Raw genomic sequence first — 144179 nt, forward strand, 5'->3', positions numbered from 1 at the left:
CAAGAGTAATATACAGAAGAATGGAAAAGAAAATTGAAACTGCTCTAGGTGACGATCAGTTTGGCTTTAGGAAAAGTAAAGGCACGAGAGAGGCAATTCTGACGTTACGGCTAATAACGGAAGCAAGGCTAAAGAAAAGTCAAGACATGTTCATAGGATTTGTCGACCTGGAAAAAGCGTTCGACAATATAAAATGGTGCAAGCTGTTCAAGATTCTGAAAAAGGTAGGGGTAAGCTATAGGGAGAGACGGGTCATATACAATATGTACAACAACCAAGAGGGAATAATAAGAGTGGACGATCAGGAACGAAGTGCTCGTATTAAGAAGGGAGTAAGACAAGGCTGTAGCCTTTCGCCCCTACTCTTCAATCTGTACATCGAGGACGCAATGATGGAAATAAAAGAAAGGTTCAGGAGTGGAATTAAAATACAAGGTGAAAGGATATCAATGATACGATTCGCTGATGACATTTCTATCCTGAGTGAAAGTGAAGAAGAATTAAATGATCTGCTGAACGGAATGAACAGTCTAATGAGTACACAGTATGGTTTGAGTGTAAATCGGAGAAAGATGAAGGTAATGAGAAGTAGTAGAAATGAGAACAGCGGGAAACTTAACATCAGGATTGGTGGTCACGAAGTCAATGAAGTTAAGGAATTCTGCTACCTAGGCAGTACAATAACCAATGACGGACGGAGCAAGGAAGACATCAAAAGCAGACTCGCTATGGCAAAAATGGTATTTCTGGCCAAGAGAAGTCTACTAATATCAAATACCGGCCTTAATTTGAGGAAGAAATTTCTGAGGATGTACGTCTGGAGTACAGCATTGTATGGTAGTGAAACATGGACTGTGGGAAAACCGGAACAGAAGAGAATCGAAGCATTTGAGATGTGGTACTATAGACGAATGTTGAAAATTAGGTGGACTGATAAGGTAAGGAATGAGGAGGTTCTACGCAGAATCGGAGAGGAAAGGAATATGTGGAAAACACTGGTAAGGAGAAGGGACAGGATGATAGGACATCTGCTAAGACGTGAGGGAATGACTTCCATGGTACTAGAGGGAGCTGTAGAGGGCAAAAACTGTAGAGGAAGACAGAGATTGGAATACGTCAAGCAAATAATTTAGGACGTAGGTTGCAAGTGCTACTCTGAGATGAAGAGGTTAGCACAGGAAAGTAATTCGTGGCAGGCCGCATCAAACCAGTCAGTAGACTGATGACCAAAAAAAAAAGTTCAAAGTTCTAGGGGACTGTTGACCTCAGATGTTAAGTCACATAGTGCTCAGACCCATTTCAACCATTTCATCGAGAGCCGCGGCGGTGGCGTAGAGTTGTTAGTGCTAACAGATAACACAAGACTGTGTGAAATAACCTCAGAAATAAATATGGGACGCACAGCAACAGGACAGTGTGCCAAAATAGACGTTAATGGGATACGGCAGCACATGACAGACACGACTGCCACTGGTAACAGTACCACATCACCTGCAGCACCTTTCTGTGCTCGTGATCCTGTCGGTTGGATCCTCGACGTTGCCTGTTCAAATTAATCCCAATTTCAATTGGTAAGAGCTGATGGATTCAAGTTATCAACAAGGCACTGTGCAACCTGTTGGTGACTCCATTATGGTGTGGTCTCTGTTTACTTGCAATGGACTGGGACCTCTGGTCCAAGTGAACCGAACATTGGCTGTAAATTATTGTATTCAACTACTTAGAGTGAATCTGCAGCCATTAATGGACATCATATTCCCAAGCAACGATGCGCCATTTCATCGGGGGACAGTTGTTCGCAATTGGTTGGAAGAACATCTGAATCATCAACGTAACACTAATATATAACTGTAAAGCAGCCTAATGGCAGCCGACTGACATTGCAGAAGCTCACTGTCACGCACTCTTCGACGTCCATGAGTGCACCTTAGTAAATAAACCGTCTTGTCACGTTGTTGGGCATCACTGCCGAATGAGGAAAGCCAGTCACCAGGTGGGCTGGGAACATCGCATGGCAATGTTTCAGCTATGGTGGCGAACTTGACTGTGCCAATGCCCTCAAAACTGCTGAGGTGGATGTATCAGTGCGTTTCGATGCCATATGGCACTTCTACTGCTGTCAATACTGACATGGAGATTTGATTGTAGAACCAAACAATACATTTTAAAATCTTTAATTTTGTCTCATTAGTGCCCTTGGGAACTGACAATCAGTCACCATCACACTCATATTTCATCAACCTACATCCTAGGGTGTCACATCCCTGTTCTATAACATTTAAATGTTTCTGTTACTAATAAATAATACTATTAGATAATTAATCAATCATCTTTGTTGTTGTGGTCTTCAGTCCAGGGACTGGTTTGATGCAGCTCTTCATGCTTGCCCCTGTGATGCCCCACTGCAACCTACATCCTGCTGAATCTGTTTATTGTATTCATGCCTTGGTCTCCCTGTAAGATTTTTACACTCCGCGCTTTCCTCCAATACTAAACTGATTATCCATTGGTGCCTCAGAACGTGTCCTACCAACCGATCCCTTCTTCTAGTCAATTGCGCCACAAATTCCTCTTCTCGCCAATTCTGTCCATTACCTCCTCATTAGTTACGCGATCTACCTATCTAATCTTGTTTCTTCTCTTCTTGTCCAAACTATTTATCGTCCATGTTCCACTTCCATACGTGGCTACACTCCATACGAATACTTTCAGAAAAGACTTCCTGCCACTTAAATCTTTACTCGATGTTAACAAATATCTCTTCTACAGAAATATTTTCCTTGCTATTGCCATTATAGTGTCACAAAGTTGATATTGTTCACAGTACCAGCAGATTCATATAACTGTCAATATGAAGTGCTTCGAATCTTGCTGACTTTTAACGACCATTAATTGAGGGCCTGTGTCTAACTTATTGGGTCCATGACGCAGCTCGTCTATTGGGCGCTCATAACATACTGTATTATGCAGTTTACCATTTGACAATAACTTCAGTAAATGCACTCCTGGAAATGGAAAAAAGAACACATTGACACCGGTGTGTCAGACCCACCATACTTGCTCCGGACACTGCGAGAGGGCTGTACAAGCAATGATCACACGCACGGCACAGCGGACACACCAGGAACCACGGTGTTGGCCGTCGAATGGCGCTGGCTGCGCAGCATTTGTGCACCGCCGCCGTCAGTGTCAGCCAGTTTGCCGTGGCATACGGAGCTCCATCGCAGTCTTTAACACTGGTAGCATGCCGCGACAGCGTGGACGTGAACCGTATGTGCAGTTGACAGACTTTGAGCGAGGGCGTATAGTGGGCATGAGGGAGGCCGGGTGGACGTACCGCCGAATTGCTCAACACGTGGGGCGTGAGGTCTCCACAGTAGATCGATGTTGTCGCCAGTGGTCGGCGGAAGGTGCACGTGCCCGTCGACCTGGGACCGGACCGCTGCGACGCATGGATGCACGCCAAGACCGTAGGATCCTACATAGTGCCGTAGGGGACCGCACCGCCACTTCCCAGCAAATTAGGGACACTGTTGCTCCTGGGGTATCGGCGAGGACCATTCGCAACCGTCTCCATGAAGCTGGGCTACGGTCCCGCACACCGTTAGGCCGTCTTCCGCTCACGCCCCAACATCGTGCAGCCCGCCTCCAGTGGTGTCGCGACAGGCGTGAATGGAGGGACGAATGGAGACGTGTCGTCTTCAGCGATGAGAGTCGCTTCTGCCTTGGTGCCAATGATGGTCGTATGCGTGTTTGGCGCCGTGCAGGTGAGCGCCACAATCAGGACTGCATACGACCGAGGCACACAGGGCCAACACCCGGCATCATGGTGTGGGGAGCGATCTCCTACACTGGCCGTACACCTCTGGTGATCTTCGAGGGGACACTGAATAGTGCACGGTACATCCAAACCGTCATCGAACCCATCGTTCTACCATTCCTAGACCGGCAAGGGAACTTGCTGTTCCAACAGGACAATGCACGTCCGCATGTATCCCGTGCCACCCAACGTGCTCTAGAAGGTGTAAGTCAACTACCCTGGCCAGCAAGATCTCCGGATCTGTCCCCAATTGAGCATGTTTGGGACTTGATGAAGCGTCGTCTCACGCGGTCTGCACGTCCAGCACGAACGCTGGTCCAACTGAGGCCCCAGGTGGAAATGACATGGCAAGCCGTTCCACAGGACTACATCCAGCATCTCTACGGTCGTCTCCATGGGAGAATAGCAGCCTGCATTGCTGCGAAAGGTGGATATACACTGTACTAGTGCCGACATTGTGCATGCTCTGTTGCCTGTGTCTATGTGTCTGTGGTTCTGTCAGTGTGATCATGTGATGTATCTGACCCCAGGAATGTGTCAATAAAGTTTCCCCTTCCTGGGACAATGAATTCACGGTGTTCTTATTTCAATTTCCAGGAGTGTATATTGCCAGAAGTGCTGCCCCACAGAATAATTGTTGGCTCTATGTGGTGGTGGCTGGCTGACTGACTGTTGATAGTATGTGTTTATGTAACACTCCACTATCGATGTAAACTGACTAGCCAAAACATTCTGACATCATGCTTAATAGCATGTTGAACAGCTTTTGGTAAATACCACAGTAGCGATTCTGCGTAGCTTGGACTCGACTGGTCTGTGGTAGGTTTCCGGGAGTATGTTGCACCAGAGTTCTATGTACAAGTATAAAAAACCGCCGTAAATTTGGGGCCTGTAGTTTGTGGTGTGGTGGTGGCGTTGGCGAACCATAGCGTCCCAGAAGCGTTCCATTAGATTTAGGTCACAAGAATTTGGTGGACAAGACTTCATCGTGAGTTCATTTTCATGCTCCTCAATTCACTGCGGAAACATCCTGGCCCTGTGAAAGGCTCAGTAATCCTGCTAGGAGATACCGTCGCTGTCGAGAAGACATCGATCTTGCATTTATGTAGGTGGCATGCAATAATGTACACCTAACCACTAATCCCCAAGTGCCTACTAACGCGAGGTCCATGGAAGCCTAGGTGAAAGATCACGTTAAACTGTCCCCATTGGCCTTAGTCTAGTTGCAGCCGCCGAGCCGAGAGGACGCGCAGAAGAGCAGCAGCAGCACATGTGTGATAAACTGTAAATTAATTTAGTCTTTGTTTTTTGTTCACGAGCTTCTGCAAAGAAGTTGACTGTCTGTGAATATTTTACTGTGTAGAATAGTGGTTAGAAAATTAATCGTAGTTTTTGTTTTTGCGTAAGTCTTGAGAATATGCTCGTGGAGGATGGCTTCCTAGTGTAAATTTTCCGTGTAGAGAAATTTATTTCTGTTTAATAGCTTAAGGGAGTACAGTGGAAATCTGCACACCAACTTTAATGTTACTTTATTCTCCTTTGGTATATTTTAAACTCAGTAGCGCCATTTGGGACCTTATATGTGTTCTTATACACAGCGCGATACGGATAGGGACTGTGCTTCTTGTGAGTGTATACAAGGAGAATTGGCTGCTGTCCGTAAACAGCCGGAAGCTGCGTTGGCTACCGTCGACAAACTTCTAGCTAATGCTCGTAGTTGCGGTGACGTCGGGGATCCAGTGGCGAGACCTGCGACAGCTTTGGTGCCACTGGAATCCCCTGGTGACCCGGACGTCGCTGCAGCTTCCTTACCGGAACAACTGACCGGGCCGTCGTCACTCCAGAGTGGGTGGCAGACAGTGGTGGGTTCACGTGTCACTTGGTGGGAGGCGACAGAGAAGAAGGCCGTGCGGCTGTCCATTACGTCTTAGCAACGGCTACGAGGTGCTTCCCAGTGTTGACGATAACTCAGCCAGCTCGGGATGCCTCTCCAGTATGGCGAGCGCTCGATTTTCCTGCCAGATCCGGACAAGTACAGAGGGTGGGTATGCTAGGCTGTGGGAGCTCCAATATCAGGCGGGTGATGGAGCCTCTCGGTGACATAGCAGTCAAGGCGAGAAAGAATTCCAGTGTGCATTCGGTATGTTTGCCACTAGGTCTCATTCGTGATGTGGAGGAGGCCCTGCCTGCGGCTATCGAGCGCACTGGGTGCAACGCGCTGCATGTAATGGAACATGTGGGCACGAATGAGGCCTGCCGCTGGCGTTCTGAGGGCATCCTCGGCTCCTTCCGGCGGCTGGGTGATTTGGTGAAGGCAACTAGCAACTCACGCGGGGTGCAGGCTTAACTGTCTATTTGTAGCATCGTACCCAGGATTGGTCGAGATTCTCTGGTTAGAAACAGAGACGAAGTTCTAAACCAGATGATCAGACCGCTCTGCGACGGTATCTGATGCGAATTTCTCGACCCCCGCTAATGCGTTCAGAATTATAGGTTCTGTTTAATATGTTAGGCGTCAACTGTCCTTCATTTCAATCGTCGTGCCGACCTCGAAATAGCAGATACTGAGTTAACCGATCGCGGAATTGAAAAGCTGCTACAATCGCTTAGTAGCGGAAAGGCTACAGGATCAGATGAGATACCTACAATATTCTATAAAGATTATGCCAAAGAACTTTCCCCCCTACAGTGGTAATGTATCGTAGATCGCTTGAGAAACTAAAGGTTCTTAACGACTGGAAAAAAGTGTATGCCATTCCCGTTTTTAAGAAAGGTCGTAAGACAGATCATCGCGATTATAGACCTATATCGTTGACGTCAGACTGTTGTAGAATTATTGAATATGTTTTATGCTCAAGAATTATGACGTCTTCGGGAAGTGAGCATTTCCTCCATAAAAATCAACAGGGATTCCTTAAACCGAGATCCTATGAAACTCTACTCGCTCTGTTCCTCCATGAGATCCACAGCGCAGTGGACGACGGCGCTCAGGTTGATGACGTTATCCTTTATTTCAGTAATGCATTTTACACCGTCCCACGTTACGGAGTATCGGAGCAGACCTGCTAATGGATTGAAGACTTTCTTGCAGGTAGAACTCAACACGCCGCTCATAACGGAACTAAATCGAGAGATGAAAGGGTAATATCCGGAGTACCGCAGGGTAATGTGACAGGACTGTTTCTGTTTACAGTATATACAGGGTGTTTAAAAGATGACCGGTATATTTGAAACGGCAATACAAACCAAACGAGCAGCGATAGAAATACACCTTTTGTTGCAATATGCTTGGGACAACAGTACATTTTCAGGCGGACAAACTTTCGAAATTACAGTAGTTACAATTGTCAGCAACAGATGGCGCTGCGGTCTGGGAAACTCTACAGTACGATATTTTCCACATATCCACCATTCGTAGCAATAATATGGCGTAGTCTCTGAATGAAATTACCCGAAACCTTTGACAACGTGTCTGGCGGAATGGCTTCACATGCAGATGAGAGGTACTGCTTCAGTTGTTCAATTGTTTCTGGATTCTGGCGGTACACCTGGTCTTTCAAGTGTCCCCACAGAAAGAAGTGACAGGGGTTCATGTCTGGCGAATAGGGAGGGAAATCCTCGCCGTCTCCTGTATGTTTCGGATAGCCCAAAGCAATCACACGATCATCGGAATATTCATTCAGGAAATTAAAGACGTCGGCCTTGCGATGTGGCCGGGCACCATCTTGCATAAACCACGAGGTGTTCGCAGTGTCGTCTAAGGCAGTTAGTACCGCCACAAATTCACGAAGAATGTCCAGATAGCGTGATGCAGTAATCGTTTCGGATCTGAAAAATGGGCCAATGACTCCTTTGGAAGAAATGGCGGCCCAGACCAGTACCTTTTGAGGATGCAGAGACGATGGGACTGCAACATGGGGCTTTTCGGTTCCCCATATGCGCCAGTTCTGTTTATTGCCGAAGCCGTCCAGGTAAAAATAAGCTTCGTCAGTAAACCAAATGCTGCCCACATGCATATCGCCGTCATCAATCCTGTGCACTTCATCGTTAGCGAATGTCTCTCGTGCAGCAGTGGTAGCGGCGCTGAGGGGTTGCCGCGTTTGAATTTTGTATGGGTAGAGGTGTAAACTCTGGCGCGTGAGACGATACGTGGGCGTTGGCGTCATTTGGACCGCAGCTGCAACACGGCGAACGGAAACCCGAGGCCGCTGTTGGATCACCTGCTGCACTAGCTGCGCGTTGCCCTCTGTGGTTGCCGTATGCGGTCGCCCTACCTTTCCAGCACGTTCATCCGTCACGTTCCCAGTCCGTTGAAATTTTTCAAAGAGATCCTTTATTGTATCGCTTTTCGGTCCTTTGGTTACATTAAACCTCAGTTGAAAACTAAGTCTTGTTGCAACAACACTGTGTCCTAGGCGGTGGAATTCCAACACCAGAAAAATCCTTTGTTCTAAGGAATAAACCATGTTTCCTAGACCGCAGCGTCATCTGTTGTTGAAAATTGTAACTACTGTAATTTCGAAAGTTTGTCCGCTTGAAAATGTACTGTTGTCCCAAGTATTTTGCAACAAACGGTGTATTTCTATCGGTGCTCGTTTAGTTTTTATTGCCGTTTCAAATATACCGGTCATTTTTGAAACACCCTGTATAAATGATCAAGTACAAAGCGTCGGATGCTCTGTAAGGCTGTTCACAGATGATGCAGTTCTTTATACCAAAGTAGAAAAGCCAGAATATAGTAAGAATTGGCGGAACGACCTGCAGAGAATTGGTGAATGGTGTAGACTCTAGCAGTTGACCCCGAACGTAAATAAATGCAACATATTGTTCATACATAGGAAAAGAAATCCACTACTGTACAACTACACTATTGATGACGAAAAGGCGGAAACAGCGTCGGCCGTAAAATATCTAGGCGTAACTATCCAGAGTGACCTTAAGTGGAATGACCATGTAAAACAGATAGCGGGAAAAGCAGACACAAGGCTCAGAATCAATGGAAGTTTCTTAAGTAAATGTAACTGATCCACGGAAGAAGTAGCTTATAAGAACGTTATCCGCCCTATTATTGAGTACTGTTCATCTATCTGGGATCCCTATGAGGTAGGACTGATAGAGCAGATAGAGAAGATCGAACGAACAGCGGCGCATTTCGTCAAGGGATCGTTTAGCTGGCGAGAGAGCGTGACAGAGATGCTCAATAAATTCCACTGGCAGACATCATAAGAGAGGCGTTGTGCCTCACGGAGAGATTTACTATTGAAATTTCGGGACAGCCCTTTCCAGGAGAGTCAGACAAAATACTTCTTTCCCCCATATATCTATTGAACACGATGAGAAAATTCTAGAAATTAGAGCCAATACAGATGCTGACTGACAATCATTCTTCCCACGAACGATTTGTTAGTGGAACAGTGTTGGAGGGATCAGATAGTGGTACGGGAAGTACCCTCAGCCACACAACATTACGCCGCTTGTGGAGTATGATGTAGATGTAGATCTCTGTAGCGTACTTTACATTTCCAGCAGAATTCCACAATGATGGTGATGTATTTATACGTCACTATCTGTCTGGTGGAGGGAGAAACGTATTGTGTCCAACCAGACAACACATATCCATTGATTAATCCTGGAGTCTCATTGATGTTGTGGCGAGTGCAATGGTAATTAACGTTGTTTAGGAATCAAGAAAATTTCTAGGTGCTATCTACAGTGGACACACATGTTCAACAACGTTTGGTGAAGGGGGTGAGTGTGGTGTCACCGCCAGACACCACACTTGCTAGGTGGTAGCATTTAAATCGGCCGCGGTCCGGTAGCATACGTCGGACCCGCGTGTCGCCACTATCAGTGATTGCAGACCGAGCGCCGCCACACGGCAGGTCTAGAGAGACTTCCTGGCACTCGCCCCAGTTGTACAGCAGACTTTGCTAGCGATGGTTCATTGACTTCTACGCTCTCATTTGCCGAAACGATAGTTAGCATAGCCTTCAACTACGTTATTTGCTACGACCTAGCAAGGCGCCAGTATCCGTACTATTGATATTGGGAATCATGTACCATAAAGAGCGACGTTGGTCCGCCATATACCGTCAGGTGGCTTGCGGAGTATGGATGTAGATGTAGATGTAGATGTAGATGTAGATGTAGATGTAGATTTAGATTAATGTATTAATGTTAAGTATTCCACCAGCTACGTCCGTTTTTCTCAATTCTAATTCCCTTGTCATGTTCCAGACCTCACGCCAGCCTGCGTGAGCTAAAACGCGTGCATTTCGGCCTCCTTCAGCAATACGGTTGGCTCTCCTGCCAACCACAACAGTGAGCTTCAAAACATTTTTGCCTGAATCAACATTATATTTATTCGTTAAGTATTACTTACATTGCGGAATATATCGCTTTACAGAGTGGATAAGCCTCCTACCTCCACGTTTGTCATGAAGCGTGTAAGTCAACATTTGATCGCCTACTGATCATTTCATCGTCCTTCAGTCTATTTCTGTAGTTACTGAAGACAGTAGCAAGTGAACAGTACATAATTTTCAGTTTCCAAGATGCCAATTCCAGTCGCCACGCTATAACAATCAGTTCACTGTCAAAGTCTCTCATTTCATAATATTTCACTTTTTGCACGTCGCGTCGACGTTACAATGATTTCCCGTTCATCTCTACCCCACCTGTATATCTTTCATGCCACATTACGTTCCTGCTGTGCCACCAGGTGGTACTGTAAACCGCACTGGCTAGTGGACATATTGTTTGAGCCTATCCTTTAAAGTCATTACAGTGAAGCAGTGTGTACGTACCATCCGGATGTAAGCTTCTCCGCTATCGATATCTAAAGATTGCGAGCCCGCTCTCTAGGCAGCGGTCAACACTTAACGTTGGCGTCTCGCTAGATGGCAGCGGAGTCCATCTGTGAGTCTATAAAACGCTCTACTAGCACAGGCTTGTGGTCTTGCCGCTCTCAGGGAACGAACGTGATAGTGAGTCTTGTGGAATAGCGCAACGGAAGCTTGGATGGAAGCTCGGCAATATCATTCACATAACTAGGCCGGTGTGTAAGTTCGTAGCGTCTTTGTTTTGCGTGTAGGTATTCCGGTTGCATTGTGTTTACTTATCGATTGTCACATTTTGTTTTTAGTTCACTGTTGCTGTTTGGTCTGGAGGTAGTGTCTTTGATTAATAATCAAAATGTCTTCTTTCCCGGGTTCGAACCCCGCCATCGCTTGTATTTAGAATAAATGTTATCAGAAATGGCGACGGAGGACTTCTGGAATAAAAGTCACCCTCATGCTGTCAGCGGCCTAGTCAAAGAGGGCGGAGGAACGATCACAGTTCCTGGGTACTGTCTTGTCCGTGAGTTGGAAAACTGCACCAGAGGTGGAAGAGACAGCAATGGTCTGCCGCATGAAGAAGCAGAAGGTAATAGAAACCACTGCACCAAGACACATTCTGTGTACCAGCAGGACATGTGAGGTGTAACTGAAAATGTTTGACGATTATATCTCCATTCGCAAAAGATTCCGGAATAGTCTCCCAATCGGATGTCTGGGGGTGACTGCCAAGTGAGACGTGACCATGAGAGAAACGTGGAATGGGAACAATGACTTCTGGTAAGATGAGTATAGGGTAATACCAACAAAAGCAGAAAATGGTATAATGGGAGAACGATTCGTTTTGAATAGGGAGGCTGGACAGAGAGTGAGTTACTATGAACAGTTCAGTGATAGAATTGTTCTCATCAGAATCGACAGCAAATCAACACCGACAACGACAGTTCATGTGTACCTTCCCGCGTCCCAAGCCGAACATGTAGGGACAGAGAAAGCATATGAGGATACTGAACGGGTAGTTCAGTACGTACAGAGAGAAGAAAGCGTAACAGACGTGGGGACTGGAATGGGGTTGTAAGTGCAGGAATAGAAAAAAGGTTACAGGAGACTATGGACTTGGTGCTTGGAATGAGAGACGAAGAAGACTAATTGAGCTCTGCAGTAAATTCCAGCTAGTAATAGTGAAGACCCTATTCAAGGATCTCAAGGGAAGGAGGTATACTTGGAGAAGGCCGGGAGGGACGGGATTATTGCAGGTAGAATACATCACGGTCAGGGAGACATTCTGAAATCAGATACTGCAATCTAAGGCATACCCAGGAACAGATGTAGACTCAGATCACAAGGTTGTGCTGGTGAAGAGTACCCAGATGTTCAGGAGGTTAGTCAGGAAATATTAATACATAAAGAAGTGAGATGCGAAAGAACGAAGGAATGATAAGATACGGTCGCATCTCTCTGAGGCTATACATATTGCGATAGTGAATAGCTCAATAGGCAGTTCACATAGAGACAAATGGATATCTCTAAAAATGGAAAAGAAAAATTTGAAAAGAAAAACACAGGTACAACGCAGATAACTGCGAAGAAAACATGGGTAGCACAAGAAATACCACAGTTGACCGATGATAGAAGGAAATACAAAAATATTCAGGGAAATTTATGAGTACGGAAAGGTCAGAAGGCCGAGAAACAGGCTGGCTTCAGAGCAGGGATTTCAACAAATAACTGAGATTCAAAAAGTCAGAAATCGACACCTTCGTTTAGTATCTGTACACAAGGGAAAAGCGTATGATAATATACCCATATGTAACGGGGGGAAAGTTTTAAAGTCGTTAAATATTAATTCCGCCATAATTAAAGCAATTCGAAACTTTCATGAATACTATATAGCAAGAATAGAAGTGCGAAATTATCTCACCTGGATTTAAAGTTATAAAAGGATTACGTCAATGACGCAATTTGTCACCAACACTTTACAAAAGACATACAGAAAAATTATTGGAAAATTGTAAATGAAAATCTAAAAACATTGGGATCCCAGTAAATGATACTACGGTATATTGATTACAATTTTCTGGTAACCAACTAATTTTGGTATAAGATCAAGAAGACGTGGATTACATTACAAGAGAATTAACAGAAGAGAATAAAACATGAGAACTTCATGTCAGCAGGAATAAAACATTATATTTGGTAATAGGGGACACAAATAAAGGTTTCACACTGCAAATAGGGATGGGAACTATTAAACACGTTGAAGAGTACAAATATCTAGGAGTCAATATCACACAAGATGAAAAACAAGGCAATCAAATTAAATCAAGAATAAATACTGTGAAATTTACTATTGGAACAGTAAATGGACCAACATGCTGGAAAGGAACAAAAAGAAAAATCTTCAACATAATTATCAGCATTACGACATATGGATCAGAAGTATGAACAGTTACATCGCAAACAGCATAAAATGTGACAGGAATGGAGATGGACTTTCGGAGGCAGTCCGCAGGGATATCTAGGCGAGAAAGAAACAGAAATGAAGTCATCAGAAAGAAAATGGACGTACAATTTGAGATTTTATAGGAGCATAACAACTGTTATGATATGGTACTTACACAAAAGGACGTCAGAGAAGAGATTACCACACACGTTATTGGAATGGGAACCACCAGGATGAAAGAAATGAGGGAGACAGCAGACCACAAGGATCAAGAAATTCAGGCCTCTGTCCGAAGAAGAAATACTGAAGAAAATTTATGGAGGATGAAAATGAAATGTGATATGTTATCTTGCGGTACCTGAAAAAGTAAATTGTTATATTGTGAAACCGGATAGTAATGATAATAAAGTTTTTGCCATCTTATTATGTTTTAGACATTTATTTTATTTGCTCCTTATTTGCATCTTAGGTCACTGCAGAGCGTGATCCCCACTATGTAATAATTGATATGTGTTTCAGAAGGAACATGACTGGAACGCTGGGCGCGGTGGTTGCTCGGTAAAAGCTGTTCGAAAATGTTCCAACAACAAAGGAATTGTTATATAATTTAATGTCTGAACTGTATTTGTTTAAAAGAAATGTTTTTCATTTTTGGTAGCCATTGTTGTTGTTGCTCAAACTGATAAGCTGGCGATGTTTGTTGGAGTTACTGGATAAGTTAATATGATGATAAATTTTACAAATTTACAGGTATTTGCCATTATGAGTTCTTGGTACCTTCCTCTAACGAATTGAGTTAAGGAGTTAGTTTTAAAATATCTCAGGAAGTATGGATTCAGTGGGATATAAAGTCTATACTTCTTTCTCCTTAAGTAATGAGTCCACATCAGTGGTTGGAAAAGTTTATTTCATTATGTTTGTGGCCAGATTTTTATTTGTATGTTTATTCATTCATACACGGATCATCTCATAATGATATTAAAATAAGAGTTCTAATAAGCATACACACAGAATAAATAAGTACACTCATTTTAAGAAAAAAAGAGATCATATTGAACGACTAGATATACGACATTCATATTCAGAGGACATGTGCGTTAACATGTTCTGCCGAAATGATCAGCAAATCAGTCATCGGTTCAGTATGTGTACTCTTGCTTAGTAGGTACAGCATCCACCGTAAGTCTTGGTTACTTGTTCCAATAATGCTGAATTCACATGGTTCCAAAGCTCATCTGTAGTAGTTGGCATTGGGTCACAGCATGGCACCCATCATTTCACAAGATCAACACATTTTCGATCGGCGACATGTCCGATGATATGGCATGCCAGGGCAAAAGGCTGACATCCTGTGACAGCAAGAAGGCACTTGTTCGTGCAGCAATATGTTGTTTCGCATTGTCGTGCTGAAAAATGCTTCTGGGATGTTGTGCTGAAAGATTATGGCCTCGGGTCGCAGGAGTTCATTCACGTAGGTCACACTAGTCAGAGTGCCTTCGGCACGAACTAACCCTGATTTGTGGTTGTACCCAATAGCACCCTACACCATAAGCTGTCGAGCTGGCGCTGTACTGCTTGTGGGAATGCAGTCACTGTGGTGCCAGCCATGCTGTCGACAGCGAACCAAAAAATGCGGCTATCATTTTAGAACTGACAGAACCGGGATTCGTCAGAAAACACTACCTGATACCATTCCTGTCCTCGGTGCTGTCGTCCCATACACCATAGCCGTTTAGCTTGCATCCATACATTCATCAAACGTAGGCGGAGAACTGGATGACGGGGACGTAACCCATTCCGTAATAAGCAGCGACGTACTGACACCTCTGATGTGATAAGCTGTTCCACTCTTCCACCAGAGCCGGGGAGGACGCAGATCAGTTCTGCAAACGCCATTCGAATGAGGTGCTGATCTTCTCGAGAGCTGGTCTGCGTGGTGCGACCTGATCCATCTCGTCGTGTTCTCCGATCTTCCTTGATCCATTCTACACACACTCGTTGCACTGCCGAAACACTTCGTCCGTCCCACACAAGCAGCAGTTTCCCGGATGAATGTATCACATTCTCACATACCAGTATTGCGCCCTCTTGGAAACTCACTGATTTGACGGTACGGTTCACGGATACGTCTACGAGGAATGCTGCACGTCTACGCAAGCCACACTGATCCATTGCAATGGATTAATAGTGACAACGAGAGCCGCAGGCAGATTTGCCGGTAAATGGTATTGCGCCACGATATCGATACTGACCTTAAGCCCGTGGGCTGAGATGGTTCAAATGCTGATCACTTCTGCAGAAGATACTTATGTACAAGACCGGCAAATATGAACGTCCTATCTGTAGTCCTTCAAGGTGTGTATGACTGTGAGGAAAGGATATTACAGTAGTATAGGTAGCTAATGATGGGAAGTCTTGTGCGGCATCAGATTGCGTATCGTGTAAACATTTTCCTGTGTGATACGGTATTTTATCTGTTCCTTTATTGTACTCTGCGTGGTGTAATTTGGTGAGCAGCACAGTAATTTCCGAAACGATAGGGTGAATCCACCTAAAAACTACACATAGGCTGACAGGTGCACCAGCCCACGTTCGTCAATCTGTAACACAGATTCCATTCAAGTCTTACTCACCTTCCTGTCTCACAAATTGGCGCGCTGTGTACTATGCTATGAGAGCAGGTTATTGACATAAAAGCCTCAATTTGTTAACACTGAAGGTTCATAATATATGTGGAGCATATTTACATCAACGTACATTGTGGTTAGTACAACTAAAGCCCCACATTTACATAACATAGCACACTGGACTCGCATTCGGGAGGACGACGGTTCAATTCCATCTCCAGCCATCCTGATTTAGGTTTTCCGTGATTTCCCTAAATTGTTTCAGGCAAATGCCGGGATGGTTCCTTTGAAGGGGCACGGCCGATTTCCTTCCCAATCCTTCCCCAACCCGAGATTGCGCTCTGTCTCTAATAACCTCGCTGTCGACGGGACGTTAAACACGAACCACCACCACCACCAAATATCTTCCTGTGCCTTATGCATCTTTGCTGCAAAACTGGAACAAACTGTATTTTTCCTATGATTAATAACTGCGCTGTTCTGCTGTGTGGATTGACGAGGTTTACACAGAAGCTTTGATGCAAACTTCATATAACGTGCACAGGACGCAGCTTTCTCCTCGGGTATTTTGGGAGAATATGAGAAGTGGCGCGTTTCCCGGTTCTTATTGGGAACGGCGGAGGAGGGCTTTGTGAAGACGAGCCGGTTCCGCGTCTAAGGTGGTCTCCCGGAATCCATAGAGCACGTCCGAACGCGAATACAAAGGCGGGAAGGCAGCGCTCTCGCAATTCCGGGATATTGGATGCAGCGCAGCGTTGTCGCCGTGGACTGTGCCCTGTGGCGTGAACGTGCAAATCACGTGTCACAGCGAAGGGACTCCGCGCGTCACTGCAATCCTGTGGCTTGTGACCCGTATTTCACTATACTATAGCAGCATTTACGGCTTATCCCTCAAGTGTTAGCAAACTGGGTCACTTAGTAATTCACGCTATGTAGAGCAGGAACGGAGGACAGTAGAGTGAGAATTTCAAAGCACTTATGTATTTCGTAGCTACAATTCGAAATTCTAAGAAAAACACGTATCAGCTATACTGAAGGATGGGTAATGTACGGTATATAGAACAACCAAGACGGAAAAAGAAGAATGGAGAAACGAAGTGTTTGCTTTCGAAATGATGTAAGATGGGGATGCTGTCTTTCGCCCCTACTGTTCATTCTGTAACCGGAGAAGTAATAGAGGAAGAAAAAGGAAGTGCAAGACTGGACTTACAAGTCAGGGTGAATGGAAACCAATGAAAAGTTTGGCCAACGACATTGCTACCGAAACTTGTGAGGTGTAGCAGAAATGAAACTGAGAATAAACTTAATACCATACTTGATGACCAGGAAGCAAATTTAGGAGGACATAAAAAGCAAACGACCCCAGGCAAGTATGACTTTCATGACGAAAAGAAATCTACAAGCAGCAGAACAGTTTGTGATGTGGTGCTACTGAAGAATGTAGAAAATTATGTGGATTGGTGAGATAAGATATGAGGTCGAGAAGGTAAAATATTTAGGGGAATACACCCAACAACAAAAAAAGGTGATAACATAGGATGCGACGATCACTCTGAGAGATTTTCACAGAAAAGGCGTTCGTGAAGGACCCATCAAACCATTAATTCTTCTTCCTTTGTACAGATAATGCGTTTTACATATGCACCATTACTTTAAACTTGTATGTGGAGGAAAGCACAGAGTTATAATATATGATTTACTTTTTCTTTTGATTTTTGTGATAGAAGACGTGATTAATTTCATCCATTACAGTTAAGGTTTGATGATGATCCCAACGCAAGGAACTGAGCACATTTCAAGACATTTTCTTCTTAAATTTGGTGTACAGCTCATGTGAGTAAATGGGCAGCCGATGTAAGTAGTCAGCAAATACTGAGTGTGTTTGAAAGATTATGCCTTGATTAAATAACAGTTTCTTGTTATTCGCTCGTTAGCGTACACCTATACTACCAGTGTGTTTAACTTCGTTTACCGTGCGAGCACTCGTTATCACTTTCTGTAATACAGTTCAACTGCTATACAGATTTAGTTTCTCACCTGCAGTTTGTTGGCAGTTGCCAAATTGTCAAGACACTTTGAATTATATTCGCATGACACAGTGTTCCGCCATCTGGTATCCTGATGCTGACACGTCACTAAAACGTCAATGAGTAAGGAGAGACAAACAAAAATTCTGTTTTGCAATAATACAGCGTAGGCCCTCATAAGAGACTTGATTCGTCACTTTATCGTTATTTCTACAAACTAGACATCTGCTGATTATTATTCTTGCATCTCGTCAGTTTCGCTAACTTCCCTGAGCATTATTTCTTAAAGTTTTTTTTTTCACGCAGTTTTTTTATTTTTCACCACCTTATTTTACATTTTATTGATACAAATAAAAGAGGCAATGTTGCGCCATTACTTACATAACATTGTTTTACAGCTATAAATTAAATGGTATCAGTTCTGAATCACTAAAGATGATTCACAGAAATTTTGGTATACGCTTGTTGTACAGTCGTTTTACACTTAATGGGCATAGAATTAAAAATAAAGATTTCTGTATCAATCAGTTTCTTGTTACTGTTATGCGTCACATACAGGGTGTCCCTCCTAAGAGCCGTCTGACGTATTTTCTCTGGTGTTTTGGCATATATTTACAATTTTGTTTTTCCGATATGTAACTGAAGTCAGCCCAAAAAAAAATACTGCTCGTCACGTTTTACGATCGACGATCAGTGTCGATGGAAAGCGTATGCTAGTTTCCTGTTACAAACAAAATTATTTTTCAAGGATAATTTTATGAGCCCATTCGACAGAGCGTTTCCTAATTATTCTGGTGCTATGTTTGTTTCCTTGATAGGTATTGTCAGGAAGAGTAGAACACAAAAAATAACATACACTCCAACACCGACAGAACCACCATGGCATGCGCTGCCTTCCACCGCCAAGAAGCAGAGCTGTTAAGTACCTGGTGGAGAACTGGTTGCTCTTCGTGCTTTACTGTTTATTTTAATATATACCGATAAGATACATACACCAATCGACCACCCAGCACGAAACATATCCACTTTAAAAATCGTTTTGCCCCTAACAGGAAAAAAAGGAAAGCGTCAAAACTCGGCGACGCATGATGGACGTGATGAGCAGTGTTTGCTTGAGCCCGCTCCGGCTACAGACTGAAAAACGAAATTCGAAATATCTACCGAAGGCAACTGTCAAGCGCCAATTGAGAACGCTACAGGACCACACTGACTAAACTTAAAACCTGCATTTTATGAGTCAGGCCACGGAAGATGATAAATCGCTTGCAACACAACAATGTCAGCCAACACCACAGCTCAGCGGTTTCAGAATTTACTCCCAAATTTGAGTGGATCCTCTTACCACACTCATTGCACGGATCTGATCTTGCACCTTCAGATTTGCATTTCTTTGCCCACATGTGAGATCGACTGCGAGGCGACCATTCAACAGATTTATGTGCTCTCGTGAAAACTGTACATTCAATCGGGATAGCTTTGTACCATTTTTTTTCACTTTTTGCAAATATTGGAAGCAAAATAACGTACACATCACTATATATACCGGGAGAGCACAAGGTCTTGCCCTTATTATAAAAAATTATAACAAAATAACTGTTTGACATAAAAAGTTGCATTTGATGCCATTACATAGATTCGTGTTAGTAGTTTTTTTTTAAAGACCACTTACGTTAGTAAACCTCAAAGTGTGTACTCCCTTTGTAGCTCGGAAAATGTCTAGCCGGTATTCCAGCTCCTTCCAGTCGTGAAAATCAATTACCGCCAACATTTACTTAGACCTTTTGCAACCAGTCATTGCCCCACAGTTAGAAGAATATCTACCATGGTTAATTTTCCAGCAATATGGAGCATCCCTTCCTCTCACCCCCCTCCCCCTCCACCCACCGCCCACGCCAGGCTTTGATAGTGCGTGATTTCCCGGATGAAACATTTCCGGATCGGTTTACTGGAAGGAACGGCCCAACACCCTCGCCACCCCGTTGACTTTTTTTTCTGGGACTACATCAAGGACAGAGTCTTCGTCACACCAGTTGGTGACGTCGACGAACTGAAGGTTAGGATACAAGCTGGTGTGGGCACTGTGACACAACACATGTTACGAAACACCTGGTGGGAACTGCAATACCACCTCGTAATTCCCCGAGCTACCAAGGGAGCACACGTTGAGGTTTAATAACGTAAGTGGTCTTAAAAAAAATAGTAACACTAGCCTATATGAAAGCATCAAATGTAAATTATTATGTCAAACGGTTATTATGTAATAAATTGTTATAATCGGGGAAGACTTTGTGCTCACTCTGTATTTCACATCTGTAGTTTCTGAGTGCTTGTGAAAGGGAAAATGGATACTAATTATATCCTATTAGAGTATCATTTCAATTTTAATACTTGTACAAAGTTACATCGTAATTCAGGTTAATTTTTTCTAAATCCAATGCTCTGGGTAAATTTAGATGATGACACAAGGACATCATCTGTCAATAAGACGTAAAAACCAGTAATGTTAATTCAGTATTACAAATTTACTTCGAAGTATCCAGGTATTTGTATCGAAGTCGAATTGTTCAGCTTAAATCGCTGTCGTCGGAAGCTCTCTCCATAGTCAAAGCAATTAGAGAACAACCCAAGAATAAGAGCTTCTAGGAATGCGGAAAGGCAGTTGAAATACCAATCATCCGAAAGTAGTGAAAGGCACAAAGACACCCTGACTGGAAAACTGTATCCTGCTTGTAACAGGAGCTAGCCTCAGCTTGTTCAGGTTTTTATGAGCGTAGCAAGCAGGCATGTACATAACAAACGATAAATATGTGGAAAAATGAGTCTTTGTAGCTTACGACCACCCTTATTCACCACGATCCCAGGAAAGAGTGTGGAGGACGCTAATAAAATCACGGTCTTCACAGGTAGCACAAGTAGTCAGAGAAAACTCTATCCGCACCTTACCCAGTTATTGACAACAGCGTTTCGACCAGAGGGGACTAAATCACTTTACCTCAATCTAAGTTCACACAATAGTAGGCCAAACAGACACAGGTGCAGACTGGAAGTATACCCGCAACTAAACACTAAGAAAACGCCAACCACAGAACAAATGCCTCACTCCTTCACGCAAGGAGGGAAAGAATGGGAAAGAACCTTTGCTAAACAACATTAAAACATCATAAGAATGGTCTTATAGGAAGACTAAACGCTGCTGCTAAATTAATCTACATATGTACCTGTCAATCAGATAGAAACCAGGTATGACCGTAGAAAATGTGTGAAACTCTGAATGACTAGGGTATACTACGCCACTGCGATTATCGCGGTATGATTTACTGAATGCACGGAAAGTGTTAAGTGCAAAGATACGGAAATGAAGTTAACTTGAGTAAAACATTACGAAATGGCTCATACAGACACCATCCACTATCTTCCTGTCCCGTCAGTGCCTTTCCATATACACTCCTGGAAATTGAAATAAGAACACCGTGAATTCATTGTCCCAGGAAGGAGAAACTTTATTGACACATTCCTGGGGTCAGATACATCACATGATCACACTGACAGAACCACAGGCACATAGACACAGGCAACAGAGCATGCACAATGTCAGCACTAGTACAGTGTATATCCACCTTTCGCAGCAATGCAGGCTGCTATTCTTCCATGGAGACGATCGTAGAGATGCTGGATGTAGTCCTGTGGAACGGGTTCCCATGCCATTTCCACCTGGCGCCTCAGTTGGACCAGCGTTCGTGCTGGACGTGCAGACCGCGTGAGACGACGCTTCATCCAGTCCCAAACATGCTCAATGGGGGACAGATCCGGAGATCTTGCTGGCCAGGGTAGTTGACTTACACCTTCTAGAGCACGTTGGGTGGCACGGGATACATGCGGACGTGCATTGTCCTGTTGGAACAGCAAGTTCCCTTGCCGGTCTAGGAATGGTAGAACGATGGGTTCGATGACGGTTTGGATGTACCGTGCACTATTCAGTGTCCCCTCGACGATCACCAGAGGTGTACGGCCAGTGTAGGAGATCGCTCCCCAAACCATGATGCCGGGTGTTGGGCCAGTGTGCCTCGGTCGTATGCAGTCCTAATTGTGGCGCTCATCTGCACGGCGCCAAACACGCATACGACCATCATTGGCACCAAGGCAGAAGCGACTCTCATCGCTGAAGACGACACGTCTCCATTCGTCCCTCCATTCACGCCTGTCGCGACACCACTGGAGGCGGGCTGCACGATGTTGTGGCGTGAGCGGAAGACGGCCTAACGGTGTGTGGGACCGTAGCCCAGCTTCATGGAGACAGTTGCGATTGGTCCTCGCCGATACCCCAGGAGCAACAGTGTCCCTAATTTGCCGGGAAGTGGCGGTGCGGTCCCCTACGGCACTGCGTAGGATCCTACGGTCTTGACGTGCATCCGTGCGTCGCTGCGGTCCGGTCTCAGGTCGACGGGCACGTGCACCTTCCGCCGAACACTGGCGACAACATCGATGTACTGTGGAGACCTCACGCCCCACGTGTTGAGCAATTCGGCGGTGCGTCCACCCGGCCTCCCGAATGCCCACTATACGCCTTCGCTCAAAGTCCGTCAACTGCACGTACGGTTCACGTCCACGCTGTCGCGGCATGCTACCAGTGTTAAAGACTGCGATGGAGCTCCGTATGCCACGGCAAACTGGCTGACACTAACGGCGGCGGTGCACAAATGCCGCGCAGCTAGCGCCATTCGACGGCCAACACCGCGGTTCCTGGTGTGTCCGCTGTGCCGTGCGTGTGATCATTGCTTGTACAGCCCTCTCGCAGTGTCCGGAGCAAGTATGGTGGGTCTGACACACCGGTGTCAAAGTGTTCTTTTTTCCATTTCCAGGAGTGTATTTCATTCATTACTGATTGTACGGAGAACATCCTCATTCCTTATAAAGTCAATTTGCGTAATTTGCAGCAGCACAATATCAAACACTTCGATACCCTTCTTTTCCGATATCCCAACGTCTCATTTAGAGGACCATCTTCCTTTCAAAGCTTCTGCTTGTTCCTGTATAGAAGTGAGGTGGTATAACTATTTGAGACCATTTGCGCTACGGCAGTGTCAGGTACAGAGTTGGGAATATCTCGTCCAAGTTATTAGATTACGTGCGCTACAGACAAAATAGTCACCCACAGGAGACTTCACGCTAATATCCTATAACAAGGCCTCTACACTCAACAATGGTCCGAATTCCGTAAGGAATAATATTCATTAGCCTCTTCATGTGTGTCATATCCAACTGTAGACACTCAGTGACTATTATGATTTGATCCTGTACAGCTACGATAATACGTAGACGTTGATTGCTACTCTTAATTCGAGATTTCGAACATAGATATTTTTCATAGATTCAAGATAGGGTTATTCAGTCGACCAGTTGAACGACATGGGCAATAGTCGAACTGGGAACCTACGAGTGGTAGCTATATTTGTTATTAGCAAAGCGAAAAAAATCAAGCTTACTACATGTAACTTGGTGACGGTGCGATTGCCCACATCAACAAATTCACCTTCAATGCGAAGCATTTTCCCTGATGAAGGGTGGTCTTCCTGAGATCTTGATTGCAGAGACCTTCAGTTTGACTGTACTGGAAACCCTCTAAGTCGAAAATCAGTTCGTCTCCATTCTAGAAATGCTTGCTAAGCTCCTATTTCTTCCTCCAACAAAGAATTCAGTGGCTGTCACTTGAGTAGAATACGGGGTGGATGAAGGCAAAATTTGTTCCTACCTGCTGTGCAAACAGAGTTGGAACGTTAAAGTGGAGTATAATCATCCAACTGGACGGCATCCTGCGGTACTTCGTCTACAATACCTTCCGTGACCCCGTCAGGAGATTTTGACTGTGTGCTCCCGAAATTGTTTGTTCCTTAGGAGAATATCTTAGAATAAAATCCTCAGCAGTTGCCAAAAATACTAAGCATCATCATGACCACAGATAGTTGGGTCTTGGCCATTTACGGCGGTGATCTGTTTTCACGTTTGCACTCTTACTTTTGTCAACATTTCCCCGGCTGCCTCCTTTCGGCAAGGCCTATGAATCTGAGTGGGGCATCGTGAGTCCCAGCGGGTGCTGACCTTTGACGTTTTGGAAATCTGGTTTCAGATGTTGAATACTGGACCATTAGTTTTCTTTTCAGTTTGTCCATTAACGCCATAATTGTCATCCTCCAGACTTGGAGCACATTTTAGCCCCACATATTTTTCACCTTATCACACGTCATTCATATTACAAATGAGTTGTGCCATTCTGCTTTATCGCAGTCGATGCGAATATTAAAATATTATGACTACCTGTCGTAATTGTGCTTTTATATTCTTGGAAGACGAGAGAGAACACCTTAAAGATGAAGAAGAATGGGCAGCTTAACGTCATGGAGGACGCTGACATACGAGTTCTGGATCATGTAGAGGTCCTTCTCAAGACTTTAAAATGTGTAAGCTCAGAGGAAATTATGGCCCATACGTAAAAAAAAGTAATAGGATTAACTTTGTTTTCATGTTTTGTCACATCAAGAGCTTTCAGACAGTGCAATGGTATTATTGAAAAGAGATTTGACAAGCGGAAAACCTACAAAAAACTGAAACCAAGATCTCTGGAACAAACATCATTCCTTTCCTCACTATACTTACGTATGAATTACATCTTACATACAGGGTGATTATAATTATACTTTCAAAACGCTGTAGAAATAACACCTCCCCGATGATGTTTATCGCCATGAGATCAACACTTCCTACCAACTGTAGCCTGGCCTTGTTCGCCCCTACCCAGGGCCCCATTTCCCCTTCCCTTATTCCCCCAGAGTAGTTTCTCGTCCTTACCCTCCCTCCTCCCTGCCTTCTCGGCTGTTTTCCTCTCCCATCCTTCCCTTCCCAGTCCCCTTCGGTGCAACCCCCCCCCCCCCCCACCTCATTTCCCTTTCTCACCCCCGCCCCTGTAGCACCACCCTGTCCACCCCGTTTCTTCCCTTCTCCCTCATATCCGTACTCCTGGCAGATCTTCCCAGTTTCTTCCTTCACCATCAGTGTGGAACATCAGTGTTGTGTTCAGTGGCATTCTACAATGGTGACAAGTGCTGTGGTTTTAATCATATGCTTGACTTGTACATAGTTTTGCTGTCGGTGATTGTTCTGTGCTGTGCCACCCACTGTGTGTCTGTCTTATTCATTCCGCATATTTTATGCTCCGGCCGCACTTCGCCTTGTGTTCTTTTAATCCTTACAGTGTGTACCTTTCGGGTGGAATATGCTTCTTTAGATTTTTATCTCCATTTTTACAGTCACTCTGTTTTGTATGCTCTCGGCTGAAGGGCAGCGCCTATGCTGGTCCAGCCCACCCCAGATGGGGACTTGAAATACCGTATATAAGGGAAAGAATCAGATTTTCGTCCTTTCGCGGCTGCGACGTTGGGCATGACTGTCTCAGTGCAGGATCGCGCTCCGCTTGTAAAACTGCATTACAAGAATGATGACAGTGCACACATCGTTCTGTAGAAGTTCCGGACACTCAAGGGCTTGAAAAAAGACGTTGGTCCGATGACTGCCACGGCTGTGGAGAAAATGATTCGGAATAATCGGAGAGACTGGTGCTTTTGGTGTGCAACTTTGTATGGGGAGGAAACGAATTGATTTGACGTCAGTGGAAGCAGTGGTCACAGTAAAGCAAGAGGCGACGAGGGGCGGTGTGCAAACGTGTAGTGCACAGAGAATTGCATGGTGCGTAAAATCCCGCGGAACATCCTTCGTTGCTATCCAATCAAAATTACTCATGTGCAAACAGTTGCTTCCTGTTGACCTGCCAGGAAGAGAGACCTTTGCTTTAGAATTTCTTGCTCATACGGAAGTCGACAATGATCTGTCATGGATGATTTTGTGGGCAGTCGCAGCCCACTTCCATCTGACAGACTATGTCAACAAACAGAACTGTCGAATACGGGCAACAGAAAATCGTGACACAAATCACCCTGTACCACTTCATCCTGAAAAGGTCACTGCGTCGTGCGGATTTACGGTATCGTTTACCATAGGGCCATATTTTTTCGAATAGACAGTTGCTTCTGGTCCTGTTTCCTGTAACGTCACTGGTAGGCGCTACGAGTGTCTTTTGTGCAACCACATCATTCCAGCTCTCCAACCGCGTGGATGTGTGGATGGGATCATTTTTAAGCAAGATCGTGCACCTCTGCACTTTGCAAATCCAGTTAAGCTGCTGCTGAAACGCCATTTCGGAAATGCTAGAATTGTCAGTCTCCACTTCACTGCGGCCTCGCACCCAGAACTCCTGAGCTTAATCAATGCGACTTCTGGCTGTAGGGCTCTCTGAAAGACGTGTTCAGTGTTCCAACTGCAAACTTAGCTGCATTGAAGGCACTAATTGCGTATTACATTCTGAACATGACCCGGAAACACTTCGATCAGTTGTTTAACATGCTGTTTCTCGATTTCAACTTGTTGCAGAAAGCATACTGGACAGCATACTGAACGTGTTCTGCACCAGCCACACCGATATTAATAATCCAATTTGATTTTCATTGACTTTTTATGTGGTCTTTGGCATAAGAACAGTTAGAAACCGATGTGATTGATGTCTTTTATGCGGTTTTTGACCTCATGACAGTTAGAAACCTATATGATTGAAACTTTTTATGATAACCGATTTTCTCATCTGATGTGATATAACATTGCCATGGTGGAGGGGCTTATGTAAATAACACTATCACACCTGTACACCCATGCACACCGAGTAGTACAATTTGTTTAACATGTGTATCTTAGACATGGTTGTTTGATTCACTTGTCATTAGTAGTCGACGACTATTGAATTATGATGCTTACATCGTCATCTATTCTTACATTTTGTAACTATTTACTTTTCTTCTGCCATACGTTTCATTTTCTCCGACAATATTGCATTGCAATTTGACGTCATTCAGACCAGTGGTGTTATTTCTACAGTGGTTTGAAAGTCTGACTTTAATTGTAATAATCCTGGATCTAACGTGTGCAATGCGAATGACTTTGGACTCTGTATCACACAAAATCTTTAGTTCCACAGTAACCAAATATATTTGCATAGGTGAAAATTTTAGTTAAAATTTTGCTGAAGGTCGCTTGGTCCCTCTAGGATATGAATCTAGTGCAAACGAATTGTACAAGATGGGCGGATGGGAAGGCGGTGGGTGTGATTAATTTATCAGGATAATATTTAGACAAAGGCAATTTATTGGCGGAAGCATGATAGATAGGGGTCACATAGCCAGGCCTGCGGAAGCGAGGGTGAGCCAGAGTGTAGAGTTTGGCGAAACACAGTTCGCGAAGCTAACGAAAGTTGGTGTCTGCAAAAACTAAGTACACAGTGCTGCTGCAGCAGGAGAAGCAGCAAGATCTACACTGCCACAGGGCGCGCGTTCGACTCGCAGGAGAGCAAGAAAACAAGAGGGGGGCCCACCGACGGGCGGAAGGGTATATTCGACGCTGCACATGGCTTCCTCCGCCCTGATTGGCCAGGACCGAGAAACCCGCGGGGGTAGCAACAGAACTTTCCAGAGTGTCGCCTGCTAAGCAACACCTGGGGCAGCGTTACCACGTCAGCACACGAGAGAGGTGAGTGATGAACGTGCCTGTCTTCAGTGCTGACTTCCTGTTGCTAGACCATGGGAAGAAAGAATTTACAGGCAGCCGACACTGCCGTGGCTTGGCCGTAATGGAAAAACGTAGTTATATGTGGGAGATTTCCTGTCTACTGGCTCATCCTTTACAGAATGTAGTGTGTTATAGAATGTAGCTCTTGAGTGAAAACATATGGGGCTGGACCGTCTGAAAGGTTAAGTTAAACAAAGGCTAAAGAGAGTGAAAGATAAGTTCACAACGAACTCAAATAACATTAACTGTTAATATATTCTTCTATAAATAAATACAAAGTCGCAAGTATCACACGCAAATGGCGCTCAACGAACATTGTTTCTTTTCATGACTATTCATTAACGGTACAACAGACAAAACAAAATCAACACAAGATAACAATGATGCTCGAAATTTTATTTGATGTGAGGAAGAGAACGAGGTAAGCAACCTGCAAGCTCTGATGACAGATAAAAAAAAATTCATATTGATTCCCATGTGGTCTAACTCTTAAGAAGATCTAACGCTACCATTGTTAAATACGACTGTAAATTATCTCGGAGATGAAGAGCTCATGTTCTTTAATTTGAAGAACCACGTAACGTAAACTAACACAACACACGACAACACTGCACTCCTTTCAGTAGCACATACACACATACTAACACACGTACAACACACACACACACACACATATATATATAACGTTTTAATTTTTGGCCGGGATAACGTTCTCAACGAAGGACGATGTCCCTCAAGTAAATATAGTTCCAATACACGGTTATGACCAAGGTTTTATGGAGGTTTCCCTTGGAAAGCGAATGCCGTGACTGGTAAGCCTCTCCCATTTATCCCAGTTGGGACTCCACCATTCGGATGGTCTAATAATAGGCTGAATGTAACCCTGATTCTTAATGAGCCATATCTCAAACAGCCCACTTCACTTCTTGGAGAAGGATAAAAAGATAAAAAAAGTGTATTGACACAAATGTGGTGGAATTTTCAACCCATAATTCATCTCACTATTACCCAGAACGAAGTCGCTTCACAGTGCCCATTTTATTATCGCAAGACAAAGCGCCTGTACCGAGATCGGAACCTTTCACGGCTGCATCCAGGAGAAGATTCTATAGGGCCCCTATGTCTTCCGAGTACGAGGCTACGGGAACAGATTCCGACCACGCGAGCGAATCCTGCCACCAACGTTTTCTATTGGCTGATGCACGCAGAAGCTCTGGCGAATTAGGCCCAACTCACAGGTACTCCCCGCAATATACAACAACATTAATCAGCTCGACTAATACTGATTCTTTGGTACAGAAAAGTGCATATCGACGTGTGCATGCATAAGCAGAATGAGATGTTTCTAACAGCAGACGACTTTAAGTGTTTGCAGTAACTTGAATGAGTGGACACTTGCTGTGGTATGAAAAACACCTCAATACATCGCAGAAAGATATGTAGCCTGAGCTACACTCTCTACTCGCTGCAGGTTAACTGCTCGTTGGCTCATTGGTACACTCTACCCAAGTTTGGAAAGCAGCAGAAACGCGATTCGCCAAACAACGCTACAAGCATGTAGTCAGCTATTGTCCACTTACTGTGACGTTTCTCCCACCAAAGACCTGCATCTTTATATTCCAGTGCAGGTAACGGCTTATGTCTAGGAAACCATACTCCAGACATCGATTGCCTGCAGGTCCTTTGTGACCTCGGAAAGTGTTTAATATTAACCTCCACTGACTGGCAGTCGCACTTGCTGTCAGTTTAGAGATTTCCAATGCGAAGGAGCGGCTCTCCTCGCCAGTAACTGTTCTTCAGGTCCTTTTTACAACTGCTACTCTTAAGTCGTGTTATACCATTACCATTGGTACATCGTTAGAGTTAGACATATTGGACAGTTTGCGTTAGTATACCATGAAATCAAGTAAGAATACGACGGGCGTTTAAAAAATTCGTGCAAAAATAAAAATTACTTACGTGATTGGGGTAAACATTTTTTATTTTTCGATATAGTCTCCTTTTATACTTATACACTTCGTCCAACGCTGTTCTAATTGGTTGATCCGTTCCGAAAATAGGAATTTTCCAAGTCTGAAAAAGAGCTATTAGTTGTTGAATTCACCTCCTCGTTTGAATAAAATCCTTGTCCCGCCAGCAATTTCTACAAATTGGGGAACAAATAGTAGTCTGAGGGAGCCACCTTTGGAGAACAGTGGGATTGTGAAACGAGTTGGAAACCTATTTCCATTAATTTTGCGACTACAACTGCTGAGGAGTGTGCTGGTGAATTGTAGTGATGGAAAAGGACTTTTTTGCGGTCCTATCGCCGGCGTTTTTCTTGGAGCTCGGATTTCAGACGGTCCAATAACGATGAAAAATATGCACCTGTAATAAATAGTTTTAGCTTTTTCTAGATAGTCGATGAGTATTACCCACTGAGTATCCCTAAAAACAGTCGCCATAAGCTTTCCGGCCGAAGGAATGGTCTTCACCTTTTTTGTGCAGACTCTCCCATGGTAACTGTAACGTTCCCTCTTTCTGTTTATTTAGGTTTGATTTGTTTGATTGTTATTCTTTATTTCTATTATTCGGAATCTTTTTTTTTTATTAAAACTTACGTAATAAATACTTCGCGTGAAGTACGATTTGCAGCATAAACAAAAATTAATTTCGGAAATGTAATCCACTGAATATTATAAGTAAAGCTTTTGAACAACGCGCGTGACTGACTAGATACATTCAGAGGGTACGTACATTCGCGTGCGAGTGGTTGCGGTCTGATGAGAAATTTTCATTGTGAAATAATTTCGTCGTAACACACTGGGAGATTGCGAACGTACATTCAGAGTAGAGACACGTACGTTCTATCATTCCCCGTGGCCTGGGTAAAAGAATGGCAATTATTTAAATCTAAGAGTATTTCTTTTGCATCGGACTAGTATTTTTATAAGAAAAAGAAGATTGCAGGTTCTGAATGTCTCGGCAGAACGAATCGGAAGTAATTTTAGCGGCCACGAAAGGAAAGTAGAGAGCACAATCACGTACCTCTATTGTTGAGCAGCGCCGTTTTGAAGATCTTCGGTTCCATCTAAAACTCGCCTTCTCTGCTTAACATAAATACTCCATAGGCATGGGAATAAGGCTTGTTGTGCGATGAAAATAATATAAAACACATCTTGCGTCTTTTAACTCATTCATTTACCACACACACACACACACTAGTAATTAGACAGTACGACATCCCACCAGCCCATCAGAACAAAAAGTAGTCGTTCATACAAGAAATAAAAAACGAAGGGCGAAATTGTTCCTATGTCTCTCAAGGATAAAAAGTTTACCAGATATTTGTCTGGTGTGTCACTGGAACAATTTTTCAGCACCTCTGCGATTAAATCACAATATTTTCAGTTCCTTTACATAACCCATTGCTTAAATTGTTGTTTGGTCTCAGGAATATAGTAGGGTATCCATGTTTCATTCGCAGTGACGAAACGACGCTTAAAATCCTGCATAATCTTCCTGGACAGCTGCAAACCATCCTTGCAACACTTCACACGATTCCGTTTTTGGTCAAGACTGAAGCAATCGCGGAACACATCTTGCGGACAGCTTTCTCATCTCCAAATGTTTGTGCAAAATATTATGTACTCATTCATTCGAGATGCCTATAGTACTATCAATCTCACGCACCTTAACTCTACTGTCATCCACACCATGTCATGGACTTTATCAATGATTTATGGAGTCATAACCTACACAGTGCGTCCAGAACGTAGGGGCACCACTTGCACCCATATGGCCATTCAGAAAATTTTGAAACCACTTGTAAACTGTTCTAATCGAAGTTGCAGAGTCACTGCAATGTTTATCAAGATTCTCTTTGGTCTCCTGAGGCGTTTTGCTTTTCATAAAATAATGTTTAATCACCACACGAAGTTCTTATTCGTCCATATTTTGACAATTACTCGACTTCCTTGGTTCACACGAATGCCAAACACAAAGACATAGACGAATATGGCTGAAAATTGATGTGCGCTCTTTGAAAGATGCTATTAACTAAACACGATCTCGATACGTGCCATTGGTGCTATCTCTCGCACTTCGCTAGGACTTTTCAAACGCCCCTCGTATTCACGGTCTAGGCAAGGGCACGTATAATCGCGAAATGGCCTTCACATAATCACGATGACCGTACATACTGCGCTGGTTCCATAACATCGATGGGCACGTACACCACTCTTCCCTGCTGTGATTAACGTTGGCGATGAAGTGCCACGTGGCTGCCCGCTGCCAGTTCTGCTTTATTTACAGTGCCTCAAAGCTATCAGGGACGATCACGAAGATTCCGTTCGAAAGCCGTGCTGTTCAAAATCGATATGCGTATCAGGCAAATCGCAGTGAGTTTTGAGGCAATCATCAGACTGACGCACAGGATTGGAGATACCCGTCTCCTAAAACACCGTGTCCTGCTGCGTGGAGCGGTCGGCAACTGGCTGCTGCACATGCGACAGGAATCGTCAACCGTTCAGGGCCTTTTCTAAATAACTGAAGGCGTGATGGGCGCGTGGGAACAATAAGGGCTATAGGTTGGGTGCTAAAGTGTCTTCCACTTGAGGTGACGTAGTAGATGAGGCTGGCCTCCCAGATCGACTGACGTCTTGTGTCGAGTCGCCGAACTTAGCACACCGGTAGTTTTCGGCAGACATGCTGCCATATACTACACTCATTCTTCATTTTACGATGGATGTCTATCGGTATTTGTCCTTCAGCAGAGTAACAGAATGTTGATCCTATTTGGAGACATTCTGTGAGTGTGTGGGTTTTATTCTGTCAAGTTGATCAATGGATTGATACAAAAAGTACCCTTTGGCTCCTGCAAAAAACAATTTCCACGTAACACTACCACATAAGTCACACAGACGCTCCTAATATACCATCAAGAACTGCTTGAAAAACATTCAGCAACAAATACCTTCTCGAGTCGTTCGCTGTAAAGAAAAGACAGAAAAATATTCTATATATTTTTACGTAACTAATGGTATACTTGAGTACTGGAGTATTGCTAGTTGGTATAAGAAAAACATTAAACGAACGAAAACTATTATTTATTGAAAAGAAATTCTGGGAAATCAAGTGAAACTTTTTCTTATAAAAAAAATAACTCTCTGGGATCTTTTTGAAACAGTAGATTGCCTCTTATGGATAGGGATGCTATTATTTTACAAAGCATGGAAAGGTTCTTTCTCCCATTTCTTTCAGAATGTTATTTAACCGTCAGAATGGCTGAGAGCCGCGCTTACACGACTTGAATAACTTTTCTAGGTACGGTCAAGGCTTTCGCGTGAGAAATGTACTGGAGTGTATTGTTAGGAAGGACAGATGGGGCTCGCATACGTTGTAGCGCACAATACCATGAGTTGCGGCGACAGGTACCTGCGTCGCTCGCTGCTGACAAATAACACAACTATCTCTTTCTATCTGGATTGACCTTCGCCAATCAAACTCTCCCTACACTTTGATGGAGTCAAGGACTCCTATCTACCCCTAGTCTAACTATTGGTGTGGTACCCCAGTCAGATAACCAGTCCACCACGATGCCACTCAATACTGGCTGGCAGGTGTTTAACTAGCCATTTATCCGTGTTCACACTGCACAATAAGTGTGGCGGCCAATACAGTGAACAACGCTTAATTGCGAGCGACTCAATACAGACTGTCACTACGGTTCGCTAGCGACAGAAGTGCTCTCCCAGTGAAGTAATGAGCAGGGACTTTGTTCCTCGCTCTTTGCATACACGTACAAGCGCACTCGCTTTCGTTACTTGTTCCCGCTCCAAGAGTGACAACGGAATGTCCCCTTCTTCTAGAAAAGTTGCAAGGGTATATCATTTCCTGTCTTCCCTCACTCCTCTGGCTGTTTGTGCCAGGAATATTCCACCAGTCAGCGTTGCTCTTTTAAACGGGAGGCTGACATGTCGTTTGATTCGACCAGTGCGCAAATTTCTAGCATCTCCGTTAGGCGTATACTGTCCTCGTGAGAGAACTCTTTAACTACGCAGTCGGTCCGTGAAAAAATGCGTCTCCTGGGCGCTCCCACACAATGTAGCGGAATTTGCTTTTAATTCAAAGACGGGGTTCGGCATTCCTTCACCGTGGCAAAAGTTGTCTTCCCTCTGGGAGGTCGCTTCTACCAAAGTAGGTATGTTGTTGACCCAGCCCTCTGAAGGGTCTTTCTTCCCAGTGGGCTGATTTCCTCTTCAGAACGAAAATTCCTGTGGCCATCATGTTGTGTAAGCCAGACTCGACTTTTCCAACCCTATTGTGTACTTGCGATTTATTTATTAGATTTTCCTATCGCTTACAAGAAATCATACAAAACTGACTCTACTTTACCCAGTTTGGTTTCGAATGAAGTGTCTCGATGTGCATAATACGACTGTGAGGACGGAATATGTAAAAAATGAAGGTCAGGAGACCATGCCACCTTACAACATTTGATAATAACGTCGGGTCGCATTTACCGCATGCACGCCAGAGAGACAAGTTTGTCACACTAATTCCTCACCTACATGTCGGTGCCTATATTCCCGCATCGGGAAAGCACTACGTTCCATATACACTGCAACAACACCTTCAGTGGAACCGTTTTGCTCGCCGCTTGTGTCGGTAGGTCTCCTTCCCCAGCGATTTAAAATTCGCTCCATTGCACTACCTTGTGTAGCTCCTCCGTATTCTGCAGTGTGTTTGACACTCTACGTGTGCGCGTTGCGATGCGGTGATAACAGCGGCGTCCACTGTGCCTGCTGGGTGTGGTACAGTTCCTAGCCGAGCACAGCGTTGTACAGGGGCACTAAGGAAACGAGATCTATCTGGTGTTGATTGGGGTTGTGGGACTCGCTAGCTCAGCTGTAGTCTGTTGATGAGTTCTGCAGTCTGGTGCTACTGAGCGAGCTCTCAGGGTACAGGCTTGGCTAATTTGTACCCAGGAATGGTGGTTATTCAGTGGTCGGTCGCTCTATGTTGCATGTAGCTTCACCGTTATCAGCTCGATCGCTAGAAGTGCCCTATGGTAGTGACAGACAACTAGAAAACTTTAATTTCAAGTCACAAGAACAAACCGCCATAATGTGGACTCGAAATATCTTCGAATGCTCGGAAAATTATTTTTGGCACAGAACGCTAATTTCAAGTTACAAGAAGAAAACGCTAACATAGCAGGCCGCCGTCAAGAATTTGTATGGTGCTGCCGTTGTGGATTACTCTAAAGACTGATTGCGATGGCAACGTGGGTTGTTTAACTCTATAATTGGCAAAAGAGTTTTATAGCGCGTATCTGCCGTCGTAAAGTGGCGGAAACGACCTTTACTGAGATTGTGGTTGCCTCTCAGTAGTGTGATAAGCGTCGATCTTCTCTAAATTTTTGCTATCAGATTAATCAAAAAGGAAAGAATTGGTGGGCTGTCACCATCGCTTGGTTTCCAAAACGACGAAAACTGGAGTGTGGGACACTGATAGACTACGTTCTTGTGTCGTACTGTTGCATGGTCAAACGTGTCTCTTGGTGAAGAGCGTTGTGAGATCAGTTGTTTTGTTTGTCATTGGTTTTGTTTTTGTTGAACTGATTTTAAAGGTTTTTATATTGCTGTTTTTTAGCCTCTTTTTATGGTCGTTGTTGTGGACCATGATGTATGAAGTAGGGTGCTTCGCTTGTGGAAAGAATTGGTGGGCTGTCACCTTCGCTTGGTTTCCAAAACGACGAAAACGGGAGTGTGGGACACTGATAGACTACGTTCCTGTGTCGTACTGTTGCATGGACAAAGGTGTCTCATGGTGCAGAGCGTTGTGAGATCAGTTGTTTTGTTTGTCATTGGTTTTTTTTTTGTTGAACTGATTTTAAAGTTTTTTATATTGCTGTTTTTTCGCCTCTTGTTGTGGTCGTTGCTGTGGACCATGATGTATGAAGTAGGGTGCTTCGCTTGCGTAGAATAGTGAAGAGATGCGTCACAGTACTTAGTCATTTTAATTAAGAGAGCTTGACCATAAGTACTGATCTGGATACGGTCGCATGGTTTTACTTGACTTGTTATACACAAAGCCCTAAGATCAGTCGTGTTAAAGCCGGTACGATGGTTGCTCATGCAGCCATGTGCAGTTATTGTTAACTTACCAGCATCTGCAGCAGATTCTGTAGACGTATTCTGTAGCCTATGAGGCAGCAACTTAACTGTATTCGAGCACAGTAGGTATGAGCTTGGCCAGCAGTTAAAATGTTGTTGCTGAAGCTTTAGCTCTGCTTCTCCTGCAATATACACGAATGATAAGACTATGCTCTAGTTTATAAGTTTCTTCGGCCCTTGGGGTTTGTGGTACGTAAACATATAGTAGTTTGAGTTGTGTGGCTCCTGGCGTTGGCATCGATCATCAGTTGTCTTAAGGGATATACACGTGTTATTTCAAGGAGAGAAAAATGAATGATATTTATCTATTCATTGAATTTTCAGCCCTTATGGTTATGTTAAAGGAATTTTAAGTTTTGTTGTTGTTGCCACCGTGTTTGGCACCAGATAGGTAGTATGTGCTGAGTCACTTGGAGGACTAAAGTAGTAATTGAAGTGGTAGTTGCCGGGGTCCTGCCTCAGCACGTTGCAGTTTCTGCCAGTGTGAAATCGCACCAAGCGGTCTTGTTGGATGCCTCCCTGAGATTCAACCGGGATTATCAGTTCCGCCAGCAGGACCGAGAGGACGCCTTCTATCTTCTCATCATCCAGTGGGTGCCGCCACCTGGGAGAGCTTAATCTTCTATTTTCTTGGGACTGTTCAAAGGAGTGAAGAGATTTCATTCAATTTAGACTAGACAATTAATATGTAGGCCTCCACTTCCATTAAAATTGGGTTCACCCTTATAATTTAAAGGGGTGACTGAAACCATAAAACAGGGTGAATAGAAACAGTTTTCTACTTGAAAAGACTGATAATTTTAAAAAGAAATTTGAAAATAAAATTGATATAGCATTATAGGTATTGTTCCTAACTTCAACTTTATAATTCGGTTTTGGACCTATTTCTTACTTTTGTAGCATGAAAAAATAAAACTTTCCATTATAAGTGCAGGATGCATTAAATAGAAACACCAATGTTAATTTCATAATTTTTTTTATATTTACTTGCCTTTGGGTAGAACAGGCAGATGTCAAAATCAGTTTTGATCTAAGAGTATAAGAAACCAAATTTATCTGGATAAAAATTTTGATCAACAAAGGAGCTAACAGATTTTCATGTGTTTCTTTTTATTTCGTTCGCTATGTAGAAATTGTTATATCTCTGAATACCTTAATATTAAATCGATGAATTTCGTTTCTTTGTTAATACATTAAGTCACTGAAATCACTTTTAAAAATTATATATTGGAATCCATCAGTCACACACCAAGAAGTAGCAACCACCTTTCGATCAACATCTCCTTGACTGAATAATGACTCCTCATCTCTTAGAATTAATGTGTCTACTCGGCCTTGTTTTCTCGATGAAATATCAACATAACCCCTTGCTTACAAGTAACAAATATGACAAGCATAAAACCTAAATTACTGCTTTAATTTTTTCATACACTCTCGTCACAGCATTATCTCCTGCGCCGAAAAGAGTGCCAGATGGTTCTTCATTTCCGTTAAATTCTTGGTCTTCTTCTGAAGAAACACCGACTGTCACAGTTTCTATTCATCCCACAAACACATACCTACGTTTTCGGTCAGCGGAAACCCATCCACTTTTAGCTTACCTTACACCTTCAGTCATAATTAAAGCATACCTTTAACCGGAACCTTTGGTTAATGAAACGGGTCTGAGGATCTGCTTTCAACAGAATTTTAATTGCCATTTAACAGCTGCATGGAATGGCGGTGCGGTTTGAGGCGTCATGTCACAGACTGCTCGGTCCCTCCCTTCGGAGGTTCGTGTCCTCCCTCGGGCATGGGTGTGTTGTTCTCAACCTAACTTAGTTTAAGTACCGTGTAAGTCTAGGGACCGTGGACCCTCAGGAATTCACACACATCACAGCATTTGCTCCTTACAGACACCGTTCGAAATACGTAAATTCAGCCCACAGGACACAGCAATCACTTACTTTCGATCATTCTAAATCTCAGGACGATCTTCATTAGTCAGACAATGCCAGAGAAGCAATGTGATTACTTTGAGCTAAAAAAACTGATAAAATATTTCCAGTCAACGCTTTTCGCCTGCAGGAGGGATGCGTTTACTGCCAAATAGAGTTGTTCCGTTTCGTGCGGTTGGGTATAGTAAAAATTTTGCGCTCTAAATTCCGCATAACTGTCGATTGTAGAGCAGGATTTTGTAAAAAATGCACATACCTGCACATATACACAAACATAATACGAGAGTCACTTCGGCGTGACAGGACTCGAAACATCTGATTTCTATTTTCACATTAATAAGCTGTCTTGTTTGTGTAGTACTACAAATTTGAGATTCATACAAATATGAGACAGTGGAATTAATAGCATCTGCTGTGTAACAGTTACGCTTAACAACAGATTCGTACTACAACTGCCACTGACAATGATAATAACAACCATAGTAATAATGATAATAATAATAGTATGAATATGAATAAATTGTCCGGAAAAGGAAATAATTATTTTTGTAGAATTATGATGTTCTGTACATAATTAAGTACAGTTTAGGGCAAGAACGATATAATGGTTAAGCTTTCATTGCAGACTGCTTCGCATTTTTCTGTAAGTGGGAGATTTCGTGCTCCTTTATTTTTTCAAACAAGTGTACAAGATTTTTAACACATGCATTAGTCAATAAATAAATTTCCGGGCTAAAAGTCAGCAGTTTTGTGATACGTTCACTTACGCTCATGCTTATTCGATTTCGTCGGTTTTTAAGTCAACATATCTCTTCTAGGAGGCCCTACTTTCTTTGCAGCTAACTTTTTCTGGGTATTTCCTTTTCAGTTAGCAGAGTTCACGAAGACATTGCACATGAAAGTCAAGTCCTGCACAGTAAACAACCAACTCCAAAAACAAATTATCATTTGAGGAAATTACTGAATTCAATATGATCACCTGACTAGCAGTAAATGAGGCCCTGCAAACCATAAGGACCAAACGCACACCGTCATCCGACCTCACATTTATGAAAATATCAGAAAACTAGTGACACAGCTTTTCTTGAACCTTCATATGTATAACGTGGCCCCACAGCACAGATGAACCTGACCCACATTAAGTTCAACACATTTCATAAACATGATTGAATGCTACAGTCTCACAATCCACGATGATATGCTTTACGGTTCTCAGCGCCTCAAATTGATTACTGTATGGTAAAATCCAGAACAGAGTATAAAATGCCTTGTTCAGAAATCCACAGAAAATTGGTTTCTCTTTTAATATAATTACGACATACACTTACTTCAGGTCTAATTTTACTACATGGTGAGTGAAGTGTCGTAACTGAGGTGTATGCTACTGTCCAGTAGGATTAATGCGAAGCGAGAGTGGATAAAAGTGTGGTGCAGTGTGCCACAACCTGGCAGCAATCATGAGAACTTGTAGCAGAGTGGTAAGGTGCTAGCTGTACATGCCGTGGATTGTGCACATTGTTTATCAATGGCGTATGTATTTGGCCGCAGAATAATTACGTCACGCCAGTTGTGCATGTGCAAAAGTTCCTTAAAACATGCTCCACAGGAGGTGGGCTCATGACCGAAGTTTCACGGGGACTAGAGGAGTACCAATGTAGTGTAGAGTGGTATATTTCGTGCCCTGTATTTCAGATTGCCGCATCTACATTACGTTTACAGCATTCAAAGAAAAATAAGCAACAAATCAGCAAGCTATCGAGAGTTAGGGTGTTCATGTGCTTTGGTGCTTCATCTCAACAGCCGTCACTGATCATAATATTTGCTGCACATTGCTGTGGATAGTGTATTATGAAAGCATAATTTATGTATTAACACTTGTCTTTACACAATTTCGGTTATTACTTGTGCAGGTATGGTGATTTTGTGTAAGCAGCATCTGAGTCATACAGTGAGCCACGACGATGCGAGGCCATCAGATATGAATTTCACACTGACAAAGTCTGGAGTTAAGGAATGTGCAACAATTATATGCTATCTCATTGCCTGCATCAATCCAGTCTTTTTAGAGAATTTATCTGAAACGTGAACTAGATTGTAATTTCTGGTTTCAATAGTTAGTTATACAAGTGTTTCCTTCACAGGAGGAAATTCATGACGACCAAATCAGAAGGGTAGCCAACATTGACTCAGACTTCTATCTAGTGCGGATGAAAGTGAAATTTACTCCGAAAAGAATCCACCTCAAGAAAACGTTTCAAAAATTCGACACCAAAAAGATCACAGAAAGCAACATAAAAGAAGAATGGGAAAAAGCAAGGCAGGCATTTGGCATCATTTCCGTAACAAGATAATCAGGAGAGCCAAAAACGCAGTACCATTGGAGAAGAATACGAAACACTCGTGATGGGACTCTGCTTGTGAAGAAGCACTGGAAGAACGAAAGAATGCTTTCCAGAAATATAACTGTAAGAAGTCACTGGAGACTCAACAACGTTATCTTCAGACAAGAAAGGAAGCGTCAGAAATTATCAGCAAACAAAGTGAAGACACGTGAAAGACCAGTTGGACTCTACAGAAAAAGACTTCCGAGATCACAATGCTCGGGCCTTTTACAGGACGTTCGCAGGGAGAATTCGAGGATACATCCCGCATAACTTATGTTTCCGAAAACCAGATGGCTATCTCGCTCTGACCAACCGAGAGAATTGGCTCGATATTTCTCAGAGCTATTTAGTAGCCAGGAGCCCACATCAAGATGGCCCAAAGAGACTCCCGCACAAGTAAATACAGAATCTCGAGCACCTACCAAAGAAGAAATACATACACTCCTGGAAATGTAAAAAAGAACACATTGACACCGGTGTGTCAGACCCACCATACTTGCTCCGGGCACTGCGAGAGGGCTGTACAATCAATGATCACACGCACGACAAAGCGGACACACCAGGAACCGCGGTGTTGGCCGTCGAATGGCAATAGCTGCGCAGCATTTGTGCACCGCCGCCGTCAGTGTCAGCCAGTTTGCCGTGGCATACGGAGCTCCATCGCAGTCTTTAACACTGGTAGCATGCCGCGACAGCGTGGACGTGAACTGTATGTGCAGTTGACGGACGTTGAGGGCGGGCGTATAGTGGGCATGCGGAAGGCCGAGTGGACGTACCGCCGAATTGCTCAACACGTGGGGCGTGAGGCCTCCACAGTAGATCGATGTTGTCGCCAGTGGTCGGCGGAAGGTGCACGTGCCCGTCGACCTGGGACCGGACCACAGCGACGCACGGATGCACGCCAAGACCGTAGGGGACCGCACCGCCACTTCCCAGCAAATTAGGGACACTGTTGCTCCTGGGGTATCGGCGAGGACCATTCGCAGCCGTCTCCATGAAGCTGGGCTACGATCCCGCACACCGTTAGGCCGTCTTCCGCTCACGCCCCAACATCGTGGAGCCCGCCTCCAGTGGTGTCGCGACAGGTGTGAATGGAGGGACGAATGGAGACGTGTCGTCTTCAGCGATGAGAATCGCTTCTGCCTTGGTGCCAATGATGGTCGTATGCATGTTTGGCGCCGTGCAGGTAGGCGCCACAATCAGGACTGCATACGACCGAGGCACACAAGGCCAACACCCGCCATCATGGTGTGGGGAGCGATCTCCTACACTGGCCGTACACCTCTGGTGATCGTCGAGGGGACACTGAATAGTGCACGGTACATCCAAACCGTCATCGAACCCATCGTTCTACCATTCCTAGACCGGCAAGGGAACTTGCTGTTCCAACAGGACAATGCACGTCCGCATGTATCCCGTGCAACCCAACGTGCTCTAGAAGGTGTAAGTCAACTACCCTGGCCAGCAAGGTATCCGGATCTGTCCCCCATTGAGCATGTTTGGGACTGGAAGAAGCGTCGTCTCACGCGGTCTGCACGTCCAGCACGAACGCTGGTCCAACTGAGGCGCCAGGTGGAAATGGCATGGCAAGCCGTTCCACAGGACTACATCCAGCATCTCTACGATCGTCTCCATGGGAGAATAGCAGCCTGCATTGCTGCGAAAGGTGGATATACACTGTACTAGTGCCGACATTGTGCATGCTCTGTTGCCTGTGTCTATGTGCCTGTGGTTCTGTCAGTGTGATCATGTGATGTATCTGACCCCAGGAATGTGTCAATAAAGTTTCCCCTTCCTGGGACAATGAATTCACGGTGTTCTTATTTCAATATCCAGGAGTGTACATACATCTTCAGATTCAAGTATAACAGGGCACCTGGAGAATGTGGTATAGTTACAGAACTATTGAAGAACATAGGCCCAAATACACATCATAAACATCTGGAAACGGGAAAGGTACCTGAAGAACGGAAATGTGCTCTCATCCATCCGTTAGACAAGAAAGGTGACAGAACAGATGTCAGAAACTACAGAGGTATTTCTCTCCTTGAAGGCACCTACAAAATTATATGCGCATGCCTTCTTCAAAGAACACAAGAACAGCTTGTAGCCGGCCTCGGTGGTCTAGCTGTTCAGGTGCTCAGTCCGGAACCGCGCGACTGCTACGGTCGCAGGTTCGAATCCTGCCTCGGGCATGGATGTGTGTGATGTCCTTAGGTTAGTTAGGTTTAATTAGTTCTAAGTTCTAGGGGACTGATGACCACAGTTGTTAAGTCTCACAGCCATTTGAACCAATTTTGAACAGCTTGTGAACAAAATTCGAGACTATCAAACCGGTTCCCGACCAGGGCGTTCTTGTGTTGAACAAATCTTCTATTTGAAAATTCTGCTGATAAAGCTCTCCGACCTTCTGTAATTTCGTCGACTTCAAGAAGCCATATGATTCGGTTGATCGACCGGCCCTCTTTAACATCTTACAAGAACAAGGACCTGATCGAAAGACGTTAAGACTCATCAAGGAGACACCCACGGGCACGAAGTCAAAAGTGAAGTTAATGGGCGAATTGTCAGAGACCTTTGAGGTAAAAACTGATGTGCGACAAGATGATGGATTGTCACCACTGTTCTTCAAGCTTGTTCTGGATCAAGCTCAGTTGTTTTTGCAGGAGATTTAGCGATACTAGCGGCCTGCAAAAATACAGCGATCAAACAGGTTGAAGTCCTCAAGGAATGCGCCGAGAAAACTGGACTACAAATTTCATTCGAGAGGACCAAGTTCATTTGCACTAAATTCGACATTCAGGAAGTGGAACATAAAATACGGGCAGATCAAGTAAGTTTCACACTTAAAATATCTCGGTGAGACCATAGAACCAACTGGGGTGGAAAAGGAAGCACATAAAGTTTGGTTACAAAAGCTGAAACGAACATATGGGAACGCGAGGAATCTACAACAAGAAATGTATGTCCATTCATACAAAAATCAAACATTACAACACCGTGATTAAACGTAAAGTGCTGTACGTGAGCAAAACCTTGGTACCCAATAGAAAAAGCGATCTGTAGAACATCTTGAACGAGGAAAGAAAGATTATGAGGGAAACGCTGGGATCTGGTACAACAGGAGAGAGGTTTAGACTCAAATCGAGCAAAGTAACAGAAGAACTGTCCAACCTTGACGCAGGTATCAGGAAGCTAAGACTGAAATTCTATGGACAAATTCATAGATTCCCATCTTCAAGGCTAGCTCACAATATTTTGACATAAAATGCTAAACTGAGGAACATTCCATGGATAGAAGAAGTCAGATATAACTTGGAAAAGTCACAGATAGGAACATCGCACACACTAAACAGGAAACTTTACCGTCATGAGATAAATAAATGGGTAATAAAGCAAGAGAATGAAATTGCTAACAGATCAGAGACAAAATGGTTGAGAAGAAAGGAAGAAAGCACATAGCGAAAGAGTGAAAGGTATATGGGCTATTAGAAAGGCGAATCATAAATGTAAAGCGTGATCCGACAGGGTCCGTCGGCATATAATAGTAATATAAAGGTGTTACAGGTAAATACAGGTTTTAGGTATTTTAATTAGAAAAGGGACAATTGCGGTGTATGTAGAAAACATTGCGTCAAGGATTTTATTTTTATTTATTTATTTATTTTTTTTATTTTATTTTATTTTACTTTTTTTTTGCGACTAGACCGTGTTTTGTGAAATCTGACAGAACGTAGATGAGGAGTAAAGGAACTTCTGGGGGGTTATGGTGAAGACTAGATCACACTCTAAAATGTAGAGGATACGAGTAGCTAATAATGGGATGACGGGTGAGGAACCAAAAGTAGCAGTAGGGACGAGACAGGCAAAGGGCAATGATCCTTTGTCAGAATTATTAAAGCTGATGAAACTTTCAACGATTATAGTGACAAATTTAGTTATGGAACAGTAGAATATGTTAGTTATACAGGCGAATATATCGACAACTGTGACAAATTTTGCCACTGACCAGGCAAATATGGTAGCATCGCTGAACAACATAGCCAAGGAGCAAACAAACATTGTGGCTATAATGATAAATAGACTAACCACGATGAATAATTTAGTATCACAACAAGTGGTGTTGTCTACCAAACTAGAGAATTTGGCAGATAGGGTAGATGGGCTGCCTTCGAAGGAAGATTTTGCCGAAGTATTACATGAAGCTGGTACTCTCACCGATGAACAAGTGGAAATGAAGAGGAAGATAACGAACTTACGTTTAAAATAGAGATGAACAGAATAAACAGGAATTTAGAACTGTACAGGGAAGACAATAGACGATGGAGACAGCAGTGCATAATCTTTCCTTAACGGTAAAGGAGTTAGCATTAGAATGCGAAGAGCTAATGGAACAAAAGTTCCTAGCACAAGAGAAGAAATTTAATCAACAGTTCGAAGACTGGGCGTCAAACAAGGAGCTGCAAGTTTTACTTTGTGTAGATAAAGGAAATAAAGAAGCCGGTGAAAATAACGTAAATGAAAATATTGCTAGATCTAGCAATATGCATGACGACCTGGAGGAAGTACGTAACCAATTAGGGACTGAATTTGATAAATGCAAAAGAGAAGTCGCACAAAATGTACAAGCACACCCGCAAGGTTCGAAGGAAAAGCGAGGGGCAATTACGGAAGATAGAAATGAAGTTAATCCATAATGGGGACCGCGAGCTGCCAGTCGCGGATGTTCATGTTTATGCTCGCTCAGAGCGATAGCCACATATAATCCTGAATGGACATGCTGGCGGAAGTATGTCACCATCTAATGATTACGCAAAATTAATCTTGGAGGGAAATATTTTGAAGCACGCGAAATTTCAGATATTTTTCCCTGAGAAAAGACACTGAATCCGGTCGTGCTCATAAGAAGATTTAAGGGAGTGTCAACACAGATTTAAGTGAATGATAACACGAACATTGTCAGATTGACAGAAGCCTAAATACGTAGCAGGATACATCCAAGGAGACAGGGGTTTATGGGTAACAGACGCGACGGAGAAGTGCATACATATGAAGAACCTCAGAAGGCATTCTTAAATCATCATTGGTCAAGAGGGATTCAACAGTGGTTGGAAAAGGAAATTCATAATTCAGAGACATTTTTGTATAAAAATGACAACATAAGAAGGTATGTTGAGAAATATTTGAACAAGTCGCCATATTGGGGTGAACCGACTGATCACAAATTTTTTATAATCATCTTTAAGTACAAGTTTCCGACTGATCTACGGAAGAAGTTATTACACGTATCTGACGAAAATTTGGAAGACTTTATGTAGGTGGTGGATTCAGTAGATTTGTGGCAAAGGAGACCAGAGAGGGACGTAGTTAATTAAAAAGGTAGTAATGGAAGAAACATTGGACGAGAGAAGAACAATGGTAGTAGGACCAACAGCGATAATTGTTGTCTTAACGGACCGAATAGCAGCCGAGAACTGCAGAGTGACAACAACTGTTTCAGATCTAATAAGAACAGACAGAGAAGATACGATAGGAGATATAATCCGGTGTATAATGTTAACCATAATCAGGCACAACGTAACCAAAATTTGTCAGAGCCAAGACCAAGAAATATCCAATCATGGAGGGACCAAACCCCTAGAATAATCGAAGCTGAATGTGACAATGGGCCCAATAGACACAGAAGTTTAAAGTGAATACGACCGGGACACGCCCCGGATATTCGGTCGCAGAGGAAGGAACGAAGGGCGAACAATGGTGTGATAGTTATAGAAGAGTTCACGGAGGATATGAATCCACGTGAGTCATTTTCATATCCAGTTCTGACTCAGCTATACGCAAAGGCTTCTGAGAGGCTACAGTAAGTTTGTACGATCATGGGAAAGTAGCATTAGTGGATCTTATTAGGGAGAAACGAAGTCAATGGAAATATTCAGGGAGAAACGAAGTCAATAAAAATATTTTCCTGGGAGTGAAACTAAACTTACCAGAAAGGAAAGGCACCGGAAGTGCCCAGAAAAAGGAAAGGAAAGACATATACTTTACATATTCAAACAGGTCGAAGAGAAGGCAAAGGACGCCATTGGAATAAAGACCAAACTAACGGAACAGCTGTCAACTATTCTCAAAAATATAGTTTGGTTTTTGAAGAAAGACCTGGAAATATCAGTGGATTTAAATGCCTTTTAAAAATGCTTCCACAGAAATATTTTAATAAATCGTATCCAATTCCGTGTAAACTGAAGAAATCGGTAGATGAAGAAATAGATAGAATGATAGATTGGGACCTAATCAAGCCATCGAAGAGCCTTTCTTGTAGCTCGTTATTAGTTGTACCTAAGCCAGGTCGGGAAGTATCGTTTATATTATATGCACGTGTTGTAAATATAATTATTGTACCACTGAGAGAATATCGACGAGCCTGTACAAAAGTTTCATGGGGCAAAGTACGAGTATTTCACAAGTATAGATCTGCAGGCCTGATAGCCCTGATACTGACAGCGGGAGGTTGTTTCCAAGCGGTTCTAGGCACTACAGTCTAAAACCACACGACCGCTACGGTCGCATGTTCGAATCCTGCCTCGGGAATGGATGTGTGTGATGTCCTTAAGTTAGTTAGGTTTAAGTAGTTCTAAGTTAAGTCCCATAGTGCTCAGAGCCATTTGAATCATTTTTGAACTTGATACTGACAGATACAATTAGATCCAATTAGACCAATAATCAAGGAATATTGCAGGTTTCATTACATGTCGGAAGAAGCTATCAGTTTAACCAAATGCCTTTCGGGATGAACATAAGTAAGGAAATAGTTATAATGGCATTGGATGCTGTTTTGGGGCCGGAACTGCGAAGTGAACCAATGCTGTTTGTAGATATTATATTAACAGCTACAGTGCTCTGGGAATAGGGACACGGCGTGTGACTATGTTAGTCCGGCTGCTGGAAACATTTTTAAGATGTGGAATAAGAGCTAATTTAGAATAATTGCATTTTTAATCAAAAGGGCAAGATTTTTCCTCCACGTGATAGACGAAAAGGGAATTTTATGTAACAGCGCGAAGATCAGTACCATTAAAAATTTTAGCACACCCAGGAATGAGAAACAACTCAAAGGATTTTTAGGCTTAGGTTCATTTTTCCGTCAGTTTATAGAACACCAAGTTATGAATGCAAAGTCATTAATCAGCCAAGAATGCTTCTTGGCGATGGTCACCTGAATGCCAGAATGCGTTTGAGGCGATAAAATATTTTTTGACAAACATAAAATTATTGTACCACCCGGATATTGTGCTTGAATTTTACCTGATAACCTATTCCTCGAAAGTAGGATAAGGAACGTGTCTTTCAAATTGAGACAATTGAGGACGACCAACATTCTGTCCCGTAGCCTTTGCAAGAAAGGTGTTGTGAAGTTGTGAAAGGGCGCATACGACTACCGAACTTGAGGCTTTAGCAGTTGTTTGGGGCTTTTTTAAGTTCCATTACTATGTATATGAAGCACAAACAGTAGTTTACTATGACCCTTGAACCCTTAATTTTGTTCAGTTGTTCAAGTTATTTACAGCAAGGCTATTAAGGCGGGAAATGGTACTGGAGGAGTACACGGTTCAAATACAATATATCAAGGGGAAGGAGAATCAAGTCGCAGACGCACTATCTGGACGTTCATAGGAATTAGAACAAGAATAAACACCGGATGAGAGATGGGGAGAATTTCCAGTAGTGTTGACGAAGGAACAAACAACATGGAGATATTGTCTAGAACTATGTCAGGATATCTCATCGTCACAAAGAAAGGACTTACACTGGTGTGGTATACAACAGAAGTTGGCAAAACACAAACTCTCAAGCTGAAAGCAGTATTTGAGCAAAGCAAACGAAGTATTATTCTACAGAGGGAGTACCGAAAGTGGTAATTGGTGTGTATGCATTCCCAAACTGATACAGCGTACACATCTGGTCTGGGCCAATTGCAGAGAGCTTAAGTGTTCTGATAAACTGCGAACATATTGCTAATCGCCTAACTTGCGGTGAAAGGTACAGAGAATAATCAGTTCACGCACAATATGTTCTGGAACTAAACCAAATAACAGAGGCGCATGGAACTACTCCATTCAATTTTGCTACAAAAGTCAATAGCTTTTGAATCCGCTAATGTGTTGGCTGTTACCAATTTATCGTGCGTTCCCTAGACATATTATAATATATGTTAAGTTATATCCGTTGGAAACAGCCAGAAGTAAATCCATTCTTCGAAAGCTAGTACAGGAGCATGTACAGCCAGTGGATAAGCCACAATCGATTTTGCCAGATAATGCCAGCAACTTCAGCTCGTATACTTGGAAGAAAATGTTATCCCAGAAAGAAATTAAGCCTGATATTAACATCAAGAGACGACCCTCAGGCAAGTCCCTTAGAGATGATAGATTAATGAGGATATATTGCCCGAATCAGCAGACGAAGTGGATAGATTACTTACCAGTCGGCCGGAGTGCCCGTGTTGTTCTGGGCGCTACAGTCTGGAGCCGAGCGACCGCTACGGTCGCAGATTGGAATCCTGCCTCGGGCATGGATGTGTGTGATGTCCTTAGGTTAGTTAGGTTTAATTAGTTCTAAGTTCTAGGCGACTGATGACCTCAGAAATTAAGTCGCATAGTGCTCCGAGCCATTTGACCCTTACTTACCAGATTTTGAGGAAATTGTGAATTATCCATCCGTCAACAAGATTTAAACTAGCGGGATTGAAGTTGAGGAAAGAAAAGGAGAACAATGTATGGGTCAGCAGTTTACCCTAATTACAGAATGTGAAACTGAGTTGGGAAAAAAATACAAATGGCCTTATCTAATATGGCTCGTAGAGGCGAGGAAGAGGGCCTAGGGCTTAACAGTAGTTTAAGAAGAGTGCAGGTCCTTATGTGAGGGCTATAGCGCTCTTACAGACCCACCCACACCTATCCATGTTGAAGAAATGCAATAATAAATAGCAGGTGCTTTTTGTATCTTCTTTTGATAGTATAAGTATTCCACATCCAGGAACGAAGAAGGTGAAGTGGCTCCACCCTCACCAAGATATGAAGAAGTATTATACAGAGAGAGAAAGAAAGTACTTGATTAACTAGATGTGTTAGGTATTTTAAAAACATTTTCTAAAATAACGCTTAAGTAGTAAGCGTAGTGATTTTAATTAATTTGATTCTCCCTAGATTGGTTGAATGATTAACAGAACCATGGATAAACCACTGCTAGTACGGTTACAATTTTTATTTATAATTTAAATGCTTTCCTTTCAGGAATTAATCCTCAACCAGTTTATATACGCATAGACTGGAAGGCAATAATACTGATGTAGCTGAAGATTTATAGTATTATAAGATAGGCTGTTATGCTAGTTAATGTTACTGCTGGAGATTATAAGCACCCAAGTAATTGTGGAACAGCCAATTGCGGATATATGTCCGATCAGCGTGTGATTATTATGTTATTGGCCACTATCGAAAAGCATAGGTGTGCATGTCGTATTCTTGTGGTCTTTTGACTTTTAATAGGTGGACTCAACCTTTTCATGTAATGTAGTCTGATAAACTAAATGTGGCTGAACTGATTTTAGATTAGGTTTGCGGCCTCAAAAGGTTTATTGAACGAGTAGTGCTGGATTACTTTAGCGAATGGACTTCGACAAAAGCCAGCGAATTAATTTGCCCTATAATAATAACAAAATAAACAATCAAAATAAATACATATGAATGTTACGTATCCTGTAAAGTTGATTAAGAACTGAAGCGTATTTGTGAGCGCCCGAGGACAACTTCTGATTGTTGAGAGAATACGAGCAACTCGAATTAGTGAGGAGACAGTTTCTAGTAGTTAAGTCGTGTTACGACTAATACACAAAGAATATTAGTGAGTAGAAAAGGAATCTAAGCCGAATCAGTTTGGGACACAAAGCAAGTGTTCCATCAATGAGTCAAACATACCAAGTTATATAAAGTGAAACTCGAACCAAATCTAATATATCAGTCACGAAACGTGTTTGCACAACAGTCCACTAACCTCATTCATAATCATAGGAGAATAATATCCGTCAAATTCCATTCCCGATCCCGATGTGAGTTCACAACCACCTGGTCCTACGCACTAACCATCCCAATCCTAAGCCATCGACGACGCCACCCGCGTGACAGTGCTAAGGGGTACAGATATCTCTCGACACCGACCAGACCCTGCAATGACCCAGCTTCTCTGCGAGGATAACATCTTTGTTCAATACATTCCAAACACTGTAACAGTTGAAAACAAGAATTACGAGCTAAACTCAGATGTGATCCTCATGGATCAAATTTGAATGTCATTGGAACATCTAATAACGATTGAAAATTATTAATCATTGACGAAAAGTGAACGGAACTCAGGTTGGATGACCTTACTCTTCGTTTTCCGCGGAATCTTAGCCCAGATGGGAAGGTCAGTAAAAAACAAGTCCATGGACAAATTATAAAAGGTGTTTGGTAATTATATTCCACCCTGACAGGAAAAGCAACACAGAACTTGCTACAAAAACTTATTGACTCCTTATGAATGCTAATTTCTGTTACCTTGTCCCGTGGTCTTTAAGCGATATGTATGGTACAATCTCTCTGTGTCAGCTTCAAATATCGGTTCCTGAGGAAAATAATAAATAATAAAAAATGGTGTCCTAGTTCATGAACCGCGGGCAACGTATGAGTAGCCAAGTAAGTGGTCCAGACAGTCGGGATACCAGTTACTTTGGAATAAGGCTGGGCATCTCGGACATATTCTGAGCCGTGGTCACCTTTGTGCTCATACGGCAAAGACTACCAAATCCACCGGTTAGTCTCTCAACCGTTAGAGGTAAAACTCAATAGGACTCGGCGCAAGTAAGGCTAGCAACCTGCTCCCCTGATACTTTAAATATGATGCTGTCAACAATCAAAGCAAAATGCCTCGGACCTTTGGAGGTGACGGAGTCCCACCTCTAACTGACAAACCAGGGACTCCTAAGATACGACTTGGCAAACAAATGGTAACGAGATGGCGAGCTATTAATATCAATGGGGGCAACACAGAACTTGCTACAAAAACTTTAGCAACATGCATGCAATTTTAGACGAAAGCAGCTTACTAATGTAATTTGCTTAAATTGCTCTCCACAATAAACGATGCCACTTGTGCAGATTGAGCTCTTGAAAAGTTGTATAACAATATTTTCAATCCCACGTGGTGCATTATAATATCCCATACAAAACTGCGCTAATCCGGAGTATTTGATTCGTTTATTGTTCTAAAATTGAAAAAATACATAGAGTGAATGTTCGCCTGCAGGAGGAATAGGTTTAACCCGAGACATAGGAGTAGCTACGTGGCACGCCGTCGTCTATAGCAAAAATTTTGCGATCGGAAGTTTTAATGTATGGACCTACGGGATTAGTAGTGTCACCAACTTTGAAAATAATAATTTCCCTCTGATACTGGTACTCTGTCAACCTAGACAAACAAATAGTTGAATGACATTTCAATTTATCTTCCCAAACGGCACCACAGAAATGTTTTTTATAAGCTTCCTTTCTAATCACACCACTAGTCCGCTAAAATTATATGCAATGAGATTTGGATGTCCTCGTGATATCTTGGTACAAATTTAAAGCCAACTACAAACTTGTTACGAGCACTCACTGACGGAATGCCCTCATTAGAATCAATGGTATAGCTATAATGACATTCAAATGAGTCTCTACTCTTCAGGCCGGCCGCGGTGGTCTCGCGGTTCTAGGCGCGCAGTCCGGAATCGTGGGACTGCTACGGTCGCAGGTTCTCATCCTGCCTCGGGCATGGATGTGTGTGATGTCCTTAGGTTAGTTAGGTTTAAGTAGTTCTAAGTTCTAGGGGACTGATGACCACAGCAGTTGAGTCCCATAGTGCTCAGAGCCATTTTTCTACTCTTCGGTATGAAACCACAAAACAATTGGATAGGTTGGAACTGTTTAGAGAGCAGTCGGAGCACTTAAGGTGCTTAAAAAATTTTCTTCGACTCTCCAAAAATAATGTCGACTTGTGTCCTCATGCAGATAGCGACACAAGCCTCTGACTACTCTGCCAGGTGGACAATGATAGACGCGGAAGTAAAGGGAGCTAAACTTTTGTTTGTCGAAACTCGGCCGGCAGTCCTTCGACGTGAGGCTCCGAATTATGAATTTTTGTGGAGTGCTGCACTGAGCTTAATTAAAAACTTCTCTTCCTGGCGGAGTTCGAGGTACGCAGAAATTTTAAATGTAGTAGCAGTGCGCAGAGCAAGTTTTCTGCAAACGTTTCATTTCTGTGAAATGTTGTCAGCTTGTTCCAATTTGCAGTCAGTTTTCTGTCTGTGTCAGTAGGTGTATGCGTGTGCGTGTGTGTGTGATGGAGGGGGGGGGGGGGGAAGGGGCGTCTCTCCTTTAGCTATTTTCCTTACCAAATACCTACACACACACACACACACACACACACACACACACACACACACACGCACGCACGCACACACACACACACACACGCACATGCACACACACACACACACACACACAAACAAACAATGGGTGCATGCATGCACGAGACACATCAAGATATGAAGCAACGTGATGGATTGGTCTGTTGTCGCACCTACGAATAACTGTTGTAGTGACACTATTTCTGTAATCCGTCACTACCATGATGCTCTGTCTCGTTGACCTTATACTATGGTAATTGGTTTTGACTTTCTAGCAAACGGTTTTCTGGTTTATTCTGAGAAAAATGAAAAGTAATACAGGATTACCATCTACCTTAGATATCACAGTTAAGTGGATTTGGGTGTAGTAAAAGTGTAAAACCAAAGCGATGATTTATGTACTATTGCGGCCGACATTAAGGTATTTATGTTGAAATAACTAGCTGATTTTATTGTGACTGCAGATAGTATTTTGCGAAACCTTCCAGTCTGACTCAGTGTATTTAGAGTGATCGCTTAGCCATAGCCTGGATGATGTTTCCTGAATGAGATTTTCACTCTACAGCGGATTGTGCGCTGATATGAAACTTCCTCGCAGATTAAAACTGTGAGGACGGGGCGTGAGTCGTGCTTGGGTAGCTTAGTTAGTAGAGCACTTGCCCGCGAAAGGCAAAGGTCCCGAGCTCGAGTCTCGGTCTGGCACACAGTTTTAATCTGCCAGGAAGTTTCACACTATTTTATAGTTGGAGTGAATTTGCTCTATTTTCTATGTATCTATGTCTGTGAGTGTGTCGTGTGTGGTAATATGCGTACAGACTCTCTATCTGAATCTGTGTAGAACTGTCGGCGATCCGTGGTTGCGGTTCAGACACACGACTTTCTAATTGTTCGTCTATAAATGATCTCGAGGAACTGTATTTGAGATGTTTCTGAACTTCTTTGTTCCGATCACTTAGTCTCTGTATGATCGTGAATATCCTCCTGTAAATGAGCGTGCTATTTTTCTCGTTGTAATAGTTCTCTACCTGTCAGCATTCTAATTAATAGAACAATGCTTTTGGACCTCTTAAGGATTTTGAGAAAATTAGTGGGCGTCTGTGACATGGCAAGGGACATCTCATACTCATGAATATGATTTGAATTCAAATGCTATACATCTAAGGCTGGAAGATTCGTGAGAATGGTAGGTATGCAATACCCTGACAAATGTGTAGTTGAGAGGTGAGATCTATGTCGTTTCTTGAAAGTGTTATGAGTAAATTTATGACAACCTCTCATATTCGTCTCGTTAAGTGACTGCAGTGAGAAAATTAAGAGCAAATATGACGAGTTTTACTGACAGCAGCAGAAGTTCCGTCTTTTGTTTTCTCGATAGCTGAGAAACAACATTTTTCAGTGAGTTTTGTGTGCCTATCAATGGTTGGACTGACATCATTATAGGGAGACTAAATTTACATTTAAATCTATATGATTATTTCAGAAGCCGTCGTGTAGTGTATGGTGGAGGGTACCTTGTACTACTATTAGTCATTCCCTTTTCTATTCCACTGGCAGATAGAGCGAGGGAAGAACATTACTTATTGACTCCTTATGAACGCTAATTTCTGTTACCTTGTCCCGTGATCTTTAAGCGATATGCATGGTACAATCTCTCTGTGTCAGCTTCAAATATCGGTTCCTCGGAAAAAAAAAAAATAATAAATAAAATCGTCTTCCCTCCAAGAAATTCTTTTTAAATCTACCTTGCCAATGAAATCCTTCTGTTGGAAAAAAAAAATACTCACCATGCAAAGTTACACTCGTGATAAATTTAATTACTTAGACTAACAATTTGATATCAATAATGTGCCGCTTGGCTGGTGGAAGCGATGGCTAGGGTAACATGGATATGATCCTCGAAGTTGCAACGTAAATCACAGAAGGTGACGAGGAGACGAGGTACTGGCAGAAGTAAAAGCTGTGAGGACGGGGCGTGATTCGTGCCTGGGTAGCTCAGTTGGTAGAGCACTTGCCCACGAAAGGCAAAGACCCCGAGTTCGAGTCTCGGTCTGGCACACAGTTTTAATCTGCCAGGAAGTTTCATATCAGCGCACACTCCGCTGCAGAGTGAAAATCTCGTTCTGGATAAAACAGCGTGTTGGATTAATTCCAGTACTGTGCTACTCTATACTATCCTACTACTGTGTTGTTCTATCTGGTACATTAGAATAATACTCCCCCCCCCCTCATCAAACGGACTTCTAGCACACAAAAAGAGCGTGGCTGTGGTGAATATGAACCCTCATTTTATATCTTCAAAGTATAAATGGATATATGATGGGGCAGCGGGGCGTCTTGGATGGTTACTGTTACTGGGAAATCTAAACAATCATGTTACCAATATTGGTAACGTAAATTATATCGAAGATGTTACGCTCTTTAGCAGGATAGATTTAGATTTATTTGTACCCTCTGAAGAACCATTTTGTAAAGAGTATATTGATATTTCCAGGGCTGTATCACTGGCGAAATTAACTTAAAAGTGGTTGAAATCGAGACTTTTGGATTGGTAATATGCATGTATGTGTGTAGAGTTGTCAGCAGTGCATGGTTGCGGTCAGGATGCTTAACTTACTAACTGTTCGCCTATAACGACGCTGCTAGGGAGGTGTGTTCTGTAGGTAGAGAGAGAGGGAAGGGAAGGGAATCTCTTATGGCCCAAGATACTACCTGCAGTCGACATCACTATCAACTTAGGAATAACTTATTGCTGGGGCAATGAAAATAAATACATAAAGGCTGTAGTTTGTAGGTGGCCTGACAGGGTCGTGCGTACACATTAGAGTTGGAAGGCATAAACAGAAATAATAAAGCATATCTGGTACGCCATAATAACACATCTTCAAGGAAAAGAATTCTGAGTAGAAACAGAAATCAACTCTGTACATATGTGAACCTCCTGCTGCAGCCGGCCGAAGTGGCCGAGCGGTTATAGGCGCTACAGTCTGGAACCACGGGACCGCTACGGTAGCAGGATCGAATCCTGCCTCGGGCATGAATGTGTGTGATGTCCTTAGGTTAGTTAGGTTTAATTACTTCTAAGTTGTAGCGGACTGATGGCCTCAGAAGTTTCGTGCTCAGAGCCATTTGAACCCCTGCTGCAGATCCCTTCATGAGTGAGTGGCAGTCAAATGTTTCCAGATGTTGACTTTTCATCAAGTGTAGCTGTACAAGAATCTGCAGAGTAGTACGCGGAATTGTTTGCAGACTTCGAGTTTCCAATACATCCATTATCTGCACAACTCGTTGAGTCTCATATAGAAGCGACTGTCACTATACTTTTCATGGTCGTCCTGCCCAAAATGCGTGCATGTGAGTCAATGGGAGAGGAAAAGCCTTAGGCCATTTTACTACGTTGGTGTACTCGTATAAGATGCGCAAATATTCTCGTAGAAACCCAAACAACACGAGAGTAGGTTAGCAATATGACCATACTTATGGAAAACTCTCAACAAATATGATAAGTGACATAAAATCGGTACAATTCGAGGGAAACGTGGTATAATCACAAAAAAGTGATCGTAAATACTGTAAAATTGAGGGAAATACGAAGAATTATGTAAAATCATAGAAACGTAACAAATTTACGGGAATTGACAGAGAATACATGGCCACAGAGAAACAATACCATGAAATGACTACTGGCCGAGACCAATAAAATTGCATGTTCTGGAGGGTAGTGGACTGATGCTACATTTACAAACCTTAATAGTAGAAAGGGGAGGCATTCTATAGACGTGACGTCACGGCGAAACGGTTATTTTATACTGTACAAGAGCAATACAATATAATATCGGAACACAAGTTTTGTGTGCAAGAGGAATGTTACCAGTGGCGGTGGTAAACTGCGATATGTCTTATTTATCATGTGGCTACTGATTGCGGATAAAATGTCGCTGTTTCTTTGTATGCATTTTTAACTGCCGATGATCACTTTACATGACTGTTGTGAACATATCGTAATTTTCGAACTGTAATAGGGTAAATACTTTGTAAACAGCAGGCTTTGTACATCTCCCCAAACGTATGTTGTGTTTTTCTTATGGAGAATGGATGTCTTCTTTGGTGTGCAACTTCGTTGCTTTATGACATTACAGACTGTCACCGTAGTTTATCGGAGAGAAACATGTGTTGGAAATCTATTTCTTACTTTGGTACATTAACAGCCTTGCATTTCACATGGCTAATAAGTCGGAAACTGTGTAGCTCTAGCTGTAAAGCGTGCAGAAATGCAGAACAGTGTAGCCCTTGGAACGACATTATGTTCCACAATCATTTATTTCATTTCGTTACCGACTTGGACACCAAACACTGGAACAATACTTTAAAGTAGTAAGAGCGTTGTGCTTTACATGACTAATATTTCGGAAGATAATGGCTTTAATTTTATAGCATGTTTAAGTGCAGAACCTTGTAGCCTTAGGAGTGGGTGTGGGTGTTTATGTTGTATGACCATTTCTGTCTTGCAAATACCTTATTGGCACTGAACCCAGCCACTAGAACAACACTTCACAATTGATAGCACAGTTCACGTATGTAAAATGTATGTGAAAACCACAAGTTTGTACTTAACCTTTTTATTGTATCAGCACAACACTCTCATATATAAACACACCGATAAGGGGTGCTAAACTCCCTGACATATACACATCTGGAGAGATCTTCTGCACTTGGATGGGTGCCATTATTAACATCGGCGTGGAAGAATCTTCGCTGAACAGCAGTTACAGACTCAGCTTGCTTTGTTCTCTCAAGAGACGTGGAATGTAACGGGTACTACGCTCCTACTTCTGGTCGGTTGCATATTAAATCGACGACAATCTTGCAGCGGAATTGGTCACAGGCAATACAGGGGGCTCTTTCAACCTCTAACTTTATCCTATGAATGCGAGAATACGCTGTGACTCCCATCCTCAAAGGTAATAATGGCCAAACGTAATCGTAAATTTCGCACTTGGTCCAAGTACTAGATATGTTTACACATCCTGACAGCATCGGTATAGGACGCTGTCTGGTATACTTTCTTGTAAAAATCCGAGAATTAACCATAAATGGAAGTAGTGTACAGTCACAGATCTACATTCGCAACCTAATATATGGTAGCCATTAACCATAAATGGAAGTAGTGCGCAGTCACAATTCTATATTCGCAACCTAGTATATGATACTCACAAAGTAGTGGAGCGATGGTTTGGCGATGAGAGAGAAATTGGGAAGCATTTTGCCATGTAATTGGTTGTCATTGAAATCACGGAAAAACTGGTACAATTGCTAAACTTGACCACACTGTCAACTGTAGTAGTTGTTACAGTACCACGTCCCATGTGGAGGGGGTATTTTCCATTCCATTCATCCACACTTACGCTGTTCATTACAACATAATGATTGATGTACACCACTTCTTTGAGGTGGAAAGAGTCTATGTGGGAGCAACACCTTCTAGGAATTGCCAGCAACAGCATATTGTTCCTGTATATGATTGCAATATGAGTCTTCAGTACTCTCTTTGAAATGGAACACCAAGGCATGTACTACCCTGTCACTGTAGAAGATCAAATTAAATGTAGAGGTCTTCACCTTCAGACAGATGTTTGGAAACGCTCCACGGTGCTGCAAACTCTTCCAGTTTCCATATGTTATCTTCCACATTTCTGTCAATAAGAAACCCTGCTTCTGCCTTTTATTTCAACCATTCTGTGTATGGTGGGAGCGGCATTGTGTACACCATACGATATCCAGCTTTTTGTGAGAGCAAATGGATCGAAGCATGTTAGTGTCAGTTCAGCACCTGACACAGACCTCAAAGTCATGTTAAAAAAACAAAACCTATGGCCATGTACACAGCTGCAGTCAGACACTGCTTCAGTGTGTAACACCAAAAACAGAGTATCTCACTCTTTGTCAGATAACAACACAAGAACCCTCTCCCTGTGAGTGATAGTCGATATAGTCTTCCTTCAGTACAGGTGACAAAACTTTACACAGGTCCGTGGAGGTGACTTCGTTCATACGTTTCCCACTCCAGTGGACTAATACATGTACTGATGTACTTAATGGGATCACCACATATGGTCGATGTCAACTCACAGATGGTATTTGTTTCCCAATATATCAGAAGACAGAGAGGGGGAGAGAGAGAGAGAGAGAGAGAGAGAGAGAGAGAGAGAGAGAGAGAGAGAGAGAGAGAGAGAGAGAGTGACAATGAGCTCATTGATTTGTCTAACAGGTGACGGCAACAAAGTTTTTATAATTTATAGTTATACTTCATTGGGTGTCACAGAAATAGAGAGGAAAGAGGGAGATGGGGAGAGACACAGTACTGTCAATGAAGACTCGGTCACCATAGCACTGCCATATAACCTGTGTCGTAATCGTATGAACACGATGAAGAGATCAGGACGAATACACAGTGATATTTACAGTCCATTATTCTATATCGATGAATTATAGTTGATATGCTTTTGAATTTCTTATCACAAGTCTGTGTATACTCTTTATGGTTGTAAATTTTCTAATGTACGTTAGTGTGCTATTTTTGTCATTCTGATAGCTCTCTACCTGCCAGCCTTCTAACTAATGGAACAGTGCTCTGGGAACATGATGGGCTTTAGAGAGAAGTTGCAAGAACCTGTAACTTGGCGGGGGCATCTCTTACTCGCGGAAATGATGTAGATTCAAATGCAATATATCGAAAACTGAAATATTTGTGAGAGTAAAGTAGGTAAATGACGAAAGGGAAGTTGAGAGTATTAACTATACCGCTTATTCTGTATATTGTGGGAAAACGTATTATAATATTTCACATTCCTGACTGGTATGGAAAGTTAGTAGCCATTATGAAGATTTTTGCGGATAGAGAACCAGGAGAAGAAGTTCGGTCTTAAGTTGTTCCGGTAAATCACAGACAACGTTCTTCCATGAGTTTTTTGTGCCTATAAATGACAGGACCAAATGTTCAAATGTGTGTAAAATTTTTATAAGACTTAACTGCTAAGGTCATCAGTCCCTAAGCTTATACACTACTTAACCTAAATTATCACACACCTATGCCCGAGGGAGGACTCGAACCTTCGTCGGGATCAACCGCACAGTCCATGACTGCAGCGCCTTAGAAGACCGCTCGGCTAATTCCGCGAAGCAAATGAATGGACCGCTGGCATCTTTATTGGTAGATTAAATCTACATTTCCATCTGTATGCTTACTTCACAAGCTATCATACAGTGGGTGGTGGAGGTACCATGTAACACTATTAGTCATTGTCTTTGCTATTCCACTTGCAGATCGAGTGAGAGTGAAAGACTTCCTACATCTGAGGTATATAGCGAGTGAAACCTGACTCATGAAAAAAAAGAATCTCACCATGCAAAGTTAGTTTCATTATCAGTTTAATTAATTATCCTATCAATTTGACATGAATAACGTCCCACCTGGCAAGTGAAAGTGGTGGCTATGGTACCACGAATATGCTTCAAAAGTTTGAGCATTAATCAGGCATATTTTCGACGTGGTGATATCTTTTAAGAGAATTTCAGTCTCACACCTACACATGGAGGGAATACTATCGTAATAAAATCACACCTAGTAACGAAATTGTAGAGTGATAAGTAGTGTAAACCTGACATTTACAACTTCTCTGTGCTGTCACCTTAGGAGCCGTTGTATGTGGCGAAGCATTTGGTTAGTTTAAGGGAATTCGAAAGTCAAGACGCATCCTGTGATCTTAGCATCCTGTGATTAACAAGATATGAGTTTAATATTCTGATCCTGTGATACAGGATGTAAATTATTGTAAACTCATTGGAACCTTTTTTTTTACCAGATGAGAGAATATTTAGAGGAAATATAGCCTACATCATATTGTTACAGAATTTTCACAAGTAGCGATACTTTAGCAATGTGAAAACGTGTGTATTCTCCTATTTTTTTTGTTTTCGAAAATAACTCTTATGAAAGGGGGAAATCTACAATTGGCATGACGAATTCGAGGTGTATGGCCAACAACATCCCAGCCTCGGATTGGGTAAAGCAGATTTTTTAAACTCGGTGGTTTGGTTGTTATTTCAGGGTGGAATTCTTGAGAACTATCGTATACATTCAAGCTTCTACTGCTTGACTCACAGTGTGACTCAGGTGGGGACAGGAGTGGTCATGAGGAATCAGCGACTGGAAGTCACAGAATAGCTCATCCAGTGACAGGCAGCTGGGGACAAAGGAAGCACCGACCAGACTGCTCTCGCCCATGCCAGCAGGGGATAGAGAAGTGACCAGTGTGCTGGGTTATGAGTGATAGAAGTGGATGTGTGTGTTACGAAAGAAATTCAAAATGACGATCGTTACCCCCCCCCCCCCCCCCCCCCCCCGCCCTCTCCCCCATATAAATTGATCGATTGACTGCTTGGTCATAGTCTCTCCGGGCTCTGAGCATTTGATAGTGTCGTTGTGTGGATGTCAGGGGACGGACATACAGCTGGAGGCATAGCTGTTATTTGGAAACGTTGTGATGGACGAGGATAGTAGTTCTCAAACATCAGTGCATAGAAGACGTCAGATATATTTAGTGCTAAGATCCATTTGCGGCAGAAATTTAATTAATTAATTTGCATAATGTTTGCATATGATACCAAAACTCTGAAAACATATTTTTATTATGAAGAAGGATCATCGTAAGGTGGAATATGAGTATCTTGAGCGATGAAAATGATTCCTGAAAATTATTGAATAATTAATTGGTGGGGTAGTGTAAATGGACTATTTCCCTGTATTTTTTATATCGAAATAGCCTCGGCTCTCCCTTTATCGCCAGTGCTACCATATAATAACATACTATTCTGAGGAGAGGTAAAACCCTATGCCTGCATATTTGAAGACATTGGTTCACACAGACAAACAGAAAGTACCCTTTTGAGAGAGATAGACAGGAATCAGATCTATAATTTCCCAATCAACATGCTACCACTTGATGTTTTGATAGGAGCTGCAAGATCAAAGGAGGCCACTATCCAGTCTGTGGTGAGTGGTATTTAGTACCGCCATCTGTAGTTAGGACACTGGGCTGTTTTTAACCTTCACGGTGGCGCCCAGACGATAGACATGCATGCAGGAGGCCCCAAACTGTTGCTATTATATGGCATTTCGTCTCATTCCTTGGCGTTTACAAATATTACACCTTAGGAAGTGGGGTTGGGGCGGGGGGGGGGGGGTGGTACAGATGTCAGCTCTACCCTAGTGGGGGGCCACAGCTCCCATAAAATGATTAAATAAAGTATACGAATCAATAAATTATTGAGTCTGATTTGAATTAGATATTGTGAGATCATTCCTCTCCAGCACAGACTGAATCTTTTCCCCACCAAATTTTTATGGGTGGTCTTGGGTAGGGTGCGAGGCGTGGGGTCTGGGAAGTCCTCTGGTGTAGCATTATGCAGTTGCTCAGTCCATCTCTGCATGACAACATGAGTACACACAAAAAAAGTTTCCAAGAAGAGAACACCATCAATCTGCAGCAGAGTATTTAAGAAATTTACACATGTAGTTGCTGGAGATGAGCTTTTCTGACCAAACAGAGAGATACAACCCACAAAAATTTAACATTATAGATAAACAACGTATCATTTGCTATGTAATTGACAATGAGTTCAGTTTTGTGTCAAGAGATCCTCCCTCTCCAGTATAGACTGAGTTCTTTTCGCACTAATTTCGAGATGGGGGCTGTAGATGGCGAGTGAGGGGTGGGAAGGGAGATCTAGGTAATTTACCAGAGGGGAAGTGGTTAATTAATTGATCTACTTAATTAATCAATTAACTTAATATTAAAAATGTTTATCAGGTATGGGAAGGGGGAGAGGTCGGAGTTTCCAAGAGTGGTGATGGGGAGGAGGGGGAGGTGAAGGGAAGGGGAGGGGAAAGGGTTTCCAGGAAGGACAAATTATTCCCAGAGGCTCATAAATCAAATGTCATTGGTCATAAACCACCTAGGTAAACGACAGGCTAAAGTCATAAATGAATCGACTGTGCCTCTGAAGGTATGTTTGCTGCTGAATATATGCCACCCACACTAACAAACGGCAGTGATACCCCTGTTACCCTACTACTTACATCAATCAATCCACTGACGAATAACACATAGGAAAAATAAACACACAAACCTGGCATTGGAGTCGTGATTTCTCTTGAGATTAAACAAAAAGTTTTGACGTTGAGAGCAGAAAATTTTCAATGAAATTAAGCAAAAAGTCGCACCATAGTGAAAGGAATTATATTTAAAATAATACCATCAGTAATCGCTTTTCATATCTGTGGCATTCCATCATCTCTTGATATTATAAAACGAGTCGCTCTTTAGTGTACTTTTCCATGTCAGTTCCATTTGGATATGTTATAGTCGTGCAACCATTCCGCCACAGGCAGTGCATTATGAAAAGGTGCTCGATCGTGTTGAATAATGGTTAAAATGGCTCTGAGCACTATGAGACGTAACATCAGAGGTCATCACTCCCCTAGAACTTAGAACTAACTGACCTAAAGACATCACACACATCCATGCCCGAGGAAGGATTCGAATCTGCAACCGTAGTAGATCGTGTTGAAAGATGCAGTCGGCATCCCTGAATTTCTCTTCAATAGTGGGAAGCACAAAAGTGCTTAAGACATCAATGTTGGCCTGTGCTGTGACAGTGCCGTGCCAAACAAGGGGTGCATGCCCCCTCCATGATAAAACGACCAAACCATAACGCAAACCCCTCCGAATTTTACTGTTGCCACTACACACGCTGCCATAGGACCACCGCATTGTGTTCCGTGACACGTCACCCTATACAACGTTTTTCCACTGTACAATCGTCCAATGTTTTCGCTCCTTTCACCAAGCGAAGTGTCGTTTGGCATTTACCGGCGTGACGTGTGGATTATGGCAGCCGCTCAAGTTTTGTCACCTCCCACCTAGGTGTCAAAGTACTTGCTGTGGATCTTGATGCAGTTTGGAATTCGTGTGTGACGGTCTGGATATAAATCTGTCTATTACACATTACGACCCTCTGCAACTGTCGGCGTTTCCTGTCAGTCAACAGACGAGGTCGGTCTGTAATCATTTGTGCTGTTCGTTCCCTTCATGTTTCTACGTCACTATCACTTAGGAAACAGTGGACCTAGGGATGTTAAATAGTGTGTAAATCTCGCTTACAGACGTATGACACAACTGATACCCAATCATCTGAACACGTTCGAAGTCCATGAGTTCCGCAAAGGGACCCATTCTTCTACCTCGCGATGTCTAATGGCTGTTCAAGTCGCTGATATAGAGTACCGTGCTGTAGGTAGCAGCACAATGTACGTGATACGAAAAACGTATATTTTGGGGGTGTCCGGATACTTTTGATCTCATAGTGCAAATACTATTGAAAATTTAACTTACTCACTAGCTACAGAACGCTTTTCTGGGGAGCAAGTGGGCAAAACGTGATGGAATGAGAAAAGTAACACATCTAAATTCTTTATGTGAAAACTACTGAAATTTTTAAATGGAACAAACGTTATTAGCATCCTAGATATTTATTTGTCAAGTCAAAATTTTTGCAGCCCTTTGCCACTAGGAAGCGTTGAACTGTAACGTGTAACATGGTGGTGTGTAACGTAACTACGTCGGTTTATGAAAAACAGCGTGCTGTCATTGTGTGTCTGACTGCAGAAGAGCTTGGACACACATGAGTATCCATTTCATCAGCATGACAGTTCCTGACAACACATAGGAGCTGCGACATCTGCAACTGTGTGACTCCTTGTGTTCTCTGTCATCCAACTGTAAGCTGTCAGGCAAATCCAACACCTTCCATGAAAACCCTGACATGATAAGCAAATCCAGTAGTATGTCACATAGCTCCGAATAAATCGTGACATTAAATTAACCAAAGTAATACGAGTAACGAGTGAGCAAATGGAATACCACAGACTAACACAAGAATGCCTAAATGCATGTCATACCATCCCACCGTGACACAGACACAGTTCCGAGGGGATAAACGGGAACAGAAGCCGCGAACAGAACCGTGTTAAGTTAGAAGGCCCTGCGCTAAGGGACGGAATGGACACCCACGTCGCCAGCTAACCACTAGGACGACCCCAGCTGCAAGATTTAGCGTGAGACTTTTTCGCGTCTCTGTTACGTTGCAAACTTTTATAACATTGCCCAACCACGAAAAGTATTACGTTTCTCATTGGATCGACAGAATTTTTGTAGGTGGAGCTTAAGGTTAACATTGAGACCCTGATTGTTCAGATGAAACACAGCCAGATAGTTTTTTTTTTTTTTTTTTACCGACTTCGGTAATTTGTAGTAAGGAGAAGTTAGGAGATACTTGCTTTGAAGACAGCGAGGTGAGCGCAGCTGTGCTGCCCGCCGCCCCCTGACTAGCACCGACAAGGTAACGAACGCACGCGATGCCGCATAACAGCGCATAAAGCTTCACTCAGAACTGCAGAAGTCTCATCTGTTACACCCCCTTCTTGCGTAATACTAGTGTCGATTATCAATTAAAGCTCATGGTGTTCACATTTGCCACTTGAAGCCAAATTCTGAAATGCGATGATTTCTCTGTTATATAGTTACTGAGAAGCCACATCAGCCACTGTAATTTACGACAAGTTAGATAAGTAATTAAAGATAATTGAGGGTCACTGTAGACCATTTTGATAATTTTCTCTTTTGTGAAACTTATTTTAAACCTATATTATGGGTGTGATGTGGCATAGGTCAACCTTCGATCCATTGTAGAACTTGGAAACCCATTCAGGGAATATTCGTTCACATTTTTGTTGAACGCAGTTGGTTTTTACCATCCTGTATTAAAACATTTCCTTTTATCAATAGTGCAATTTATAAACGATGTTTTGTGAGTAGGATAAAATTTCCAATGGTAAACTTAACTGCTTTTTCGACGTTATTTTATCAGCTAACTAAAAATAGGAAAACCCTGAACCCCTTCCACTAAATTTAGTTAGTATTAAGATTCTTTTACAGGGAGTGCAGTGGAGCTGACGCTGGAACCATTAAGTATTTGGTTATATCATCGCTAGTCTAACTGACCTGTTCTGAATTCTACATGTCACGTGCGGTCTGGCGTGTCCTTACTAGCAACAGGTCCCAGGTTCAAACTAGTCAATTTCCTAAAAAACACGCTCAGAGAGTCGTTGCTCGAAAGTGGTAGGGAGACACGATATAGAACAAACAGACATCATGCATGTTAGACAACGTCAAGTTCTGCCTCACCTGTTTCTCATTTTTTTTTACAAAAAAACACACGACTACGTTTTGAAATGATGATGCAGTGCAAGCAGAGGTTACTTTTCGAGTCCATCATCAAATTCAAACAATCTACAGTCCGATTTCCACAAACTGATGTTCACTGAGAGAAATGTGGTCGTCGCCGGGGTGTCTGTATCATGAAGTAAATACTTAGACATGAATAATAAACTTATAAAATGATAATAACTCCAATTTTATTTTAAACCGTTTAAGAGCTTTCACATAAAAATTTCCAATGCATTACTTCTTGGCACGCCCCTGTATGAATACAGTTTTCAAACTACAGGAAAGGACTGTACGATAATAACTGAAGGTAGAGTAGTCGAGGTCATTATGAAGATCTGTTCACAACACTAGGGAAATTTAACTCCAGCATGTAAGGACATTTACCAGTCATCTGTATGCATCTAAAATACTATGGGTATTGCATTGTATTGTTTCGAACTGGCGACCTAGAAACGATGGAGAGACTTCATGACCATTATAGATCTCAGTGGTTCACAACCCCACAACAGGGTACAGCGGTCCACTCACCCTACCGCCGCACCACACCGAACCCAGGGTTGGTTCAAATGGCTCTTAGCACTATGGGACTTAACATCTGAGGTCATAAGTCCCCTAGAGCTTAGAACTACTTAAACCTAACTAACCTAAGGACATCACACACATCCATGCCCGAGGCACGATTCGAATCTGCGACCGTAGTGGTCGCGCGGTTCCAGGTTGCAGCACCTAGAACCGCTTGGCCACACCGGCCGGCGAACCCTGGGTTCTTGTGCGGTTAGGTCCCCATTGCCCCCTCCCCCCCTACCCCCCACTAGAATGCCTCACACCAGCCTAGTGTAACACCAAATGTTTGCGTGGTAGAGTAATTATGTGGAGACAGTGTTTGCGCAGTAATCGACGACATAGTTTGATTGAGGCGGAGTAAGGGGAGATGGAAAACCACCTTGAAAACTATCCACAGACTGGCCGGCACATCGGACCACGACACTAATTCATGCAGTACGTTAGACCGACGGCTAACCGGGTGGGTTATTACCATGGATAACTATTGCACAAACAGCTGTGTCCACGACCATGCAACAACATCTAGAGCGAACTTACATTTAAGAAGAAGAATACACATGAAATGAAAAAGAAAAAAACATTTAAAACCAAGGTATGAAGCTGTGGAATAAACTGCTCAAGGAAATTAAAGACATTGTTGAAAAAACTTTATAAAGACCATTAAAATGTACCTATTATACAGTACGCTCTGTACACTGAAGGAATACTTGAATATCTCAGAGAATGGGTTTGATAAAAATGGAACACAAATAAATAATAGTAGTAATAATCATAATAATAATACAACATACATCATTTCACGTAAAACATTATCACTGTGTGTTATCCTTTTTTCCTGCGGAACATACACCCAAAGATGCGTACTATGAAACACTAACACTTTATCCTGTTTCTGAGCTACACGTCTGATACTGATCAGTTTTTCTGGATAGCAAAAATGAAGCCTTGGACAAAAAATGGAAGCCAAACATCATCGAAATGGTCCTACCACCAGCTTATAGCGTGTGTAATGTTATATTACGAAACAATATGTGTAACTTTGGTTAGTGTGTTTAGTTACTGGAAGTGAGAACATTATTAGGCCTAAATAATATCTTTGTTAGAGAGTATGAACATTAGGTATAAATCGAATGAGGTAGCATTGTTTTGAACAGACTGCCCTTGTGTTAGAGAGGGTGGAGGCTTCAGTTTTCATCCTGTAATCCTGATTTAGGTTTTCCATGGTTTTCCTATAGTATTTCAAGCAGGTCGCCTCGATAGCTGAGGGGTCACAGTGGCTGAATGCTGCGCAAAGGGGCCCGGGTTCGATTCCCAGATAGGTCGGAGATTTTCTCCGCTTATTTGTTGGGTTTTAGTTGTCCTCATCATATCATCCAAATCCACACGCAAGTCACTGAAGTGGCTTCAACGCAAGATAATTGCACCAGGCGAACGGTCTATCAGACGGGAAGCCATAGCCACACGACATTTCATTTTATTTGAGGCAGATTCAACGATGGTTGTTACTCCAAGGCAATGAACGATCACCTGTCCCACTCTTGTCAAACTAGACGTAAAAGTATGTAAATGCCTGTATATATGAAAAACATTATTTTTGTTGTTCTTGAACTAAGGCATTTTCTGGACGAAAGCCACATCGACGAAATGTTTATTTGAAATACAACAGTTTGAACCGTTAGTTTTAACACATTGGGGTAACGGCCTGATTCTGATGTACAAGTACATTTTAATTCAACACCGCTACCGAGTGTGGTGGAGCTGTGGTTAGCGCATTGGATTCCCGTTCGGAAGGACGGCGTTTCACACCCGCATCTGGCCATCGAGACTTAGGTTCTCCGTAACTACCCTAAATCACTCCAGGCAAATGCCGGGGTGGTCCATTCGAAAGGACACGGACGACTTCCTTCCCCATCCTTGACATCATCCGGACTTGCGCTGCGACTATAATGACCTCGATATCGATGGGACCTTAAGCTCAATCTTTCTTCCTCTACTACTACGTGAATCTCTCAATAATACTAGATACTTTAACCAATGTTTACAATGTGAAAAATAATATTTCTATAACATTTACAGCCATTTTCCCTTAAATCAGTGTCAGAACGCTATAATGTGCAAGCGTTTGTTTCATCAAATGCTGTTTAACCCACAGAACAAGTTAAAACGTAACAGTAGTATCATTCTTATAGTACCTACGATCAAGGAATCCTCAAAAAGGTATAACAATAAAATGACATAAAGTAAAATTGTGGTCCTTGAGTTATGATGGAAACTTCCTATAGTACAGTTTCTAGTCATTGAAGGAGCTTCTGTTGCTCTTGTTCTTCTTCTTCTTTCTTCTTCGTCTACTGCGTGGATATCTGTTTCCTAAATAACGACTGATTTCCGGGAAGTGTCTTCAAGCATACTGTGTAACAACAAACTACATTCACCGGGAATGAAGTTAAATAAATCCGTGACATCCTTTTCTTTTTCTGGCTTCAATGGGTTAAGTACCACTATTGATAGTCGCAGGTTTTTCCTTTCTCAGTTACCATATTTCTTTTTTGAAAGCCGGAATGACGTATATGTACCTTTATACACGCCTGGATATGAAAAAAAGAACACATTGATACCGGTGTGTCAGACCCATCATACTTGCTCGGGACACTGCGAGAGGGCTGTACAAGCAATGATCACACGCACGGCTCAGCGGACACACCAGGCACTGCGGTGTTGGCCGTCGAATGGCGCTAGCTGCACAGCATTTGTGCACCGCCGCCGTCAGTGTCAGCCAGTTTGCAGTGACATACGGAGCTCCATCGCAGTCTTTAACACTGGTAGCATGCCACGACAGCGTGGGCGTGAACCGTATGTGCAGTTGACGGACTTTGAGCGAGGGCGTATAGTGGGCATGCGGGAGGCCGGGTGGACGTACCGCCGAATTGCTCAACACGTGGGGCGTGAGGTCTCCACAGTACCTCGATATTGTCGCCAGTGGTCGGCGGAAGGTGCACGTGCCCGTCGACCTCGGACCGGACCGCAGCGACGCACGGATGCACGCCAAGACCGTAGGATCCTACGCAGTGTCGTAGGGGACCGCAACGCCACTTCCCAGCAAATTAGAGACACTGTTGCTCCTGGGGTATCGGCGAGAGCCAGTTGCAACCGTCTCCATGAAGCTGGGCTACTGTCCCGCACACCGTTAGGCCGTCTTCCGCTCACGCCCCAACATCGTGCAGTCCGCCTCCAGTGGTGTCGCGACAGGCGTGAATGGAGGGACGAATGGAGACGTGTCGTCTTCAGCGATGAGAGTCGCTTCTGCCTTGGTGCCAATGATGGTCGTATGCGTGTTTGGCGCCGTGCAGGTGAGCGCCACAATCAGGACTGCATACGACCGAGGCACACAGGGCCAACACCCGGCATCATGGTGTGGGGAGCGATCTCCTACACTGGCCGTACACCTCTGGTGATCGTCGAGGCGACACTGAATAGTGCACGGTACATCCAAACCGTCATCGAACCCATCGTTCTACCATTCCTAGACCGGCAAGGGAACTTGCTGTTCCAACAGGACAATGCACGTCCGCATGTATCCCGTGCCACCCAACGTGCTCTAGAAGATGTGAGTCAACTACCCTGGCCAGCAAGATCTCCGGATCTGTCCCCCATTGAGCATGTTTGCGACTGGATGAAGCGTCATCTCACGCGGTCTGCACGTCCAGCACGAACGCTGGTCCAACTGAGGCGCCAGGTGGAAATGGCATGGCAAGCCGTTCCACAGGACTACATCCAGCATCTCTACGATCGTCTCCATTGGAGAATAGCAGCCTGCATTGCTGCGAAAGGTGGATATACACTGTACTAGTGCCGACATTGAGCATGCTCTGTTGCCTGTGTCTATGTGCCTGTGGTTCTGTCAGTGTGACCATGTGATGTATCTGACCCCAGGAATGTGTCAATAAGGTTTCCCCTTCCTTGGACAATGAATTCACGGTGTTCTTATTTCAATTTCCAGGAGTGTATATACTGAGCCATCTGCTTTATATTTCAGAACAAAAGCCCGCGTGCTCTTGGGCGAATCTGTCATGGTCCGCACGGCTCTCCCCATCGGAGGTTCGAGTCCTACCTCGGAAATGGGCGTGTGTGTCATTTTTAGCGTAAGTTAGTTTAAGTTAGATTAAATAGTGTGTAAGCTTAGGGACCGATGACCTCAGCAGTTTGATATCTAAGGCCTTACCACAAATTTCCAAAATTTCAGAACAAAATACTTTAGAATATTAAACACTGTTGCCTTACATAAGCATTCACTACATTAAACTGAATGAGAAGTGCACCACGCACGTGTATCAATAAAACGATAGCCTAACCTCTTGAGTTGAGGTAATGGGACACTATCTTGTTAGAATATTCTAATAATCTGCTGAATGATTTTCACCACTTCCCCGAAAAAGTACACATGGACATATGGATCCCTGTTCCCGAAAATTCCTCAACTGAATAGCCAAGAAATATCCAGTAACTCCGTAAAAGTGATCTACGGATGACTAATACTACTAATAATGCCACTACCATAGATGTAGTTATTCTGTAACAGACAAGGCCTGAAGATTTATCGTATAATGTATTTTCATCGGTATTCTCTTACTACTCATGTGGAAAACTTAATGATGATATCGAAGCTATCATCCTGCTACGTTACGAGGTTTAAATATCTTTTCTCTTCCTTTAGTGAGGTGGTACTAGTCGGTTCTCTTATTTACGTGGAGATACTTCTGGCTGTTCAGCGAGAAGCTTCTGTCACGTGATGTATCAGTGTGTTCATTTATTATTTTTGAGCAATGTGATGGTGTATATTTAAATAAATGTGTGTGGTACTGTCACATCCAAGTTAGTTTGCGATAATCTCATACAAAGAGGCTAGCACACGGAGTACATTCCTCCCTAGAACGAAATCCGCGAATGACTTGTCAAGCAATTCGAAGACAGTGATTCTCCTGCTGCTGTTTGAGAACTTTTATAGTCACTAAATTAGGTGACACAAAATAGATGGAAGAAACTCCTAGCTTCCTTGGATCAAATTCACCCCAGCAGGAAAGACTGGTCCTTAATCAGATATCTTGATACTGCAAATACCACAATCCCACATAAATGTGACGTGATTTTACATGATACGGCATACTACATGATGATCCTCTAGTCAACAAAAGACAAACGCATCAAAGTAAAGCTAAGGCTAACTCAAAAAACATTTGAGTTTCTACCCTCTTTCAATTGGAAGGGAGCACAGAATCTATGAAGCACATGAAACGTAGAAAAGCAACAGGCATGGATGACACTTACGATGAGTTTCTGTTGCACTGTGGTCCTGCTACCGTGAAATGGATTAGCAACATCTTTTCAAATATGTTAGTCAGGTGACCTGCATCCCCTTTTCCAGAAAGCTACCGCCCAGTTGCTCTACTTAGTTCATCCAGATGATAATTCGTAACAAAAACTGTTCGGTCATCAACAATCACGTCCAAGTAGAGGTAACTAGTCTTTTTTCCCCTTAGTTACTTCAAAATTCATGGAGGTATCTTCCGTTTTTGCAGCCTAATGAAAGTCAGCTTGCTTTTTCCGTAGACGTTTCCCTTATTATTTTTATGGTGCACCTTCAGGGGCCTGTAAAACGTGTTTGTTTTTATATATGTTGTTGTGGTCTTCACGCCGAAGACTCGCTTGATACAGCCCTCCATGCTATTATATCCTTTGTGAGCGTTTCTATCTACGGATAACTGCTGCAACCCACATCGTTCTGAACGTGCTTACCGTATTCATCTCTTGCTCTCCCTCTTTTTACCTGCCACACTTCGCTCCAATACTAAACTCGTGTTTCTTTGACGTCGCATAATGTGTTCTATCAACTGATCCCTTCTTTTGGTCAAGTTATGCCACAAATTTCTTTTCTCACAATTCTATTCAATCGTCAATGGTTATGTAATCGACTCGACTAGTCTTCAACATTCTTCTGTAGCACCAGTTCTCGGGAGCTTCTATTTTCTTCATGTCTTAACTGTTTATTGTCCATGTTTGGCATTCATACGTTGCTACACATCGGACAAACACTTTCAGAAAATATTTCTTAACAGTTAAATTTATAGTAGACATTAACAAATTTCTTTGTTTCAGATATACTTTTCTTGCCATTTTCTGTCTACCATTTACACTCCTGGAAATGGAAAAAAGAACACATTGATACCGGTGTGTCAGACCCACCATACTTGCGCCGGACACTGCGAGAGGGCTGTACAAGCAATGATCACACGCACGGCTTAGCGGACACACCAGGAACCGTGGTGTTGGCCGTCGAATGGCGCTAGCTGCGCAGCATTTGTGCACCGCCGCCGTCAGTGTCAGCCAGTTTGCCATGGCATACGGAGCTCCATCGCAGTCTTTAACACTGGTAGCATGCCGCGACAGCGTGGACGTGAACCATATGTGCAGTTGACGGACTTTGAGCGAGGGCGTATAGTGGGCATGCGGGAGGCCGGGTGGACGTACCGCCGAATTGCTCAACACGTGGGGCGTGAGGTCTCCACAGTACATCGATGTTGTCGCCAGTGGTCGGCGGAAGGTGCACGTGCCCGTCGACCTCGGACCGGACCGCAGCGACGCACGGATGCACGCCAAGACCGTAGGATCCTACGCAGTGCCGTAGGGGACCGCACCGCCACTTCCCAGCAAATTAGGGACACTGTTGCTCCTGGGGTATCGGCGAGGACCATTCGCAGCCGTCTCCATGAAGCTGGGCTACGGTCCCGCACACCGTTAGGCCGTCTTCCGCTCACGCCCCAACATCGTGCAGCCCGCCTCCAGTGGTGTCGCGACAGGCGTGAATGGAGGGACGAATGGAGACGTGTCGTCTTCAGCGATGAGAGTCGCTTCTGCCTTGGTGCCAATGATGGTCGTATGCGTGTTTGGCGCCGTGCAGGTGAGCGCCACAATCAGGACTGCATACGACCGAGGCACACAGGGCCAACACCCGGCATCATGGTGTGGGGAGCGATCTCCTACACTGGCCGTACACCTCTGGTGATCGTCGAGGCGACACTGAATAGTGCACGGTACATCCAAACCGTCATCGAACCCATCGTTCTACCATTCCTAGACCGGCAAGGGAACTTGCTGTTCCAACAGGACAATGCACGTCCGCATGTATCCCGTGCCACCCAACGTGCTCTAGAAGATGTGAGTCAACTACCCTGGCCAGCAAGATCTCCGGATCTGTCCCCCATTGAGCATGTTTGGGACTGGATGAAGCGTCATCTCACGCGGTCTGCACGTCCAGCACGAACGCTGGTCCAACTGAGGCGCCAGGTGGAAATGGCATGGCAAGCCGTTCCACAGGACTACATCCAGCATCTCTACGATCGTCTCCATGGGAGAATAGCAGCCTGCATTGCTGCGAAAGGTGTATATACACTGTACTAGTGCCGACATTGTGCATGCTCTGTTGCCTGTGTCTATGTGCCTGTCGTTCTGTCAGTGTGATCATGTGATGTATCTGACCCCAGGAATGTGTCAATAAAGTTTCCCCTTCCTGGACAATGAATTCACGGTGTTCTTATTTAAATTTCCAGGAGTGTATATTCTCTCTGCTTCGGCCATCATCAGTTACTTTGCTGTCCAAATAGCAAAACTCACCTACTACTTTACGTACCTCGTTTCCTAACATGCTTCCCTTAGCACCACCTGATATATTTCGTCTGCGTTCCATTATCGATATTTTTCTTTTGTTGATCTTCATCTTATTTATTCCTTTCAAGATACAGTCAATTTCGTTAAACTGCTCTTCCCCGTGATTTCTAATTCCTATTCGAAATATTTCTTTGTTTTCCATTACCACCTGTTAAAAGTACAAATTAAATAACATCGGAGCAGGCTACAACGTTGTCCCAATCCTTTCTCAAACACTGCTTTTCTTTCATGCTTCTCGTCCCTCATAACTGCCGTCATGCTTCTATACTTGTTGTAAATAACCTTCAGGTCCCTTTATATTACTCCAGCTGCGTTCAGAAGTTCAAGGAGGGTATTCCAGTTAACATTGTCAAAAGTGTTCTCTAAGTCTACAGGAGTTATAAATGTAGGTTTGCCTTTCCTTAGCCTATCTTCAAGGATAAGTCGTAGGGGAAGTATTTCCTCGTGTGTTCCTATATTTCTCCGGAATCCAAGATTATATTCCCCGAGATTAGCGTGTATCAGTTTATCCACTCTTCCGTAAAGAATTGGTGTTAGTATTTTGCAACCATGACATATTAAACTAAGTGTTCGGTAATTTTGGCACCAGTCAGAAACTGCTTTCTTTGAAATTGGAATTACCACATTTTTCTTAAAATCTGAGGATATTTTACCTATCTAGTGCAGCTTGGACACCATTTTTCTCATGACTGACTGTCACTAGGCTATCAGTAGCTCTGATGGGTAATCGGCCACTCCTGGTACTCTGCTCCGACCTAGATCTTTCAGAGCTCTGTCATATTCTTTTCGCAGTACCATATTTCACATCTCTTTTTCATATACGTGCACTTTCCTTTCTGTAATATTGCTTTCAATTTCATCTCCCTTGTACAGATTCTCTTTATATTCCTTCCATCTTTCTGCTTTCCCTTCTTTGCTTAGAAAAGGTTTTCCATCTATACTCTTGATATTCATACAGCTGCTTCCCTTCTCCCCAAAGGCATCTTTAATTTTCCTATAGGCGGTATGTATTTTCCCCTAGTGAAATGTGTTTCTGAAACCTTTCATTTGTCCCCGAGCTATTCTCCTTCACCATTTTGCACTTCCTGTCAGCCTTATTTTTTAAACAATTATATTCCAAGGCCTGCTCCATTTTTAAATTTTGCTCCTTTCATTCATCAATTAAAGTCAATATCGGCTGTGTTTTCCAAGTGTTTCTACTAGGTCTTGTCTTTGCTGGCCTCACTATATCATCTATTAGAGCTACCCATTCGTCTTCGGCTTTATTTCTTTCCCATGTTCTAGTCAACCGTTGTCTAACAGTCCCTCTCGAATTTTTTCTAAGGTTTTTCATTAGTTAATTTGTGAGTAATCCAAAACTGATAAAAGCAAAGTAATTAGTGTTTTGTGATTTCAAGCGCGAAGTTTCTACACCCATAGTGGTCAACGTTTTACAGATTAACGAATTTATAAGGCAATCAGACGTTTAAGGGTATTTTGTATTTGGATATTCCGTTCTCTAAAGAATCGTGTGAGAGGGGGGGGGGGTAATTTCTGGTTAGTATACAGTATGCCCACTAAAGGTTCTAACGCGATTCACTGCGTCACGCCTGAACTTATATCTGCAGGGGTTGGAGTATCAAAAACGGAAAACATTACCATGCCTAATACGGCGTAGGAAACCTGTTGGCATTCAAAACAACTTCCGTCTCCCTGAGGATAAATACATATTTTGTATGGTTTTCAGTGGAATCTCAAACATCTAGATAGTGGCAATTTAAGGTAGCAATGATGAACGCGGAGAGCAATCATGGATCCTTCCCTACAAAGTAGTGCACAAAGGCTCAATAATATTGAGATATGGTTGGTTACTGTGGTCAGCAGAGTAGATGTGACAATTAAGTCACATCCTCACAAAACCTGTCCTGCACGATGCGAGTAGTGTGATTGGTGGCCCTGTCGTCTTGCACACAACATCACCATTGGAGGACAAATATTCTACAGTGGAATGGACCTGGTCAGCAACAATGGTCACACCACGCAATCCTAGGCAATAATGTAACTTTGCAGAGTAAGCATGGAGCTCATGGAATACCACGATATCGCTGCCCAAATCATCACCGATCCTCCGCTATGTCAAATTTTTGGGAAATAAGCTTTCTTCCATTGGTGAGTAGTCCAGACTTAATGGCTTCGGCACCATGTTTATCCTGTAACGGGCAACACGTCCTTCAGCTTCAAGCACATAAAGCTCCTATCGTGTTGCTTTGATGCTGACAGTGTTCGCGAGTTTAACATTCAGATTTGCAGTGACTTTTATGGCTGTTGTCATCTTACTGTTAGTCTCAACCCTCCTAAATGGCAGTCTCTCTCGATAACACGCTTTGTGTCCGCGTTGTGACTACGAGAATGATGTTTTCCCTATCCAAGCATGTGGTAAAAATTTTCGATAGGTTGCCCCTTGAAAAATCAAACACTTCGGCTCCGTTTGTTACGCAAGCGCCCACCGTAAAACCACCGTCAATTTTCCAACGTACGAATGGACTAAGCTCCTAAATAATGTACTCATGACAATGCAGAACATTCTTCTGACCACGGTTGACTGTTGCAACGTATTGAGGGGACTGCACAATGGCCGTTTGGGCTCAGATACAACAGCAGACATGACTAGCAGATGGATTTATGTTCAAGTACGCGTTTCTATCGATGTTTGAAAATGTTCGTCCAACTCCCGTACATTTGTCGATAACTATCTGTCCTACACATCGCGCTGTATCCTATTAAAATAGATTTTTTACCTTATGGCAGGCGACTGTCACCGGAGGCTTACACATGTATGCCTGCCAGCTAGCCCCTAGGACTACTTTGCAGGATTTTCTGTATGGGAACATTTTTGAAATGCTCAATACATGTGGGCGTGTGCCAACGAGGGTACTGCCGAATGGGTTCTATTGACCATTGTATTAACACATCTATCAGTGTCGCATCCTTCGATGATCACCCGACAGGTGGGCGCGAAAAAGGAGTGGTGGTAGAGCTCATGCACCCTTTCCTGATTTCTATGAAGTTCAGCTATCGTCAAACTGGTCTGAACGGTGCCTAGTGGTTCCAGCCTTACACTATAGATATCGGCAGAGCTGCTCCCTTAAGGTGTCAGATCACGTTCAACGAAGGCCAGTTTTTTTTTTTTTTTTTTTTTTTTTTTTTATGGGACGTAACTTCTGAAGTCATCAGTCCCCTAGAACTTAGAACTACTTGAACCTAATGAAGGTAAGGGCATCACACATCTCCATGGCCTAGGCAGGTTTCGAACTTGCGACCGCAGACTGTAGCGCCTACAACCGCTCGTCCATCACGGCCGGCGACACCAGCTCTACAACGCACTAAGAAATTGGGTTGAAACGTCCAGTGGTCTCAGCTGCGACGAAGGATGGTTCAAATGGCTCTGAGCACTATGGGACTTAACATCTATGGTCATCAGTCTCCTAGAACTTAGAACTACTTAAACCTAACTAACCTAAGGACATCACACAACACCCAGCCATCACGAGGCAGAAAAAATCCCTGACCCCGCCGGGAATCGAACCTGGGAACCCGGGCGTGGGAAGCGAGAACGCTACCGCACGACCACGAGATGCTGGCGACGAAGGATGTCTAAGACGTTGTCCTGTTACTCACCGCACTGACAGCAGCTGATTTCGAAATCGAAATGTGCGGGAATCAATACCACAAGGAAAGAAATGGTTTACCCTTCATGCCTCACCCTTAGGGTTTCTCGTGTTGATTCAGAGCCGCGGTGTGTCTGAAATCGTATCAAAAAATGTTGAAATGTGTGTGAAGTCTTATGGGACTTAACTGCTAAGGTCATCAATCCCTAAATTTACACACTACTCCACCTAAATTATCCTAAGGACAAACACACACACACTCATGCCCGAGGGAGGACTCGAACCTCCGCCGGGACCAGCCGCACAGTGCATGACTGCAGCTCCTTAGACCGGAAATCGTATCTTCGACGATCCATTACAAAGCTGTGATATGTCAGAGATGAGCTTCGCCTTTGTAACCTCCTGTCGTAAAGGCGTTAAAAGATGGTGTGAAGTGTGGGTAAGAGGGTGCGTGGCGATCTCCTCACCCTGCGATACATCCACGGTTACGTTCGGCAGAATCGTGTTGAAATTCAGTGTCAATGTGACTTAATTAATCCATATTTTTGTATTCTTTTAACCCACCTTACACATCACGTGGACTTCAGAGCTCTGGCCTTCTTTCCTCATTTGTCGAGACCTTGCTGTTCGAAGCATCGTCGAGCCCGACGGCACCGTTTCAGGTCGCCAAGCTTTTTCACCACAGAGGATGTTTGTAGGAACCTCTGAGCCAAATTTCAAACTTATTCGTCACAATGGCAAAGAGTTGTAGCGTTTCGAAAGAGTGGTCCTTTAACTGTGTTGCGTAATGTACTTTTAACAGTACTGACGTGATGTTTTCCCTGAAAATACCTTCCTTTGGAATCAAGGGCGGCTTGGTTCCTTGGTCGTACTGCATACTTCTACCTTCGCTGCGTTAGCTGCGCCAGTGGCCCAGAATGTTATTGACCAAGGTAGTTAGCACATACTAGCCTCGCTTTCAGGCACGAAGCCCCACTGGACTGGGAACGGAGTTTGATTACCACTGGGAAGGACGGGCCAGGGTAGCTAGGCAGGCAGGCTGGCAGGCAGGCACATTTCGCGTGCTTCGCATTGTAGCGGCGCGGGGGCGGAGGCGGGAGCCCGGCTGTAGGCTGGGTGCTACACAATGCTGCCTCCCGGACAAAGAGGGGCAGCCCGCAGCCACGCTGTCAAGCTGATGCGGCTAAGTATTCCTGCGATCCGGATTCGTCTGTAAGGAGGTGACAGCCGCCGCCACGTCCCCACTATAGCCCTACACTCGGCTCATAATTACTCAAGGACTGACAGCTCCGATGAAAGCGGTGTAATGAGACTTATGCTATAGCAGTATGTCGGCGTTTAAATTTTGATGGTTCAAGAGCTCGTAAGGATAAGGATTTAAAAGTCAGGACACAAGAAAGTCAAGTATACATTCGATCACACTGTGAGTAGTTCCTTATAAGATTTTAACAGCCTTTTCCCCACAGTTTTGCCCATGTACGCAATCTACACATATAATGAACACACTTTCTCTTCCCTCTGTCTGTGCACCTTTTTCTCCTCCTCAGTCCTGCAGTATCTTCAACTCCTCCTCCTTCTCCACCTCATCTTCCTGAACAAAAAATGGTTCAAATGGCTCTGAGCACTATGGGACTCAACTGCTGTGGTCATCAGTCCCGTAGAACTTAGAACCACTTAAACCTAACTAACCTAAGGACATCACACACAGCCATGCCCGAGGCAGGATTCGAACCTGCGACCGTAGCAGTCTCACGGTTCCGCACTGCGCGCCTAGAACCGCGAGACCACCGCGGCCGGCTTCCTGAACATATAATCCTCTTCTGACCTGATCTTCCTCCCCCTCTCTCGTCCTATCCCCACTGCCCACTCATCCTTTTCCAGCAGCACAATACTCCTCTATGCTGTCCAGCATCTCTCCCTACTCCCTTCTCTCTGTCCATTTTCTGCTATCCCTCACTTTGTCCATCCACTCATCTAGCTAGCCCAACCTGTCACCACCCATGCTCATTGGCACACACAGCACCTGCAATACAGTTCAGTAAAGCAGGCTCGTCCTACTTCCACAACATACTTGTCATAAAGGGCACAGTACATTTCAAAATCTATAAAATCATTTATTTGCCTCTGACATGTAGACGACATAACTAATGAGGAAGTATTGAATAGGATTGTGGAGAAGAGAAGTTTTTGGCACAACTTGACCAGAAGAAGGGATCGGTTGGTATGACATATTTTGAGGCATCAAGGGATCACCAGTTTAGTATTGGATGCCAGTGTGGAGGGTAAAAATCGTAGAGGGAGACCAAGAGATGAATACACTAAGCAGATTCAGAAGGATGTAGGTTGCAGTAAGTACTGGGAGATGAAGAAGCTTGCACAGGATAGAGTAGCATGGAGAGCTGCATCAAACCAGTCTCAGGACTGAAGACCACAACAACGATAACAACAACAACATGTAGACCACCATTCAAATGAGGCCAATAAAGTAGGTGGATACTACTTCAACACAACACACCTGTCGTGCTGGGTAGCCTACATGTTGGGGCTCAGAAAACTGTGCAGGCTGCCCCACCTACAGGTTGATTTGACAGACCAATATTATTCCTGCAGAACATGCCTGTCAGGCAAGGCAGCCTCTATGCCAGGGGCTGAAAACAACTACCTCCTTTTATCCATATCTCCAGTTATTGGATCTTTGGTTCTGAGACAGTAGAAACCACACAGTGCTGATACTCATGAGGCACACTGCTCCTATGTCATATTTGAGTGAAACTGAACCAAGTGTTTCAAAGGAGATCCCTAACATACATTCTGCTTTATATATATACCCTATTAATAAAGGGAGCTGGCCTCACCTGCTCTGTTGTTTTACCTGATTGTGTCCTCAACATCAGCTTACTCCAAGAAAACACTGCGTTCATACAGAATTACATGAAATCTTGCGCGCAATGGAGAGGATGAGATGTTTTGTGACTCCGTACTTAGATAGTTCAGAGAGCAATGAAATGAAAATTTCTGTGAGGTAAACAGAAAATGGGTTTAATGAAGATTGACTAGCCGCCTAAATTATTTTGTTGAGGGTAACTTACATTACACTACTGTCCATTAAAATTGCTACGCCACGAAGTTGACGTGCTACAGAAGCGAAATTTAACCGACAGGAAGAAGATGCTGTGATATGCAAATCATTAGCTTTTCAGAGCATTCACACAAGGTTGGCGCTTGCGGCGATACCTACAACGTGCTGACACGACGAAAGTTTCCAACCGATTTCTCATACACAAACAGCAGTTGACCGTTGTTGCCTGGTGAAACGTTGTTGTGATGCCTCGTGTAAGTAGGAGAAATGCGTACCATCACGTTTCCGAATTTGATAAAGGTCGCATTGTAGCCTATCGCGATTGCGGTTTATCGTATCGCAACACTGTTGCTAGCGTTGGTCGAGATCCAATGACTGTTAGCAGAATATGGAATCGGTGGGTTCAGGAGAGTAATACGGAACGCCGTGCTGGATCCCAACGACCTGGTATCACTAGCAGTCGAGATCACAGGCATCTTAACCGCATGGCTGTAAAGGATCGTGCAGCCACACCTCGATCCCTGAGTCAACAGACGAGGACGTTTGCAAGACAACAACCATCAGCACGAACAGTTCGACGACGTTTGCAACAGCATGGACTATCAGCTCTGAGACCATGCCTGCAGTTACCATTGACGCTGAATCACAGACAGGAGCTCCTGCTGGGTAAAACTCTCATCGAGAAACTTCCATGCATTGTGATCTTCAGCAATACGTATCAGTGTTGCTCGTCTATCTTTAAATGTCATCCTCCTACATACAATAGGTCTGTTTTCTCAGTTTTTTATTAATAATTTTTTTTTAAAAAAAGAACTTCCTCTGGCCATCTACCACCTGTCTTTCTGAGTACTCTCCACCCCACCACCACTCCCTTCGTAACTGTCATACCTACGGTTCCTTTCTAGTATGTTACCTAATCCATTTTTCTGATTTCCTATCTCTTCCTATCTCTTCCAATCTCTTCCTATCTCTTCCAATCTCTTGCAATCTCTTCCATTTCAATATGTATTCCTATGTCAGTCGATGATCCAACCTCAAGTACTGTATGCGTTTCGTGTTAAAGATCGCTGTAACCAGTCGAACCTGTTATTAAACATTGCATGTTAACGTTCAGTTTTATACAAATTAAGAATTTCATAATGAAAATTTATTTGGGTTATGAACAGCACTCAAGTTCTGCTTTGTGTATTGGTTCTGCTGTCCATCCTCCCTCCCCCCTTTCCCCTTCCAACGTGATACTAATCAACTGTCTCAGTAATAAATTCAAAGAGTGACTTCTTTTTCAGATTTGGAAAATTAACATTGTTTGTGAGTTTCATGGAATTTCCATGCAGTGAAATTTGATCCAAAGTATTGTTTCTTCGACCTAGCAAAAGTAGCAAGCTGTAAGATTTTTATACAACAGAATTGGCATTGTTCTAGCGAACTATCTGTCGTTAGTAGCTATTATTATTGGAACAACTCGTAAAATTACTGACTTCATTCGTGACAACTTACAAGTGTGAAAGTAGGGTTTTGACAACGGGAACAAGAAAACAAAAGTTAAAAGAATTAAGAAGAAATGAATTAACTTGGTACACTGGTTCAGATATGCTGTGGTGGAGAAAAAAAAATAAAAAAAATTAATGTTAGATAACAGCAGAATCAAACAGCCCTTTGACTCAGTAGTTTTTCTTTAGTGATAAACATAGATAACGCGCGACTTTCAGTTTTTCAAACATTAACTAACTTCTATAAATGAGTCATCAGTTTAAACATGTAAATTAACTTATTACGGTATGATGTTTAATTAGACCATTAATTTTGATTAGTGTACCAGTATTGGATGACACAGGATTTTGTTCCGGGATAATAGTCTCAAAGAAGTTGGGAACCACTGCCCTAGACATTATTACCTCCTATTGAGGGACAGAGTCGTGCGTAGGTGAGCAGAAGAGTGACTGGAAACGACAGGTAGTTAGCTGCCCATTGTAAAGCCAACAGCTCGGTCATGGCATACTTCCTTCGAGCCACGCGGATATGACGAAATGCCACGCGAGACCTACATTCTCACCTTATCTGTCCATACACTACATTCGTAGTGTCTCTACTCACCCCACTCATCACTCGTGGAAGACATTCTTAACAAGTCCCGTAAGAGTTCGGGTAATATGTGTGGATCCGCCCAGAACGAGGAGGTAATGGCCGGTATTGTCAGAACTATATACTTATATGGATATTGTGTCTCTTCTTTGGGACATGTGGCAGTAATATCACGTACACTAAGTATAAAAGTTCAGTACATTGGCGAATCCGTCATTTGTACTCAGGTGATTCATGTGAAAAGAAGTCTGACCTCGCCAGCAGGTGTGGCCGTGGGTCTAGGCGCTTCAATCTGGAACCGCGTGACCGCTACGGTCGCAAGTTTGAATGCTGCCTCGAGCATGGATGTGTGTGATGTTCTTAGGTTAGTTACGTTCAAGTAGTTCTAAGTTCTAAGGGACTGATGACTTCAGATGTTAAGTCCCATAGTGCTCAGAGCCATTTGAACTATATCTGAGCTCATTATGGCTGCACGCCGGGAATTTGTAAACTGTAAATTTGTAGTAGGTTCGTATGGGACCAAACTGCTGATATCATCGGTCCCTAGTCTTACACACTACTTAATGTAACTTAAACTAACTAATGACAATATACACACCCATGCCCGAGGGAGGACTCGAACCTCCGACGGTGGGAGGCACGCGATCCGTGAGAAGAGGTCACACGCCGGGAATGACCCTACTTTACACCTGGGGAGGTAGTTGGAACTATACGCATGTGACATTCCATTTAATAAATCGTTAGGGAATGCCATTTTCCTAAAGCCACAGTGTCGAGAGTGTGCCGAGAATACCAAATATCCGGCTCTCGCCGCAGACAGCGCAGCGGCTGAAGGTCTTCACTTAACGACCGAGAGCAGCGACAATTGCGTAGAGTTGTCGGAGCTAAAAGACGAAAAACACTACGCGAAATAACCATACAAATGAATCTGGCATGTTCGTTGAACACATCCATTAGGACAGTGTGGTGAAATTTGGCGTTAATCGGTTATGGCAGGAGACAATCGACGCGATTTGCTTCGCTAATAGCACGAGGCTCTCCGCAGCGTCTCTCCTAGGCTCGTGATAATCTCGGTTGGACACTAGATGAATGGAAAATCGCGGTCTGGTCAGATGAGTCTCCATTTCAGTTGGTAGGAGTTGATGATAGGCTTACAGTGCGGGGCAGATCTAGATGAATATTTGGTGTAAACAGTTTAATTACCTGCACAGCAAAATTGTACTGTCGTTAAGTTTGGCTGTTTGTAACAACGCTATTGTCAGACGATTGCGAATTAAGTTCGTTTTAGAAACTCAGCCTCTATCACGCAGAATAAATCTCACCAAGCCATGAATCCAGATTGCGATCGAGGCACTGTTCGAGATGGTGGTAGCTCCATACTGGTGTCAGGTGCATTTACATTCTCTCGTCCGACTTTACCGATAATTGCCTGTAAATTGTCATGTTTGTCTACTTGGAGGTGATTTGAAGTCATTCGTGTACTTCGCGTCAGCAAACAACGAGGGTATTCTTATGGATTGAAATGCGCCGTGCCATTGGACCACAGTTGCTCGCGACTCGTTTAGAGAACATTCTCGGCAGTTCGAGCGAATGATTTGGCCACACAGATCGCCCGACATGAATCCTGCTGGGCATTTATGGGACATAATCGAGATAGCAGTTCAAAATAAAATACTGCACCAACAACACTTTCGCAGCATATAGACGACTATACAGGCCGTATGGTTCGGTATTTTTGCAGGAGACTTCCAACGACAAGATGCTGAACTACGCGGAGAAAAATGAGTTCCGATAAGAGGAATTCCACGAATTTGGTCGCCTCAGTTTATTGTTGTATGTGTGGTGAAGATAGAATAGACACCAGCTGCCACAGCAAGAACAATCTCTCATTCGTTTACTGTGTTGTAGTTGGTATTATCCACATGGTATAACTGGAAACAAGGTTCCACTTGTCAACAAACGTTAATAATTTTCTTTTATGATTTGCAGCTTGTATGAACCAACTAACCATCAGAGTGTGTCCCTAGTTTGTGGGAGGTGTTGAGGACGAATTCCGAAAGAGGAACTGTGAAAATACGTATCAGAAGTTTGTGTCAACAATGGGAGAAACTACAAAAGTTTGTTCCATATCATCGGAGGTTCATCAGCGAAAAGGAACAAGGGTTTTAAAATATTAGAGGACATACGGTAGCACTTGCTCCTACTTTGAAGATTATCGCTACTGAAAAACATGGAAAGTTTCTGATAAATATACTACTGAAAAAGAGGGTCTTGGTTCACGCATGGAATCGACGACATGTTTCAGAGACCAGGATCTGCGCACCATGGCAGTCGTGAAGAAGCCAGAGTGAAGAGGAAATGAACTTCCAAAATGTAGAAATTTGTGTATTTGTTTATATTTCATATTGAACATAACAGTATCCGAAACGGAAGAGGAATAATAAATAACAACTCATTCACTGCTATTGATCTTACATGTATTTCGGTCGTGGGGGAAAGCAGCCAGTAGATAACATAGGACTGAAAAACCTATGTCTTCAGTCCCATGTTAGGGTATTAGTTTATGACACCACAGCAAAAAATTAAGAATATTTTGTGAGTGTGTTTTGACTAAAAGCGTTTTCAAAAAGCACCCCTTGTATTTACCCGTCAGCCATTTGATATATGGAATCATCCTTAGCAACATATTTCAGAATAATATGGGCTGTAGGAACACGGATTCTACAATACAAGCAATGAACAAAATCAGAAAACTCCTGTTTTCGAAGCTATGGTAGCAAAATTTTCTACTATTATTTAGAATAGGAAGATCACGGAACCCTTGAACGCAATCGAGTAACCTCTATTCTTCGATTTCGTTCGACATACTCTGAGGGAACAGCAAGAGAGAATGGCAATGACAATCTATAATGACCGCCGAACTTTCTGGACAAGTCTTAGTCGGCGTAATAAAACTGAATTATGACAACAAATAGATAATATAATTTGTCATATTTTTATTTTCCTTATACACAGTATGTCGAAGAATCAATCTGTGCCTTTTCTGAAGACAAAACAATGTGTGTGGACGTCTGTATTCTTTGAGAACTACTTGAGTATCAGGGTTTTTTATAGTGATATATTTCACACACTTCACAAAAGCTGAAAAACTATTTATAATTTATCAATCCTACTGTGCTGTCTTGACCGTCTCGTAAGTAGTCAGATGAAGCAAATATGGCAGTGTTCACTGTACTTAATCATAAGACGCAAGTTTCCAAGCATTCAATTTGAATTCTATCAAATTTCTTTTCTAATACAATACGACTATCTGCTACCGTATTTGCATGTGCGACATATTATTTCAGACTAATAGTTCGGAGTGTCTTGAAAGTAAAGATTTGGTCAACGCTCTCCACGAACACATGAAATGGAAGACTATGAGGATCGGTCTGAGAGAAATGTGAAACTCACCAACGGCTAAAATAAACAATTATACAAATGCGAAAAAGGAGCACCATATTGTTCAGGTTTTCTCTGAATATAGGCGCAAAGGTAATAACGATTTTGAAAAGGAAATTTCACTTTTTGGCACGTTTCCACACGAACAGCTTTCAGGCGCAAATTTTCAAGCATTCAATTTGAATTCAATCAAATAGTAGATTCACACATTTTACTACGAAAATTATTACAGCAGTAATTAAAATGTAATAATAATTCATCAAATTTATGGAGAATCAGTTAACAATGAATTTTCGAGGAAAAAAGCGTAATATTTTAATGCGATCCTTTATTTTGGATTTTTTTTTCAAATGTTAGGGCTGTGTAGCCCATTGTCCCTTTCCCTAATAAAAAATTTAAAAAAAATTCAGTTATATTTTATTGCACGTAACATTATGTAGGGTTCGTAGTGTGATGACTATGTTTTACCATTTTGATAATTATCTAAAATTTCCTGAATATATGCCATTCCACTCATCAACAAACAGATATGTGAATTACGTACAGCCATCATCTCGTTCTGATTTAACGACCCATCGCTTTCGATGTAGCACGCTACGACGACATTTGTGTGGGAGAAGTTTGCCGGAAATTTCATCTAGACTATCTGATCACACATTCAGTGCCGGGTGGGGTAGTTCCGGCAAATTAGTTTCCACTTGCCCCTGGAGATGTGGACATAAATTCGGATCGCGCCGCCAGAGTTGGCCCCGCGCCACCATAAAGCGAGTGACTGTGCCATCGCGCGCAGTTAATGCAGACCTCTCAGCGCAGGGAGCGCCGTGCGTCAGCCGGCCACACAATGGCGCAGCTGCGTGTGACGGCGGGCGACACACACACAGCCACGCCGCCGCAGCGGCCACGTAGCTTACTGCGTGGCGGACACACAGTGAGTGGGCTGGCGCAGCAGCGTGGTGGGCGACATATATCAAGGGCGCGAGTATAGTGTAGTACTCTACTGGCCATTAAAACGTCTACACCAAGAAGAAATGCAGATGGTAAACGGGTATTGATTAGACAAATATATTTTACTAGAACTTACATGTGATCACATTTTCACACACTCTGGGTGCATAGAACCTGAGAAATCAGTACCCTGAACAATCACCTCTGGCCGAAATAAGGGCCTTGGTACGCCTGGGCATTGAGTCAAACAGAGCTTGGATGGGTTGTACAGGTACAGCTGCCCATGCAGCTTCAACACGATACCACAGTTCATCAAGAGTAGTGACTGGCGTATTGTGACGAGACAGTTGCTCGACCACAATTGGCAAGACGTTTTCATTTGGCGAGAGATCTGGAGAATGTGATGGCCAGTGCAGCAGTCGAACATGTTCTGTATCCAGAAAGGCCCGTACAGGACCTGCAAAATGCGGAGGTGCAATATCCTGCTGAAATTTAGGGTTTCGCAGGGGTCGAATGAGGGTAGAGCCACGGGTCGTAACACATCGGAACTGTAACGTCCACTGTTCAAAGTGCCGTCAATGCGAACAAGAGGTGACCGAGACATGTCGCCAGTGGCACCCCATTCCATCACGACGGGCGATACGTCAGTATGGCGATTACGAATACACGCTTCCAATGTGCGTTCACCGCGATGTCACCAAACACGTATACGACCTGCATGATGCTGTAAGCAGAACCTGGGTTCATCCGAAAAAATGACGTTTTGCCATTCGTGCACCAAAGTTGGTCGTTAAGTACACCATCGCAGGGGCTCCTGTCTGTGATGCCTCCTGAAGGGTAACCGCAGCCATAGTCTTCGAGCTGATAGTCCATGCTGCTGCAAACGTCGTCGAACAGTTCTTGCAGATGGTTGTTGTTTTGCAAACGTCCCCATCTGTTGACTCAGAGACCGAGACTTGGCTGCACGATCCGTTACAGCCATGCGGATAAGTTGCCTGTCATCTCGACTGCTAGTGATTCAAGGCAGTTGGGATCCAGCACGGCGTTCCGTATTACCCTCATGAACCCACCAATTCCATATTCTGCTAACAGTCATTGGATCTCGACCAACTCGAGCAGCAATGTCGCGATGCGATAAACCGAAATCGTGATAGGCTACAATACGACCTTTATCAAAGTCGGAAACGAGATGGTACGCATTTCTCCGCCTTACATGAGACAACACAACAACGTTTCACCATGCAACGTCGGTCAATTGCTGTTTGAGAATGAGAAATCGGTTGGAAACTTTCCTCATGTCAGTACGTTGTAGGTGTCGCCACCGGCGCCAACCTTGTGTGAATGCTCTGAAAAGCTAATGATTTGCATATCGCAGCATCTTCTTCCTCTTGGTTAAATTTCACGTCTGTAGCGTGTCATCTTCGAGGTGTAGAAATTTTAAAGGCCAGTGGTATAATTCCGGTAACCGTATGTTACCGGGAAAAACATTTTTGAATAAAACTCACTGCTTCCAACGGAGAGAATGATTCCGACCTTATCCGATTACAGGGTTAGCAGTAAACGTTCGCATACGTTACGTCTGTTTAACATTAAGACCGGTCATGTAAATGACTAACGGGAGATTGTCCATGCTGCGAGACATATCATTTGGCGGACCAACAAAAGCGTGCAATGGCTACGAGACTGGTCCCAGGGCGGAGAAACGGGCGCGTGTCCTTGCTACTACGACATCCTTGAAATGCCGGACAAAAAGAGACTATGGAATAATATTGTGTTAAAATTTTTAAAACAAGCGTTTCTACTGGTTTAAATAGTTATTTTACGCAAAGCTCACAATTTTCCTTGGACGTCTACGTGCGAACTCCCTGATAGTCAGTTTCAGAATCGTATCGTATGATTAATAATAAGAAATACCGGAAGGTAAGGAGTCCCTTAACTTCATTACTAAAGGTTTGCTGTACTGAGCCTGCAATGTCTGCTTCTGCTCGCCGGCGATGTTCTTGCTCTGACAGGAACTGCTAAGTCTCAGAGCATTATAACAGAAAACACTTGCCGCTAGGAGACCGTGAACATTTGCTACTAGGAGATGGAGGTTGTTACTAGGTTGTAGAAGGGAACACCTGGCGCAGAGAGATAATGGAGTATACATTCGCTGTCAGATGACGAGCTTTCGTATGTAACAATGTCTGCACTTCAGTACCAACTATAGAGGCCAGGCTGAGCCTAGAATCTTCATCCAGTACCGCCGAAAGCCGCTGCATTCACGCTATGCGAATTTAGTGAGATGAGACGGCGTTGCAGGAAACATGCGGCAGAAACACGAAGTTAGTTCACCGCCTTCAGGAGTCTCCTGTACAATTTTAAAGTTTCACAGGCACCTAGTTGCTCTCATCATTAACTTTGCAAGTTTTACGGTGTCAGCGTTTGCTTTTGGTGTTGTTTCTGTAATTAACTAACTACTCTTCCAGTAACTCATAATATATTTTGTAACCATGTTTTTATAGCGCCCAGCCACTTGTGTTTGTGTTGGATTTTACGATTACTGTCTGCTGTCCAGTTATTAAATGTTCATTTACTTTCGTTCAAAATGGTTCAAATCAAATGGTTCAAATGGCTCTGAGCACTATGGGACTTAACATCTGTGGTCATCAGTCCCCTAGAACTTAGAACTACTTAAACCTAACTAACCTACGGACATCACACACATCCATGCCCGAGGCAGGATTCGAACCTGCGACCGTAGCAGTCGCGCGGTTCCGGACTGCGCGCCTAGAACCGCGAGACCACCGCGGCCGGCCAAAATGGTTCAAATGGCTCTGAGCACTATGGGACTTAACTTATGAGGTCATCAGTCCTCTAGAACGTAGAACTACTTAAATCTAGCTAACCTAAGAACATCACACGCATCCATGCCCGAGGCAGGATTCGAACCTGCGACCGTAGCGGTCGCGTGGTTCCAGGCTGTACCACCTTTAACCGCTTGGCCACCCTGGCCGGCTACTTTCGTTGGTGAGTAGCTCCAACGTTGAAGTTTATGATAATAAACCTATTTTTTTAGGGACCACTTTTTTCTGATATAGGTAGATATCCCACATCTTATAATCGTTAGAGCTCGGAAGCAGTGGAAGAAGTGTGTGTGAAAAGGCTGCGTTCAGAAGCACGGTTTGGAGCGGTAGGGATCCGCTGTTGTTATTTGCGTTAGATATATGGGCTAAAAATATTTCCTTTATCCGAAGGACAGTGGCATTTTTGTACAGTCATTCAAACATCTTACTTTGGCTATGTTATAGTATATTAAGCAAGGTGTGAATGACGAACCGGAGCTGGTGTCCGGGTACATTACGAAAACTGATCAGTAATTTTTGCAAATAAGATTGCATTTGGGCTGAAATGGATGTTCAGCTAATGATACCATTTGTTTTTGCACCATTGAGATTTTATGTGCTGAGATAATCACCATCGTTCGAATTTTACATGAAAAACCTCACCCTTAATCACATCCGCATAACTCCGGACTAGAGTGACATTAAGTCTCAAATTTGGTGGACGGTGTGTCGGACCTTTGTCTAAGATAATTTTCAACTTTTCCCGTAGGTCTTTGGATTAACGGATAAAAGACCCGTTTTTCCGGGAACTTTCTGAAGCACTCCGCTTCTATACTTTAAACCGCTAGGAATCGGTTGATCTTTATACGAAGGTAGAAAATCGATTATGTCGAAATGAAATTTTTATGATACGACGATCTCTGTCTGTTGTCTAGATATGATGTTTTAAAGTCAAGATAAATATTGCTCGTAAAACTTGTTCTCCCATGTACTGAATGCACGGAAACGGTTTAAAGCAGATTAAATAAATAAAAAAATTCTCGTTGGGCTAAAAGTGAAAACTTGTTTTCAGATTATTGCTTAATTCGGATTTTATGTGCAAAAAACACGTTTTAAGTGAGGTTTCTAAGCACGCGACGTCTGTGTTTTAGGCTGTAGCGAATCGGTCCAAATTTTGTAAGAAGGTATACAATCTCCGGTAATTAACGGACGTTCTTTTGTTTTGTGCAGAACTTATTCTGGCAGCAGCTTTTTACCTTCAAATTTTGTTATTGCATACTCTGAATAAACACTAACAAGAATTTTAAGACAAGACAAACGATACCAAGATGCGTGTTTTTAAATATTTTGTTATTTGTTGCACGAATCGTTCAGCTTCCTATATAGTAACCTTTAAAGTTAATTCATATATGTAACATGATCATATCGTAAGTTTATCTGCCCCATCAAATCTATTTACAAACCTTATTATAATAAATGTCACTCAGTGTGAAGTAATTTTTTCGGTATGGTATGTCTTTGCTAATATTTGTCCCCTGTATTAACTATTTACGGTTTTTTCATGTTTGCATATGCAGTCTCATATATAAATGATACAAATGTGTGTAATTGTAAAACAAAAAATTGAAAAGAAAACAGTACAAAGTGAAACAAAAGTTTACAGTGTTAAAGAATATAGGGCAAGCTAATAAAATAATTAAGTAATAAGAAATTTAAAAAAAATATGAAAAATAAAAAATATGAAGAAATAAAAAATGGAACAAAAGACCTTGACAGAGTTATGATGCTTGTGTGCTCTGAGGACACAGTAGGCTACACTGAACAAGTTCATCAATACCAGGCAGGTAACCGTAGAGGATGCAGACTAACGATGCCCAGCTGGAGCAACATGCTTCAAAAAACTGCGGACAAACATATACCGGATCAGATATCACCATAGTGAACAAAAATCTGCACCGGTTTCCGAACCATTACACTCTAATGTCGAAATTATAATATCACACAAGTCGGCTACCAGAATGAGAAAGAGTTCCTATCATAATACAAAAAAGACGAATATGTCCTGGGTAGAACTATGGATTTAAAATACTGGAACTAGCTTTCCCACTTATCTGGCAGCTTCAAAGATATTTAAATCAAAACATCTTGACATACATAGTTATTTAATGAGTCATCTTACTTCCCCAAGACAGTGAGGCTTCGTAGCAGTGAGACGCACACTTGCATCTTCAAATTTATAGGCTTCAATCCAAGAATCTATCTTTAAAATCCAGAATTTTCGCTAGTCATACCAAAGATTATACTGCATATAGGTACATGCAGTAGCTGAAAACGTTTCTCTGGGGTTTAAGATTCTGGGGGTGGAATTGTTCGTGATGGAACACTACATTATTTCTTTTATTGTTTCTGGGTGTGGAGTGTCAAATTTTTTCCTATGGTACCATTTCCTCCTCGACAACTTTACGCACGCCCCCCCCCCCCCCGGCCCTGTCACATGTATGCTTAGGGATGTAAGAACAAATAAACTAAAATTTATGTGCATATACAATAAGAAGTATCCGAGGCTGGAGGTGCATCTTTAATAGGAAGTACCCAAGAGTGGGAGTGCATGCATCCTAAACTTTAATGAGATGTTGTGCAATATTACGCAATATGACAAATGCCATGTTGGATGACATTTACGGCATTATATCACGTATTGTGTTACTTTCCTCAACATAATACGTTACATTACGAATCATAGGTACCAATACTAGCAAGGAAGAAAATGTGAATACGTCTTGAAGGTTTGATTGAAATGTCTATGAAGCTGCCATGTAAGTCGAAAAGCTAGTTACCTTTCTTACATCCCTAACTCTGCATAGCACATACTCGCATTCTTTTTCATTCATTTTACTGTCTTTATTATGGTGGGAATTAATGAAGTTTGGTAGCAGGATGAACAGGACTTCTGGTCAGGTGAATATAGGGTTGTAAATACTAAATCAGACAGACATAATGCTGGAGTAGAGTTGATAATAAATAAAAAATCGGATCCTGGATATGCTACTATGAACAGGACAGTGAAAGGATTATTGTAGCCGAGATAGGCACGAAGCACACACCCACCGCAGTTATACAATTTGTATACAGACTATATCCGCAGATGAGGACGAGAGAGATGAAATGTATCATGAGATAAAAGTAATTATTCAGATAGTTAAGGGAAAAAAAAAATTAATAGATATGCGGGACGGGAGTTCGATAGTAAGGAAAAGAACACAAGAAAATTCAGTAGGTGATTACGGACTGCGAGTATCCGCCTGGTAGAATTTTGCACAGAGCATAAGTTAATCATAGATAATACTTGGTTTAAGAAACATAAAAAAGGTTGTATATATGGAAGAGCCTGGAGACACGGGAAGCATTAGATTGATTATGTTGCTGTAAGACAGCAATTTAGCCAACAGGTTTTAAATTGTAAAACATTTCCAAGCGCAGATGTGGACTCTAACCACGATTTAAAGATTATGAATTGTACATTAAAATTGAAGAAACTGCAATAATGTAGTAATTTAAGGATATGGGACCTCGGTAATCTGAAAGAACCAGAGGGTATAGAGAGTTTGAGAGAGAGCAATGAGGAACGATTGATAAGAACAGGAGAAAGAAATTCAGTAGCAGAAGAATGAGTAGCTTTGAGAGGTGAAATAGTAAAGGCAGCAGAGGAGCAAGTAGGTAAAAAGACGAGGGCTAGTAGAAATCCTTGGGTGACACACTAGATAATGAATTTAATCATTGAATGGAGACGACAAATTAAGAATGTAGAAGCATATGTCACTAGGGGTAAGATAGACACTGTCTACAGGAAAATTAAAGAGATTTTAGGAGGGAAAGGAACCACCTGTATGAATATCAAGAGCACAGTCCAAAGCAAAGAACGGAAATCAGAAAGATGGAAGGAGTGTATAGAGAATCTATACAAAGGAGATGGACTTAAGGGCAATATTATGGAAATGGAAGAGGACGTAGATGAAGATGAGAAGGAAAATACAACGGTGCGTGAAGAATTTGAGAAAGCACTGAAAGACTTAAATCAAAAGAAAGTCCCAGAGCGGACAACATTCCATTAGAGTGATAGCCTAGGGAGAGATAGCCATGAATAACTTCCTCCATCTGGTGAGCAAGATGTATGAAACAACGCAGGATTTGACAAATGTGAAAATTACTGAACTATCAGTTCATGGTTGAAAAATACCACCATGAACCCTTTACAGAACAATGGAAAAACTGGGAGAAAACGACATCAGGGAAAATCAGTGTGGACTCCAGAGAAATGTAGGAATACTCGAGGCATACTCATCCTACGACTTCTCATAGGTTAAGTGAAGCAAACCTAGCCAGCCCGGTTAGCCATACAGTCTAACACACTGCTCTCCAGGCGGGAAGCCATGACGGTCCCCGGCAAGAATTCGCCCGGCGGATTAGTGTCTAGTTCCGGTGTGGCGGCCAGTCTGTGGGTAGTTTTTAAGGCGTTTTTTCCATCTGACTCGATGAATGCGGGTTGGTTCCCCTTATCCTGCCTCAGTTACACTATGTCGGCGATTGCTGAGCAGACACTTTCTCCTTTCTCCACGTACCCTACCACGGAAACATTGGGGTTACGCTCGTCTGGTGTTTGACGTGGTGGGGGGGGGGGGGGGGGGGGGGACCCCCATAATAACCCTGGATTCGGTGTTTCGGTGTGGAACTCGTTTCTAGGTCCCCAGTTTAAAACAGTACAAAACCAAATCTACGTTTGTAGCTTTTGTGAACCAAATGAAAGCCTTTTACAATGTTGGCTGAAATACTCTCTTTCAAATTCTAAAGGTGACAGGGGTAAAATGAAGGGAGAAAAATGGTATTTACAATTTGTACAATTTTGTTGTAAGAGTCAAGAAACGTGAAAGAATAGCAGTGGTTGAGAAGGGATTGAGAAAGAGTGGCAGCCTATCCCCAATGTTATTCTATCCGTGTATTAAGCAAATAGTAATGGAAACAAAAGAAAAATTCGGAGCAGGAATTCAATTCCAGGGAGGAGAAATAAAAAATTTAAAGTTTGCCGATGACATTGTAATTCTGGCCAAAGAACTTGTAGTTCCACGGAATGGACAGTGTCCTCAAAGTAGGATATAAGTCGAACATCAACGAAAGCAGAATGAGGATATTGTAATGTAGTTACTTAAATCATGTAATCCCTAGAGAATTACATTTGAATATGAGATACTTAAAAAGTAGATGAGTGATGGTATTTGGGAAGCGAAATAACAACTGATGACCGAAGTAAGAAGGATATAGAATGTAGAATGGCAGTGGCAACAGAGGTGTCAGTGAAGAAGCGAAATATGTTAATATCCAGTATAGGTTTAGGTGTTACAAAGACTATTCTGAAAGTATTTGTATGGAGTGTAGAGATGTATGAAAGTGAAATATGGGCGACAAACAATTTGGCAATAAGAGAATAGAAGCTTTTGAAATGTGGTGCTGCACAAGAATGCTGAATGAGATTGCCACTCTGCAGCGGAGTGTGCGCTGATATGAAACTTCCTGGCAGATTAAAACTGTGTGCCCGACCGAGACTTGATTTCAGGACCTTTGCTTTCCGCGGGCAAGTGCTCTACCATCAGAGCTACCGAAGCACGACTCACGCCCGGTCTCACAGATATACTCTCATTCTGGAAACGTCCACCATGCTGTGGCTAAGCCATGTCTCCGCATTATCCTTTCTTTCAGGAGTGCTAGTTCTGCAATGTTCGCAGAAGAGCTTCTCTCAAGTTTGGAAGGTAGCGACGAGATACTGGCAGAAGTAAAGCTGTGAGACCGGGCGTGAGACCTGCTTCAGTAGCTCAGATGGTAGAGCACTTGCCCGCAAAAGGCAAAAGTCCCGAGTTCGAGTCTCGGTCGGGCACATAGTTTTAATCTACCAGCAAGTTTCAAGAATGCTGGAGATTGGACGGGTATATCACGTAACTAATGACGAGGTACTGACTAGAATTGGGGAGAAGAGGAATTTGTGGCACAACTTGACTACATGAAGGTATCGGTTGGTTTGACACACTCTGAGGCATAAAGGGATCACGAATTTAGTACTGGAGGAAAAGGTGGGTAGACGAAGACCAAGAGCTGAATACGGTAAGCAGATTCAGAAGGTTGTAGGCTTCAGTAGTTTCTCATAGATGAAGAGTTTTGCACCGGTTAGAATAGCTTGGAGAGCTACATCAAATCATTCTTTTGACTGAGGACCACAACAACAACAACAACAAGATTATGGTGTTATTTGGTTTCATGTTTTTCAATATTTCTAAGTTCGTCTAATTCTGATTGTTGTTCCTTTACATTTCTTTTTTATATAGTTACGCATTTTACTGATTGACACATGAGGGTGTATACACAAGCGTATGAAAAATAGCCATGAACACATAACAGAGTCTACAAAATAAAAACAAACATAATTAAGTTAGCGAAAGAAGTGTTAAATACTGTGCGAAGTTTACGGTAACAGTGTATGTAAGTAGGTTACATTACGTACATGTACTCACGATACGACCTTATTATATACGTAAAATAGATAGATAAAATGTAGAATGGCTGTACTAAGAAAAGTCGTGAAGTAGCAATTTCAAAACGTAGAAAATTGTGCGAATCTGTGTGTCAGAATACTGCTGTGAACGTTACTTGAAGTATAGGCTTCTGCCAAATTTACAGCAGCACTCGACTATACATTATTGTGCTTCTTACAGGCATTTCTAATGTAAACTACAAGTATTATGTGACGAACCACGCGATGAGTAGTACGATATAATACACAAACGAATTTACAGTTGGACGTTGTAAAATGTGGACTATCTTCACAATCAATCACAAAGTGTGGACAACAATGCGCTGGGATGTGCTGGCTCTTCGACATCCACTGATTGGACCACCAGCAGTGAGAAACATCCTAACACACAAAAGTAACCAACTGATAATTTAAATAATTTAACTAATTGACAATTTATTTATCCATTCAACTGGCTGTGGTTTTAACCTGTTGACCAGTTTACTGCTGAACCAAAATATGCCCAACTTATTGGGAACCCTGCCGACCCGTTCTTAAATTTAATCTTTCAGCTGAACAAATGTATCGTTTCGAACTATTTTAAAACTTACTGAATTATGTTGTAAGTGCAATGTTGCATCTGAAACAAAGCCAGGAAATAGGTATCTGTGTAATGAATTATTCATTACATGAACGCTCAACGATTTTCGCAACAAATAAACTATTGAAAAGCATACAGCATGTTATTATTTATCTTCATATTTTTATATGGTCCTTTTAAAGTCCACAAAATAAAACTGAAAATTAAGAAACCACAGATAGAAAAACTCATGTGAATAATGTTGGTGCAAAATGTTGAAAAGACCAGTCGGAATTAGGAATGATTGTGAATGCCTGAAATGAGCATAAGATCTCAAAACGATTTACCGCAGAAGATCTCAAAACGATTTATCCACGACAAAATACAATAAACCTTCAAGTCCTGTACGATAATTGACGAACTGAAGCTTGTTTAGGTGCTCTTTGAAGAAAATGCAGTAAAACGTTTTCTGTTGGTTAAAAATGAAATGACCCTTACCTCTGACAATTATTTTCATGGAAATTTTCTGGTTAGTTTGGTTTTCTGCCTAGATAAAGCTTTGAAAGCTCGATGAAACAGTATAACACTTTGTACATGACTGGGTATAATTCTGGTTTGGTACATGCCTTGTTTTGCATGCCCAAAGATTTTTCTATGATTCTAAGCGCCAGGTGAATAAAATCTTTAACGTGTAAATAATGAAAAGATAAGGAATTGTAGTAACCACCTTTTTTAATTATATCCAAATGCAGCTCTTAAAACGCGACTCATTTCTACGAAAAACAGTTTCACATGCAAACGCGTGGCTTTTTGCGCTTAAAACACGAACAATGAAAGATTTTTGCACACACTTCTTAAATTCACCGCATGTATTGATTTTTTTATATTCTGTATCTGTTTAAACCGTCTCAGCACGTGCGACTCGAGTAAAATCAGATTTTACGTAAATTGTATGTATATCGATGTACCGTTATATCGTGGCAACGGATAAGACTTGGACGAAACATGCGGCTGACCGTTAATTAGACCTATTTGTCTATTTTATTACAAAATCTCAACCGATTCTCACAAGGTTGTCACACAGCAGTGCCACGCATCAAAAACTGGTAGAAACATGTCTTTTGCACGTAAAATCCGAATGAATCTAAATTGTTGCAAGGGAATTTTCAGTTTGAGCTTAAGAATGCATTTTGTATTTATCTGATTCACTTTGCCTTCATCTGTTTGTTTATCTATTCCTTTCAAAGTTCGAATCGCTTTACAAGTTTAAAGTCCAGAATTGGTGCACAACAAAAATTTCTTAGAATTACATATTTTTTGGCTCGTAAAACGCAAACGAAGAAATATTTTTGCAAACTGTTAAAACTTATCTTATGTCAAGGTATAGTTCCACGCGCGGCATTTTTACACACATTTCTTAGAAAGCCTCCGCGCTGTAACGATAACTGACACTCCAAAATCGAGGTGACCAGCAGCACCGTTTTCTAGACGCTCTTTCACAGGTGCTGGAACATAAAAATCTGAAATCTGTCAACGACGCATGTGTTGGCGGATTTTAACATTAGCAGCGCTTGTTAGTGTCTGCCCCGCTTACATGCTTTCTTTACTGCGTCATCGCAGGCAGGGGACGCTTAGTCCTACGGTGGTCGTTAGTCATAGCGTTTTGGCTCATGAATTTGGCTTTCGGAAAAGTAATGGCACCAGAGAGGCAACACTGACGCTGCGATTGGTAATGGAAGCAAGACATAAAACAATCAAGAACCGTCTATAGGATTTGTCGACCGGAAGAATGCACTGGATGATGTAATATGCAGCCCGATATTCGAAATTATGAGAGAAAGTGGAATAAGGTCTAAGGAAAGACGATTAATGTATACCGTGGACGAGAACCAAAGAAAAATAGTAAGAATAGAGGACTACAAAGGATGGCCGGCCGCTGTGGCCGAGCGCTCCTAGGCGCTTCAGTCCCGAACGGGCTGCTGCTACGGTCTCAGGTTCGAATTCTGCTTCGGGCATGGATGAGTGTGATGTCCTTAGGTTAGTTAGGTTTAAGTAGTTCTATTTCTGGGGTACTGAAGACCTCAGATGTTAAGTCCCATAGTGTTCAGAGCCGTTTGAATCATTTTCTAGGGGACTCATGAGCTCATATGTTAATTTCAATAGTGCTTATATTCATTCGAACCATTTTTGACTAAGAAGGATCTTCTCAGATTAGAGAGGGTGTCAGACTGGGATGTAGTATTTCCCCGTACTGTCACTTATGCATGGAAGAAGCAACGAGGGAAATAAAATGGAAGTTCAAGATTGAGATTAAAATTCTGTGTTAAAGGATGTAAAAACGATTAGCTGATGACATTGCTATTATCACTGAAAGTGAAAGGGAACTACAGGAACTATTCAATGGATTGAACTAACGGGAAGAGAATGTGGACTAAGTTAAAACCGCGTGCCGGAGTGGCCGAGCGGTTCTAGGCGCTACAAACTGGAACCGCGCGATCGCTACGGTCGCAGGTTCGAATCCTGCCTCGGTCATGGATGTGTGTCATGTCCTTAGGTTACTTAGGTTTAAGTAGTTCTAAGTTCTAGGGGACTGATGACCGCAGCAGTTAAGTCCCATAGTGCTCAGAACCATTTGAACAATTTGAGAGTAAACTGAATGAATTCGAAAGTAATGAGAAGCAGCATAAATGGAATTTTCGGTAAAGTTAGCATCAAAATTGGGGGTCACGGAATGAAGGAAGTGACGGACATTTGCTACCTTGTGTAGCGGGTCGGGGTTTAGTGACAGTAGACATTGAGCGTCAGTGACAGCGGTGAGCGAACGTCATTATTTTGTCAGGGTTGGGGTGAGGTTCAAATGGTTCGATTGGCTCTGAGCACTATGGGACTTAACATCTGAGGTCATCAGTCCCGCAGAACTAACAAATACTTAAACCTAACTAACCTCAGGACACCACACACATCCATGACCGAGGCAGGATTCAAACCTGTGACCATAGCGGTAGCGCGGTTCGAGACTGAAGCGCCTAGAACCGCTCGGCCACATCGGGCGGTGATGGGTGGAGCGAAAGCGACACTTGGTGTGTGGTGGAAAGGGCTCTTTACTTGGCTTAGTGGGTGACATTGCTATTATCAGTGAAAGTGAAAGGGAATTACAGGAAGTCTTCAATGGCGGTTCCACTACCAGTCACTTATTTAGATATAAGACCCTTTAAACAAACAGAGTAATACAATGTGTTATAACTACCTCAATTCGTCGCGGCAGCGGACGGCAGAGTCGTAACGTGCAGAACCCTGTGACCGCTGATGCGGCAACGCCTATTGTTGCAGCAGCGGCGGCGTATTCTCCCATTCGGTACCGTAATCCTGACTCACCGCGGCTTAGGCGAGGCCGTCCCCTTGAGAATTCGCTCGTTCCGTTAATAACAAGCGGGTGTGTCGTGGTGTGTAGTGCTCTGGCCAGGAATCGAAACAGCAACCCTCAGGTTCCGCGCGTTCTGGCGGAGTTAATCAACCTCTAGGTTCACAGACAACCCATTTGGTGAGGCCGCGGTCCCTTCGTCCTCACCAGCCACCTAGGTAAGTACCACACGAACTTCTTTCTGGTAGCATCTGCGATGTCGTCTTTTGCCTTGACCTATTGGCACACGGTATCGACATCTTCTTCTGCCGAGCAGCGTAGCGGCTAAGTCGTTGTAGCGATACGACGTCCGCTGATTAACCATCGGTCCGTCTGTCTTCTTTCTCCCCTCGGAGGACCGTCTCAAAGGACCCCTTCACGATTGTTTGTCGGAGGTATTTATTCGTTGTCTTTGCCAATGTCACGAAGTTTCTATCGTGGCGACTCACTCTTCAGCTTTGATCTATGCTTCTCACGTAGGGCAGGAACTTGACCACTATTGATGCAGGTCCCGGCTTTCCGTGTTCAACTCCTGTCGCTTTCGAATATGTGGCTCTACGTGTCAAAGTCTCTAAAATGTTAACTTAATCCATAATAAATCTTTATGTATTTTTCTGCTTTGAACAACAATAAACAACACATAATTATCATACACCTTACACTTGTAATCAAAATAACTCGTGACGGACGAAGCATGAAAAGAAAATCAGTGACAGAGAGGACGAGGGGGGGGGGGGGGGGGGGGTGGCTCCCGGCAAAGAGACATATGGTACCATCAAATATCGGGCTTAACATAAGGAAGAAACTTCGAATACTTAAAGAACGTTTGGTGCACAACATTGCATGGTAGCGAATCATTGTGAAAAACCGGGAAAGAAAAGAATCGAAGCATTAGACAGATGTATTTACAAAAGGTTATTCCAGATTACCTGTGCTGTAAAGATAAGGTGATGAGGACGTTCCCCACAAAATCGATGAAAAAAGGAACATTTGGGAAACACTGCCTCAGTTCTGCTAGAGTCTTACAGCGTTGCGACATGCTGTACGAAGCAGCATGTAACCGCCCTGTTAAATGGTTCAACCGTAGTCAGCCGGTGTCATAATTTTGAAATGAGTGTTAATATGAATGTCGTGGAATAAATATTTCGCGTCATGCGCAGATGCAACAGAGGGAAAGGCCACTCGTGGAAACTAAGCCGCTGAATATTAGAAGTAACGTTGTTAAGTAAAACACCTGACCGACTAAACAAAATAAGAGGGCACGCACATTCGCGAGTGAGTGCTTCAAAATAAGAATTGGTACTGTAAGGGAAGTGGGTCATATGTTTAGTTACGTCAATACACACTCAGTTGTATGCGAACGAATGATCGGGATAGAGGCACGTACGTTCAAAGAAAGATAGCAGGTTCTAAATGTCGCGGCAGATATCACCTAGATAATGAAACTCACATTCGCGGCCACGAAGAGAAAGAGATGAACACATTCACGTACTTCTATTCTTGAGCAGCACCTCCATCGAAATTCCGTACAAAATTAAAATAACACAGGCGCTGGGATTCGTGGTATCGTAAACGAGAAAATCGTATTGTTTCAGAAGCTGCTTTCATTATTTAGCACAATTTCACTTGAAATTACAAAGCACTTCGTTTATACGTCTTATCACAAGGACATGAGAGCAACGAAAGGGTAACTATTACTAAAACTAATAAACGAACAGCGTAAATCTTTTGTCCGTCAGTTTTCAATACTGTTCCATTATGTTTCGGGTGTAGAGCCGCAAGAAATCTTCTTCTTCTAATATTTCGGCTGTATAAGGTTCAGCCATCTTCAGAGTGAGCCGCAAGACTGCCGCTCCAGTGCTCGCTTCGTCCCTTTATACTGTTGTACCGCGCAACTGCGCATTCGGCCACAGATGCAAATGCGCCAGAGACGTTGGTCGGCGGCAGAAATGTGCCTAGTGCGTGAGTTGTATCTATGACTCCGTAGTTGATATGTGTTGGTATATCGATATATCATTGTGAGCTACACTTTGGCGACGTCTTTGGGAGTTTATTACAGCAAGTGCCGGATTCCATGATTTATCAAGATTGAAACCACTATCTCTATTAATTAAATTCGTCGTCAAGCGAATTTCAATTGCCTCCTTCACTATCGAGTCCCAAATGGATGATGTAGTTGCCAAAATTTCGACGTTGTCATACAATATACTGCGAACATTATCAATACAGTTCTCTGCCACTGTCGACTTGTTAGGTTGTAAAAGTCGTGTGTATCTCCGGTGTTCTGTACATCTATCTTGGACAGTACGAGCTGTTTGTCCGATGTAAGGAAGGCCACATTCACATGGAATTTTGTAAACTCCAGATTTCCGAAGCAGCAAATCATCTTTGACGGAGCCCACGAGTGCAGCAGTCTTGGGTGGAGGACGAAAAATCAATTTTAATTTGTGTCTGCCGAGAATGCGTCCTATTTTTGATGAGAGGCTATCCACATATGGCAGGAAAGCCATCGATTTAAAGGATTCATCATCTTCTTCTGCTTTCTTTGTGGCCTCTATCGGTTTCATTTTCAGCGCCGTCTGTATTTGTTGTGGAGAGTACCTATTGTCTTCAAAAACTCTTTGTAATTGGGAAAGTTCATCTTGCAGACTGCTTTTGTCAGAAATAATATGCGCTCTGTGAGTCAAAGTTCGGAGAACACTCATTGACTGAGCAGGATGGTGGCAGCTATTTGTACGTAAATACAGATCGGTGAGCGTCGGCTTCCTATACACTTCATGTCCCAAAGTGCCATCCTCTCTGCGCCGAACCAAAACATCCAAGAATGGAAGGCATCCCTCCTTTTCAATTTCCATTCTGAACTTTATTTGATCGTGGAGGGAGTTCAGATGTCTTAAGAAGTCTGGCAAGTTGTCTTCACCATGGGGCCAAACTTCAAAGGTGTCATCAACATACCTCCAGAATACCGTGGGTTTCAAGTCAGCAGATTCAAGCGTCTTCTCCTCGATGTCCTCCATAAATAAATTGACCACCAGAGGGGATAAGGGACTACCCATGGCGACTCCGTCCGTCTGTTCAAAAAATTCGTTGTTAAATAAGAAATATGTGGAAGTCAGAACATGTTTAAATAAAGCTGAAATCTCTTTGTCAAAACTTCTTTCAATACGTTGTAGAGCATCTGGAAGAGGAACCTTTGTAAAAAAAAAAGCCAGCGCATCAAAACTAACAAACATATCGGACGGGTTCATTTTCAATGATTTCAGTTTACTAATGAAGTCAGCCGAGTTTCTTATGTGGTGAGTACATTTTCCCACAAGAGGCTCTAACATTCTGCGTGGTGTCTGGACCTGTTGCTGGTAAGGAGACGCCACACGACACATTACATGTAGAATTCAGAAGACTTCAGTGAGACTTGCGATGATATAACCAAATACTTAATGATTTCAGCGTCAGCTCCACTGCACTCCCTGTAAAAGAATCTCAATACTAACTAAATGTAGTGGAAGGGGTTCAAGGCTTTCCTATTTTTAGTTACCTGGTAAAATAACGTCGAAAAAGCAGTTAAGTTTACCATTGGAAATTATATTCTACTCACAAAACATCGTTTACAAATTGCACTATTGATAAAAGGAAATGTTTTAATACAGGATGGTAAAAACCAACTGCGTTCAACAAAAATGTGAACGAATATTCCCTGAATGGGTTTCCAAGCTCTACAATGGATCGAAGGATGACCTATGCCATATCACATCTATAATCTAGGTTTAAATTAAGTTTCACAAGAGAGGAAGCTATCAAAATGGTCTACAGTGACCCTCAATTACCTTTAATTACTTATCTAACTTGTCGTAAATTACAGTGGCTGATGTGGCTTCTCAATAACTATATAACAGAAAAATAATCGCGTTTCAGATTTTTACTGCAAATGGCAAATGTGAACACCATTAGCTTTAATTGACGATCGACACTAGTATTAAGCAAAAAAGGGGTTCTAACAGATGAGACATCTGCAGTTCTGAGTGAAGCTTTACGCGCTGTTCTGCAGCATCACGTGAGTTCATTACCTTGTCGGTGTTCGTCAGGGGGCGGCGGGCAGCACAGCTCCGCTCACCTCGCCGTCTCGCAAGCAACTCTCTCCTAACTCCTCCTTACTACAATTTACCGAAGTTGGTTTAAAAAAAAAACTATCTGGATATGTTTTCATCTGACCAATCAGGTTCTCATTGTTAACCTTAAGCTCTGCCTACAAAAATTCTGTCAATCCAGTGAGAAACATTATACTTTTCGTGGTGGGGCAATGTTTTTAAAGTTTGCAACGTAACAGAGACGCGAAAAAGTCTCACGCTAAAACTTGCAGGTGCCGTGGCCCTTTCTGTGTTATCGTAAGATCTATACTGTTTTTACTGTTTTTCTGGAGGGCTCTAGCTTTTAACATGGGCTGGGTGGGGGGGCTAACGTAACAGAGTCGCGAAAAAGTCCCACGCTAAAACTTGCAGCTGGGGCAGCCCTAGTGGTTAGCTGGCGACGTGGGTGTCCAGTCCGTCCTTTATCGTAGGGCCTTCTAGCTTAACACGGTTCTGTTTTCGGCTTCTGTTCTCGTTTCTCCCCTCGGAACTGTGTCTGTCTCACGGTGGGAAGGTATGCCATGCATTTAGGCATTCTTGTGTTAGTCTGTGGTATTCCATTTGCTCACTTGTTACTCGTATTACTTTGGTTAATTTAATGTCAAGATTTATTCGTAGCTATGTGACATACCACCGGATTTGCTTATCATACCTGGGTTTTCATGGAAGGTGTTGGATTTGCCTGACACCTTACAAGGCCTCAAAAATGATGCCAGATGTTTGGCAACCTCATAGGTCGGAGAGCCTATGTTACTCACTATGGGGCATAGAGGAACATCTTTCCTGTGGACCTTTGGTAGTCCATAACGTCTAGGAGGCAACGGACCACTTGGTTTCAATCACCAAACAACTTTTGGTGGAAAGGGAGAATCATTCAGAAGCGAAACTGTTTTCTTCGCCACTCGATTAGTGGGATCCGTACTGATCTTCCGGTACATGCTATCACTCAATAAATTGTACTTTTTATCATGGTATTCGTCCCGAGACAATGAAACAGTAGCATTACCTTTGTCTGCTGGGAGTACCACCGTCTGAGTATCCAGGTGAAGCTTGCGTAGAGCAGCCCTCACTGCCGCAGATATATTGCTCCTTTGTGGGCGAGCCTTCATAATTGCACGGCATGTTTCACATCTTATTTCCTCTGCTGAATCAGAGGGAAGTGGTCGAACACCTTCTTCAATTGCGCTGATAAACGAAGGCAATAGCAGAACCTGTGGCGAGGGCGCAAAATTCAGTCCCTTACTCAAAACGATCATCGTAGCATCGTCCAAACCTCTACCTGTCATATTAAGAAAAGGGCGTCGAATAACAGTTTCTGGCGGCGATGTCGTCTTTAGTCGACTAAATTTTGCAGACTGTCGGGATGTGGCCACCTCACGAATCCAGTCTGATTTGGCCCAAGTTGTACCATCAATCCAATTCCAAGAATCATAGGGTATGTCCACAGACATCTTCAGGTGCAGGCGATAAAGTTCTTCAGAACTCACAATGATATATCGATATGCCAACACATATCAACTACGGAGTCATAGATACAACTCACGCATTAGGCACATCTCTGCCGCCGACCAACGTCTCTGGCGTAATTGCATCCGTGGCCGAATGCGCAGTCGCGCGGTACAACAGTATAAAGGGACGAAGCGAGCACTGGAGCGGCAGTCTTGCGGCTCACTCTGAAGATGGCTGAACGTTATACAGCAGAAATATTAGAAGAAGAAGGAGATTTCTAGCGGTTGCAAGCCCGAAACTTAATGGAACAGTCTTTGCGCCTCCAAAACCTGAAGATTCACATCAAGTACCTCTGCGGGGAGCAGATGGTTTTATGGGTTCGACGATTGGATGAGCTTCGACACTTGAGAGCGAGATTACTGAGCTCTTTAAGTTTTTAACTAAGGTATCGAGACCAGGGCATAATTCCCGAGTTTGCCAGATTAGTACATTTTATAAAAACGACGTCTATGTTAAAAAGAGTATCCACTTTACTCGCCGAAAATTAGACCTGGTTTCTGAAGAACTTTATCGTCTTTCAAAATACGTATAACATCTGTATGTTAAACTGGATCATCCCAGAAACGCTTTTTATTTAGATACCCTTCGAAGCATAAAGATCCAAACTTTAGATTGTATCGTTCAGGAGCGATCACCAATTTCTTCAATCGTTCCTGTACACAACGCGACCAGTACTTAGAAGGAAATGCATTTTATAATTGCTGTAATGCTTGGTAAGTTTCAGACATTTCGGTACCCCACAGCGCACCATCGCCTACTGTGTATCCGGTAACATACTGTATCTTTTTCTGTTGGGACCATGCCTTGGGTAAAACATCGCTGGATGACTTGATAATAATAATAGGATGTACTGACTTGCCCTCGTGGATAAACACCTGAAACTGCCGATGTTTTATAAGACTCTCTTCGAGAAATATAGTCGACAAAGTTGGTTTTACTGTTGTCTAGCCGGCCGGGTTGACCGAGCGGTTCTACGCGCTGCAGTCTGGCACCACGCGACCGCTCCGGTCTCAGGTTCGAATCGTGCCTGGGGCATGGGTGTGTGTGACGTCCTTAGGTTAGTTAGGTTTAAGTAGTTCTAAGTTCTAGGGGACTGATGACCTTAGAAGTTAAATCCCATAGTGCCCAGAGCCATTTCAACCATTTATTTACGGTTGTCTGTTTCCTATTCACATTCTGGTGTCGTTGATTGCCATACCGCTCGTAGTTAGGCGAATAAATATTAACATTGGTACTGTGATAGTCACTACGTGAACTGTCGTCCTTATCTGCATGCATTTCAGATTCTTCCTCATCTTCTGCGTCTCTACATTGCGCTTTAATGTCATGAAGTTGCCTGTGAATTTGCTCTATGTCCGTCTATAACTTTGTAACAGGCGTGCTCAGTTTTGTGTAAATTAGTTCCATTGTGTTATTTACAGTTTTCCGTAATACTGTTCCTAAAGTTCGATTTATATGAATATCTTTCTCCTGCAAAGATTCATCATACCTCTTCAACTTGAGTGGCAACTTGCTGCATTTTTGTGTCAAGTTTTGTTTGTTGTAAGTGCATAGCATTAACGTCTTCAGCTACTTTTCTTATTTGGTCGGGTAGACCTTTTACCGTTGTTTTTAATTTGTCAATGTCCTGAATCACATTTTTTAAATCTGCCCGCATTACTTCAATCACCTGATTGGCCACCTCGATTACTAACTGAGTTATCTGTGTTGTCAGCTTGTTTTGCATTTCTGTCACATACTTTACATCAGCTTCTAAACTGCTCATCTGTGTAGTCATTTGGGTAGTTATGAGATCTGAAAACTGTGCCAAAAGGTCAGTTTGCATAGCTTTGAACAATGTAGAAAGTTCGGTTATGCTGGAACCTGCGTAAGTACACTGCCTGGTAGGGTTTCTGGCGTGGGCGTGTTATCGCCTGCTGTTTGCGACACAGCACCACTAGTCGATGCGACAGTGGTATCGGAATCGTGTACATTGTCTGTCTCAGGATTTATTAAAGGCTGAGCAACAGATTCGTCATCTGATGAACCATCTATTGTGTGAGTTTGAGACGTAAGTTCCACCATCGTTATCTGTACTCGTTAGTCAATGTACAACCAAGCCCTTCTATTGCAGTAATTCGTGTCACAGGTAGAAAAACCGCAGATGACGTAGCGCTGTACGTTTAAATTAACGCAGTAAAATATTTCTCTGGCGATCCAGAATCCCGCGCACAACTACTAAAAATTTCCTGCATTCTTGCGATACATTTACGTATAGTATATTTACACTAATCTACAAAATATCTGAAAAAGAAATTTTGAAAAAAATGAAATACGCGCTACGCAGAGGGTGTGGAAAAAATGCAATTCTATCCCACATTTATGATCAAACAAACGCATGGTAGTGCTGTTGGTCATACGTTATAGATTTTCTTCTGCCGAACGTTTATCTTGGTAGTAGGTTTAATGTTCCTAAACTTCCTTCTTTTCCAAATGTTTAGAATCAATATTTGTCAATTTTATGGACTGATTCCGTAGTAAATTTTGTCTCGTTTGCAGCTGGTGTAACGTGCAACAGAAACAATTGATTATAATTACAATAATAGATGGAAAAAAATACTTAAATATTTCAGCTTAAAATTTGTAAAAATTTTTTGTGAAACAGTGGTCAGGGCACTCGGTTTCCTTTGTAACCGCCCTCTTGAATTGCTAAAACTTAAGTCAGCCGATGTGATAATTTTAAAATAACAGTTAGTATGAACGTCGCGTAATAAATAGTTCACGTCAATCACCGTTGCGGCAAAGGCAACGGTCAATTGTCAAACCAGGCCACTGAATATTGAAATTAATTTTATTAAGGAATACACCCGACTTACTACACAAAATAAGAGGGCACGTACATTGGCGAATGAGTGCTTCAAAATAAGAATTAATACAGCAAGGGAAATGGGTCATAAGTACAGTTAGGTCGGTACACACTCAGTTATATGCGAACAGGACAGAGGGACGTACGTTTTAAGTACTATCATTTCCCGAGGCCTTGGTACAATGAATTGTGGCTAAAATGTATGTATTCATCTTAGGAAGATGATAATCGCCGCGCGGGATTAGCCGAGCGGTCTGAGGGCGCTGCAGTAATGGACTGTGCGGCTGGTCCGGGCGGAGGTTCGAGTCCTCCTTCGGGGATGGATGTGTGTGTTTTTCCTTAGGATAATTTAGGTTAATTAGTGTGTAAGCTTAGGGACTGATGACCTCAGCAGTTAAGTCCCATAAGATTTCACACACATTTCAACATTTTGATAATAATCTGCTTTCGTAATTAAATGAAAAGTAAGATTCCAGTTTCTGAATGTCACGGCAAATGTGACTTAGATAATGAAATTGACATTTGCGGCCACGAAGGGAGAAAGGTGAACACATTCACGTAGCTCTATTGTTGGGCAGCGCTTCCATCGAAATTCTCCATACAAAATTAAAATAATAGTGATCTTCCAGAGAACTACGTTTATACCTCTCATCACCAGGACATGAGAAAAAGGAATAGGTGACTGTTACTAAAATTAATATACGAAGAGCATAAATCTTATTTTCTCCGCCAGTGTTAAATAATTTTCAAATGAATCTTTGGTATGAGGGTAGAATAATTATCTTGTCATCAGAAATTATTAATTTCCTTTACAAGCATCATTCCAACGTTATCAAACAAGTCATTCCCATATATTGTAGGTAGTAGCGCCCCTGCAACAGTTATTTTCAGTATCTTGAAATCACTTGTATTTCTTGCAAATTAGTATCTTCGGGCAGGTTCTGGTGGATGTGGTGGTGGGAGGAAAGGAGGCCACTGATCCGTCTGGATGTTTGTGTAAATGCGGAGATCGCAGGACTACATTGCTGTTAAGCAACTTTGGAATGCTATCGAATGGGATGTGCGTAAGCTGAAAACTGTTCTGACAAATCTCTGAGATTTTGAGGTGAAGTCTGAACTGTCGGTAATCTGACCTCCCCCCTTCCCCATCCCCAATAAAGCTATTAACGTTTGGGTAAGGTGATACCACGGAGCCCCAAGTATGGTACATGGCAGCTGTCGTAAAATATACAGGGTGACATAGAAAAATGGGAACGTTACCACAATCTAACAAAACTAGAAGTGGTGAAGGAAAGAAATTGCAATAGTAGTAAATGAAATCTTACTACTTTAGATGGCGTCCTCCTGTATGAATACATTCATGCAATTTGCTGTTGAGATTCCTCACTGACCGCAGCAACATCTCATCTGGGAGACTGTGAATTGCATTTCGAATTCTCTTTTTTAACTCACCCAGGGTTCTTGGTCGAGTCGTGTAGACTTTGCTCTTGAGGTAGCCCCACAAAAAAATCACAAACGGCTAAATCTGGCGATCTAGCGGGCCAGGGAATGTTACCGAATCTTGAGATCACACGGTTGCCAAACAACTCTCTCACATATGCCATTGATTACCGTGTAGTATGTGATGTCGCTCTTGAAACCAGGCTTCCTGAGCGATTGCGAAGTTGTTCATTGCGGTTGTATCGAATGTTCTTAATATCATCACGTACCGATCGGCTTTGAAAATTAGTGTGTTTCCCTGTTCATTTGTGAAAAAATACGGTCCGATAATCCCATATGATGGAACACAAGGCCATACTGCCACTTTATCAACGTTTGAAGGGGGCTCGTGAACGACAGTACATTAGGATTATGTCTGCCCAGTAACGGTAGTTCTGTTTATTCACATAACCTGTGAGATGGAAATGTGCCTCACCTGGCATCCACAACTTGTTTAAAAATTCATCGTCATTGTTTATTTTTGTTATTATAAGTTGACAGAATCCTAATAGTAACCGGTAATCGTTGGACTTCAATTATTGCACCATCTGTGGTTTATACGGATGAAATCTTAAATCAAGATGAACTAGTTTGAGAACACTCTCCCGGGACATTCCCACCACTGCTGCTTGCTTACGAATTGAGCGCCGAGCGCTCCGTAAGACAGACTCACGTACAGCATCAATGTTCGCTGGAGAACGTATGCTTCTTGTTCGTCCCGTTGGTTCCTTCTTGAGAGCAGAACCAGTCTCTTCAACATTATTAATCCAACATTTCATCTCGTGTTTTGGCTGAACGGTTTCGTGACGTCCTAAATTATAAAAACGTCGTAACTCCTCTACGCCGTTACCAAATTTTAATTATATTTATAAAAGATTTTTATGGCTAACGCCCGCTGTTGTGAGTTCCAATGATCCATGATTACTGGAATGGCGAACTGTCTACTCGCTAACTGTCACGCACCCACAGTGCTGTCACCTTCCCATGCCTGCTGCTACACCTTAGAAACATTCACGTTATTCTGTGTCGCCGGCTGCGGTGGCCGAGCGGTTCTAGGAGCGTCTGGAACCTCGAGACCGCTATGGTCTCAGGTTTGAATCCTGCCTCGGGCATTGATGTGTGTGATGTCCTTAGGTTAGTTGGGTTTAAGTAGTACTAAGTTATAGGGGACTGATGACCTCTGATGTTAAGTCCCATAGTTCTCAGAACCATTTGAACCATTTTTTACTCTGTGTCAGCCTGTACATCAAAACTGTGTAGATTGTCCTAAACAACTGTGAGACAATCAGGCCATTAAAAGCGGCAGATGCACTCAAACTATTGGATGTGACACTCTGTAACAAGATGGATAGTTGCTAACATTCGTAATACTGCTGAAGATTTTCCAAAATAGGACGAGACTGCATTCTGTAAATCAGAGCTATATTCCTCTTCTTTGTTGCGTAACTCTAGAGAGAGTATACTGGTCTCTTTTGGTCGACTTGGAGTCTAGGCAAAATGTAAGAGACTTTGCAGGTTGGGGCAGGTACAGAAATCGGCCGTGGCAGACCACGCGCTGTGTGATGCCGACATATAGTAAAGTCCGCCGACACGGAAATTCTGGCTTTAGAGAAGAGATATCACACCAGATTTTTCAGTGAAGCTAGAGAAATACACAGACACGATAACAGTTTCAACAAGAAAGAAGAAAAGACTCAAGGTAAGCGGTTGCCGGATTCCCGTGCTGTAGCGAAGGACTATAGCAGGTAGCAAGAGGAGAATAGCACCGGAAACGACCTCGGAGAAGCCATTGGCTGTTGTCGCGCCAAGTACATATTGTCTGCGTTCGCGAACTCGGTTCCAGTTCACCGCCAGCGATGGGAGTTTTTGACATTTGCAGGGAGTGACGGTTGCACGGAGAGGAAATGTGTTGACATTTACACGGAGTCGAGGACACTGCAGCTGGTGGACTGTGTTTCAGAAGAAGGATACACTGGCCTGTCCGCCGTTACCTGCGACGTATTCCGGAGAAGGAAAAAAGCTCATTTCCTGCACAAAAATCCTTATTCCCTGACCAGTTCCCAATGTGCGTGGTTTCCGCCCAGAGATCAGTCAGGAACTGACCTCTGACTGACGAGTCGCGTTCGGTGCTTTAGTGCTGAGACAATGGAGTTCGCATCGACCACCAGATGGAAGCCTTTAATGATTTACAACGGACATCAGTATATAGTGAGCTAGACAAACAAATGAGAAGTGCGTTAATGGCGCTGTGTAAGCTGTAAAAAGAATAAATGCAAAGGAAAACTACCTACAAAAATTGACACAATTTTAGGGGTAGATAGCCATGCATTTGAAGCAGGAAATGAAGTGCACCCATATTTTGTCAGCGCAGACGCTACAAATTAATCCGTTTAATTTGGTGAAGTTATGTAGCTCTTCAATCAAGTGTACGTCTTAGTAAAATCGACACCATGACACACAAGTATGAAACAATCGTTACGTTGTATTAGACGAAAATATATGGGAACTTCATGAGATCGCACCGATTCTGGGGAATATTCTTCAAAGAAAATAATTTTCAGATGAATGCTGGCTGCAGCATTGTACTTGGAGATGGTAAAAGAGAACCGACGGACGACAGAATTCTGGGGTTTGCCAGCGGACAAGGAAAAGCGTGGTAACCAAACTGTTAATCATTCTCTCTGGACGGAATGCTAGAGAGTTGGAGCAAGCAGTGAGGACAGATATTTATACTCCTCGCCGACCTTAACACTTCTTGGGACGAAACAAACACCATTCCAAGTGCTTACGCTCTGTTGCGAAATAAAAAGTGGTATCATTGAAACATCCCCTTAGAAAAAATTGTGAGTTACTTTGCTGGTAAACCCCTTACGTTATTTGATTTTCAGACAGCTGAGCTAAACTGAACGTACTCAGACATTTCTCTCTTTACTTATTCTGATCATCACTAAGCTGACACACAATATTTTTAGAGCAACGCAATCTGACTTTCAAAAATCCCTACAAAACAATTGCCCTGACTAACAATAACCTGTACCTTTCATGAATCACTTACCTCACAAAAATCTTCGTTACTCGACCTACTGCAATACAGCGAGCGCCAATACTTCCAGCTAAATAAAGGATTCTAACTACTGAAGGCACTAACTACTGATAGGCATAGTTAGCAAACGAAAGATTTCGATAGAGAACAAACAATGTATTTACCTTAATAGTGTTCAAAACTCATTATTATATCAGTTCATGAAATCCAATCTTACAAATTTACTCTCTTTGATGGGCACACTTCCAGATCATACGCTCTCAAAACTCCGCCATCTCTCTCCCCACATCCACCACTGCTGGCGGCTCACCTCCAACTGCGCAACGCTACGCGCCGTTAACAGCCAACTGCCCAACACTACAATAGCAAATATTGTGTGTCAGTTTACTGATGATCAGAATAAGTAAAGAGAGAAATGTCTGAGTACGTTCAGTTTTGCTCAGCTGTTTGAAAATAAAATAACGTAAGGGGTTTACCAGCACAGAAATTCAGTAATTTTTCTAAGGGTACGTTTCAACATAACAAAATTTTAAAAGATATTCAAACAAACGTGCCTGGATGGAACCTCCATCTCTGATGATGGAGCCGGCCGATGTGGCTGAGCGCTTCTACGCGCTACAGTCTGGAACCGCGCTACCGCTATGGTCGCAGGTTCAAATCCTGCCTCGGGCATGGATGTGAGTAATGTCCTTTGGTTAGTTAGATTTAAGTAGTTCTAGGTTCTAGGGGACTGATGACGTCAGAAGTTAAGTCCCGTAGTGGTCCAAAAATTTTTTTTGATTATGGACTTCGAAATTGCATTCGTCCAAGCAGCTAACAGCTTGCTCCCTGGAGCACAGATTGCTGGTAGCAATTATCATTTTAATCAATGTTTGTGGAAATAACTTGAGTGCTGCGGCCTTGTTCCAGCCTATAAGGAAACGAAGAAACATACTGTCACATAAGAATGTCTTTCGTTCTCGCACGTTTTCTCTGGAAATGTTGGACCACGTTCACCAATTTGATCGACCAATTTTAAACTTTGATGCCAAAAGAAAAAGAGAAGTCAGCAATTAAGACTGACGAAACGGTTGCAGAGGCTTCAAAGAAGCTCGAAACTGATGAAAACATAAAGTCGTTTCTGACTTGTGTGGGCCACGCGCGGAAGTCGCAGTCACGAAGAAAACGTCAGACCTATTGAAAAATTTGAGAAATTTTGAAAATTAGTTTAATGTAATCATTGGCAGTGCAATAAAAATAGTAAATAAATATCATGGGTGACACATAGTCGGGAACGTATCTCTTGAAATTTGAAGAATATTCCCTAATAAAGACTGACAAGAATATCTCAGAGGCCAAGGCTTTTAAAGGGGATAAGCTCAGCATTCACCATGAGAGGTAATTACCATCAAAATCTATATGAGTGGACACTGAATACAAGATCTTTGCAAATGAAACGCAGGCAAATGACATGCAGTTCGGCCATTCTTAGGGGGAGACTCCGTCAAATAATTTAACCTTTCTTCTACTTTGCCGACAATAATAAAATTTGAAAATCGTGTCTGTTATGTAAAGATGTAGGAATAGCATAGTTCTGAAGTCCATAATGTCACTGTTTTTCGCGTTCTGAGTTTTAATATGAATCCAAAGGTAATGTTGAAAACCAACTTTAGGTACTCGCACCAAAATTTTCACTGGCCAGGTTTTGCAAGTACTGTACATTCACAAGGCGTAGATCAACGGTTCTGTGTATTCATTTTATGAGAAATATTAATAATTTGTTTTTAGCGTTCATTTAAAAATTCAGCCCTAAATTTGCTTTAATTACCAGTAGATAAATATTATAAAAAACCAAATACACTCCTGGAAACTGAAATAAGAACACCGTGAATTCAATGTCCCAGGAAGGATAAACTTTATTAACACATTCCTGGGGTCAGATACATCACATGATCATACTGACAGAACGACAGGCACATAGACACAGGCAACAGAGCATGCACAATGTCGGCACTAGTACAGTGTATATCCACCTTTCGCAGCAATGCAGGCTGCTATTCTCCCATGGAGACGATCGTAGAGATGCTGGATGTAGTCCTGTGGAACGGCTTGCCATGCCATTTCCACCTGGAGCCTCAGTTGGACCAGCGTTCGTGCTGGACGTGCAGACCGCGTGAGACTACGCTTCATCCAGTCCCAAACATGCTCAATGGGGGACAGGTCCGGAGATCTTGCTGGCCAGGGTAGTTGACTTACACCTTCTAGAGCACGTTGGGTGGCACGGGATACATGCGGACGTGCATTGTCCTGTTGGAACAGCAAGTTCCCTTGCCGGTCTAGGAATGGTAGAACGATGGGTTCGATGACGGTTTGGATGTACCGTGCACTATTCAGTGTCGCCTCGACGATCACCAGAGGTGTACGGCCAGTGTAGGAGATCGCTCCCCACACCATGAAGCCGGGTGTTGGCCCTGTGTGCCTCGGTCGTATGCAGTCCTGATTGTGGCGCTCACCTGCACGGCGCCAAACACGCATACGACCATCATTGGCACCAAGGCAGAAGCGACTCTCATCGCTGAAGACGACACGTCTCCATTCGTCCCTCCATTCACGCCTGTCGCGACACCACTGGAGGCGGGCTGCACGATGTTGGGGCGTGAGCGGAAGACGGCCTAACGGTGTGCGGGACCGTAGCCCAGCTTCATGGAGACGGTTGCGAATGGTCCTCGCCGATACCCCAGGAGTAACAGTGTCCCTAATTTGCTGGGAAGTGGCGGTGCGGTCCCCTACGGCACTGCGTAGGATCCTACGGTCTTGGCGTGCCTCCGTGCGTCGCTGCGGTCCGGTCCCAGGTCGACGGGCACGTGCACCTTCCGCCGACCACTGGCGACAACATCGATGTACTGTGGAGACCTCACGCCCCACGTGTTGAGCAATTCGGCGGTACGTCCACCCGGCCTCCCGCATGCCCACTATACGCCCTCGCTCAAAGACCGTCAAGTGCACATACGGTTCATGTCCACGCTGTCGCGGCATGCTACCAGTGTTAAAGACTGCGATGGAGCTCCGTATGCCACGGCAAACTGGCTGACACTGACGGTGGCGGTGCACAAATGCTGCGCAGCTAGCGCCATTCGACGGCCAACACCGCGGTTCATGGTGTGTCCGCTGTGCCGTGCGTGTGATCATTGCTTGTACAGCCCTCATGCAGTGTCCAGAGCAAGTATGGTGGGTCTGACACACCGGTGTCAATGTGTTCTCTTTTCCATTTCCAGGAGTGTACATTTCCGATAATATTAATGGTTAGAAGTATGAAAACACATCAAGAGTGCTTCCTGTAAAAATCTGATTCATGCTGGTTAATGTTTGCTGTAAAAAAGTTGGCACTGAGCTTAGAAGAGCAAACTTATGGTGGTAAAATGGATTTTAACATTCTATCAAAATGTGAATGTTACTAGAAGGCACACATACATTTAAGTTGTCCGTCACCATTAAGTTTTCCCTTCCTGTTTATATCAAGATTTTTCTTCTAATTTCAAGGTCATGGCACCATTTTCCTTAAAAAAATCTACTCTCGGTCTCCTTGAAAAGGTGTAGTGGTAGGGTTATCTGATTGTAAGACAATGACTGTTTCTTCTGGCTTGTTTAGTGTACTAAATAGGACTTCAGTGTATTCTCTAAATTTATCTTTACACAGTAAATAGGCAAAGCAATTGATTTCAAACAACTGGCTGCCAGTTGTCTAATTTCAGTTCTCCCAGTTTGAGTTGATACCAAATTCAGAGTAAAGATAATTTTATTTGATTTTGCTAGAAGTCAAAAATTATCTTTTGCGTCTTCCCGTCTGTCACAACCCTTTATCAGTCCGTATTCCAAACATTTCTTAGACGTACTTGTAATTCTATTGTGATCTTAAAGTTATAAGTAAACATCTAAAGATGTGAACTAGCCACTAATTTGAAGAAAAAAAAATTGAAGTTATAGGGTGGAGTCTCCCCCGAAATGAAAAGTAACATGATGGTCAGGTTAGGCACTGAAAAACTGCCACACATCGTCAACGTATCAGTGCAGGATATGTAGACCATATGTTTGATGTATGTGATGGAGTTTTCGTACACTTGATGTTGTAATAATGGGCTCTCAAAACTTTTGAAAACCACAAAAAATACTTGCTTGTGATAAGAATGCAGAATATGTTCGGCATTTTGGGAGCAGAGAATAAACGTGTCAATAAATTTCACTATGGAAACACATTTTCTTTTGCAGAGGAACGTTCAGCGAATGACTGTCGTTAGATCAAGTTACCCATCCTTTTCAGCTAGAAAAGGCTTGAGCAGTTTCATTGATTTCCAGGTTGCATTGACAGTGTCGAAACTCGGCTACAGTTAAAACGTATACACCTACTTCGTGACGTCTGCATTATTAGTTTCATAGCAAATTTAGTCTTTTAGACTTCTGTTTCCTCACTGTAAATTTTCGCAACTTCTCAAGTCTGCAGCTACTATTATGTCGATGTTTAGACTTACATGTAGATCCTGCTTTTTCTTCTCAATGAAGTGACCCAAATCTATCTACAGAAGCTCACTGGCAGACTTCAGCTTACGAGCTTGTCTTCGAATTATCATTCCTCGAAAAGTGGTACCAGTCATTGATCCTTTATTGTAAAACTAAATAAGTTATATTCAATGTCATTCTGTTTTTCTATGTTTAACGTTTAAATAAAATAGCAACAAAATATAAATTGGTCAGACTAAATTTCGGTCTAAAACGGCAATCATTATCAGGCAGCAGCATTCGTAAGAAATATCACGCTTCTTACTTAGCTGCTCCGTTCCTTGCTACATCAAAATATTAAAAGAGGTATTGAATTTTGTTGTCAGTTCTCATTATGTCGAATATCATTGTCATTTTTCATTAATACGACAGTCTTGAAAAAAAAATTGCCACAAAACTCATAAATGGGCCACCCTGGAGCTATAAGTTGTTGCCCACTTCTGTGGTCTTAGTGCAAATTGCTTGCATGATCAGCTGTGCTGAACTGCTGTACCGGTGAAAAGCCGGTTAGCATGGCTAGAGCACAAGGCTTGTCTGGCTTAATTTAGTTACTACCATTTCCTTTTATTTTATGAATTCCTCTTTTGCAGTAGTGCACCTGAGTGAAATAAAATGTTTGATCAGCATAAGCGATTAGGGAAAGATTTTTTTTAACAAATAATTCTACACCCCGCAAAAGCCTCTTTAAAGAATCATGGCTTTGTTTCACTCACTTCCCAATACATCCTTGGTTGTTGATTTTTTGTGTGCTGATAATAGACATCAATTTCGACTGAAATGTGATGCAAGAATTCGCAGTAAAAGACAAAAAGTTCTCATGTGGGCTTCGCCGTCCTGTCCTAGCTTTAGTCGGAGTTATAAGATATCCTCTAAGCTTCCATCCAACATAAGATAAGAAGCTGCGAAACACTACAAATTCAAAAGAACATGAAAATTGTGTAATCGATAGCTACGATGCGACAAAGGAGGTGCGCTCTCATAGGCTGGCACTGCGAGAGCGGACGAACAACGTCGATCATAGCGCCCTCTAGCCGACACTGTGCAGTTCGACGAGCGCCGCTCCACATTGAGCACATTTTATGACGAGTAGACGACCAACCAACATTGTTTCCATTTCATAGTGGGCGAGCCACTACAGATTTTGCCTTTGTAACTTCTAGTAGCTGTTATCTTTGATACCTGTACGGCTACGCCTCTATATGTTTATCTCAGCGAAAGTTGTGTAACCATTTATGTACTCATATTTCTTGAATAAACTTGAAAAATGTACAGGCAGTACCGAAGTACTTCACCTTTCTCTGCTCGTACTCGTGTCCTTCACTCTCGGCCTATTTTGCAGAAACCGTTCACGCGCCACCCATCCAGACGGGATTTAAAAAAATACTTAGCAAGCAGCTATGTCAGATGTCAGATAATAATGTACACTCAGTTTTTGAAGATTTAAAAATATTTTCATTACAAAATACCATTGAGATCAAATATTAATTTACTGATTGAGGGATATTAACAGCGATACTGTGATGTTGAGGAGGAATTAGGTTTATTCAATACAGAATCTTCGTTATTAATTAGTATGATTAACTCTAGATAACGTAAGCGTAAATAGTATTAAGCCGTATAGTGATATTTTAACGATAATACTCTATACAGATTAAGTTTCTTTGACGTCTGTGGATTATGCTAATGCAGAGGGCACCAAGAATTCGGTTTGCGAACTGTCCCCTGGCATGGGAGCCATAGAACTCAAGATTCGCTACACACTTCCCTCACCCTACACAGCACGTCGTGGTGATGAGGGGGGATGAGGGGGAAACTTCTAACACACCGCATTTAAATGACAATACAGTCACACTGTGTAAAACTCGATTTTATATTTCACGCTCTTCAACAACATAGATCACAAACAAAAGAAATTACAGTAGCTTTTATTTATTTTTGGCGCGTAGAACACCTAATGTAACTTTCATCTGGTATAAACTGACAGCGGATAGAAAGACGAAGAAAATTTCTGAGATTTTTGCACTTATGTTCCCATGTAATCGTGGTTTATTTATTTTCGTAATAGCAAAAAGGTCATTCAGACATGTACATTGATGGAAATACTGTCACACTTTTGCAACCTCATCATGGAGTCGTGTAAAATCTGTATGCGGGAAGCAATGTAAACGTTCCGGACAGTTGGATTTGCTTTTAAAAGGAGAATTGCTCACACTGAATTCGTCGTGTGATATTTGGGGGGAGTGGGAGGGGGCGGGGGAGTGGGGCCGGGGGGGGGGGGGGAGTGTGTATTTTCTACCGTGATCTGTCTCCTCATACAGGTAAGGTAGGACATTAAGATGATTTTGTTTAGGCATTCTCGGTGACCGAGCTTTGATATTTTTTCTGCATCTTCATGATAAGTATGGTGTAGATACTCTCGTCTTTCCGGATGGTGACACCTGCGATCACAGAGGTGCATCCGTACATTCATAGTGTGACGAACACTTCGGCATCCCATCACACCTAGACTGGCTGGCTGAACCACCCAATCTCTGTCTTTTGGTTAATGTCTGGGGCTATTAGGAACAGCAAATGAAACACTCCATTGAAAATCCCTGCAGTGTATTAGCTCTACCGGTCTACTCGTCTATGAGTCACCTGATATCAGTGCAGTGACGTCTCCAGTACGTTAGTAATTCTTTGTTGAGTTTCCTTAAAATGTATCTGAAATAACTTGCACCCAAAAAAAGAACAGCTCCGGTAATTATACTCGTCAAGGAAATGGACCTTTCATGTGAGGTACTACGTGATCTACGTCTAATAAAATTCTTAGAAATCGACTTCGTCCACAGCTGTGGATCCGGGGTCTTAACTTTACGTCGGATGAAGTTTAACACAGCTTTGTCAACAATTTCATGCGTGGATTAAAAATGCCATTTTTATAGCATAATTAGAAACGGAAAACGAATAAATACTCTTCACAACAAAAATAGTATTGCGTACATCTTTAATTCATTAAATCTTGTAGGAAATTGTACGGATGAATTACGAGTTACCAACCAGTGGGTATGTCGCAGACCAGATCATACATTCAAAAGCTTTGATGGAGTTAATGATTCGCTTCTTTGCTCCACGATCGATATCGTGTAAATTTCATTATATTCAATTATCTGGGCGCAAGAACTAGTACGATGTTTGATTGAGAGGTTACTAAAATAATATTAATGCTAAACTTGTCAACTGTTGAGGCTGTCGAATTTATTAAATAAATGTTGGAAACGGAAGAAAATAACGCCAGTTTTGGAGAGTGTCGGAAGTAATATAACTGTATAAAAAAGGAACTGGAAATGTTTGTGAAAATTGCGGAGGAATTAGTCAGTCGTAATCTAGTTATGAATCATTTGCATGATTTATTAATAACGGACAAGAAATAGTAGCTGATGCTCTCTTACAGGAGGAACACGATGGTTTCAGCAAAAAACTGAAAAGAGCCAAGAACAGAATCTGGAAACTCATACTGCAGTGATATTTTGTGAAAAAGTCTTTGATAGAGTGAATAGGAATATTATGTGGAATATAATGGAGAGACGAGTTTCTCCTAAACATTTATTTAAAATGAAAGCATGGTTGTATTTAAATTACGAAATTTTAATTAAAGCAGGCAAAGAGAGAACTGGACCAATAATAATTAACAACGGAGCCTGACGATTATTCCGTCTCTAACCCAGTTTATTTGATACACTTATTGATGACATTATTAGATAAGAGAAACATGAAGTTAACTGAGGAATAAAACCGATTCACAGAAACAACACTGTTTGCAAAAGATCCAATAATTAAAAAAACCGAGGATGATTTATAGTTTGCTCTACTTCATAAGTGACCTCTGTAACATGGAAATATCAGAAAATATAACCAAAGGTATGGCTTTTAAAGGAAAATATCCATTGCGCTCTAATGCTCAATGCCTAATGCTAAATGGAAAACCAGCTGAACAGGTATCTCACTTCCAGCTATTACCATAAGCTATTACTGTTACTTTAAGTTATGAATATGGTAATGGCGTCTCTAGTAAATTATATAAGTTTCAAATCATATATTATATATATTTCAAATCATAAATTATAGAAGTTTCAAATCATATGTGGCTATTTAGCCAATATAGTCGGGGGAGACACGAAGCCGAATTTTTCACAGCAATGACAGCACTTTTAATCACACACAGAAGTTTGACCTGGACAATAACTAAAATAGACCAAAGAAGGATGCAGTAACCTGAAACATTTTTATATGAAAAGGAGAAGGATGTGCTATGAGGCTTAAAATAAAGAATTCTGAAATAAAAACAAGAAGAAAATAGAACGCTTGTAGCAAAATGGAAGAAACACATTGAAAGAAAGGGGCTGAAAGAATAGACATTTAGCAGACTACAGACCTTATGAAAAGAGAGATAAAGCGATAATGAAAAGGTAGCCTTTATGAGGTTGATTAAGCTATAAGCTTAATCCTTGAAGTCAATGACAAGAAAACGAACATTACTCGAAGCTACAAAAGAAACCACAGTTGCCTTGTCAAGAAGATTACTAACGCCTGCTTCCATTATTATTCTCAGCCGAGCTACACTGCATGTCAAACCAGTATTATGTAGCCAATTTTCTGTGAGATTTACCAGAGAATAACTAATGTGCAACGTTTGCCTGTCTACGGAATTTACAAGTCTTTCTTCAAGAACGGATGATGCTGATTTGGTTTTTGCACCGAGCGGAAAACTGAATAAAGAATGCTTAAGATGTGTTATTGGAACATATCCTACTCTTGTTGGAAAGCATTAGGCTGAGTTTGTCTCTGACGATTCTGTAAAGTTTCATTCATAGAAAAATATTCAGGAGTTCTAATACACGTTAATTTAGTAAGAAAGGAAAGTAAACTTCTGATAAAGAGAAGTTAGTCTGGAATGTTATACCCTCCCAGCCCATGTCTGCTGCAAAACAAGAGTTATGAATTTATTAGCATGTAATCCAGCGACAAAGAAGAGAAACTTTTTCTCTTAAGCCGTTGTCTACACCTAGCAAGTATCTGGTCTCTTTTATCTCGAGAGCGGGGTACAGCATCAGCATAAATGAGGAAACTTTTGACGGCGAGATACAATCGCAGTTCACGAAGTTCTTTCTTACAACTGAGATGTTCTCGTAGCTGTATAGATAATCCTGAGACGACAGTCGCTACATTTATAAGTACTTGGCAGTTGGTATACGAAAACGGAAAACCACATATCAGTTCAAATTATTGTTATGAAGCACACAAAATAACTTCTTCGTGAGGACGGAAGACATTTCAATAACTAAAACAGTTGTTTGCGCCACTCCAATGGTGAAATATTCAGCAAACTGTAAGGATTCAGATATGTTGACACAGAGCTTTCCTTATAGCAAAGCATCGTGTATGCCAAAAATTTCACTTTCCATCGCGTTTTGGTTTGGGTACATAATTATCCTGTGTAGGTTTCGCAGGAGAAACACATAAATTATCAAATAGTGAATCTCTCTAGTTTTCTACCACGTTCTTGGTTTCGGGATGCGTACATGATGGACAGTCCATAACTTTAATTTTGAATATAGTATATTTCTATGGACGCCATACCGTCAATTACCTTGAATCTGTCCCCAATTCGAGTAAACTATATTCTGTATTACTTCATGTTTTGCGTGTGTCATTTTCTGAAGCCCATGAGGTACCTGAACGAGCGTAGAGAACTGCCGAAAGTCACAATCAAGTTTGTAATTTATGACTCAGCAACCCTGACACGCTACGTCCGCCCGTTCGCTTTACACCGCCTGCTCACAAATGGCCATTCGAATGCATATCTGTTGTTTACGGTTGTTAGTTGAGGCTGCCACTGTAGTTACTGCGCTGTCGACGCTCATACGCAACAACTAAAATCAGTCTTCTAACTAGTTTGACGGCCGGTCAATGAGCCTTCTCATACATACACATATGACAGGCAAAAATAATCGAATGAGGTGGTATCAAAACTTCACTGAGAGGAAATGCCATGGACATATTCTTACGTAAGTTATTTAATTATTTGACTGGTCATTATTCTGAGTGATTTGATTCAGCCTGTCTTGTGATAGCTTTTTCATTTCAGAATAGCAGTTCCAGCCAAACTCCTCAGTTATTTGTTGAATGTTCTCCAGGGTTTTTAACCCTCTACTGCTCCCTCTAGCACAATGGAACTTATTTTGTAATGTCTTAATACTAATCCTGCCATCCTGCTCCTTCTTGTTGGCAGTATTTTGCATACCTTCCACTCTTCTCAGGTTCAGTAAGGAATCTTCAACATTTTTCTGTATCACGTGGATTCTGTTCTGTACTAAATGATTCATTGCTATAAAATGGTGTGCTGGAAACATACATCATTAGTAATTTCGTCCTCAAATTCAGGCCCATTTTTGATATTAGTAGACATCTTTTGGCCAAAAATTTTTCTTTGCCTGTGCTAGCCTGCTTTTTCTGTTCTCCATGCATCATACGTCACGTGTTTCTTTCTTCCATGGTAGAAGAATTCTTACAGTTCGTCTACATTGTGGCCAGCAATTCTGACGTTAAGTCCATCGCTAATCTCATTTCTTCCGCACTACACTACTCCCATCTTTGATCTATAAACTGTGCGTCCACATTATGTATTCATTACATAGTTCATCCCATCGCAGAAGCCCTCTAATTCTTCTTTACTTTCACTGAAGGTAGCAATATGATCAATTATACTTATCATTGATATCTTTTCACCCAAAATTTTTATTCCACTCCTGAACCTTGCTTTCGTTTCCATAATTCCTTCTTCTGTATACAGATTGGAAACTAGAGGCTACAGACTTCATTCCTCTCTTACACCCTTTTTAATCCAGGCACTTCCTTATTGGTCTTCTAATGTTATTATTCCCTCGTGTTTCTTGTATATACTGTATATTACACGTCTTTCGCCACAGCTCACTCGTAATTTTTCTCTGGATTTCTGACCTTTTGTGGCATGTTACGTTGTCAGTCGCTTTTTATGTCTGTCCTGTTCCTGTCAACGTATCTTCACTTTTCATAAGTCTACTTATATTGTAGTCGAAACGTCAGAATTGCCTGTCAGGTTTGTTTACATTTGTTGTCTGTTACATCGTCAATTTCCTTCTTCATTCTTACATATATTATCCCTGTCAGTAACTTCGAAATGTGAGATATTAACCTGATCTTGCGATTATTCTCAGCCTTGACTGTCCGCACAATCTTCGGGATTTTGTGGATGATATTTTCTCGAATGATTAATGTTATGTTCCCCCTCCTAATAGATTCTACAGACAAACGTGAATAGTTATTTACTTGCTGCTACGTACTAGAATTCCAAAGGAATGAAATCTATTTATTTTCCATGATTTATTCGAACGTTTTTCGAAATTCTGTTAAGCTGTTTCTCCGTCACATGTCAAAACATGTGACAAAAAGCGTCACAGTTCTGAATAGATTCTGGACATATTTCTCATAGAAAAGTGATATTTTCGGGGTACAAAAGGGGATTTTAAAGAAAGAAAAGGAGCATATCACCTCGCATTACTTGGAGAGTAAATGTAATTAAAACTGACTCACACAACATCGTCCAGTCAACGGCAGTAGGTCTGGCACACTCCTAAGTCTGAGTGCTAATTTCAGGCAGTTCTTCTTTCTTTTAGGCGACTATCAGTTACTTCCTCATCTCTTTAACAAACTACAGCAAATAAATGTTTGCAAGCTTATAGAGTAAGGTCTTTCCTTTCGTAGGAATATTCCGAAAGCAGTTGGAAGTTTAACAGAGAGACTTCTTCCAGAAATACGTTTATTCAGATACCGTCTACACCGCGAGCTATAGAATTAATGTTGGAATTCGATTTGCCTTTGACTCCTGTGGTATCTATGAAATACGCACCTTCTCTGGAAAATGCGCTCGCCATGTCCACTCCAGCAGTTACGGCCATCAGTCGAGTTTTGCAACGTACTGAAACCCAACGCTGTCAATGTTTCAGCCATTTTGCTAGTCTTCGTGTTGTCTACAAGCAATTAGCCAGTCCTACCCGTTAGTTTGCCCTGAACTCTACGTGACTAACAGCACATTCATCTGGACACAGGAATACCAGAAAAATGAGGTAACCGATAAAATGGCTACGAATCAATTACAAAACTGTACTCCATCACCTTTCGGACTTGCATCCAAGACATTATAAACTCTCGTAAGGATACATCGGAGCAGAACCTTGCTGCCATTATCAGAATAAGTAGCTTGCAAGGTTTTTAGATCAGTTTACTCCTTACACTGGAGTAAAGGTGCATGCGTCACAAACGACACTATCGGTAACAACAACGTTAGTTATTGGAAAAAATTTGCAGCGAAATGTAGAACAAAGCAAGTGTCAAGGTAACAAATCGACAGTGGTTACAAGATATGAAGTTGACTATTCTGAGTGGCATATGTTGGAAATTTAGACAGTGATGACTTAGACCATATTTCCATGATTTTTCGAAGTTGAAACCCACCTCCTGGTTGAGCAGGAGGGTTTGAGGAACATGAGTTAGTAGTCTAGTCCCTATAATCTTATACGCAAGTCGTGTTTCTGCACTGAGTTGTTTAAGACTTTTCGATGCGCAGGAAGCACAAAACTGCTAGCCCCGGTAAGCTTGTTGTGTTTATGGACGGCGTAGTGTGTCTTGGTGTTGCATCTGTGGCAGACATCACAGCAACGGCCATTTCGCCACGTGCGCGCCACGAAGCCGGCACGAATTCCCGACACGCGCCTTGCTTCTCCGCTGGTTGGCAGCTTCAGCCGCCCCCGGGGGCCCATGAATAAAATACCGCCCCACCCCGCCTCTGCCGTCCACGCCGCCCTCGCCGGAGCACTACCCGTGCTGGACGAGCGGGCGGAGGCAGCTCCATCGTGTTTATTGCTCTAGATTTCCTGCAACTCGTGTGCTTCGTCAGGGAAGTAGGCAGAGTATGAAGGAAACAGGTGGTGGAGGCGTCGTGTGGAAATCGTGGGAAAGAGACCGGAAAAATAATGCATAATGTGGCACCATTTTTCAAGTCTCCGTTCGGAATGAATATTCAATCACAGAAATGGAGAGAACAAGTCAACGTCTTTTCTCCCCGTAAATTGGAAGAATATCTTCGAAAATAAACAGAATTTTGAATTAAAATAAAATGTTATTATCCCTCTGCAAGCTGTCATCGCAACTCACCAGAGTACTGTGAAGGGTGATCTGCCCCTAACTAAGACAGGCTGCGCAAACTACGCGATAGTTACCGAAAATGGAGAGAGAGTTGTGTTGCTGCCTGATTTGCCTTCAGGTAGGATTAGGGTTGTCGGTAGGTTAGAAACAGTGCGAGCACATGTCTAATGTTGGGGTTGCATACTTAATGAATCAAGGTACCGCTGTTACATCAGTGCTAATGGGCTACCTTCGTTGCGACAGTAGTTCTTTGAGTGTGACGAGTTTGAGAACTGTAGCTCTGCGATCGCTTCAAACTCGATTCTTTCTCTCTTGCTGAATCATGCAAGAGTGTAAGACTGGCCGTGATTTAATGTTGGTACGGAAGATGAGAACACATCTTTCTGCTGTAGAATAGCACTGATATTGTGAAATGACTGATTGTCTTGATCAGATGGCCTTTAACGAAACTTGTTTTGTCATATTTTGGAGGGAGAAACTCGAAAAGTAACTAATGCAAACTACACAATTTGCATTAGTGTTCTATTAGAGGAGCAGTGATATCTGGAATATGTTTCACGCTGCAGCTTATGCTTCACACGAAATTGTCATTTCTAAAAAATATAAATTTCTTGTCTTCCCGTTCTCTATTAAGTATATTTAACTGTTCTAAATATCCTAATAATTCGCATGTGGTGACCATTCCCTCTCTACCATTCTTTCCTTTACACAATACGGTAACCTACTAATTAGGACTCGTATTAGATGACTTTCAATAATTGGTTCTTCAATTAATTTAACACGTTTTAAATTCCATTCGAAATAATTCGTATAACCTCCCAACCGTTTAGAATAAGGAGGAGGGTGTAAGAACTCTAAAGTTAAGTGGTGTTGCTTTCTTCTTGACCAATAATTTTGTTTAAACTGCTGAACAAAATCATCCCAGTCCCTAAATTCAGTTCTATGCAGTACTGCCCATTCCGCAGCTTCTGCTTCTAAATGTCCTATTACAAATTGGATCCGTTTTTCATTACTCCATTTGGGAGATAACGAAGTTTCAAAAGCTTTTTATAAAAGGGTGAAGTTCGCCTCCTGGTTTGAATACAGGAAATCGACTTGTTACATTTGAATTTGTTGTTATATCATCCCAACATTCTGCGACAGATATAGTTGGATTTTGTTTAGATTGCAGAGACGCAGTTGCGTCGAATTTGCTTGCCGTGATTTCTTTATTTGTATTGTTGTCGTCCGAGCTAGCAAACACGATGCAACTGTTGTCTTTGATTACGTTATTACTTCTAGTACTTGAAATGTTTTCATTATTACGTAATTCCGATAACCGTTTAGTAATTTCCTGTATTCGCATTTCTGTATTGGATACACGGTTAGCTAATATCGATTCTTCACTGTGTTCACGATGTGAACGCTCTGTATCTTCGTCAATGTTATTATCTTTGGAAGTCTCAAGGTTACTGCATATTTCGGTAAATAAAAATTTCATGTGTTCTATTTCAGTATGATCTTTTTCTACTCGATGAGTTAATGTCTCTAATTCTACATTATCTATTGAAGAAATCTGTACATGTTTGGTAGAAACCTCTTTAATAGATTCTAATAATTCTCTACGAACAGCTTCTGCTTGCATAGAAAATTCGTCTCGTAACTTGTCGTTATTTTTCTCTATTTCATTTACAACTAAGACATTGACATTATCTAGTCTCTTGGTTAAGTAGGTAATATCATTTCGCATGCGAGCTTCGTCCTCACGCGATTCCTGGATATTTTCTTCTAACCTTTTACAATTACCAGCAATCTAATTCCTAAGTCCTACTAGTATTTTCTGCATTTCAACTTCAGAAGCCACTATTTCATCACTTAATTCACGACTGGTTTCATTAAGATGTTCCTGTAACCTGTCTGTAGATTTTGTTAGCTCACTTAATTTTCGACTGGTTTCATTAAGATGTTCCTGTAACCTGTCTGTAGATATTGTTAGCTCCCCTTTAAGTTCCTCATTTAATCTAGCCGTAGATTCTTCGTTACATTGTTTTAATTCAGCTAAAAAATCCCCGTTAGATTGCTTTAATTTAGCGATCGCCCTAAGAAGGGATCTCATGCTCCTATCGGACACAGATAGCTCTTCGTCTGACATTTCACTTCCCGACATTATTGTAAGATGTTAACTAGTTACACACGCACACTTGTAATCAACAGTCCTATTAAAAGCACACTCCCTATGTACGACACTCCACTTCCAACTGAAAACAGACTCACCGGACACTAATATTGTAGGTTGCAGTTCTCGGTGATCAGTGTGTGCTATGGGCTGCAGAACTAACATCCGTCGATGCAGCCGCTGAGATGCTGCGACCCATCTTCCGCAACCGGCAGAACGCTGAGTCGAACACCGGAGACGTCACTGGCTGCGACCACACCCGGCCGCACCGTAGACAGGAGAAGCCCTCAGCAACAACTCTAATACCAGCCAGAGGAAAGCCCCCAAGCTGACGTACTAGGCCTGTTAGTTTAGGGATAAAAAGGTAGTCGGGGTTTGCAGCGGTGAGCTGCTGCCAAACAGATGCGCCTTCTCGTAGAATAACTGCGTGACCTTACTGCTTGGCTGCGCTCCATCAGATGCCCACACCCGCGAAGTCGCCGCAGGCTGGTAAAGGCTCCACGAAGACTCGCGTTGACTTCCGAAGGACTCTTGATGTTTTAATTCTTTCGTACCTGTGTGTCTAAGTTGCACATAAGACCTGTCCTGTCACGGTCGCCACGGTGTAGTGTAATGACGTAAGTTTGTATAAATGATTTTCTTTTGACATATGACCGTGTGCAGACTTCGTCACCTACGTCAGTTACAAAACACTTCAAAATTATTTCAATCCTTTTTAAAGTTGTCTCTGAATGGTTCTTGAACGAAACTGTAATTAAATCATCATCATTTGAGTCGTATGCGCAGAATTACGTCACTCAGTCCAATTGGTTTGCGCAAACTTTTTTCAGTTTAGCTGTCGTTTGTTTCTACTCAGACATTATATTAATGCAAGTTATCTGCTTTAATAAAAATAAAAACCACATTGAATAAACTTTTAAGACTCAAACTCGCGATGAACGTTGTCAAAATTAATACTCTTGTCAAATAAATCAATAATTCTTCATAAATAAATTCTTGGAACACGTATTTAAACTTTTGTAGTATACACTAGTTTATTATCTTCCTATTTACTACATATAGACGTGAACCTGAGCCTTGACAAGATAGGACTGACCATTAACAACATGATTAAACTTTCTATGACGTCATTGTTGTAGAAACATTACAAATTCTTATTTTTTCAGTTTTTAGAAGCACGACGCAACAACTCGGTTTCAGGATCTTCTGTTGCTCTTTGGCTGTCGACCCGCGACGTATAGTGGCCAGCAATTTTCTCTCTGGTCCCGGCAGTGAAGGTGTGTTGTCTCCGTTCGTTGTGCCGCCCTCTCCGTACATGAAAATAAATACAAAACTTTAGTTAATTCACAAACATTACAAATATTGCAAAATACATAAACAAAACACTAAATTTACCTTATATTCACCTGCAAACTGGGCTGACACTGGTGGATGAGTGACGCATCAATTTCGATTCCCACTACACCTTCCCTCATCTGATGAAACCGAAGAACTCGCTGATTGGTGTCCTCCACCATATCAACCCAACCCTCTATTTGACCGGTAGTTTGATACCATAATCCACTAACGCCAAATTTCGCTGTCATAATGGATACTGCTGTTAACTGAGGCAGTCGCTTGCATGTTAGCACTGACATCTCTGCTCAAACGCCATTGCGGTCGTTAAGTGAAGGTCATCGGACACTGCGTTGTCCTTGGTAAAAGGTAATGCTTGAAATTTGGTGTTCTCGACAGAGTCTTGACAAAGTGGATCTCGGAACACTGAATTACCTAATGACTTCCGAAACGAAATGTCCAATGCGTCTAGCTCCAACTACCACTCCACATTAAAAATATATTAACTAAAGTTGTGCAGCCGTAATCACGTAGGAAACAAACCTTTTTACATGAATCACATGAGTACAAATGACAGCTCGGCCAATGTACAACCTGTTTTACACCTTGTGCCTGCGATACTACTGCCATCTGTATATGTTCATATCGCAGTCCGAAAACTTTTGTCACCGCAGTGTATTACTTCAGGTCTTCACATGTAGTGCATACCCTTATACATGCCTTCACTTTTATTTATATATACTATGGTATGTGGAGCAGTCAGACAATTGTTGTGTCAGTAGTGGCAGCTTCTGCCACCTAATGTATCAGGATGACTAAATGTATTGGGAAGACGTATAAAGAACCGTATTAAGACTAGTCTGAGCTCTCCAACTGATTAATTTTTTCTAAATACAGTGCCCTCGAACACCTCAGCCTGCGTCACACGGTCCCACGATGCTGAGGCCACGGTCCCAGCGACCCAGTGCAATGCGCTACTGTGTGTCAGCCTTGTAGGATTGCAGCGTCAGGGCTGCTCAGGGGTCTTCTTCCCCATTGACTCAGCGTTGCTCCGCTTGGAGCTGCTTCCTTCTTTGCTGGTATAGCTGAGATAGTGGTGACCATAAGCGCCCGCGATCCGACGCTGGTCCGCTGGCGCAACCTACACTCCTGGAAATGGAAAAAAGAACACATTGACACCGGTGTCTCAGACCCACCATACTTGCTCCGGACACTGCGAGAGGGCTGTACAAGCAATGATCACACGCAAGGCACAGCGTCGTCTCACGCGGTCTGCACGTCCAGCACGAACGCTGGTCCAACTGAGGCGCCAGGTGGAAACGGCATGGCAAGCCGTTCCTCAGGACTACATCCAGCATCTCTACGATCGTCTCCATGGGAGAATAGCAGCCTGCATCGCTGCGAAAGGTGGATATACACTGTACTAGTGCCGACATTGTGCATGCTCTGTTGCCTGTGTCTATGTGCCTGTGGTTCTGTCAGTGTGATCATGTGGTGTATCTGACCCCAGGAATGTGTCAATAAAGTTTCCCCTTCCTGGGACAATGAATTTGCGGTGTTCTTATTTCAATTTCCAGGAGTGTAGATGTTACACGTACTCGGAGCAGTACTTTAGCAAAATAGGGGTGCACAGTTGGACGCCTTGCCTCTGGATGCCTCCAGCGTGTGTTGGAAGCCAGGATGGCTGCCTAATGAGCCATGGAATGGCCTGCCGCTGGCTGGCTGGCTATGGACCCCTTGTCGGCCTCACAGGAACCCACCGTGCACTGGAAGGCTGCCGCCCCATCTACTTCTGCATATAGCTGCTGGTGTAAACCGCCCCACCATCCAGGGGAGCTGCCATACTTGAGTCACTTTCGTTAGAAATGGTACCTATTTATACTCAACTGTGCACCCCTATTTTGCTAACGTACTGCTCCGAGTACTTGCAACATCTAGGTTGCGCCAGCGGGCCCCTTCTGGCTGTAGCTTGTGCCATGCAAACCACTGCATTAACTCTTCTCAGCGGTTCGACAGCCCTGTGGCCTCCATTCTATTTCACAACCGCTGGTCCGCGTTGCTTATTGTCAACTGGCCCAGGCCAGCTGTAACTTGTTCTCTCAGAATATTGTACAGAACTAACTTTCTTATCTTAAGCTGTGGTGTCCCTACATTATTCCGCCCTCGGGAAAGATCTGGTCCGCAGGTCCAGTGGTCCTTAAAACCATGAAATGAAACAAAAAGTAAAAATTCCTTACTGGACAACCACTGCACGATCAACCCCTGAAGTAATCGCCTCATGCCCGTAGTTTCCAATCCATTGGGACTTGGACTATCCTTGGTTCAATATTGGAATTGGCTCTCTGCCTGACCAACATGAAAACAACACATGACAAAAAAAGTGGTTCAAGTGATTCTGAGTGCTATGGGACTTCTTTACAACTCAGCATATCAGTCCCCTAGAACTTAAACTACTTAAATCTTACTAACATAAGGACATCACACACATCCATGTCCTAGGCAGGATTCAAACCTGCGACCGTAGAGGTGGTGCGCTTCCAGTCTGAAGCTCCTAGAACCGCTCGGCCACTCGGCCGGCCATAACAAAGTTAAGGCTGCAATGACACTTGGCACAAGGGTGCTCAAAATGATCGTTATTTTCCATTGCCTTTCCCTATACTAAACGACATTTTTCAGAAGCTGTTCGTCTGATATGCGCCCCTCTTGCTCTAAAATGAACATATACGGATCTCAACACATCTTGCTCCAGAGTTTGCTTTAAGAAGTTCTGATTTTTCAAGCAAAAACACTAAATTGGCTTCTGGCCAGTTCAGCTGTGGCTGCGTAGTATTCAATTGCGTGATTCCTAAAATTGACGTTGGCGGGTGGAAGGTTGGTCCTAGTATGTTACACTTAGTTCCACTGATTAAAATTCCGCTCCTCTCGAGCTCTATATGTATCTCTTCTACAAACGCTCCTTGCCTAAACAACTTGCTACTATTACTAAATTCTCGTAGGTGGAGAAGATCCAATGCATCTCGACCTGTTGGAAGCTCAATTTTGGTTCCACGATGTCCCTTGGACAGTCTATTCCTTTGCCCCTAGCTAAAAACAACTGCACCTTGCAAGTATCCTATATTTGTAACTTCACAGATTTTACTCCGACATTCACTATTTTTTATCCAGACTCAACAGCGATTGTGTGACGACTTTTATCCTTAAATTTACATTATATGAACTGGTGCAATATACACACCTTTCCTGACCCTGCACTGTCGACAATAAAAAATTGAAACAGTAAATCGTACAACTCTGACATCGTTCAACACATATTTATTACGGCTTTGCTGCATAATTTACTCCGACGCATTTATTTCTCCAGAACTGCGTTGTGTTTTTCCTCTAACAACACTCCACATAGTCAGACACTACCCTTCCCGTTTCAGTGACCTGAGGACAGGGATCACTCTTCCTCCCTCTTCAAAAGGACTGCTGTCCCTAACAGGCTCACAATAATAGAAAACACGTATATAATACAATCCCTAATTAAGCTATGCCAACCCAATGATACATGAGAAGAAAACAAAAAAACTACAAATACTCTACTACTTTCTGTATCGCAAAACATACAGTACTTCATGCTGTAACGTAATAGAAAAACTACAAGTACTCTACTACTTTCTGGATCGCAAAGCATACAGTACTTCATGCTGTAACCTATCTCCCTGGTTGTCTCTGTGCTTAGCACCTCTCTTCACTCTCTCTCTGCCTCTTTTCTTCCTGTGACATGCCTGGAATTACATCCTGGATACCCTTAAATGGCCGTAACCGCCCAGTGTGTACTATCGTTGTTCTAGTTAGCAGCTAAAGCTTAACATTCACGGTAGATGTGGTTTCAACAACTTGGTATGGCCCTTGATAGCTCGTGATGAACTTCTTCGTTCTCCCTTCTTGTGTATAGAGGCTGGACAGCAATACCCATTGCCCCACTCCATGCTGCGGTAAACTTCCTTTCCGCTGTACTGCGTCTTCCTGTCTTTCGAAAGCCTTTGTATTCGCCTTTTGTACCCATTTCCAAACATCCCCAATTGTTCTTGCGAATTCGGGACTCACCGGTCCTTCCTTTCTGTAGCTTCACTAAATTAAACGGTGACGGCTTATTTCGCCCGTACACTACCTCATATTGGAGATAAACCGGTATTTGGATGGACTTTTGCATTGTATGCGCGCACTATTTGTTTCAAATACTCGTCCCACTTATGGCGACGAGAATCCACATAAAAACTCAGCATCTTCCCGATTGTTCTGTGTACCCGTTCTGTCATTCCGTCGGCCTGTGGATGCAACGCACTAGTTCTCAACTTCTTTACGTTCATCAATTTACACAGGACCTTCATTAAATCCGACATGAAGTATGTCCCTTGGTTAGTAATTATCATCTCCAGTACACCAAACTTCAAAATCCAGTTGTTTAGTAACGCTTGCGCGAGGATTGCTGCCTGTTGACTTGGCGTAGCCACCATCTCGACACACCTCGAAAAATGGTTTATTATTGCTACAACGAATATGTTCCCCGATGGTGTTCATCTAAAAGTTCCTAAACATGAATCCCCAACAAAGAAAATGGACATGTCGCTTCTGGCAATCGTTGTAGCTGTGTCTGTCTCCGGCTCAAATCTGCTCTCTGCGCACGTTGTATACAATTCCTACCTCTCCACCAATACCTCTCCGTGATTCTCCTATTCGTCGCTCTACGCCCTCCATGACCAGATAACAAGTGGTCATGTGCTTCCTTTAAAACTTCATCGCTCAACTTCGCTGGCACTACTACCCTTGGTCCTAACTTCGTTTGCCTGCACAGAAGACCACCGTACATATTAAATTGTGGCTGTGTTCGACACAATTTACAATCGTTGTCAGCGTCCTGCAATTCTTCTTATACCGCTAGGTCATAACCTAAGACTTCTACTTTTGTCATCTTCCTACTTAGTACATCCGCGTAACAGTGCTTCTTCCCAGGCATGTGCACCACCTCGTAGTCGTATTCAGTAAGCCTCACAGCCCATCTAGCAAGTCAAGTAGACGGATCCTTCAACGACAACAACCACTTCAATACAGCATGATCTGCCACAACCCGAATTCTTCTTCCATATTAATAACATTTAAAATATGTGATTCCATAGATTACGCTAAGCATCTTCATCTCTGTTGTTAATTCCTCTCTGCTGCATTCAGCTGCCTAGGCGTATAGGCTACAGGATGTTGTTTCCCATCAGTTTCCTAAGAACACACCCTAATGCTTGATTCGATGCATCGCATTCTAGTGTATTTTCCTTTTCAAAATCTGGAAACACAAGAGCTGGGCTTGACGTTAAAAAAACCTTGAAAAACTTTCCATATAAATTGTAATTTCCGATGAATGACTGCACTTCCTTAACAGTTTTCGGTTCACGTAAATCCCTTACAGCCCGTGCCAACCTCTGATTTGTTTGCATTCCGTCCTTACTGATAACATAACCCAAATATTTTACTTCTTCCGATGCAAAATGGCACTTCTCCAGGCTCAACGTCAAACGAGCTGCTCTTAAACTCATAAAAACATCCCTTAACCGCTATCTATGTTGCTCCATACTACTTGAAAACACTATAATGTCATCCAAATAGACCACACACTGTCGTGGTTTCAAACCCCTCAAGATACTCTTTAGCAACCTCTGAAATGTTGCCGGAGCGTTTTTCAAACCGAATGGCAGTCTAATGTACTGGTAATGGCCTCCAGAAGTAGAGAAAGCACTTTTTCGACCATCCTCTGAAGTCACCTCTAACTGATTATAACGACTTGTCAGATCCACCGAAGAAAAGTCCTGGCTCTGTCCTAAGTGATCCAAAGCCTCCGATGTTTTCGGAATGGGATATACGTCCGTTACTTATTATTGAGGTATCGTAGTCACAACAAAACCTGTATTTTTTAAATCCATTCCTAGATTTTTTTAGGCACAACAATGCCCGCTCCCCAGCAAATATTACAATGCTCTATAATACCGTCCGCAAGCTGCTTATCAATGAAACCCTCCACAATTAGCTACAAATACCTCGGTATTCTTTATGGTTTACATTAAAGAGTTGCTTCTTTCCCTGTTGATATCCATTGTCGAACTAATGGAGTTCCTGATAACTGCCCTTGCGGAAAAAACCAATCCTTAAATTCCCACAGTAATTCCTCCAAATGCTCTCTTTCTCCTTCTTTCAAATGCTTAATTTCGTCACGCAATGCAGTTCTATCGGCAGTTAGTGGTTGATCGCTTCGCCTACCTCTCGAACACCAGTCTTCGTCATCTGGCACATCCATATTTGCTACTAAAACTCATTTCTTCATATTCGCTTCTAGAGAGCTAAAATTATCAACGTTCACGGGAACTACTCACTTGTTGTTCCGCTGCAGTACGCGTACAACACGACGTTTTGTAATGTCCCTTGCAGCGGTCTCTCGGCGATATTTTCAGACATTTTTTGTAAATTATAAAACTCAGTACATATCTCGAAATATCCCTTCTTATCTTACAGATTCCTAAACTTTAATATACGATGATTATCAATGCAAAGTAGTTTCAAGCCCTATTATTCATTTTAGCGTGCATTTACTCCATGGAATAGCTTCTCTGCTATCTATGTTTTCTCTTATGAAAAGGATGAAGGGGATCTTGCCGATTAGCCGTCAAAGAACGAGGATGTATATGTATGCGTTGTTGAGCTAGTCGCCATCTTGATGAGATTCTGTATGAGAAGGATTTTAATACATGAACTAAACTAAAGTAATGTGTTGGCGTATTATTTTACTGATTATTATTGACAGTGTCTGCTTACTATACTGTGTTGCACGGGATCAGTGGGAAACGTCTGATTTACACTGGACGAACCTGCCGTTTTGTACGCTCAAGATATCTAATTTATTACTTTAAATAAGTGGGGTAACATGGTCTTAGCATCAGATCTCCGGTCTTCCCCATGTGATCACCGAAAGTTAATAATTATTACACATGTTTCCAGGAGATCGACTGACAATTTTCGTCGCACCGAGACTTCGAAATTGCTTCACTGCCTTATGGAATTTAAGTTAAGCTCAAATTAATCAAGATACAACAGTACTGAACTGTGTGAATGTGATAAGCCTGCTATGTGAATGAAAATTCCCTTAATATACGCAAGTTTTTTACTATCCTGATCAGTGAAGTTAATTCAGGCTGGTGTGAGAGAGGTTTTAAATTTCAGATCCCACAAAAAAGTATTAAAATTTCACAAAACAACCCAATGGACCAAAAACTACACTACTTCCCATTGAAATTGCTACACCAAGAAGAAATGTAGATGGTAAACGGATATTCCTAGGAAAAATATATTATACTAAAACTTACATGTGATTACATTTTCACGCAATTTGGGTGCAAAGATCCTGAGAAATCAGTATCCAGAACAACCACCTCTGGCCGTAATGACGGCCTTGAGACGCCTGTGCATTGAGTCAAACAAAGCTTGCATGTCGTGTACAGGTACAGCTGCCCATGCAGCTTCAAAACGATACCACAGTTCATAAAGAGTAGTGACTGGCGTATTGTGACGAGCCAGTAGCTCGGCCACCGTTGTCCAGACGTTTTCAATTGGTGAGAGATCTAGAGAATGTACTGGCCAGGGCAGCAGTCGAACATTTTCTGTATCCAGAAAGGCCCGTACAGGACCTGCAACATGCGGTCGTGCATTATCCTACTCAAATGTAGGGTTTCGCAGTGATCGAATGAAAGGTAGAGCCACGGGTCATAACACATCAGAAATGTAACGTCAATTGTTCAAAGTGCCGTCAATGCAAAGAAGAGGTGACCCAGACGTGTAACCAATGGCACCCCGTACCACCACGCAGGGTGATACGCCAGTGTGGCGATGACGAATACACGCTTCCAATTTGCTTTCACTGCGATGTCGATAAACACGGATGCGACCATCATGATGCTGTAAATTGAATCTGGATTCATCCGAAAAAATGACGTTTTGCCATTCGTGCACCCAGGTTTGTCGTTGAGTATACCACCGCAGGCGCTCCTGCGACTCAGGGATCTAGATGTGACTGCACGATCCGTTACAGCCATACGGATAAGATGCCTGTCATCTTGACTGCTAGTGATACGAGACCGTTGGGATCCAGCACGTCGTTCCGTATTACACTACTGAACCCACCGATTCCATATTCTGCTAACAGTCATTGGATCTCGACCAACCCGAGCAGCAATGTTGCGATACGATAGACCGCAATAGCGATAGGCTACAATCCGACCTTTATCAAAGTCGGAAATGTGATGGTACGCATTTCTCCTCCTTACACGAGGAATCACAAGAGCGTTTCACCAGGCAACCCCGTTCAACTGCTGTTTGTGAATGAGAAATCGGTTGGAAACTTTCTTCATGTCAGCATGTTATAGATGTCGCCACCGGTCCCAGCTTTGTGTGAATGCTCTGAGAAGGTAATCATTTGTATATACAGCATCTTCATCCTATCGGTTAAATTTCGCGTCTGTAGCACGTCATCTTCCTGGTGTAGCAATTTTAATGTCCAGTAGTGTACACTATCCTGTAGTGGTTCAATAACACATACAGTATCCACAGGTAGATTTGACTCCACACTTACCATAAGCGAATTCCCGATGCCACTAGACACACCCTCATGCGAATTAAGCCATAATGCGAATGTCCGCGGTTCTATTGTTTTGTTCATTACGTTGAACGCCCCTCGTGACAGATCTGCATTGACAACAGTTTCCCTAGCTGAAATAAGACTCCATCAAGTTCCACAGTTCGTTGTCCAAGATCAGTTTTCGCATGACGCTGATGCAAGAAAGCTACTCCTAGGATAATGGAGCCCTCGTTTACCCATGGTACTACCTCCATGCACGCATTAAATCGGACTTCCTCTATTCGAATGTCAACTGTCGCCAACTCCAAAAATGTGACGTCCTTATTCCCCACTCCACGCAACCTACAATGTGGTGGTTGTTAGTCCCATTGTATTACTAGTAGCCACTGACTCTTGCACCTCTGTATCCAAGAAAACCTTAAACAAGGTTCAAATGTCTCTGAGCACTATGGGACTTAACTTCTGTGGTCTTCAGTCCCCTATAACTTAGAACTACCGAACCTAACTAACCTAAGTACATCACACACATCCCTGCCCGAGGCAGGATTCGAACCTGCGACCGTAGCAGTCGCACAGTTCCAGACTGTAGCGCCTAGAACCGCTCGGTCATTCCGGCGTGCTAAAACCTTAAACATTCAGTTCCTACCACTGAACATTCCATCTCTGCATACGTTTTCGTATCATGGAAATAAAACGGGAGCTCTCTTAGGTGGCTCTTGGGCCCCCTCTGTCGTTCAACGCTAGTCCATATCTCTTATCTCCACTTCTCCATACTCCCAACTGCTGATTTCCACCACCTCCTCGAATCCTCAGTGACTGGGTACATTGCCTCTGCATATGTCCCGTACGACCACACCCACAACAATTCACACCCGCTGTAAACACTGTTTGCCTCTCGCGTACCCCTGTGACCGCATGTACAGGTATTTCCTCAAATTGAATTGCCAGCTGAATGGCCGAATACAAATCTTTGGGAAGCCCGTCACGCACTTTCAGTGACACAAGCGGCGTTAACCCTCTAAAAAATACATCAAGTGCTCTTTTTTCGGCATCCTGCAACAGAATACTATTCGTCTTTCGCTCTGACCCAACTCGTAAATATACTCGTTAATTTCTCTTATTCCGTCCGAAAAATTCTCTACCATCTCCCGCTATATCTGCGTCATTGTTCTCAATTTATCCCTAAAGTACCGAGCGCTATTCTGCTTCTTCTACCTTTGTAAAAGCCGTTCTTCAACTGCTTAAACTGTCCTGCCTTCCTTAAGGCCTCAGAACACTTTAAATATGTTTTCACTTCACCCGTTAACCTAATCCTGGCTACATATAACACTGTTTATCAGACCAATCATTCATCACAGCTGAAATTTCCAAGTCTTCTACAAACGAATGCACATACTCGGATGCCTTGCCAGAAAATAGAATAATCAAACTGGGAGCTACTGGATCAATCTCCTGCTGCGGCATCCTAGGCAACAACGACACATCCAATGCGGTTTCCCGTTCACTTATAGATGTTAATTCATTTCTCAACTGCATGTTGTATGCAGTTTATTATGCTACTTTTTTTTAACCAAATCCGTAGCACTTCTGATTCCGACACACCTCATGTCCTAGACCCTGCCATTGTGTTGCTTTCGTTCCCAGTTAATTCCGAAACAAAATATTTATGTACAAGAAAAACCCATCTCCATACACCTCAGTATCATCATACTCGCTGAAATCATACTCAAACCAATACAAAAGTAATTAAATGCTACAAAAAAATCTTACCGCCAAAAAGAAACTAACACTTATTCTGACACACACACACACACACACACACACACACACATATATATATATATATATATATATATACATATATATGCCTACGCAATACATCTAAAATGGCCTGCCATGAGCCATACACAAAAACACAAAAAAGCAATGAACGTAATGTAGGCAGTGGGCTCGAATGTCGTACTAGACGGACGACGTCTATTATTCTGACACCCAATGTAGTGGTGGCTTCTGCCCAATGTATCAGGATGACCAAATGTAACGGGAAGAGGTAGAAGGCACCGTATTAAGACTCCTCCGAGCTTTCAAAATGATTTATTGTTTCCAATTACAGAGCCCTCATGCACCTCGGTCTGTGTCTCAGGGTCCCGCAATGGTGAGGCCACCACCCCAGTGAGCCAGTGCAACGTGCTGCTGTGTGTCGGCCTTGTAGGACCATGTCATCAGGGCTGTGCCATTAGCCGGCTCAGCGGTCTTCTTTCGTGTTGACTTAGCGCTGCTCCGTTGGGAGCCGCCGAGTGGCCCACTGCTTCCTTCCTCACTGGTACAGCTGAGATCGCGGCGACCACAAGCACCTGCGATCCGGCATCCGAATCTGTGGCCCTCGCCTCAGGATACCTCTGGTGTGTGCTGGAAGCCAGAACGACTGTCCGCTGTAGTGAGCCTGTGGAGTGGCCTGGCGCTAGCTGGCTGGATAGAGACCCCGTGTTGGCCTCAGAGTGTCGAACCAGCGACGCTCCGTGGACTTAAATGCTGGCGTCCCATCTGCTCCTGTGTGTAGCTGGTGGCGTGACACGCCCCACCATCCACGAGGGCTGCCACACTTGGATCACTCTCGTTAGAAAACGGCAGCTATTTATGCTCGGCTGTCAACCCCTGTTTTGCTGACACGCTGCTCCGAGTCACGTACTTACAACATCTAGGTTCCGGCAGTGGGGCCCCTTCTGGCTGTATCTTGCACCGTACAAGCCGCTGCATTTACTCTTCTCAGCGGTTCGACGGCCCTGCGGCCTCCATTCTATTTTTCAAACACTGGTCAGCGTAACTTGGTGACAACTGGCCGTGTCTGGCTGTAACTTGTGCACTCGGAATATTGCATAAAACTAACGTTGCTATGTTAATCTGCGGTGCCGCTACATGCCTCTAAGCATGTAAAATATATTAGTATAGAGGTTTCGTACTTTGGAAGTATTTTGTTTTTCAACAACTCCTAGTTTCAAATTTGCATCTCTATACTATAAAACTTCATCGAAATCAACATACATACTCCGACAACCACTGAGAAGTGCGTGGCGCAGGGCACTTCCATTTCTGCCTGTTATTAAGTCTTCCTCCCCTTTCATTCACGTGTGGAGCTTCTGAAGACTGGCAGCCTGAAACCCCCTATGTGCACTGTAATTGGTTTAGTCTTTTCTGGATTTAAATATATATTCCTCAGTTGATTGCTTAAAGTTGTTTCTGGGAAATTACTAATTTGACTTTCACGGCATAATTCCCTTCAATCTTCAAGCATTTGCCCGTAAATTTGTTTCACCATCTCCTCAATGATCTACAGTGGGTCATACAAAACAGTGACAATCCGTGTTACTCTTCTCTGTGCATTATCAGTAACTTTCTTTAAGATTGAGAAGTGCGTGGCGGAGGGCACTTCCATTTCTGCCTGTTATTAAGTCTTCCTCCCCTTCCATTCACGTGTGGAGCTTCTGAAGACTGGCAGCCTGAAACCCCCTATGTGCACTGTAATTGGTTTAGTCTTTTCTGGATTTCAATATATATTCCTCAGTTGATTGCTTAAAGTTGTTTCTGGGAAATTACTAATTTGACTTTCACGGCATAATTCCCTTCAATCTTCAAGCATTTGCCCGTAAATTTGTTTCACCATCTCCTCAATGTTCTACAGTGGGTCATACAAAACAGTGGCAATCCGTGTTACTCTTCTCTGGGCATTATCAGTAACTTTCCTTAAGATTTTTTTATATGTGTCTCGCACATTTGTGGCGTATTGTGAAATTTGCCACCCCCTTGTATCTGTAAACAAACACTAGCTTTTGAATCATTCAATAAAAAACCACGTGTGGTGAGCGTGTAGTCTTTTATTGGCCTAGTCAACTAATCACAGTGATCTTTACTGAAGATTCTAGATTTGCCAGAGATGGGTTCCGAGGAGTTTTTGTGTGCTTGGAAAGCAGAAATGGTTAGAAACATCTGAATATCGCCATATCTTTAACTTCGAGCATCAAGTCGAAGAGTATTCCAGAATTTCGTTAGTCAGAACCTCATCGACATAAGCAGTCACAGTGCAAGTAGACTACTATGAACACTACTATGGCTTCAACCGATTCCGCGGGGTTGAGGTGAAAGTTGTCCTAGAAAATGGCGAGAAGACGGGCAAAATTCCCTGCTTTTTATAAGATTTTCATGTTCATAGCAGAACTCGGATATTTCCAGACAAACTTGCCAATGTTTGAGTGAGTTATGGGGGGATTCACAAGTGGAAATATTTTTTCCAACTACCAGACCACGAGAAAGACTTTTCATGTGTTTTCAGTAGATTTCCTCTGGTTGTTGAAAAAAATTCCCTAACTATAAATATCCTTCCAAATAACTCCAACAGGAAAAACTCCGCACGCAAAAATCGCTCGGTTTTGGCTGAAAGTAGTTGCTGTCTGTATTGTGTGCGTTTTTATCAGCCTGCTCTATCGTTCTGCATAGATAATGAAAAGCCATAAGAAACGCCAACAGCTTCCTGGACATATATCAAGCAACTGGAAAAATTGGAAATTTGTGATAAGTTGTATGGGACCAAACTACGGAGGTCATCGGTCCCAAAGATTTCACACTACTTAAAACAACTTACACTATGGACAACACACACACACACCCATGCCCGAATAAGGACTCGAACCTCTGACGGAGGGAGCCGGACGATCCGTGGCAA

Source organism: Schistocerca gregaria, chromosome 8 (assembly GCF_023897955.1).
Source record: "Schistocerca gregaria isolate iqSchGreg1 chromosome 8, iqSchGreg1.2, whole genome shotgun sequence".
NCBI lineage: Eukaryota > Metazoa > Arthropoda > Insecta > Orthoptera > Acrididae > Schistocerca > Schistocerca gregaria.